At 43.1% G+C, this 144179-nt stretch overlaps 2 protein-coding genes and 1 long non-coding RNA gene across 3 annotated transcripts; 2 read left to right on the top strand and 1 right to left on the bottom strand.

Annotated features, from left to right (window-relative positions):
- Nucleotides 1-5158: 5158 nt before the first annotated feature.
- GALNT8 (polypeptide N-acetylgalactosaminyltransferase 8) lies at nucleotides 5159-49724 on the top strand. The gene is made up of 11 exons (XM_039255755.1): nucleotides 5159-5369; nucleotides 6610-6907; nucleotides 23478-23644; nucleotides 28771-28954; nucleotides 29901-30098; nucleotides 30849-30963; nucleotides 36295-36480; nucleotides 37439-37576; nucleotides 38127-38222; nucleotides 39250-39417; nucleotides 49581-49724. The coding sequence occupies exons 1-11, from the start codon at nucleotides 5159-5161 to the stop codon at nucleotides 49722-49724; spliced, it is 1905 nt and encodes a 634-aa protein (XP_039111686.1).
- A 31246-nt stretch (nucleotides 49725-80970) lies between these two features.
- Nucleotides 80971-125768, top strand: KCNA6 (potassium voltage-gated channel subfamily A member 6). The gene is made up of 2 exons (XM_039255767.1): nucleotides 80971-86370; nucleotides 125380-125768. The coding sequence occupies exon 1, from the start codon at nucleotides 81609-81611 to the stop codon at nucleotides 83193-83195; it is 1587 nt and encodes a 528-aa protein (XP_039111698.1). The 5' UTR covers nucleotides 80971-81608; the 3' UTR covers nucleotides 83196-86370; nucleotides 125380-125768.
- LOC120247743 lies at nucleotides 84033-98358 on the bottom strand. The gene is made up of 4 exons (XR_005532398.1): nucleotides 98276-98358; nucleotides 92606-92678; nucleotides 85108-85198; nucleotides 84033-84091 (listed from the first exon to the last, which is right to left on the bottom strand). It is a non-coding gene; the product is annotated as an uncharacterized LOC120247743 (long non-coding RNA).
- Nucleotides 125769-144179: the final 18411 nt, after the last annotated feature.

Here is a 144179-nt window from a genome sequence, read left to right on the forward strand (position 1 = left end):
TTCATTGCTATAGATACAGGATAGATGGTTTCAGTGTCCCTTACTTCTAACTGTAGGGAGTATGAAAAGTAGGAATAACTTACCCCCCAGTGTTGGCACATGATGGCTCTAGTTTTTGGCACTTCTAAGATGCTTGTCAATACATTCTCTGAAGCAGGGGGTGCCTGTGTATTCCACATAAGGAGTGGGTGGGCTATAAGAGGCTGCTATGTTTGGTGGAGAGACCACCCACTGGTGGGGCTAAGGAGGAAAAGTAGAAGATGCTACATGAAGCCGGTCTGCACTACTTCTGATGAGATCCCTCAGGGTCTTTCAGAAATACTTGAGTCTTTGCAGAAGCATGGAATCCTGAAACAGCAGACATTGCAAGGGTCAAATTAATTTGGGCTGTTAGTAGCACTATGGCACTATTGAAGACATTTATAAAATCTCATTTAGGAAGCTCAGACTACCTCAACCATTTTATAGGCTGTTCTTCACTTAGCATTCTCTTCTAAGCAGTTTTTCATGTTCTAGGATGGGCTTTGAAAACTTTTTAGCAAAGATAACAGAAATGATAATATATAATCTTTATTGAATAAACCAGGCCCTTTGCAAAGATTATCTCATTTCAATGTCACAATGCTGCAAAGGAGAGTTATATATCCCCATTTTGAAGGTAAAGAAAATGAGGCAGAAGGAGGTGAAATAACGCCTGAGTTTACCTAGCTAGTGAGTATAGAATCACCTTTCTCTAACATCCATACTTTCTCCAACAGTCTCTCCTTGCTACTCATAACATTTGAATATTCTATGGAGTGGAAATAACATAATTCACTTAGCCATTACTGTATCAAATTAAGTATTCCCTGGTGGTTGGACATTTAGTTCAGCTTATTATTACTATCTTTTTTTTTTTTTTTTTTTTGCTGTTAGAAACAAAAATGAGGTGAATACCCTTATTATTCTTATGGTGGTACTCACCTCAACATTCTGACCACTTTGAGCTATTTGTCCTAACTAAAATGATTTGCACTTTCCTTTCCCTGTAGCCTTCCTCATACTTATTTCTTCTTCTGGAGGGACTGAAACTTACATACCTTTTAAGATGCTGCATACCCAGGCAGAAGTGTTACTTGATTTTTTGTGGCCCTTGGTTCATGTTGATGCCTCCAATAGGGTTCTAATCACACTGATTTTCATTGTAAATTAGTTCATTTCCCCCATGCCTTTGTGAGCTTCTGGGGCCAAGCTGCAAACTTATCTGTGTAAAGCACTTGTTAAAATGTAGATGCATGGGTCCCATAATAGACCTACAGAAGTAGAATCTGTAGGCTTGGGACCTGGACATCTACATTTTACCAATATATCTGGTAAAATCACTCAATCTACCTGGATGATTTTTATGGAATTGAACATTTGAGGATCCCTGCTCCAGTGTTCTGAGCGGCGATTGGATGCAGGAGTGGGCAGCTAGTATTCCCACAAAGACATTCAACTAGTTCTTTTGTTGCAGATGAAGACTATAGGGAAAAGAAATACTTTTTAGTCTCTCCAGCTGAGTGAACTCTGTTCTATTCTAGAAAACAATAAAATGACAAAGATCATGATGCAAAGTTTTATCATTTTATTTATTTTTAATAGATAATCCATATAATATAATACATTTAAAATATATAAAGAATGGTAAAGTGAAAAGTCATTTTCCTTCCAACCTGTATCCTCCAGTGCCCTAGCCCCTGAAATCCCTAAAGGTAACCACTAACTGTGTGTGTGTGTTTTCAGGATTTTATTTTTAAGTAATCTCTACACCCAACATGGGACTTGAACCTACAACCCTAAGATCAAGAGATGCATGCTATACCAACTGAGTCAGCCAGGGGTCTGCCTCTTCTGTCTGTTTTTAATAACGAGTTTGTAATTTCAGAAAGTGATGTACATTAGCAGTAAGTTTGTTTAGAGTAAGGATCACACCTTTTTTAGGGAAAAACTTTTAATTTTGAAATAAATATAGATTCACAAAAATTTGCAAAAATACTAAAGGATACTCCTGTGCACCCTTCATTCAGTTTCCTCCAAAAGATATATTTTATATAACTATGGTGCAATAGGAAAGCCAGAAAATTGACATTGATAATGTGTGTGTCTACTGCTATGCCATTTGACCAGATGTATAGATTCTGCAACCACTACTACAATCAAGATACTTTAGAACGAGTTCATCACCACTACACATTACATAACTTATCATAATCTACTACTGTTATTACCTTATCAGTTGACATGAATTATAAAAATCTTATATTTTAAGTTTCTTTATCCTCTTCCCTTTATAATATGATAGTTTTAAATACCTCCTCCACATACATTGAAAAGCATATCAGACAATGTGATTTTTATGTCAACTGTCAAACATAATTTAGAAAACTCAAGAGAAGGTGCACCTGAGTACCCAACTCTTGGTTTTGTTTTAGGTCATGATCTCACAGTTCATGGGTTTGAGCCCTGCATTGGGCTCTGTGCTGAAGGTGGGAGGCCTGCTTGGGATTCTCTTTCTCCCTCTCTCTCTGTCTCTGCCCTGCTTACACAGTCTCTGTCTCTATCAAATATAAATAAACTTAAAACAACAACAACAGCAGAAAACTCAAGAAGAAGGAAAGTGTTTTATATTTATTCATATTTTTATTCTTTCTTTCTTCTGGATGTTCCAAGATTCTTCTGTCATTTCTTCACTATGAAAATAATTCCCTGTAGCTTTCTTTTGGGTGGACCTACTAGCCACAAAGTCTTTTTTTTTTTTTTCCTGAGAAAGTGTTGATTACTCCTTCATTTCTTTTTTAAAATTTTTGTTAATGTTTATTTATTTTTCAGAGAGAGAGTCAGAGAGACAGAGCATGAGTGGGGAAGAGGCAGAGAGAGCTGGAGACACAGAATCTGAAGCAGGCTCCAAGCTGTTGGCACAAAGCTGGCCTTAGGGCTCGAACTCATGGACCCTGAGATCATGACCTGAGCCAAAGTCAGACACTTAACCAACTGAGCCACCCAGGTGCACCCCCTCCATTGATACCTGAGGGGGAAGGGGTGCCTCACTATACTGGCTGAGGGAGAAAGTTCAGGTCCCCCATTAGGCCTCTGCTGACACCATTAGGCTGGGCGCAAGAGCCATTTCGTTACTGTTCCCTTACTGGCATCATGAAGGAATAGGGATAAAAGTTATGGCTTCCGTACTAGGCTTTCTCTGACACCACTCTGGAGAGGGATGGGTGAGAATGGAAACTGAAGCTGCCTACATAGTCTTTGTTGATGAGATGGGCACAGCAGATTTTCCAGTGCTGTTTGGCTACAGTAGGTCAGTTATTATCTAAATATTTCTTGTGTCTCTGGGTTGTCCGTTTCCTGTTCCTTTGGCTTTTCTTATCTTTTCTCATAGACATTTACAGTTTAACAACTTCTCCAACATCCAGTGTAGTATATTGAGAAGAAAACACAGGAAACTACCACTATAGTTCCTCAGCTCCCAAGATCTCCAGCCCATCTGCCTGCTTTTCTCCACCTTTCAGAGCCTTCTTATGTATATTTTATGTATAATGTTCAGAGTTTTTAGCTGCTCTTAGAGGCAGAGGAATAGAGATAAGTGGATCTACTTCATTTCATGCCAGGAATGGAAATGATCATGCAATATTTATTTATTTATTTAAGTTTATATATTTATTTGGGGGTGGTGCAGAGGCAGAGAGGGAGGGAAAAGGAGTGAGGTCCAAGCAGGCTATGTGATGTCAACGCAGAGCCTTAGGCGGGGTTCAAACTCACCAACTGTGGGATCATGACCTGAGCCGAAATTAAGAGTTGGACGCTTGACTGAGCCACCCAGGTGCCCCTATTTATTTTTTACTTCAATTTGCGGGTGAGAGCATGGGAAAGACTTTGATGAAAAACAAAACAAAAAACCTGATTACTTTTCATTTTGTCCTCTTTCATTTTACCTGATTTTCCAAAATCCACATTTCTTTACTTTAATTCACATGTCTACATTGGCTCTTGTCTGCAGGTGGCATGTTTGGGAACCTAGTGAAGCGTCCAAGAGACTGAGACAGGGTGGAGGATATAATTAAGGAGAGACACAACACTAGAATGACAACTTTGAGCTTTTGGCTCTGGGGAACAATTTGAAGTGTTCAGTCTACAATGATGATGATTAGGTGATTTATCCAAACGTAGTGAATGTGAGGTGTAGAAGCAGAAAAGTTACTGGAGGCTGGGGCAAAGTAGAACCACAGCATATGGGGCTGTGCAGATGGCATGCAGATGGTGGAACCAGTGAAGCAGGACCATCCCCTCGGGCTTACCCCCAGGGGCTGCTTCCAGTTCATCCACCCCCTTCTAGGTAGAGCCAACAGGAGAGTCTCTCCTCAAGCTTGTTGAACCAGTATTTGCTGTACATATACTATGTTCAAGACCCTGTAGAGTTAGATTCAAAAAATATATCCGAGGGGCGCCTGAGTGGCTGAGTCAGTTGACCGTCCAACTTCAGCTCAGATCATGATCTTGCGGTTCATGAATTCAAGCCCCACGTCTGGTTCTGTGCTGACAGCTCAGAGACTGGAGCCTGCTTCAGATTCTGTGTCTCCCTCTTTTCTCTCTCTGCCCCTCCCCTGCTTGCACTTTCTTTTTAAGATAAACATTAAAAATTTTTTAAAAAACCATCTGAGATGTGATTCCTGTTCTCGAAAAGCAGATAGTACAGAAGATCCCCATCTTGTGGATTCCTTTTTCTATTATTTATCTCCTGTGCTTCACAGGACAAGACCTCATATGCCCTTTCATAGGGTAGTTTTATCAGAGAGAGGGAGTATGAAAAACCAACATAAAATCAAATAAAACACAAAGAGGAAAGCCTCTGACCCCACAGGCTAAGAGCAACCATTAACCTGACTTCTAAGATAATGCAAGTTGTGCCCAGATGCCCTCCCAGTCATTGGATGGATGCCACAGCACACTCCACACACCTGACACTGCTCAGGGAGAAGCCAGGCAGCTTATGACAGCTTTCTCAGTCAAAGAATATCTGGCTTAACAGGCAGCAGCTGGCAGAGACAAGGCTCAGCGGATTGTGATCCTTAGCTTACCTGGGCAGTGACACACTCAGCCCCACGGGGAGTGGCAGTGTTAGAGGCAGGGTATGATGTCCTGGAGAAATGTCCTCAAAATCCTCTGCATTGGGCTGACTTTGATTATTTCCATCAATGTCTTCCTGGTATTTTATACCAAGAGGACTTTACAAAAGTTGATTTGGGGAAGTCTTCAAAAGGAGCTTAATTTGCCTCTGTCTGAATGGAACAAGACAGTGATGAAGAGACTCTCTCACTTGGAGGTGGATTTGCAGCATCTGAGTAAGTTTATAACATTAACTTGGAGGGATGGTGTGTGTGTGTGTGTGTGTGTGTGTGTGTGTGTTTAAAGGCATGGAGAGAAAAATGAGTGAAAGACTATCATTTTTCAATCACTCAACTAAGCATCTGACATTGAATTCTAACCCAACAATGGGAGGTATGTGAGAATTAGTAGGAATTAGAGCAAGTCATTGAGAGGAGGGGAGCAGGATGTGTCTATATGATGTGTGTGTGTGTACACTTGTACACACTCATGATCACAGGTACATGTATGCAGTCAGAGAGATTAAGCCTCAGTATAAAAATCCCTGAGAGGCTGAGGAATAACTAAGCACAGCCTGTCCTTAAGATTTGAGTGGCAGGAGCTGTTAAACAGAGGTGACAATCTCTGGGTCAGAAATCTCCCTTCCATGCTGCTGTGAGCTCCCATCAGAAATTAATGGGGACTTGTTAGGATACCTAAGATTGAATACTGATGTGGCCACGATAAGCAAGTGCTTATGTCTCTCCTGGTCTGTAAATGGAGATGATAAGAGGTTACCTGTTGGACCTCACATGGTTGTAAAATATATGCAGAAAATGCTCTGTAAACTGACGTGTATCACACTTTACCTTCTCTTGTTTAAATTGAGGTATAACTGACATCAAACATTGTATTAGTTTCATGTATACAGCATGATGGTTCAATATCTATATATTTTATGAAATAGGGATCACCAAAATAAATCTAGTTAACATACATCATCACATAGTTACAACATTTTATATGCAAATGCAGTATAAACTATAGTCACCAGTCTGTACATTATATTTTATAACTGGAAGTTTGTACCTTTTGATGCTCTTTAACCATTTACTCCCCCCCCCCCATCCCTCCTCTGGTAACTTCCAATCTGCTCTCTTTACCTCTGAGCTCATTCTTCCCCATCTCTCTCCCCCTTTTTTAGATTCCATGTATAAATGAGATCATACAGTATTTACCATTTTCTAAAAGAGCCTTAGAGGTGTGGAACTCAGGATAGAAAAGCTCTGATAAAGGTTTAGGAGAGGTGTGTTCTAGTGCACGTGACAGCCTTGAATAGCTCTGACAAATTCCTTTGACATACTGCATCCTCTGGTACAAGAGAGTGCACATTTCAGAATTAGGAGAGGAAAACATTTCAAGAAAACTTGGATGGAAAACAATGCCCCCATAAGTAAGGATTACCTGTATATTTTCTCCCCTGCCCTTCATTTGCAGAAGAAAGTATGAAATTGGGTATGAGCCAACAAGAAAACATGGACAGCACAGTGGAGAGGGTGAAATATGAAGAACATCCTGTTCAAAAGGCATCAGAAGTCAAAGCAAGTGAGACCAAGAAGCACAAACCCAAAGAGATACTCTTCCCAGACTCACAGCTTTTCAGGCAGTGGGGTGAGGGTCTTTCTGACGTCCAGCAGAAAAAGGCCGAGAACCTTTTCCGGAAGTTTGGTTACAATGTTTACCTCAGTAACCAGTTGCCCCTTAATCGCACCATCCCAGACACACGAGATTCCAGGTAGGATGGACCAAGGTTGAGTTGCCAAGGGATCTTGTTTTAATTTGGGGGTTAGCTTTGGAAGCACCAAAAGTCGAGGGTCAAAAGAGAGTTGAGGAGTGAAAATTGATGGGGAAAGAGTTCAGAGCATAGAACATTCTGGCAGGCTGACTGAGCAGAGTTCTTGTTTTTAATCCATTTTATAATAGAAGCTCAGAGAGAATGACTGAGTAGTCCAAATGCTTATGCCCCTTGGAGATAGGCAGGGATGCGAGAGAAACATAGACCTTTGAGAAATTTAATGATGAGTTTAACTCATAAATGTACAAATGAGGAAACTGAGACTGAGGACTCGGAAAGGCATGCAAGTAACACCCAAGTTAGCAGCTCTACTTCTTCCCCTGGTGTTTTCCTCAAATTCTCTGTGTGGATTCCTCTTTGTTATTAATTCTGATTTAAAGAGGCTGGGGGGCCTAGATGGCTCAGTTGGTTAAGCATCCAACTTCAGCTCAGGTCATAATCTCATGGTCCATAGGTTCAAGTGCCGCACATCAGGCTCTGTGCTGACAGCTCAGAGCCTGGAGCCTGCCTTGGATTCTGTGTCTCCCCCTCTTTTTACCCCTCTCCCACTCATGCTTTGTCTCTCTCCATCTCTCAAAGATAAATAAATGTTAAAAAAATTTTTTTAAGTAAAGAAGCTTCCCTCTCTTTCTCCATCAGTTTTTTCTTCCCACTGCTTTTTCTTTTTGCTTCTCCTGCCCTCCTTCATAAGCTTTAAAAATAATAGCTTTGTTGATATCTAATTCATATACAATGCATCAGTTTAAAGTACAATTTAGTGGTTTTTAGTGTATTCACAGAGTGGTGCACCGTTGCCATAATCAACTTTAAAACATTTTCATCATTTCAAAAACAATTCCATACCCCTTAGTAACCCCTCCCTGTTTGCCTATAACTCCTCATCTCTAGGCAACCATTAATCTACTTTCTGTACAAATGGATTTATTTATTCTAGATATTTCATATAAGTGAAATAATATAGTCTATGTGTCATTTATGACTGGCTTTTTTCACTTAGAATAATGGTTTCAAGTTACACTCATGTTATAGCATGTATCAATACTTTATTCCTTGTATTGTCAAATAATATTCCTTTGTACAGATATACCACATTTTATTTCTCTATTCACCACTTAATGGATATTTGGGTTATTTATACTTTTTTACTATTATGAATAATACTGCTCTGAACATTCATGTATAAGTTTTTGTGTGCACATATGTCTTCAGTTTTCTTGGTTATACCCAGGAGTAGGATTTCTGGGTTATATGATAACTCTATATTTAACATTTCAAGGAACTTCCAGACTGTTTTCCAAAGTGACTGTATCATTTTATATTTGTTCTAGTAGTATATGAGAGTCCTGATTTTTCCACAGCCTCACCAACATTTGTTATTATTTGTCTTCTGAAAATAGACATCTCAGTGGTGATACCATTGTCGTTTTCATTAAAATTTTCCTGATGTCTACATATCTTTTCATGTATGTATTGGCTATTTGTATGTCTTCTTTGGAGAAATGTCTATTCAGAGACTTTCTCCTTTTAAAAATTGGTTTGTCTTTTTATTACTGAGCTGAAGGTGCTCTTTATATATTTTACATACAAGTTCCTATCATCTGATTTATAAATGTTTTCTCCCATGTGAGTTGAATTTTCACTTTATTCATGGTTTTCTTTGTTACACAAAAGCTATTAATTTGATTTTGTACAATTTATCTAATTTTTTCCTTTGGTTGTTTGTGCTTTGGATGTCATATCTAAGAAACTATTGCTTAATTCAAAATCATGAAGATTTATGCCTTTTTTTCTAAAAGTTTTGTAGTGTTAATCTTACATTTCAGTCTTTAGTCCATTTAGAATTAATTTTTGGACATGATGTGACATAGGAATCTAACTTTATTTTTTTGGAATATGACTATATAACTGTTCTAGCACCCTTTATTGAAGAGACTACTTTTACTGCATTGGATTATCTTGGCACCTTTATCAAAATCAATTGGCCATAAATGTAAAAATTTATTTCTGGATATCAATCCTATTTAACTCATTTATAGGTCTAACCTTATGCCAGTAACTCACTGACTTAACAACTGCACCTTTTGCAATAAGTTTTGAAATCAAGCAGTATGAGTCTTCCAATTTTCTTCTTGTTCAAGATCGTTTTAGCTATTGGGACCTTGAATTTTCATATGAATTAAAAATTTTTAAGGGTATTAATTTATTTATTTAGAGAAAGAGAGAGAAAGGGAGAACAAACATGAGTAGGGAGTTGCCAGAAGAGAAGGAATCCCAAGCAGGTCCCAGAGCCCATGTGGGATTGACCTGAACCATGAGATCATGACCTGAGCCAAAATTGAGTCAGATGCTTAACTGACTGAGCCACCCAGGCGCCCCCCCCCCCATATGAATTTTAGGATTAGCTACTCAATTTCTGCAGAGAAACCAGTAGGATTTTGATAGGGATTGGATTGAATCTGTAGATCAGTTTAGGGAGTATTATTCAGCTCTGGTCATGATCTCGTGGTTCGCCAGTTCAAGCCCTACGTCAAGCTCTGTGCTGACAGCTCAGAGCCTGGAGCCTGCTTCAGATTCTGGATCTCCCTCTCTCTCTGTCCATCCCCTGCTCATGCTATGTCTCTTTCTCTCAAAAATAAGTGGACATTAAAGGGGAAGTTTTAAAAAATAATAAAAATAAAAGAAATCCTTAAGAGAAAAAATAGGCATTTATACTGTCTTTTATAATTATGCTGTTACCTCTACTGGTACTCTTTGTGTGTGTGTGTGTGTGTGTGTGTTGACTTAGTGTCTGGGGTTACTTGTTTTTTAAGCTAAAGAACTTAGTATTTCTTGTAAGGTGGGTTTGCAACCAACAAATTCTTTCAGTGCTATTTACCAATGGCTTTATTTCACTTTCATGTGTGAAAGATATAAGATAAAAAATGCTTGGTTATTATTTTCTTTCTTTCTGCACTTTAACTATGTCATCCCATTGCCTTTTGGCTCTATTGTTTCTGAGAAGGTGTCAACTGTTAATATCACTCAGGTTTTCTTGTATGTGGTGAGTTACTTTTCTTTCGTTTCTTTCAAGGTTTTATTTTTATATTTGGCTTTCAGCATATGGACTATGATGTATCTGGGTGTGTATCTATGCATTTAACCTACTTGAAGTTCATTGAACTTCTTGGATGTGCTAAGCAGTACTTGAGTATATATATTTTTGGGGGAGTTATGATTATATCAAAAGTTGCAGCCTCTGAGTGTTAAGATCTTAGTATATGTGCTGCCAAAGAGAGCACTGAGTGCTGAGATCCTATAGCTGAATTCATCCAATACCAATGTGGAATTGTGATCAGGAATTTTTTCCACAATTTTTTTTTGCATTTATCATTTAATTATTTTTTAAAGTTTATTTATTTATTTTGACAGAAAGAAAGAGAGACAGAGAGACAGAGACAGAAAGAGTGAGAGAGAGAATCTCAGGCAGACTCTGCTGTCAGAACAGAGCCTGGCACAGGACTCAATCTCATGAGCCTGAGATCATAACTTGAGCCAAAATTAGGAGTTGGGAACTTAACCAACTGAGCCATGCAGGCACCCCATCTTTCATTTATATATTTATAATCATCATTGAGGATCTGAGCCATAATCCGTCTAGTGCATGGCAGTGGTCTAATGTATCATTTGACTGATGAATTGGTATTCTTCATCATATCACCCTAAGAAGATGATTTGTCATCATCTCCTAATTCTCAGAGTCAGAAGATAATGGGCATAACCATAGATGGAGGTGTGAGAAGCTACCTTTTCACTGAGACTTACTCATCTCAACATGTAAAATCACTTCTAAGACGTTTAGAGAAACCTTTTACCTAATTAGTTTATACAAGAATGGTAACAAAATTTCATCTTTCATGCTAACTCCAGTTGATTCGTAGTGACTGCCTGGGGTATTGTGGTGGGAAGACTTTTGAGTCCATATGACCAAAGGCATGGATGATCTGTTAGTGATGCCCTCCATTATCAGAGGGGAGGATGGTAGCACGTATGTCAGATCTTGCTCCTTGTGAACCAGGACACAAGTAGGGCCGAATACATTTTCTCCTGGGTTGATTGCATAATTTGGGTCTTTAGGCATAAAGATAATATGCTGGGATCAGCTGGTAACTGAAGCTGCATTGCACTTATCAATTTTGGAGCATCTAGATTTAATTCCATGAGGATTAATTCGTGAAACTGCTTGTCAGAAAGTATTACTATGGATACAAAATTTTTATGAATCAAGAATCTACATATACTTGAATAACCTCTAAGTCACATCTAACACTTGTAAACCAAATGAGTACTCTTCCTCCCTGCTGTTCATATAAAATCCTTGTGGCTCAGATATCTATGGATTTCGGAATGAAAGCATTCTGGAAACCATTATGGTATAACACTATGACTACTCCATTAACTTTCTTTGAGAGAAATAATTTAGTGAATTAGAGGTATTATTATATAGAATTACAAGATAAGAATAGACTTTCTATGCCTTTTAGTCCAGCTTCCTGCTAAGCGAGATGCCAAAATGATTGTAATCACTGTTTCCCCAGTTTTCTGGATAGTTATCTGAGACCAGAAAGATGGCAGCTCTTCTGTTGTCACGTCCTCTCTTTACCTCTCAGAGACTGGAGAAAGTTCACTCAGGAGGGTGTTGTGTGGAATTGGAGAATCAGCCAGTTATTTTATTGTGTTTAGGTAGAATTTTTAAAAGTTTATTTATTTTTTGAAAGAGAGAGAGAAGGCATGAGGGAGGCAGAAGTGGGAGGGACAGAGGATCAGAAGCGGGCTCCACACTGACAGCAGAGAGCCCAATGTGGGGCTCAAACGCATGAACTGTGAGATCATTACCTGAGCTGTAGTCAGATGCTTAACTGACTGAGACACTCAGGCAACCCATAAGTAGTTGCTAAATACCAACAAACAACTAAACACAGGGAAAGGCATAACACAAGAGTTTACCAAAATGCTGTGGTCAGGACCAACTACAATATTTGCAGGGCCCAGTGCAAAATGAATATGTGGGGTCTTTTGTTCAAAAACTATTAAGAATTTCAAGATGGTGTTAGCAAAGTATTACGCCAAGTTAACTCACTAAGTGTGGAGACCTATGTGACTGGTCATAGGCTTCCCACACCCAGGAAGCCAGCCTTGCTGCTGGCATAACTTGCCTTAGGAAATTTCAATGTAAGAATATATTTTGCAATTGTTTAAAGCCTGTTTCAATGTGTGCATATCAGTTTGTTATACACAATGATAGTTTCAGGTAAAGTTGTGATATACACAAGTTTATCTTCCTAGCTCTAACACCTAGAAGCTACCTTATCACTTTCTCCTATTGTGCCCTCCTGCTGTTAGGGGGAATGGGGGAGATTGTGGTTCTGTACTGGAAGGAGTTGCCAAAGATCAGTTCCTACAGCTGTCATCCAAAGAATAAATATTTTTCAGTATCTTCTGCTGCATTGCCCAATATGGTAGTCACTAGTCACATGTAGGTATTTACATTTAAATTAATTAAAATTCAATTAAATAAAAATTAGATTTTGACATTATAAGTTCTCAGTAGCCATATGTGACTAGTGGCTATCATAATGGACACCACAGGTTTAGAACATTTCCATCTTTTCTGAAAAATTTTTAATGTTTATTTATTTATTTTGAGAGAGAGGGAAAGAGAAAACATGAGTGAGCATGAGTGGGAAAGGAAGCAGAGAGACAAGGAAAGAAAGAATATCATGCAGGCTCCAGGCTGTCAGTACTGAGCTGGACAAGGGGCTCAAACCCACAAACCGTGAGATCATGACCTGAGTCAAAATCAGGAGTCAGATGCTTAACTGACTGAGCCACCCAGGTGCCCCCATCGTTGCTGAAAATTCTATTGAACAGAGCTGGTCTAACCATTTCAGATCAGGTGCTAAGGAGCAAGGAGAAAGAAGAGATTATTCTTTTTGGAACTGCAGGAGCCACAATTCCTGTTTCTCTTGATATGAGGTGGGTAAGAGAATTTGGGTGTGGATAAGAGAAGTGTTGTTAAAGCATTTAAATATAGCCAAGAAAGTATTCAAAAGGAAGCAAGGGAGACTGAGAGGAAGAAAGAAAATCTGAAGATAGTTGGATTATGTGGATTAGAGGGAAGAGAAGCTGAACAAAGTTTTAATCAAGTTTCAATTTAACTTAATTACTGACTCTTAGTGTCAACTAAATACATATGAAAGATCTAAATGTGAGACAGGAAACCATAAAAATCTTAGAAGAGAAAACAAACAGCAACCTCTTTGACCTTGGCCGCAGTAACCTCTTACTAGACATGTCTTTGGAGGCAAGGGAAACAAAAGCAAAAATTAACTATTAGGACCTCATAAAGATAAAAAGCTTCTGCAAAGTGAAGGGAACAATCAACAAAACTAAAGAGCAACCAATGGAATGGGAGAAGATATTTGCAAGTGACATATTGGATAAAAGGTTAGTATCCAAAATCTATAAAGAATTTACCAAACTCAACACCCAAAAAACAAATAATCCAGTGAGGAAATGAGAAGACATGAATAGACACTTTTCCAAAGAAGACATCCAGATGGCTAACAGATACATGAAAAGTTGCTCAATATCACTCATCATCAGAGAAATACAAATCAAAACTACAATGAGATATCACCTTACATCTGTCAAAATGGCTAAAATTAACAACTCAGGAAACAACAGATGTTGGCAAGGATATAGGGAAAGGGTAGCCTCCTGTACTGTTGGTGGGAACGCAGACTGGTGCAGCCACTCTGGAAAATAGTATGGAGGTTCCTCAAAAAATTAAAAATAAAGCTACCCTATGACCCAGCAATTGCACTACTAGGTATTTATCCAAAGGATACAAAAATGCTGATCAAAAGGGGCACATGCACCCCAGTGTTAAGAACAGCACCAACAACAATAGCCAAATTATGTAAAGAGCCCAAATTTCCATTGACTGATGAATGGATAAAGAATATGTGGTATATATATACAATGGAATGTTACTCAGTGATCAAAAAGACTTAAATCTTGCCATTTGCAACAACATGGGTGGAATGAAAGTGTATTATGCTAAGTAAAATAAGTCAGAGAAAGACAAATATATGACTTCGCTCATATGTGGAATTTAAGAAACAAAATGGATGAACATAGGGGAAGGGAAGGAAAAATAAGATAAATAGCAGAGTGGGAGGAAATCCATAAGAGACTCTCATACAGAGAACAAATTGAGGGTTGCTAGAAGGGGCTGGGGATGGACTAGATGGGTGATGAACATTAAGGGGGGCATTTGTTGGGATAAGCACTGAGTGTTATATGTAAGTGATGAATCACGGGTTCTACTCCAGAAACCAGTACTACACTGTATGTTAACTAACTTAAATTTAAATAAAAAATAATAAAAAATATATATTTATTACATAAGCAGCCTATACTGGACATTAAGAACTGCCACTGAACTTGAAAGAGTTTAAGATTTATCTCTTATACTCCTCTGCCTCTGCTCTAAATATTGATGATCCTCAGGCTTTAGCTCAAAGCTCCTTTCTGCATGTAACTTGAGTATTTTATCCAACTCTTATGAATTTAACCACCACTTACATGGTGATGACTCCTAAATTCACATGTCTCCAATCCAGATTGTTCCCCTGTGGCCCCAGGACCATATATGTAATGACCTGCTGGGGAATTCCGTGGTATGACTGAAAGGTACTTCCTACTCAGCAAGGCCAAACCAAAACATGTCCATTTCTTTTTCTCCTCTCATTGTTTCTAGTTCAGTGAATGGTGCCACCATTTGTTATGATGCCACATAACAAATATAAGAACAAGAAGAGCAATAATCACCAAAGTAATAATAAAAGCAGCTAGCATTTAGTGAGCCCTTCTTTTATTCTGAGCACGTTAGGCACATTATTGTATTTGACCCTAATAATGATAACAAGTTGTAAGATAACAGAAAATATATATTTGTCTCTTCCCTCAGTTCCTGACACAGAGCTCAAAGCTTTGTAATTTCCCAAGTGATAAGAGCACTAGGAGTATCTTTTGTTCTAATGAAGTGACTCTGAGCAGACTCCTGGATGGGAGTTGGTTACCAGAAAGATCTACCATAATTAGAAGCTTGGACTTTTCAGCCCCATCCCTCAGAGAAGGAAGAGACTGAAAATAGAATTAATATTTGGTCATGATTGTGGGGAAGCCACCATAAAATCCCAATAGTATGAGATTTGGAGACCATCCAGGTTGGTGAACACATCTACACAGGGAAGGTGATATACCCCAGCTCCTGCAGTCAGGTCCCTCCCAGAGCTTGCCCTATGTATCTCTTCATATGGCTGTTCACTTTTATCCATTATCATATCCTTAAATAAACTGCCAAACATAAGCTAGTGTTTCCCAGAATTGTGTGAGGGACCCTAGCAAACTAGTTGAGCCAGAGGAGGGGATAATGGGAACTTCCAATTTGTAGCCAAGTCCGACAAAACTTGTGGGTAACCTGAGGACCTACTACTGGCAACTGGCATCTAAAGTAGGGTGAGAACAATTTTTTAAGACTGAGTCCTTAACTTATGGAATCTAATGCTACATCCAAGTAGATACTATCAAAATTGAGTTAAATTATAGGATATCCAGCTGGTGTCAGAGAGACTTGCTTGATGTGGGAAAAAGACACATATATTTGGTGACCAGAAGTGTCAAAATTGAAATGGTCTATGTGGTAATAATGTGAGTAACAGAGGAGACAAACTGCTTTTTTTTTTCCTTACATAGGTGGAAAACAGGGCAAGTTTTTTTTTCTTAAGGAACTATAACGTGTTACTACTACTACTACTACTACCACCACTACTCTTTTATAGATAAGGTAAAGAAGGCACAAATAGGGCGGGTAATATTTTTAAGATCAAACAAATAGAAAATTCTAGGGCTGTGACTTGAATACCAGTCTATTTGCAGACTTTGCTCTTACTTGCTTTCATTCATTGTATCACACTCCTTACAGTATTGGCATTATCTGACAGTCTGTTAGAAATGCAGAATTTCAGATTCTATTCAAAATTACTGAACCAGAATCTGCCTTTCATCAAGATCCTCAGGTAGTTTGTATGCACCTAGAGCTTGAGAAACATTATGGTATGGTATCGTCCCTCCAACCCCCTACCAGTTCACAATAGTCAAGTGACTAGAAAAATCACATTGAGACTATTATTCTTTTCATTCTTCAGGGTATGTCTTAGCTGAAGTCTTCATACCTATCATACCTGTCTTTTTTTTTTATGTTTTATTTATTTCTAGGAGAGAGAGAGAGAGAGCGAGCGTGAGCAGGGAAGGGTCAGAGAGAGAGGGAGTCACAGACTGAAACAGGCTCCAGGCTCTGAGCTGGCAGTCAGCACAGAGCCCGACGCGGGGCTCGAACCCACGAACCGCGAGATCATGACCTAAGCGAAAGTCGGTCGCTCAACCGACTAAGCCACCCAGGCGCCCCCTATCATACCTGTCTTATGCTTACAATGCTTCAGTACCTACACTTAGTCTTTTTAACCTTCATTGTTTGGTCCTGCTGGTCTGGCAGCTTTATCTTTTGTCACTAATGCTGAGCAGTGCAGTTCTTCCAACAGTGTGTACTCTTTTGTGCCTCTGTGTGTTCATCTGTACTGCAGCCTTTGCTTAAAATTGTCTTGCACTCTCAGGGGCTGCAACTCAAAATGTGTATACAGATCTACTATACGAGGGCTGTGGTAAACAGGGGAACATATGCTGTAACTATAGCAACTCTGACTCTGGTCAGAGGAGTGATATCAGCAAGGAAGATGGTTGTAGTGAGACAAATATTTGATTTATCAGCGAGTCCAAAGGTCTGGATTTTTTTAATATTAGCAATTACTTTACATTTTTTAAAAATTTCTTTACATTTTTAAGAAATATATGGATTGAATCTTCCTTCCAGGATGGCAGAATGTTGAGTATAGCATTTCTTCTCCCTAACAAAATAACTAGATGACTGGGGAAATTCATGAAAAAGAATCATTTAAAATGTCTAGAGTAGAAATACATGAAATAAAAACATAAAAATAATAGAGAAAGCCAACAGAAAGTTGTGTTTTGAAATACCAAAAACATTAATAAAACTTTAGCTAAACTGACCTTGAAAAAAATAGACTAAATCAAGATTGGAAGAGGGACATCATTATTGACCTTATAGAAGTAAAAGACCATTAAGGAATACTACAGCAATGGTCTCCCAAGAAACTAGACAACCTGGAAGTAATGAACAAATTCTTGGAAACACACAAACTACCAAAATTGGCTCAAAGAGAAATAGAAAATCTAAGTAGATCTTTAACAAGAGATTGAATTAGTAACAAACAAACAAACAAAAATACTCAAGTCTATATGCCTTCACTGGTGAATTCTACCAAAATTTAAATAAGAATTAGCTCCAATCCTTGTTAAATTCTTCCTAACAATAGAAGAGGAGGGAACAATCTACAACTCGTTATATGAGGTCAATATTATCCTCATACCAAAGCCAGATAAAAACACCAAAAGAAAACAAAACTGCAGAGCAGCATCTCTTATGAATATAGATGTGAAAATCCTCAGCAAAATGTTAGCAAACTGAATCTAACAAAATAGAAACAAGATTATAATATATGCAACAGAACCAAGTGGCATTTAAGCCAACGGTATAAACTTGGTTCAAACTCTGAAAATCAATCAATGTGCTATATCATCTTAATAGAATAAAGGACAAAATCCATACTATCATCTCAATAGACACAGAAAAAAGTACTTGAGATAATCCAACACTATTTCATGATTAAAAACACTCAACAAGCAAGGAGTAGATAGGGACTTCCTCAATCTAGTAAAGGGTATCTACAAAAAGCCAATATCATTCCTAATGGTAAAAGACTGAAAGCTTTCCCCATATGATGAAACAAAACAAGTATATGTGACTTCAACATTTGTATTCAATATTTTAGCCAAGCAAGAAAAAGAAATAAAAGGCATCCATCTTGGGATGAAAGACGTAAAATTGTTTATACTCTCAGATGACATAATCTTATATATAGGAAATCCTAAAAATCCATTAAAAACTATTAGAACTAAAAACAAACAAACAAAACACACACACAATCACAAACTATTAGAACTGATAAAGCAAGGTTGTAGGATACAAGATCAATATACAGAATTAGTCATGTTTCTATAGATTTGTAATAAACAATTCAGAAATAAAATTAAGAAACCAATGTCACCTAGCATCAAAAAATACTTGGGAATAAGGGATACAGGAGGGCTGATGCATAGGGACACATGTACCCCAATGTTCACAGCAGCACTCTTAACAATAGCCAAAACATGGAAAGAGCCTAAGTGTCCATCAACTGACGAACGGATCAAGAAGATGTGGTTTATCTATACCACGGAATACTACACGGCAATGAGAAAAAATGAAATCTGGTCATGTGTAGCAACATGGGTGGAACTTGAGGGTGTTATGCTGAGCAAAATAAGTCAGGCAGAGAAGGACAGATACCATATGTTTGCACGTATAAGAGGATTAGGAGGAACTTAACGGAGGACCATGAGGGAGAAGAAGGGGGAAAATAGTTGGGGAGAGGGAGGGAGGCAAACCATGAGAGACTCTTGAATGCTGAGAACAAACTGAGGACTGATGGGGTGAAGGAGAGGGGAAGGGGGGTGATGGGCATAGAGGAGGGCACTTGTTGGGATGAGCACTGGGTGTTATATGGAAACCAACATGACAATAAACTATTTAAAAAAATAAAAAATGAAATAAAAGTAAAAAAATACTTGGGAATAAATTTAACAAAGAAGTACAAGCTTGTAAATGGAAAACCACAAAATATTAGTTATGAAATTAAAGATTTAAGTAAATGGAAAGCATCCCATATTCATGATTGGAAGATTTAATTTTGTTAAAATGGTAGTAGTCTCCAGATTGATCTACAATCCCTTGTCAAAATGCCAGCTGGATTTTGGGTAGAATTTTAGAAGCTGATCCCAAAATTCAAATGAAAACAAAAATGATCCCAAGTAGTCAAAACACCTTGCAAAAGAAAAATAAAGTTACAAGACTCACATTCTCAATTTCAAAAATTACTACAAACCTATTATAATCAAGATGAAATGTAACTGGTTAAGGATAGATATATAGAATAGAATTGATACCCAGAAATAAACTCTTACATTTATGGTCAATTGATTCTTGACAAGGGTGCCATTATATTGTGATTTATAATAAGAGATATATATTTGGTCTTCACCCCTGTTCCTGACACAGAGTGCCTAAAATCCTTGTAATTTCCTAAGTGAGAAGAGAGATAAAAGTGTCTTTTGGTGTCTTTAACAAGCTCCTTTCAGCTCTGAGTTAGTGATGTGACTCTTGGAAAGCCTCTAAGGATATGAACTGGTTGCCAGGATAATGAACCTTATGATTATATAGTTGCGATATTCATCTCCTCCCATCCTTCCTGAGAGGGGAGAGGAGATGGAGATAGAGTTGACCACTAATGTGCAATGGTCTTATCAATCATGCTTATGTAATGAATCCTTTATAAAAATCCCTAAGCTATAGGATTCAGAGAGTTTCTGGGTTGGTGAACAAGAATTTGTCCACATTCCACAGGTGTACTGTGCCCCAGACTCCCCTGAGATGGAAGCTTCTGTGCTCTGAACCCTTCAGGACCTTGCCCCATGTATATATCTCTTCACATGGCAGTTAAGTCATATCTGTTAGTATCCTTTGTAATAAACTAGTAATCTAGTAAGTAAACTAGTTTCCTGGGTTTTGTGAGCTGCTCTATCAAATTAATCTAACCCAAGGAGAGGGTTCTTCAAAACATCTGGTCTATAGCCATGGGTCAGAAGTGCAGATAAGAGCCTAAACTTGTGACACCGGACCACTTTCCTATACCATACACAAAAATAAACTCAAAATGGATGAAAGACCTAAATGTGAGACAGGAAATCATCAAAATCGAGAGGAGAAGACAGGCAACAATCTCTTTGACCTCAACCACAAAAACTTCTTACTCAACATGTCTCCAAAGGCAAGGGAAATAAAAGCAAAAATGAACTATTATCATCAAGATAAAAAGCTTCTGCACTTCAAAGGAAACAATCAACAAAACTAAAAGGCAGCCAACAGAATGGGAGATGTTTGCAAATGGCATATCAGATAAAGGGTTAGTATCCAAAATCTATAAAGAACTTACCAAACTCAATACCTGAAAAACAAATAACCTGGTGAAGAAATGGGCAGAAGACATGAACAGACACTTTTCCAAGGAAGACATTCAGATATCAACAGACACATGAAAAGACGCTCAACATCACTCATCATCAGGGAAATACAAATCAAAACCACATTGAGATACCACCTCAACCAGTCAGAGTGGTGAAAATGAACAACTCAGGAAACAACAGATGTTGGTAACGATGTGAGGAAACAGGAACCCTCTTGGTGGGAATGCAAAATGGTGCAGCTGCTCTGGAAAACAGTGTGGAGGTTCTTCAAAAAATTAAAAATAGAGCTACCCTATGACCCAACAACAACACTACTAAGAATTTATCGAAAGGATACAAGAGTGCTGATTCATAGGAGCTCTTGTACCCCAATGTTTACAGCAGCGCTTTCAACAATAGCCAAATCATGGAAAAAGCACAAATGTCCATCAACTGATGAATGAATAAAGAAGATGTGGCTTATATATATAATCGAATACTACTTGACAATGAGAAAGAATGAAATCCTTCCATTTACAACAATGTGGATGGAACTGGAGGGTATTATGCTAAGTGAAATAAGTCAGAGAAAGACAGATATCATATGTTTTCACTCCTATGTGGAACTTGACAAACTTAACAGAATACCATGGGAGAAGGGAAGGGGAAAAATAGTTTCAGGAAAAATAGTTTCAGACAGAGAGGGAGGCAAACCCATAAGAGACTCTTAAGTACAGAGAGCAAACAAGGTTGATGGGGGAACACGGGAGAAGGGAAAATGGGTGATGGACATTGAGGAGGGCACTTGTTGGGATGAACATTGGGTATTGTATGTATGTGATGAATCATGAGAATCTACCCTTGAAACCAAGAGCACATTGTATACAAAGTATATTAACTAACTTGACAATAAATTATATTTTTAAAAAACCCTAAACTTCTGACTGGCCTCCAAAGTGCTGTGTGTGTGTGTGTGTGTGTGTGTGTGTGTGTGTGTGTGTAGGGGCAGTTTTGTGGATGTCAACTCTTAACCTGTGTGATCTGACATTAACTTCAGGTAGATAGTGTCAAAATTGAGTTAAATTATAGGACACCAAGCTGGTGTCACAAAATTATCTGATGTGGGAAAAAAACCCACATATCCAGTCATCAAAGTTTTCATTATAAGTAGTGATGTGAGTAGAGAGAAAAAGATACACAAGAGAGTTTTTCTTCTTTACATGTGCTAAAGCAAGTGAATAGGGGAAAGAATTATCTCTGCAACAGATGGTGCTGAGACAACTAGTTATTTATATGCAGACAGACGGTAGAGCCCCCTGTATCAATCATATTGTATATAAGTATAACTCAAATCCATTTTATAGGTATAAATATAAGAGATAAAACTAAAACTCTTAGAAGAAAATACAGGAGCAAATCTTAGAGATCATGGGTTAATCAATTGATTTTAGACATGAAACCAAAAACATGAGTGATAAAAGATTGAAAAGTTGGACTTCATCAAAACTGAAAACATTTTGCTGCAAATAATATCAGGAAGGCGAAAAACAGCTCATAGGTGGGAGAAAATATTTGCAAACCATATATCTGATAAAGTACTTGAATCTAGAATACATAAGTAACTCTTATAACTCAATAAAAAAAATAAAGGGCTTAGACATTGCTCCAAAAAGATATACACATGGCTAACAAGTACATGAAAAGACGCTGAACATCATTAGTTATTAGGGAAACGGAAATCAAAATTACAAGTAGAAGTATTCTTCACACCCACAGGGATGGCTCTCATCAAAATAACAGATAATGACAGGTTGTCCTGGATGTAGAGAAATTAGGACCTCCTTTATTACTGATGATAATGTAAAATGGTACAGCCATTTTGGAAAACACTATGGTGGTTAATCACATTGTTAAACAGAGTTGTTATATGACTTAGAAATCGCACTCTTCGGTGTATATATAAGCGAAATGAAAACATATGCCAACACAAAACTGATTCAAGAATGTTCACAGTGGCATTAATAACCACTCAAAAATGGAACATTTTTAAATGTCCAACAACTGATAAATGGATAAACATGTGGCATACTCATACAAAGAAATATTATTTGAAAATAAAAAAAGGAATGAAGTTTTGATACATTAGAACATGGATGGATGAACCTTGAAAACATTATGCTAACTGAAAGAATCTAGTGATAAAAAACATATATTGTATGTTTCTATTTATATGAAAAGTTCAGCATGGACAATTCTATAGACATAGAAAGTACATTTGTGGTTGCCTTTAGCTAAAGGAAGTGGGGGTGGAATGGATTGGGGAGGGATGGAGAGTGACGGGTAATGGGTATGGGTTTCTTTTTAGTGTGATGAGAATATTCTAAAATTTGACAGTAGTAATGGTTGCTCAACTCTGTGAATGTTATAAAAAACACATTTACACTTAAAAATTTTTTAATGTTTATTTATTTTTGTGAGAGAGAGAGACAGAGTGTCAGTAGGGCAAGGTCAGAGAGAGAGGGAGACACAGAATCTGAAGTAGGCTCCAGGCTCTGAGCTGTCAGCACAGAACCTGATGCAGGGCTCAAACCCACAAACCGTGAGATCATGACCTGAGCCATAGTCAGACGCTAACCACCGGAGCCACTCAGGCACCCTTTTATTCTTTTAAATAAGTGCATTTTATCATATGCAAAGTAGACCTCAATAAAGATGTTAGAAATAAAGAGTAAGCTAGTACTTAGCATATGGTAAGCATTTAATAAATGTAAACTATTACGTTAAAAAATGTGTTAAGCATACTTTGAACAGTTCCCTACCTCTTTATAGCAGTGGAGTAGAGGTTTGTATCAAAAATGACTGGTGGTCTGAGAACATGGGGAAAAGGTGGTTGCAATGACAGAAAGAAAGCCTCTGGCAAGGAAGGTAATTTGGAGATGTGGGAGGAATAGGGATTCTTTTTGGGGATGTTGGATGTTCAAGCAAATATATCTTTTGAAGATTAATAGAAAACACATGGATTTTATCCTAATAACAGGAAAATTTTGGATAAACAAAAATAAAATTTTGCTACTGTGATAATCACCTGAGAGTTGTCCTTCCTAATGAGTTTGGGGGTTGTGAGCAGTTAATATATTAAAACATCGTATGTAGTGAAGGGGTAAATTTGATAGTAATGTTTAAGTAATTTTTAAAAACTAATATGGTTATTTAAAATGGTTTCTTACAGGTGTCTTCAGAAGACATATCCTACACAACTCCCATCCCTTGGTGTCATTCTCATATTCATGAATGAAGCTCTATCCATTATAGAACGGGCTTTTACTAGTATCATCAACCGCACCCCCTCTCAATTGTTAAAGGAGATCATCTTGGTGGATGATTTTAGCTCAAATGGTGAGCAACTTGATCAAAAAACAATAGTTTATTGACCATGCTAGGTTGGAAAAGTTTTAAGTTAGAGTTTAGGACACTTTGTACTCCTCAGACAGGGAAAAGAAAGGGATCATTTATTGAGGGCCTATGTACAGGAAACATTAATCTTCCAAAGTCAAAGTAGAGGATCATTATCTTGATTACACAGATAAGGAAATTGAGACACAGAGAGATAGACCACATAGTTTCCCCAAACTGTATAGTTAGTGGTGGAGCTGAGTCAGGTTCCAGACTGAGTGACTCCAAAGACTTCCCATGCACCATGATGGGGACCTGGGGGAATGAGGTGTGGTCCAAAGTTAGACCTCAGATACCAAGAAGGGATTCAAAACTGTTCCTATGAGGAAGAGCAATCTTCCCAGGTAATTAAGCCCAGAGAAAAGGGAGTTTGGATGCTGAGACTCTTCATAGTGACAATGTCTCTTGCTCACAGCATACCCCCTCCCCATCCCTGTCTAGTTCACCCAGGGAGGACACATGGAAAAGTGGGCCATAGTGAACCTGAGCCCTCACTTTGTGGGACTTCAGAATCCCAGTTCCTCTCTATGTCCATGGATATCTCAACTTCTCCATGCTCCAATTTCCTTATCTGCAAAACATGAATGTTGGTAATAATAACTATTTCATAAACTGTAACGAGAGTTACATGAGATAATCATGGCAGCTAATATTATTCCAAGCACTTCATGTATGTTAACTGTTTTAATCATTACAACAACCTATGATGAAGAACCACTTTTTTGCCCGACTTACAGATGCAAAAAGCTAAGTCGTAGTCTGGTTAAAGAACCTGTTCAACATCATACAGCTGGAGGGTGACAGAATTGAGATTTGATCATAAATTTCAGAGTCCAGAGCCCTAGCTCTAGCCACTATGTTTACTAATATAGTACATAGATTACAAATAGCATATAGCCCATAGTAACCTCTCAGCAAGTGTTATCTCTTAGTTTTTAAAATTTTGGATGCCAAATAAAAGAAATATAACAAAGTCACAAAACCAGAGATTTAGGCTAGCAATAAGGAAGAAATTTCTAAGGCCTGTGAAAGTGGTTGCCCATTAGAGACAGAATATATTCCTTCTTTGGGGGAATTTTTAAGTGTCAGAGAGGTATTTACCAAAGCTTCAAAGTTAGGGGCAGTTTGACCCAAGAAGAAGAGACAAGTGACCTCTAAGCCTTTCTTTTTGGATTTTAAGACACTAAAAATACTCCTTTTTATTTTATTTTATTTTTCTTTTTATGTTTTATTTATTTCTAGGAGAGAGAGAGAGAGAGAGACAGCGTGAGCAGGGGAGGGTCACAGAGAGAGGGAATCACGGACTCTGAAACAGGCTCCAGGCTCTGAGCTGGCAGTCAGCACAGAGCCTGACGTGGGGCTCGAACCCACGAACCGCGAGATCATGACCTAAGCGAAAGTTGGACGTTTAACCGACTAAGCCACCCAGGCGCCCCAAAAACACTCCTTTTTATGCTTTAAATACCTTCCTTTCTTGTCTTTTCAATACAACTGCACAAAAAATAAGAAGGTACAATTCCTAAGCAAAATTCCACTGAAAACCAAAGGAAAGAGAATGGTTGACTTCATTCCTTCCTGGGCATAGAGACTGATACCAAGTTGCACACATGGTCTTTAAGCAAGAAACAAGAGCTTGATTAGAAAGACCTCTGTCCTAGACATCTGAAGACACCCTGGCTCTACTCCCTGGCTCTGTGAGATGACCTGAGGCAAGTTGTCTTACCTCTCTGAGACTCAGCTTTTTCGTGGTGCATATACAAGGGCTGAGATGATAGACCACAGAATATATCATTTTCTGTGGGGGCGGGGGGGGAATCAATGGTTCTTTAATCCCACATTTCATGAAGAGTAGATAAGAGTTAATTCAAGATTTCTTCCTGTGGAAAAGTTAATTAAAAGATACAAGATTACAAATGTAGGGTAGACACATAAAGAGAAGTCAAGCAAAACTCTAGATTGTTTCAAACCATGCCCCTTTCATATAACACATTTCTCTCACTTGGGTCAGTAATGTTTTCCATAGTGATTATGTTTGAGTGGGCACAGAAGAGGGAACTGTTAATCATTCTTTGACTCATGTCTCTGGGATAGGAATTAGCTTCTCTCTCATTAACCATGAAAACATCAGGTAAATTGGTCTTACACCAAAGAGGACTAAAAAAATCTGTGTTAAGTTTAGGAAAATAAATGGAAGTCTACTATGCATACCACAAGAGAAACTTAATATTCATTTAACTTTGGGGGGCAAGTCACTCAATTACTTCATGTCTCCATTTTTTCATCTGTAGCATGGGGGAAATAAATATTTTACCTGATAGGACCATTCTGGGGATTAAATAATGAAAAGTCCTCAACCAAAGACTTGTCCCCAATAAATATTAGCTAGTGTTATTATTCCTTCTTTACCTCAGTATCATTTGTAGTACTGTTGAAATGCCATTACCTGGTGTTAGAGGTGTGCCGTCTTCCTTTTCCCCCAGATATGAAGCTTAATTTGCATTAGGTCAAGTGTTTCAAGTGTCAACAGAGCTATTCCAACTTTTCAGAAATTATATTAATATAGGCGGGATTCTGTATTTTCTCTCAAATTTTAGGCAAATTTTATAACCAACAACTATTTGTTGAGTTTGTTTCCAAAACAGGGCATTATGCAGGGAAGAGAATGTTAGTGATTATGAGAAGTTCCCGTATTAATTGATGAGGCAAGACATACCCATAAAAAGTCTTCTCAATGTTTGAAGAATGGTGTATTAAATTGAGCAAGCTGTTGGTGAGTGTAATAAATCCCAGAGAAAAGGCTGGGATGATCTAGGGAGGCTTCCTGGAGGAGAAGGACTTGGGTTGGAACTTGAAAGCTTGGTAGGATTTAGAAAAGCAAAGAAAACAATGATTGGGTGTATGTGTGGGGGTTGGAGGATAGAGAGTGATGCAAAGTAAATCTGCAGAAGCCAGAATCACCCTGAGCTGAGCATCCTGGAACAAAGTGTTTGAGGGCAAAGTGGACCAGTGGGAGAGCAAGGCTGAGAAGTAAACATAAGTTTACTTCAGAAGCTCTATCAAGGGGTCTTTAATTCTTATCCTGGACTATAGGCATTGTTTTTGAGAGGATGACTTAGAATCTACAACTCATAGAATTTTGGAACTGAAAGGATCCTGACATTATCCATAGTTTCTAAGTGGAAGAAGCAGAGATCCTCAAATGTGAAGTGACACAAAATTATATAGTGAAAAAGGCTGAATTACAGACTAGATATCCAGGATCTATGGCAACCTTTCTTTTGTTTTTTCCCACCATTTTGATTTACACGTTTTATTTTAGAACTCCTACAAAATACTCCAGGTAAATGATTTTTAATCCTCCTCTTCCTCCTCTTCTTTATCCTGGTTAACTTGGAAGTAATGTAATTCCTAACTATGCTGTTAACAACTCTATTTACAACTAACAACTAACAAACTATGTTTAAAACTAACAACTATGTTAACAACTAACCAACCACACAGATTATTCTTCATAGCTTTTCGTGAGAAAAATGCTTTTCAAATGCCTTTTAGAAAAAGGTACCTCAGAAGTTATGGTAATCCTGCTCTTGCTCCTTTAAACTATTATAACATCTCCACCAAGATTTCCAGATTTTCTATTTACTTTGATTTTTTCCTGAAGACATTGCTAAAAAAATAGGCAGAATCCATGATTTTGTCTTCTACAGAAGATTATATCTTCCTCACACTGTCAAGTGACAGAGCCTCCTGCTCCCCTCCCCCACTTTGCCACAAGCCTTTCAGGGGCAAAAGAAGCAGAAAAAACATGGCAACCCCTTCTGACTGCTTCCTAAAAGAAGTGACTGGGTGAGTGTAGAGATTTTCCAGCTTGGTGTCTCTCAGAAGGAACAAACAGCTTTCAGATCCACTGGCTCTCTTTAACACCTTCAACTACTGAGTCAGTCATCCTGGAGCTCAATTAAGAAATTTTAGGGGAAAATTTTTGTGCCACAGTCACGTAGGTATTGATTCCAGATCCTGGCCACTCCAGCACTCACAGATCTATTCTTCTTCTCAGAGAGGAACCAGAAAGGATCTGGTCTCTTGGCCCTGGGAAGAGAGGATTGGAGGGAAATCACTATAAACCCAGCCAAGTTCACACATAGATCTTGGGGCAGCATGGCATGATGTTTAGACACAACATGGGCTCACATCTAGGTGTGCCACTTATTAGATGTGTAACTTGACAGGTTTCTTAATCTCTCTGTGCCTCAGTTTTTTCATCTATAAAGTGAGGATACTGAAGTACCTACCTCATAGGATAATTTGAAAACTAAGTAAATTAATGTTATCAGTGGAAATTCAGAGTCGTTTGGTTAGATATTTTAATACTGCTTAGTTATTTGCATGCAAGTTGTTCTCATACATATGAAGAAATCAGCTGGTAGGCTGAGTCAAAGAACAAATTTATAGTCAGGTTTTATAAAAAAGTAAGAAGAGATAGAGGAAAAAATGTAAACAATCTAGGAATAGTGAATCCTGTTTGCATAATTTGGGGGATAAATTCATTATTCTAGAAGATGGAAAAGCCATTAGTCTGGGAATTCTGTCCAAAATTGGCCCAAGATGAAATATGTAAAAGAAGACAAAATAATTGCAGTTGTTTATGGATTCTTCAGAATATCTTGAGAATTTAGCTGTGGGGAAGACATTCCAGGCTGTCTCCACAATGTCTGTTCATCAACACTTCTTCCTTATTCAGTTTAGGTCTGTCTCCTAATTCTTGTAAGAATTTCTCAATATACATAAAACATGTATAGTAATCCTTATTACATAGTAAGCAGTATGATTATTCTAATGTAGTTTAACTTCAAGGGAAGGGGGATTAGGAATGGAGCATTAAGACTGAGGATGTAAGAGAGGGGAGAGGTAGGTGCAGGGGAAACACTACTTATTTTCTCAGTTAAGATGGTAGAACTGCTTATCCTAAACTGGAGGTACTTCAACCACTACTATATAATAGAATGAAATTTTTACACCACGTTGATTAAGGCACTCAGGATTTCTATAGGTATCCATATGGTTGGCAGGAGAACTAAAGTCATACTTGGATATGAAGATAAAGCTTTATAATCAGAGGTATCCAGGACTACTGAAAATAATTCGGCATACAAAGAGAAAGGGTCTTGCTCAAGCACGTAACACTGGCAGCAAAGTGGCTACAGCTGATGTGATTGTCATCTTGGATGCTCATGTTGAAGTGAATGTTGGATGGTAAGACTCCTGGAGTTTTCTTCTTCTGGGAAAGGGGAGAAAAGAGGTACAATACTGTACTACATACACGATAGGATATTGTGGAAATAGGGAAAGACAGTACCAGACCTTGAACAAAGAAAAGATCCAAAGATATAGTGCTTTTACCCAGGGAGTTTTGTTGGCTAAGGAAAGTAGTTCAGTGCTAGAGAAAAACAAAAAACAAAAAAGCAATGGGCTTGTAGTGTTGACAACTGGATACTGACCCTGACTTTGCTAAATAACTTTGTGACTTTGAACAAGTCACATTACCCAACTAAACATTTATGTCCTTAACTGTAAAATGAAGACATTATGTTTTGATAATTCCTAAGGTTTTTCCCAGCCCTGAAATTACATGATACAAAGAAAGTTATGTTCTTTGGAGAATCAGATAGTAAAGAGACATCATTTTGGAAAAAAGGAGACCCAAAGAGATAATGTAAATTTTGGCAGAATACCAACGGTCCTGTTCACAATGACTTGGGAGTGGTATTTGGGTATTAATTCCAATTTTTGAGATAAAGAGAGTGAGAGAGAGCATAAGTGGGGGAGGGGCAGAGGAAGAGAGAGAGAGAGAGAGAGAGAGAGAGAGAATCCCAGACTCCATGCTGAGCGTGGAGCCCAATCAGGAACTTGATCCCACGACTGTGGGATCATGACTTGAGCTGAAATCAGAAGTAGGATGCTCAAGTGAGCCACCCAGGCATGCCCCAAATGTGTTCTTGACAGAGGTCAGCTGTTAGTAGCCTCAGCTATCTGAAAACTATAGAGACTCTCCTCTCTGGAGAGTCCTACTTACTGTGCTGTACACCTAAATGAAAAAAGGTGCTCAGCGCCAGGCAAGATGCTTGGAGAAGTTTTGTTTGCTTTATTCTGCTAATTACTTTCATATCCAACCTGGGTTTGTTGTACTCTCTTCTTTCAGGGCAGAGCCCACTTTGGCTCGGATTCAGGAAGACCACACCGTGATTGTGTCTCCTGTGTTTGACAACATTCATTTTGACACCTTTGAATTGGAGAAGTATGCACTGGCAGTTGATGGGTTCAGTTGGAAACTATGGTGCCGCTATGATCCTCTGCCAAAGGACTGGATTGATCAACATGATGTCACTGCTCCAGTGAAGTAAGTCTGGGGCTTAGGGAACTTGACTGGCACCTGGGAAATCAGGAATGGATGGTTCTTGTTTTGTTTATCTTTCATGGTACTGATGAGAGTGGGTGGGAGGAGTGGAGGAGATGGGGTGAAGAACAGAGGATAGAGAAAAAAACTGATCCTAGATAAGAAATTATAGACCTTTTAGACTGTTTAAGGACTTTCAAACAAAATAAAGCAAAGAATGTAATGTTTTAAAGACCATTTGAGCCATATTAAGCCTTTATCAGGCTATGAAGTAGGGATATGAAGATGAAAAAGATGTAATTTCTCTTTTTTAAAAAATTTACTTATTTTGGGAAAGAGAGAGAGAGAGAAAGAGAGAGTGAATGAGCAGGAGGGGCAGAGAGAGAGGGAGACAGAGAGAATCCCAAGTAGGCTCCACATTGTAAGCACAGAGCCTGATATGGGGCTCAAACTCACAAACCGTGAGATCATGACCTGAGCTGATACCAAGAGTCTGACACTTAACTGACTGAGCCACCAGGAGTCCCCAAAAAGATGTCATGTCAATATAATTTGATAAGGCTATGGCAGCATGGGGACAAGGAAATGCCTCATGCACTAAGTCCAGCCTGAGGGTTTAGGAAAAGCCTTCAAGATAGGAAGAGGCTTGAGTAGAGTTTTGAAAACCAAATTGTCTTCCTACCCCCTCACCCACCTTCATCTTGACCATTCCTCCTCAAGAGGTTAATAACTCTCTTGCTGTGTGTTCTACAGGAGTCCTTCCATCATGGGCATCCTGGCTGCCAACAGGATCTTCTTCAGAGACATAGGATCTCTGGATGGTGGGATGCTGGTCTATGGAAGAGAGAATGTGGAACTTAGCTTGAGGGTGGGTATATTTCCTTCTTATTTTGAGACAAAGCAGGAGGGGAAATAATTGGAGGGTTGGTAGGATCTCTGGAATTCTGGAACAAGGCTGAATGTCATTGGCTCAAGAAATAGACATATTCTCATGTTTCTGAGTCACTAGGGATAGGTAGTAAAACTGGAGTAGAGCTTTCTGGTATAGGTCTATATAATCTTGGAAATATGGATGGAAGACTCCAAGCAGTTTCTAAGCATCTCTTAGGATAAATCAACTTTAAGTCAGACAGCTATCTACAAGATTAATCAAAGGGAATTTGAAATCGGCATAAGGATCCAGTGCTACAGATGTATGGGCAACCAACATGCTCCTGTATGGAGAGCTGGAGCCACTGACATCATGACAGAAGTTCATTCTGAGATGTAGTCTGGTCTAGGACAAATAGCCAGTGATGGGTTGTACAGCATGAAATTCTCAAACCAGTTCTACTTCTGATTAACTTCCTGTGTGTCTGGAACAGCACTGGTGTCACACTTCAGTGATGATGTCTCTTCTATTCCCCTGGTAGTTTCTCATGATTTCTCAGGTCAAACGAACAACCTGAATTTTTGTGCTGTATAAATGTAGCTTGCAAACTAAGACAATTGGAGAAAACGCAAGTGCAGGTTCATATTACATCAGTGTATTAGTTAGCTCCTGCCACAAAAATGCGGTGTTACAAACTGTCCCAAACTCAGAAACTTAAAACAACAATAATTTATTCTCACAGATCCTTGGGTCCAGCTGGGCTTATGTGGGGTGGCTCTGTTCCACACATGTTTATTCTGAGGCTCAGGCCAATGGGACAGTAGCTACCTTGTTCTTCTTATGCAACAGAGGGCAAGTGGAAACATGTGATGTCTCTTAAGGAGTGGGTGTGGAAATAGCACATAATTTTTATGCTCCATCCCATTTGTTAAAGTAAGTCACATGGCCAGCTCCATTGTCCAGGGTGTCTGTCTACAGTGAAGTCTATCTACAACGAAGCCATGAAGAGAGGTATGAAGAATTGGGGACAATAAATTAAACTTACCACAGTCAGTTTGGAAAAGATTTCATGCATAAAACATCCCCCCTGGAGTATTCCTTTTGCCTCTCCTGTATAATCTACAGGCCTTTGTTAAAAGACCTTGCCCTTTGGGTTTGTGATGGTTCTTACATCTTTCTTTCATCTTCCAGACTAAAGCTGAACTCTTACAAAAGGCAGCATAAGTTAGTGAAAATTGCATGGGTATTGGGAGACAGACAGACTTAAGTCTAAATCCTACTCTGTGACTTATCTTGGATAGTATACATGCTCTCTATGCCATATCTACTACATTAAGCACTGAGCATGGTGGGTGACGTGTGACTTATGCTCATAAATGGTAAATAATAATAATAATAATAATAATAAGGATGCCAGGATGGCATTGGAAAAAATTCTGGACTTGGGTTCTAATCCTGACTGCTAACTCATTGTGGACTGAGCTTCTATAAAACGGTGCTTTTTTTTTTTTTTTTTGGAAGCATATGGTATTTTCTAAAGCTTGCTCAGGACTACTCTTTTAATTTATTTTCACTGGAACTGATGACCTTAGAATTACATGTTATACCTAATTAAGTCCTAACCAGGACCCCATATTTATGTGTTAACAAATACACTTTGAGTCCCTATGTGGGTTATACCTTGAGCCAACAGTCATTGTTTGTCAGAGAAAACTGTTGTTTGTATGACGGTCTTGACAAATTTTTCCATTTATGCAAGAGGAGAAGCATCCTTCCGTTATCTACCTTGTAAGGATAATGACACTGTTAAAACGTAATAAATAATTTTAAAAGATTTATAAAGATATTAGTTAGAATTCTTATTTGGCTTCTCTGAGAGAGGCTAAAATAACAGGTTTAAACAAGATAGAAATTGATTCCTTTTCCCAGTAACAGTTCAGGATTGAGATGACAGGTTCAGGGTGATGGGGACCATGATTCTTCCATCTTGTGGTTCTGTCACATTCAGCACCACACCTGTATTCTAGTCAATAGGAATAGAAAAGGGGAAAAGCAGAGCGTGCTTTCTTTTTAAGGTCACTCCCCAAAAGTTGTATACGTCATTTCCCCCTCAAAACCCCTGGGCCATTGCTGATCATATGGCCACTAGTGAGCAAAAGAGTCTGTGAAATGTAGATTTCAGCTAGTTGCTTATGTGTGCAGTTTTCTTCCTATAACTATAAATGTAGAGGGAATAAATATTTGGAGTACAATTAGTCTCCAGCATGAAAATATAAATGAGGAAATAATTATTTTATGTGTGGTACTTAGCAAAGTCCTAAGATGACCCTAGTTACATTATAACATGAGGCTTTCCTACCTACCATAGCTTTCTATGAATTTGTCTGGAACTCCAATTACCTAAGTTAGGACGCCAAGCCCTTCTTACCATTTCTGAGGTCTTCATGTTTTCTCTACTCTCTCGTTTTGCTGCCTCTCTGTTTTCATTCTCCCACCCTGTGTTGAACTCTGCCATTTTAGTCTCCACGAGAAATCCTCTTTCTTTTAACATTTTGTGATTTTTTGATAGACTTTGCTGGAAATGTACAGAGGGTCAGGGAAGGGCCATTCTTTTCCTTTTCTTGGATGAAACAGTTCTACCCATACCCAGTTTCCTTAGTTTGTGTGTGCAGCTATTTGGCTTTTAAAACCTCTCAGCACTTGTTAAGATCTGTTTTTTTTCCAATGACAGAACTTGGGATACATCAGAGCTACATGGAATGTTTTATTCTGACATCTAGAAGCATGGCAGTGATGGTGCATATGGACGCATATGAAAGGAGACAGGCTCTTTGGGCTGATGCATAAGAAAGAAAAACCAGCATTTATTAAGCACCTTATGTATTCCTGGCCTCTTGCCAAAGCTTAACATGCTCACTCCCTGGGTTCAGAATCCAGCTATGTCATTTACTTGCTGGTAAATGTGGGCAACTTACTTAAATGGGAATAATAATAATAATATGGTGAGGAAAATTCATGAAAAGTATTAAGGTAATATGTGCCACAAAGCAAGTCATTGTTATTATAAGTAGAAGTTTCATGTCTCTGTGTGTGGTAGACACACCCACACCCACACCCACCCACCCATACCCACACCCACACACAGATAGTTTTAGGGAATGAGAATGGAGGAGCATTTGGCAAGTGGGAACAAGTTGAAAGAGTGAAATTTGAAAACTGTTGGTCAGAGATAATAGTTAACATTCATGACTTTCATCTTTTCACTTGAATTTAAGTTTTTTGTGCCAAAAGTTTTTTCTCCCCTAAATTCCTGTGGGTTGGAAACTACCATCAACTAAAAAAAAAATTGAAGTAAATTTGTATTTGAAATTTTAGATGTTTGGCTTCAGAATATAAAATCTGAAAACAAATCAGATGTAGCCTCCACATGATTCTGGAAACTAATGAAGAGAAATGGAAGAGGAGAATGGAAGGAAAGAGCTATCTAAAGTTAAAAATCATAGCCATTTATGGTTCCTTGTTTGTCACTTAGTCTTACTGGCAGCTGTATGCCATTGTGTGGATGAGCCACCTGAGGCTCAGTGAAGGGAAGTGTTTTGCCCCTAGTTGCCATCTGTGCAGGGATAGAATCAGGATTTGAACACAGGTTAGTCAGATTTCAAAGCCTTATTTTTTTGTCACTGTGCTATTCTGGGTTTTGGGAGTTGAGGGAGGAGAATCTATGGGTTCAGAAGTAGAAGAAAAGATGAAAAAAATTGAAAGTCAGGTAAGGGGACTGACCCTTCAGGTGGTCCTGAACCAGCAGGACCTAAGTTGCTCACTCTCATCTCAAAAGTCCCCTTGGGCATGAATGTAGCGTACTGCCAGATACGCTAATTAGCTGCCTGAAACTGCACCTTTCTTGAGAAACCAAGAAGAGAATACACCGGAGCCATTATATCAATCTAATATCATTAGATAGTTCTATCATCTGTCTAGATGAAGACCATATTTTTAAACCAAATGTTAGACCATGTGGCCTGACAAGTATGTTTGTACCCATCTGGGTGACAAAGAAGAATATTTTTAATTATATCATAAGTCATGGTATCTCTTGGTCAAGAATTACTTGTATTAATTATCTATGGCTGTGTAACAATATTATCACAAACTTGGTGGTTTAGAGCAAGGTGCATTTACCATCTCACAGTTTCTGCGGACTAGGAGTCCATGCATGGCTTAGCAAGGTCCTCTGTAAATCCATGGTCAAGATGTTGGCTAGGTTCTCATCTCTTATATAGGATTGACTGTGGAAAGATCTACCAAGCTCATGTGATTGTTGGCAGAACTCAGTTCCTTGAAGCCCTCCAGACTGAGAAAGCATTAAATTTTTTTGCTGACTAACAGTTGGAAGCCTCCCTTAGTTTCTTGCCCTGTGGCCTTCTTCATTATTGTGGCTCACAATATGGTGGCTTATTTCTTCAAAGCCAGAAAGACATCATGTCTCCTATTAAGATGGACACTGCAATCTTATATAGCATAATCACATACAGGCAGTCATGTACATACTGTCACCTTATATTGACAAATCATATTCTGTTGGATAGAAGGATATCACAAGCCCACACTCAAAGAGGGGATTAGGGAAGTGTGTGAACACAAGGAGGCAGGAATCATGGGAGCTCCTGAGAGTCTGTCCAGCACATTGCTTTATATCTAGCATTCAGGATAGAGGTGGTCATGAGCAGTTAAGTCCAGTGAGATTGGCTCAGGGTATGGTGCCTCTCAGGACTTTGATACTTTCTTGGGGATAAAGGAACAGAGGCAGCCACTCCTTTGGTTTGTTCAGGAAGATTTCCTGAAGGAGGTAAGAGTTTTGGAGCTGTCTGAACAACAGGAGAGAAGCATTTTATTTTTAATTATTTGCAAATTTTTAAAAATGTTTTATTTATATCTGAGAGCGAGAGAGACAAGGTGAGCAGAGGAGGTTCAGAGAGAAAAGGAGATACAGAATCTGAAACAGGCTTAAGGCTCTGAGCTAGCTGTCAGCACAGAGACCTACGCGAGGCTCGAACCCATGAACCATGAGATCATGACCTGAGCCAAAGTCGGACGCTTAACTGACTGAGCCACCCAGGCGCCCCAGGAGAGAAGCATTTTAGTAGACTTTTAAAATAGGTTGTTTTAGGTAGGTTGATTGAGAAGTAACATGGAGATGGCAGTGGCAGGACTGAATTTATATTTTAAAAAATGGTTCCAAAATATTTCTCTGTGAGTCTACAAACTCTGCCGCTTATTGGCCATGGGCCCAGCCTGCTGACAAGTGAATTTTCTTGTCTTCTCTTACAGGTGTGGCAGTGTGGAAGGAGAATCGAGATCTTGCCCTATTCCCGGATTGCTCACCTAGAGAGACACTGCAAGCCCTATGCCTTAAATCTGCATCTTGCCTTGAAGCGCAATGCTCTGCGAGTGGCTGAAATCTGGATGGATGAGTACAAATACATGGTCTACTTGGCCTGGAACATACCTCTCCAGGTTTGTCATGGAATTTAACAGAAGAAGGGGAGAATGAAGGAGGAGGAGGTGGTGGTAATGGTAAGAGATGGGAGGGATACAGTGAAAATGCCATCCCAGCCCTAAAAAATTGGATAAAGTCCCAACGGTGTGATGATAATGACACTTAACATTAATGTAGTAATATTATGCTCCAGGCAGTCATTAATTATCGCAACATATCTATGGGGTAGGTTTGTTTTTATGACTCCATATTTAGGACGGAGAACCAAAGCACAGAGAGTTGAAAGGAACTTGTTTAAAGTAATAAAGTAGTAAGCAGCGGAGACTTAACTCAAACCAAGGAATCTTCTAGATTCCATGTTCTTCATGCATCATCTGTACTGGGGGATTCCTTGTGGGGCAGGGCTGGACATCAAGAATTCACTGGTCATGAGGGGTAGGATGTGGGGTGGTAAGAGTAGGAACTGTAACCCTGCTGGATGCACCCAAATCGGGATGGGCTTCTTGGCTAAGGCTCACCAGCCACCGGAGGCCGGCACGGTATGCTGTCTTCCAGCCTGGAGCTGTGGCTCCACCACTATGATTCCCCATAGACGTCACTTGTAGAAAATCTCCTTTAACCTCTACATCTCATTACCAGAAAATGTTCCTTTCAAAAGCCTTTTCTGGCTATCATGAGGAGTATTTTGTGCCTTACTGGTGTAAACATTATCTCAAATAGGAACAGTTTGCATTAGTTTGCTAATGATGAGAAATAAACCCGAATGACCCCACTGCACAGGCCTTGCAAGTGCCTTTGGAACCAGCAGAGATTATAAGGGTTCAAGCTCTTCCCACTTTCCCTGGAAAACTATAATTATCAAGGTTACCTTACACGCTATCAGGAAAATATTCCATTCCCTCATGCGTCATTCATACCCTTTGGTGGAGTCAAGGATGTTACAAGGCACAGAAACACTCCATGTTTTATTTATAGAACCCTGGGATCGATTTTGGAGACATTTCTTCCAGAATGGCACTCCGGAAGAAATTGAAATGTAAAACTTTTGACTGGTATCTGAAATATGTTTATCCAAACCTGAAGCCAATTCACAACATTGTGGGCTATGGAAGAGTATGTATTATGAAATTGCATTTCAGATGTTAAATATTTGACTATGAAAGACAGTAAGACCTGAACTGCATGACTGCCCAGAAGATGGTTTCCAAAATCCATCCTACCCAGGATGGATTTCTACGCCTAACTTCTTTCTTGGCATTTTGCCCTTGGGCTCTCTGAGTTTCCTTTCATCTCTTCCTCCCCAGATCCCATCTTTTTACCATGTCTCTGTCTCTGGTTTCTTACTTTGCAAATTACAGCCCTAGGTCTGACACTTTCAGTTTCTCAGCCAACCAGGATGTCTGGCCTGGATCCCCTTCTCTATATGTGCTGTGATAGTCTGATGGGTGGGTGTCCCCAGGAAGGGGCATCATAGCAACACCTCATTCCAGCATCTGTCTAGTGCACATAAAATGGATCTCAAGATCCCAACCCCCTGCTCCCTTTTGGCTGGTAATTTCTGGCAACCTTGGAGTAGTGGAGAAAATACAGGGCCTGGGGAAGCTTGAGGGTCCTCATTCTCTGCCTCTTTCCAATGGTGTTTTTGTGTGTTTTGCCCTTTCAGATGAAAAATACATTGGATGAAAATATCTGCCTGGATCAGGAATTTGTTTTAGCCAACACCCCCATCATGTATTACTGTCATGAATATAGTTCACAGGTATTTTCCACAATGTCCCCTGCCTCGGTGGGGCGAGTCTGTTGTGGCTCAGCCCCTGGCAACCTTTGCCAGATTTGGACTTGGTGTTACATGATGCGAAGGCAGGAGCTGAGCATCCTGGGTAATGGGTAAGGGTGAAATCCAAACCTGTTCTTATAACTAAGTACTTCCAAGTCCATCCAAAAGGTCATAGCTAGAGAGGCCCACTTCAGGTATAGGGAGCACAGGTACAAAGTCTATGCTTTGTCACATTCATTCTCAATGGTAATGTTTTCATTGACAGTAATCTCCAGTCCCTTCCTATTCCTGTCTCCTCACTGCCTCCACCATCCTCCTACTGCTCTTGGGATGCCCTGGAAGGTAGGCAGGTGATGTTACCTGTGGCTTCTTCTGTAGAGAAGGAAACGGGCTGGAGAAAAGAGAGGCTAAATGGAGGTTATTCCATAGAATAGAAGAAATCTGACGCCAAGTGGAAGGTGCAGCCAGGGGAATTTTCCTCCTGAGAATATTCACATCTCTCTTGTTACTTGCATGTTGCCCTCACAAGAAACTTTTGATGGCATGCAGGATGGATAGCATTTCCAGTTGACAAATGAAAACATTGAGACACAAAAACAACCCATTTGTCCAAGCTCACTGAGAAAGACAGTATCAGATTAAAAATTGGAAAGATTTCTCGACAAGCCCAGCCCATAGCTGGGGTTTATGATGACAGCTTCTGAAGTTCAAGGATGTGTGTGTGTATGTGTGCGAAAGATAATCTCCCTTGTCCATGCAAATCATGATTATGTTGGAGCCCTTGTGTGGAAGCAGGCAGGCTAGTGTCCTCTTCTCATGCCTGGTCTTCCTAGAATCAATTGGGGTTTGGGGAGAAAGAAGCAGAAGTGACTCCTTGTTACCCAAGAAAGTTCAGTGCTCCCCCATGGTGACTGAGTGTCTTCACTCAAGAGCAGTCATCATGCCCACTGTAAAGTCAAGGCTCCCTCCCCTGACTATATCCATGGCAAACTTCTTTGCTTTCTTTTAGAATGTCTACTATCACCTAACTGGAGAGTTCTACGTGGGACCACTGATTGCAGAGGCAGATACTGATGATCACTGCCTGACAGACCCTGGCAAGGGGGAGAAGCCCACTTTAGAGCCATGTTCCAAAGCAGCCCAAAACAGACTGCACATATATTGGGATTTTAAGCCAGTGAGTTATGTGGGGTTTTTGTGTGTGTGTGTGTGTGTGTGTGTGTTTTTAAGGATAAGCATCTTGAAGTCTAGTCTGAGAGGTTCATATTTGATTTGATAGTGTTTTAGAAAGATTGGCTTTGTGGAAGTGTATAGGGAAAAGACTGGAAATGGAACTGAGCATGGAATGCTGAGTCTGTTGGCAAAGGTAGGTGGGTAAAAGGAAGCAATATTGGGATCTGTCATAGCTTAAGAATTAAGAGTTTGGGTTCAGTCCTAGTTCAGTCACCATTAGCAAGTTTCTTACCCTCTCTGAAACTTGGTTTCCTTATTTATAAAATGGAGATCACAATATCTACTTTAGGAGCCTATTAGGAAGATTAAATGAGATTGTGTAAAGAAGTTAGCATGGGGCCTGCACATAGAAAGTATTCAATAAATATTAGCCTTTGTGATTAATTTTATTATTAATGATAACCAGAGAATCTGGAGCACTGAGTTGAAATCTTGTAAGGACTAGTGTAAAAGCCCTGATTTAACTTCAGTATCAATTGATACTGAACAGGGTGGAGGGAATCTGGCAGAATTCACAAGACAATGACATAAAGGATCTGACTGACTACAATCTACACATGAATTTACTGTGTGATGGGGCTACATTAAGCTACACTGGCAGAGATGTGATGTCTTGATGAAGGGAATCAGTGCTCTGTCTGTGATGGTATCTGAACATTTTGGTACTGTATTAGCTTCAGGGACTACATTTTAACAGATAGGGATCAATCTAACTCACTTATTCATAACTTAAAGCTAATAACTCCTTTGAGAATTTTTGAGAATCTTCTTTCCAGGAAAACATATATACGCACATATGTGCACAATTTTGCTTACAACTTCAGAGGATTTTTGGATCCTAGATTAGGTCTTTTTGAATTAGGCAATATCAGTGAGAAGGAGGAGAAGGGTAAGTCATCTTCCTGCTCTATGCTTCCGGCTCTAAATGAACTACTTGTAATTCTATGAAAGGCTATGTTCCCTGTCACCTTAGGCTATTGTGTACCTGTTTTTCCCTCTCCTCCTACTTCTTCACTGGGCCAACTACGAAGTGTTCCTTGTTTCTTTGAGAAGCCATCTGTGACTCCATAGGATGAGGATGAGTGAATCTTCTATGTGCTCTCAGGGTCCCTCTTACAGATTCTATCTCAAGATTACTTCTAAGTGGCTCCTCACTTGCTTTTCATCACTAGACTGTGAGCTGGAAGGGAGAGCCTGGATATTGTTCTTGTTTTCTCTCTGGCATCTAGTACAGTGCCTGGAACATGGCAGGCATTCAATAAATAATTGAGTGCAGAGGAAATGAAAGACTGGCAAATCTGGAGGCACTGGCTTGGAGATGTCAGCCTAGAGAATTAGGGAAGAGTGATTAGACTTATTCAGTGTCTATAGGAGGGCAGAACTGAGACCAGTGATTACAGATCAATGAGTCAGAGTTCACCTTAATGTAAGGGCAGCAGAAGGCTTCCTAACAGCCTGATAGCTTAAGCTATCCTACAGAATAATGGGCTACCTAGTAGGCTGATGAGCTCTCTGTCAATGGCAGTCACCAAGCAGAGCATGTTTGACAGGCAGGCTCTGTCAATAGACGGAGTACTGGGGCATCTGGGTGGCTCAGTCCGTTAAGCCTGTCTGACTTTGGCTCAGGTCATGATCTCACGGTTCATGGGTTCGAGCCCCACGTCAGGCTCTGTGCTGACAGCCAGCTCAGAGCCTGGAGCCTATTTCAGATTCTGTATCTCCCTCTCTCTCTGACCCTCCCCTGCTCATGCTCTCTCTCTCAGAAATAAATAAAACATTTTAAAAAATTTAAAAAATAGAGTACTAACTGTGAGTTTTCAATGTCCTTAACAGTATCTTTTGTGTGCAGGAAATATTATTACAGGTTTGCTTTAGTTTAAAAATTAAATTTATTTAACCTATACATTAAAAAACTAGTTTTTCTTCAAACTTTTATATTCAGCTTAGAAATCTTATTATTTTATTTAGAAACCTAGCAGGTTTTATGGGGCGCCTGGTTGGCTTAGTCGGTTAAGCGTCCGACTTTTGCTTAGGTCATGATCTCGCGGTTCGTGGGTTCGAGCCACGTGTTGGGCTCTGTGCTGACAGCCAGCTCAGAGCCTGGAGCCTGTTTCAGATTCTGTGTCTCCCTCTCTCTCTGACCCTCCCTTGCTCATGCTGTCTCTCTCTCTCTCTCTGTCTCCTAGAAATAAATAAAACATTATAAAAAAAAAAAAAAGAAACCTAGCAGGTTTTAGCAATCATTTTCCCCCTTATTTCTAATCTGTCTGACTTTTATTTGTTTTTACAGCCATATTACATTAGCTAGAATTTCTAGTACGGTAAAACCTTGGTTTGTCAGCATAATTCATTCCAGAAATGTTTGTAATCTAAAACACTTGTATATTAAAGTGAATTTCCCCATTAAAATAATGGAAACTCAGATGATTTGTTCCACAAACCCAAAAAATTTATATAAAAATGATCATAATACTGTAATATAATACAAAACAATAAATATAAAATATAAAGAAAAAGAAATAAATTAACCTGCACTTACCTTTGTAAACCTTCATGGCTGGTATGAGGGAGACAAAAGAGAGGAGTGTTATTGTGTAGGATGACTTTCACTATCACTAACAGAGTCACTTCTATCTATTGGCTCAATGGAATCTTTTTCTGCATGGGGACCATTGTATACGCTTGCATGGATGTTGACTATACTACAGTATTAATAAATTCTTGTCATAAGTTGCATTTAATGTAACTGGCAATAAGACAGCAGAAGAAAGGGTCTATATCTGCAGGGGGCCTGACATAGAATGAAGCAAAGCATTCCTAAGCTTATTCTTGTATGGAAAAGCAAAAGTCTGTCCATAGGTGCTTTGAAGTGACAAAAAATAACACTAGTACCAGTTGTGGGCACCTTCCAACATTTTGAAAAATCACTGATTTCTGCCAAACACCACGGTCTGAGACTGAGCATCCAAGCATGGGAAACAATCACCCATGATCCTGCAGTGAGAAAGAGAGAGAGAGAGAGAGAGAGAGAAGAACTTTTGGCTCAGTTGTGATCATGTGACATTCAGCTTCCTGTACTACTTGTATTGAAAGACATCGCTTGTTTATCAAGTTGAAATTTATTAGAAATGTTTGCTTGTCTTGTGGAACACTGGCAGAACAAATTACTTGCAATCAAAGGTTTTACTGTACTATGTTGAACAAGAACAGTGAGAATGGATATCCTTACCTTGTTCCCAAGTGCAGGAGGAAAGCGTTGACTCTTTCATCATTATGTATATGTTAGCTATAGATTTTTTGTAGATGCTCCTTATCAAATTGAAGTAATTTACCTGAATTTCTAACTTGTTGAGAAATATTTTAATAGGCATGTGAGTTGGGTTTTGTCAAAGGCTTTTCCTATGTCAATTGATATGATCATGTTTTTTGTTCTTTAGCTTGTTGGCATGGTAGATTACACTGATTAATTTTCTAGTGTTGAAATAGCCTTGTGTGCCAGGAATAAATCACATTTACTCATGGAGTACACCTCTTCTCATAATTTCTTGGATTTGTTTTACTTGTATGTTGTTGATTTTTGTGTCTGAGTTCATTAGAAGTAATGATCTGCAACTTTTTTTTTTTTTTTCCTTTTTGGTACTGTCTTTGGTTTTAGTATCCAGGTAATACTGCCCTCATAAAGTGAGCGAGGAGGTGTTTCCTCTTTCTAATTGCTAACTTGTCCTGTTGACAAAAATTTCAGAATAGACCAGTTTCAGAAAGAGGCATTTCTGGAAGAGATTTTCTGTAAGAGATTATCTTAAATTGGTGTTAATTCTTCTTTAAATGCTTGGTATAATTCTCCAGTGGAACCATATGGGCCTGGAGGTTTGTTTTCCAGGGGCTTTCAAACCATGAGTTAAAAGAATTTAAAACTCTTTTGGCCTCATGTGTACCCCACAAGCTCCCACCTGTGCTCAAAACTATCAGTACGATCCCCTAAGCCTGGAGCCATGTCTGGTGAGCCTGGTTTCTGCTTTGGAGCACCCAAGCAGGGACACCTTGCTCCTGGCACACTTCCTGCACTCAAACCTGCCAGCTTTCGAGGCCTGTGTGCACAGAAGATGTGGCAGCCCAGCAGGCCATCTTTCTGGAACTCAAACTGAAATTTAAAAAAAAAAAATTTAATGTTTTATTTATTTCTCAGAGAGAGAGAGAGAGAGAGAGAGAGAGAGACAGCATGAGCAGGGGAGGGTCAGGGAGAGAGAGAGGGAGACAGAATCTGAAGCAGGCTCCAGGCTCTGAGCTGTCAGCACAGAGCCCGACGCAGGGCTTGAACCCACGATCCGTGAGATCATGACCTGAGCTGAAGTGGATGCTTAACCAACTGAGCCACCCGGGCGCCCCTCAGACTGAAAATTTTTAATGGTACATGGCTATCCAGATCATTTTTTTCATGCAGATTGAGTTGTCATGGTTTATGGTTTTTGAGGAATTGGTCCATTTCTTCAAATTTATGAGTATAAAGGTATTTGCAATAATTAATTAATACAAGTGACATTATATTAGTTTCAGGTGTACAATATAATATACCCAATTTATGTATATATTGCAAAGTGATCACCACAATAAGTCTAGTCAACATCCATCACCTTTAGCAAATTTAAAGAGGATTTTACAATTTAATAAATTCCCTTAAATATTACATACTATATTCATAAGTGTATTATTTTTAATGTTTTTAATGTTTTATTTATTTCTGAGAGAGAGAGAGAGCATGAGCAGGGGAGAGTCAGAGAGAGACAGAAACACAGAATCTGAAACAGGCTCCAGACTCAGAGCTAGCTGTGAGTACAGAACCTGATGCGGGGCTCGAGCCCACAAACCCTGAGATCATGACCTGACCTGAAGTCGGATGGCCTTAACCAACTGAGCCACCCAGGCGCCTCTGTATTCATAAGTTTGATACATGACATTTTCTTTCTTAAAAAAGAAATAAAATAAAAAAATAAATTTTGTTTCTTAAGAATGTCAATTATCTGACTTTAATTAAATTAATTTTAATTAATTTTTAATTAATTTAATGATTATTAAATTTTATTATATGTTTCAAAAGTATTTGTAATTGGTAACATTTTACAAATTTAGTTATTCAATTATACATTTTTAAATTGGTATCACAACATTAATTTGTACAACAATTTTTCTTAAACATAGCAGGTACTTAGAAATAGTAACCATATATAGAATTTTTAACAAATATATGTGTTTGATTCCGTCAACGTCTCTACTTGATCCTAAAAATCTGGGGAATTAAACATACTGCTTATGCTAAAGAAACAATTATGACATCCCGAAAATTTTGAAGGTTGCCTTTCCAAGAGAATTTTGGAAGATCACTTTCTCAGCTGGCTGCAGTAGAATATAGATGAGAATAGAATATGCTAATAGAATATAGACTCTGGCTGGGTGTGAGTTTGGAGCTGCAGGACATGTAGGGGAATTGTGCCCACCACCCTGATGTCTGAGTTTGGTCCTGTTTTACAGTCATTGTGTCAAGAAGTCCAAAAGTTGAGGAAGGAGGTGATCATGTAGCTCATGGTGTATTACCTGAATCAATTCATTCTATCCAAGCTTTTCCTATCCACTTTATCTCTTAGGACCACAGTTCTTTCAGGTAAGAAAATGATATTTGATGGAATGTTGGGGCCATTTGTGTTCTATTTACTTTGTAGGCACAGGTTACACATTCATTCTAGTAAAAAGCCACCAAAGATGTTTTCCAGAATTAAGAGGAAGATAAGACTAGATAATCCTTTTGTTTTCTTCCAGTTTCATGATTCATGTTTGTTTTTTTTAAGTTTCATTTAATTTTGAGAGAGAGAGAGAGCAAGAGCATGAGCAGGGGAAGGTCAGAGAGAGAGGGAGACAGAATCCAAAGACAGGCGACAGGCTCTGAGCTAGCTGTCAGCACAGAGCTCAACGCGGGGCTTGAACCCACGAACCATGAGATCATGACCTGAGCCGAAGTCAGACGCCACCCAGGTGCCCCCATGATTCATGTTTTGAGTCAACCAGAGGAGGTATGACCTTTGAAGACCAAAAACCCAATTTGAAGAGATAAGGTCTTTTTGAGACATCTGGACTGTGAGATGAGGAGCAGAGGTTGAGAGTAGAGACACAACTGAAATAAGGGAGATTTGGGTAAATGTCCTCATTCAGTTGATGGAGTTACACAAGGATGGACTCTGAGAATAGATCCGCTGAGATATGAGAATAGGAAACCACTGGTAGTGAGGGTTCGAGAAATAAAAAGGAAGAGATATCTGTGGGAATGCAGTCACGCTGGTGGGCATGGTTGCAGAAAGCAGTTTAGTTCTCTATAGGAAGAGCCCTGAAATTAATCAGAACCCCTAAACTCATTGTACCCCCTTTTAAGGTGCTCATTTTCTTGTAAGACAATATTTTAAAGACTAACATAGAATGTAGGTTGAAATTAATGTGGAAAATACCTTGATACTTATCATAGCAAAATTATTAGGAAAAATTAAATGTCCCACAGTAGGGGAGGTTTTTGTTCATCCCTTGAACTGAATATAGAGACATTCAAATTATATCTTCAAAAAGCATATTTTCAAAAATTAATGAAATTGGAAAATGCACATGGTATTAAATCATGATATTAAATTTAAAAAGCAGTATATACAAACTACATATACATTATCCTATTATGAATGCTTCCAACTTTTAAAATATGTTTTCCAAATTAAAAGAAAGAGCACATATTCCTTCTGTGGAAAATAAACAAAAATAAAAATTCTTTCAAAACTGGCAGGCAACACCTCCCAAATAAAAACCAAACCAAAAATATATAAGATCCAGATGAATACAATGTAAAGGAAACCAGAGAAGAGTCAGATGAGCATGTAATGAATACTTCCAAAAGACATGTCACATGCAAATGGAGAGTGTCGGAGGCGGCTCCGGCAGGTCCAGGGGTCCCTGAAGGTTGGATGACGGTGTTGGAGAGAGAGAGAGAGAGAGAGAGAGAGAGAGAGAGAGAGCCCTGAGATTCTTTCTGGTCACCAGGCAGGTATCTCTGCTCTGACTGGGGCTCAACTTTATTTTAAGTGTTTTGGAGACAGCACAGAAGTGGCATTTGCCTTAGACGATGATTTCTGACAACAAACTTCTTTGATATGTAAGAATTTCCCAGAACATAGATTTGTAGAAGACTAATGCATAACCTTTATCAATAGTGATTGAGGTAGGGGATTTAGATGCTTATCTTATGGGGATGGAAGGCATCTTTAGCATACCAGACCATGTTTTTAGCATAAGAGGGTGAAGTTACTTCGCTGTGAGCAGGGGTCAAAAACAGGTCTTTCAGGAGATACCTTTGCTCTCATAATCACAAAAAGAAAAAGTTCCTCAATAGGTTCCTTCACAAGGAGTAGTCAGCATACACAAGGCCAGAAAATGCTCCAGGCAGAAACAAATGGGTGGGGGTAGATATTTGCCCTAAACTCTAAATTAGGCTCTTTGCCTCAGGGCCAGACTCAAGCCCCCTTTATTATGTAAGTCTTGGATCTACAAGACCCTTAGGAAGAGCCTTTTGACAATCATCTTTGGAAAGGCAAGGACATGCCTTTCCTTATGATCAATCTGTGTGGGGAATATCCGTCTGATCTGGAATAGTCTGAGACCTGGTCAATACCAGCAGTCTCATTTACAACATGAGCCAGTAGTAGCAGAAGGAGATACCAGTTTCCTTGCTGTGACTGCCATCCAGAGAGGCGGTGCGGCTCCTGGCAGGAGAGAAAATAGAAAAAAAAAAATCAGTGATTTTATCTAAAAAATCACAATAAATTATAATAGCCAAGATTTCTTGAATACATATAATGTACCAGGCACTAACTTACATAAATCTTGTAAGAGGACTATTATCATTAGCCCTACTTTACTTATGAAGTAACTAAACCACAAAGAAGTCAAATAATATTTACCAAGGTCACACAGCAGATTAAGTGTCCAGAATCAAACACAGAATCTTATCCACTGTTTGTTATTGTCTCGTTGCTTGGGAAATTTGATTCTGAAAGGGAGAAAAGCACTGGATTTTGGTTTAAAAGGATGGCAGAGTTAAGGGTTCTTTTCCCCCCTCTAATATTGGGACATTTGGGTATATTTAAAGTCAGTAGAAAAGGAATCTGTCTAGAGGGAGAAATCAAAGAACAATGTTAAACAAGAAGAGTGTTTCTCTGGCATCCAGGGTGGTTGGGCTCAGAGCACAGGGGCTGCTGGCTATAGAGACAGAGGCATGACAGCTCCTTCGAGACAACTCAGGAGCAGTGTCCTGTGGGACACTCTAGGCATTTGGGGGAGGGGCTAGACTGACTGGAAGTGCAGCCTTCTCCACAAAGTGAAAAAAAGAAAGGCATTTAGTGGAAGTGAGCATCCAGAGTTGGGGACCTGGGATAAAGAGTGCTGAGGAAGTCTGGAAGAGTAACCATAGGAGTAAGCCAAGTTGTAAGCCAGACATCTGTAGGCTCATCTGTGGGCCAGGCCTGCTTGGTTGGGGACCTCTCCAGGAGTACCCTGTGGGCTGTAAGCGGATGGAAAGGAGCAGTGGAGGTGACAGGAGGAGTTCAAGAATCAGGGGAGCCTGAATGACTGCCCACACTGGGGAGGTGCACCCGGGGAGTGACCAAGGTAGGCAAATTTAGGGGAGCAGGGTTATGAGGACCAGTTTTTAAAAAATATTTTATTTATTTCTAAGAGAGAGAGAGAGAGAGAGAGAGAGACAGCATGAGCAGGGGAGGGTCAGAGAGAGAGGGGGACATAGAATCTGAAGCAGGCTCCAGGCTCTGAGCTAGGTGTTAACACAGAGCCCGACACGGGGCTTGAACCCACAAACTGTGAGATCATGACCTGAGCTGAAGTCGGACACTCAACCACCTGAGCCACCCAGGCGCCCCTATAAGGACCAGTTTTTGATGGGAAAAGATGAGAAGGTTTGGACATATTGCTGCAGCCCTGCTTGGTGGTAGATTCCAAAGTGAGACAGTGAGACCAGGGTGGAGATCTCACTAGACGTTCAAATGGAGGCTGTTAACTGGGGATGAAACCAGAGGGCAGGTGGATAAAGGAAAAACAACGTCACCAAGGCACTGAAAGAGATTCTGTGAGTGATTCCTGCAAAGAGGTGGAGAGGGGTGTGGAGAGTGGGAGGTCTGAGAGAAGAGGACAAGATCAGGACAGATGGCACAATGTCCGCTGTTGAGCCATAGACATAAGGAGGCAGGAGCTCTGGGGGCTGGAGGTGATACATGGGGATGAAGAAAAGGATGACTCTTCCTCCCTTTCCCCCATTGGATTGGGAAGGGGAAGAGATGTACTAACATTTACTGCACATATTTCATGTCAGGTATAGGATGCTCAATAAATATTAACCAATTAATTTAATTCAATTAATATTAGTTTTAACTCTAATAGTAACTATAAACCCATTTTACAGATGAGGAAATTGAGACTTAGGCTAGGTAATTTGCCTGAGGCCCTCTGCTGTATGTGGTGGCGTAGGGATTTAAACTAGACTCTTCGGCTCTTAAGCCTATAACATTTCCAGTAGTAACCCTTGGTGAAGCCTCAAGAATAGATTGGGTAAGAACTGCCCCACAGTGCTGGAAAAAAAGGCTAATATTCCTGAATGTACTTTCTGCTTGTCTGGCCATGGAGCCTCACTGAGGAGGGAGGGAGAATCCTAATGGGTTTCATGGGCTCAGGGGTGAAAATGTGGAAAGGAAGGTCAAGTAGAGAAGGGCCCTGACTCTCCAAGATGCGTCATATCTTGCCAGTCACACTGCCCTGATGCTTCAACCTCAGAAGAGGTGGATACCAGGGACCCAGTATAGCCTTGCTTACTCTCACATCTGTGGTTAGTCTGCCTTGGTGCTAGCAGAGAATGCACTGGGTGGTCTAACGATACCCTTTGCTTCTTTTCTCCTCTGGAGGACTTGCAAAGGACTGAGGGATGCTTCAAGCATGTTGCTGAGCACAGCAGGAAGGGCAAGAGCAGAGGAGATGAGGGTATTTCAACACCTTGACTCTGTCTCTTCTCCCATCCAGGGAAGAGCTGTTGTGAACAGAGCCACCAAGCGATGTCTGGAGATGAAGAAAGACACTTCCAGCATCTATGTGCCTGTGCTCCAGACCTGCACCACACAAGTGTGGACAATACAGTATACTGTGCAAAACTGGGGCTCAAACTAACGTCCAAGGATCCTCAGAGATCCTGGATTCAGAATACCAGTTCCTGTCACTGGAATGGCTTCTACTCCTAATGCTGCTCAAAGTGGGGAGGGTGAGAAGTGGAAAGTATGTGTGTGTTTATTGTGACTTGAGCCTGCAACACACAGAATGCAGGGAGATGAGGTCCGTGCATATGTCAAGAAGTGCAGGCTGCAGAGGGGAGAGGAAACTGTTCCCCAGCATCCCTTGGAAATTTATGATATAGATCAAATGCCATTCTTGGAAACTCCTTGAAATAAGCACCATCATTTGGCTGCTATGTGGGGACAGAACTAGGCGGATGGAAGTCTATCGTTGACTTCTGCCAACACTGTTTAGTCTTCATTCCTGACAACTACTATTGCCATCTGCCCCACACATCCTCCTCCAGCCCATCTGCTCAGAGACTCCCCAGACAGCCTGGGGGCTGCTCCACAGGAGAGGCTGGGTCATCATCGGGCTGGTCGCATGACAGTTTGGGTGGCACCAATTCTCTGAAGGTGCGTTGTCACTGCTGTTCCCCTTTCCTGAACTGTCCTGAAAGATGCAGCAAATAGACAGGTAGTCTTAAAAAATTCCTCCATCATCCTCCACAGCAGTTTTACTTAGACTACCCAGTCTCTCCCATACCAAAGAGATTCCAGAGGCTGAGGGTAGGAGAGAATGTGTTTCTACTAATCCCAGCTCTGCATAGTGCATAGAGAATGGTAGAAAAGCCCAAGTCCATATGAGTCTTTTAGTAGCCTATAACACTTAGTAGATGTGATGCCTATTTCCTTTTATATTCCCTGAAAATTATGGAGGAACTGAGGCTTGAAACAGAAGGGCATCACTTACTGAAATACAAAGAAGGAATTGTAGGCAAAAACTTAAAACCAAGGGTCCTTAGTTTTGTCTGCTGGACAAATCCTTTCCCCTAATTGGTGAATTGGGAAGATATGTCTAAGGATGACAATTTGGCAAGGTCCTGGTGGTTGGTGGGAGTGGTCACCATGGTGGGGGAGGAGGTAGGGTGTGATGTGTGTATGTTGTGTTGTGGGCTCACCTTTGAAGGATGTGCAAATTGGTCCCTTCCTTGAGAGAGTCACCTTTTCCTTTTAGTCTTATGTAGCTACTTGGGTATGATTCTGGGAATAATTATCCTTTCTTTAGGCATTAGGCAGACAAGACACTGATAATTTAGTACAGAATTAAATCAGCTGAAAATTTTTAAAGAAAGCTTTTAGAAGTGTATAAGTCATAAGTGTACAGCTTGATAAAAATTTTGCAGTGACCAAATCCATATCAAGAACAAAAACATTAAGACAGGTAGGATTTTATGATGAGAAAATTAAGGATAAGTTTCTTCATAGCAAATTGAAGAGAAAATGCAATTTATAGCAATGTCTTTTTTTTTAAAAGATGTATTTATTTGGGGGGGGAGTGGGGGAGGGGCAGAGAGAGGGGGACAGAAGACGCAAAGTGGGCTCTTCACTGACAGACTGACAGCAGTGAGCCTGATGTGGGGCTCAAACTCATAAACCATGAGATTGTGACCTGACCCGAAGTTGGATGCTCAACTGACAGAGCCACCCAGGTGCCCCACAAAGTTTTTAAAAATCTTGTGCCCAAAGGAAAAATTTTCTAGGGTTTGAATATCTGCTATAGCCTATAGTTTTGGTAAATATTACTAAGCTTAATATGTCTTATTTATTAAACAACTTTTAGATATTCATAATAGCAAGTAACAAGTATAATTAATTTTAGAAATACAGAATAACCTACACTTTGGGGAATTTCTGAAAATTCCTGAAAGTTCTGATTTTTTCCCCCTGAATCCCCAAAGTAATGTCTGTTGAGAAATTGTTGAGAATACTACCCTAACTTTGCTGAAACCTACTTGATGGTCTCCCTTAATTTATTGCTCTGGGTTTTCCATTAAACAATCAATCAAAGCGGTTTCTTTCAGGTTTTTTAAATAAAAATTTTGTACTTCTATTTTTTTTGCCAATTTTTTAAACCACTTCATTGAGTTATGATTGACATGTAAAAAACTATACATATTTAAGATGTGCAATTCAATCAGCTTGGGGATAAATACACCCCCATGAAACCATCATTGCTATCAAGGCATAGACATATTCATTGCTTTCCAAAGCTGCTTCTTGCCCCTTTTATTATTGTTAGTATTATTATTATTACTACTACTACTATTTGTGGCAAGTATACCACCATGGAAGACTTTTAAGTATATAACATAGTATTGTTAGTTATAGGCACTATGCTGTATTGCCCCAGAACTTATTCATCTTGCATAACTAACACTTTATATCCATTGACCACCATCCCCTGTTTCCCCCTCCCTGACCATTCTATTCTCTGCTTCCATGAGTCTATTTTTAGGTTCCACATATAAGTGAGATCACATTTGTCTTTTTGTGTCTGGCTTATTTCCTTTAGAATAATGTCTTCCAGGTCCATCCATGTTACTGAAAATTTGCCAAGTGTTTTTATTTTTTTTAATTTTTTAATTTTTTATTTTCTAGGGGAGAGAGAGAGAGAGACAGCATGAACAGGGGAGGGTCAGAGAGAGAGGGAGTCACAGACTCTGAAACAGGCTCCAGGCTCTGAGCTGGCAGTCAGCACAGAGCCCGAAGCGAGGCTAGAACCCACGAACAGAGAGATCATGACCTAAGAGAAAGTCGGAAGCTAAACCGACTAAGCCACCCAGGCGCCCCTTGCCAAGTGTTTTTAAATGTCTTCCACAAAATCAGTTTCCCGGGAGTCTTTTCTTCTCAAGTCTGTGTGCACACGTGCTGTGGTTGGCTGCAAGATTTCAACTATGGCTGGAACACTTCACTCCTGAATTGCCCAGCATGGCTGAGGGAACAGGAGACATAGATTAAGGGGGCAGAAAAGCACTGGTTCAAGGGCAACAAGGGCGGTGACTGCAAAGCCAGTTTGGGTGATGAAGGATATGCTGCGGGAAAGTTGTGGCTGGAGGTGTGGATGTGTGGGTACCGGCACTGGTACCTGCATGCCTTAGGGTGGGGTCAGCAGGGCAGCAGATCCTGCAAGGTGGTGAAGGGAGTGGGGGTTGGCAGAGGACTACACTTGTCTCCAGTATCTGGGGCAGGAGGCTGCATGGTGCTGGGTAGCTCTCAGCGAACTTTGACAGTGGCAAGTAGTGGCACTGATAGCTAAGTCTGGGAATTGGCCAGGCAGAGAGGCTGTGAGAGGGCCCTGAGAAAAGGCCTCTGTCTGTGTTTGCTGCTGTTCTTATTCACCTCCCTGCCAGAAGACTTTGGCTTTCTTTCTCTGTCTGCAGTTTTCCTTGACTCTGCCCATCCTTAAATGTTAAGACCTTTGCACCTAGGATTAACTCAGCTCCAGTAGAGCTGATCAGTGGGTTAACTTAATCTTGTGTATCTTTTCATTCAGTTGGGATGGGGCAGCAAGGAGTTTTTACTCATAAATACTTTATCCCCCAGACCTTTAATCATGGGCAGGCTGTTTTCTATGGAGGATTTTTTCTTTAAGGTCCTGCCCTAGCCCACAGGGTATTGAAAAGAGCTCTGTAAAGGGAGCAAGGTTACCACATATTAGACTCACTTTTCTTCCTTGAACCCTTTGGGAGCAGGAATATTTCTTAATACCCTCATAAGAAACACCCTTAAAAAGGGAAGGCATCTCTTCTACCTCATCCCCACCAGTGTGAACTCCCTGTAGGCAAGTTCTCTAAGGGAGAGAAAAAGAGAGGGAGTGAGAGGCTGGGGGGAAGAGAGGATTTAGCTATTCTGGGCAACATCTAGGCAGAAGCAATTTCACTGATGTTGCCCAACACTGCCCTCCAAATGAGAATCAAGGGCCAACTCAGCAGACCCCTGGCTATCTTGAGCTTTTCCAAACATCCTGTTTATACGCAGAGGGGTTTGGAAAAATAAAAGCAGTCAGGACCAGTTCCACCCAAAAGGCAAGGAGGGGAGGTTCTTAAGGGAGCAGCCAAAGTGCCTGGGGGAGGGTGGCTATGGTCGAGTTGAGTCTCTCTGGGCAAATAGACCAGTTGGCCAGTCACTCCCTGAACACAACATGGTAGAATAAACAGGCAACCATTCTGAAATCCCACTTGCCCTGGCCCTAGGCTGGAGTGGTCTGGCAAATCCAGTAGTGGAGAGATTTCATCCCAGACATGCTTTGAATAAGTGTACCCAGTCGAGACTTTGCCAGACCCGTCTGTCTTCACTCCATCCTTAGATCCTTTGGGCTCCAGACAAGATCAAAGGTTCTTGCTCTTCTTGGATAAAAGCCTGAGAAAGAGAGAGAGAGAGAAAGAGAGAGAGAGAGAGAGAGAGAGAGAGAGAGAGAGGTTTGTAGGAGTTTTTTCATTATAGGCTCCTAGTTACTGAAATTTGAAAACCTGGCTGTGAACACTTATTCCAGGCCAACTGTTGGCACCAATCTTATAGCGAGGATCGACTTCTACCCCCACTCCCCACCCCCTTTCAAGTCAAATATGGAAAAACTCCATTTGGCAGTTATTTCCCCTGAAATAGCAACAAGAAGAGAGACAAATATCCCAAGTTTTTAAAAAAGAAAACTTTACAGTGAATCAGGCGTTCTCCTACAATGTCATTTTAATAGGTAATATCTTTGATTCTGTCATCACATCCCTGATGTTTGTGATTATAAATGAGCCTCCAGACTGAGGGTGCAGGTCAGTTCTAAAGCCACAGTTGGGATTAAAAAAAACAAAACAAAACCCGCAGTGTATTAAAAGACACACAGCCAGAGAGGAGAGAGTTTAAGTACAACCATGAGTCAGAGAGTAGAAAAGCCAAGGTAAATAGGCTGCCTGCAGTGAGGGCTCTGGGGACAGTGTTCGGCTTACCTTGAGGTTGGGTGTTTCCTCTCTCCCATCTGGAGGGCACCTTGTAATACAGTGTTTTTCCTTGTAGAGTGAATGCCCTCACAGAAGGGACACCTTGTTTCTTCTCTTTCAGATTCACATTCTCATGCCTCCTACTGCAGGGGTCAGAAAAGAGAGAAAAGAGGAAGAGCCATTTAAATCCCTTTCTTTGTTGCCTTTCCAGACTTTGTAGCTGCTGGATGCATGACCTAGACACACCACGGGTATGAAAACTTAGCCATGTTTCTTTTAAATTTTATGGTTTTCATCCATTTTTCCTGTCCTTCAGTCCCAGCTTTCATTTCCACCGATCTGTCGAATCAACTTGAATGATGCAGAAAGGGAAGCAGGAGAACAGGAATCAGGGATGGGCTAAGAGGTGTGGGCAGGTTGTGTGGAGGAGGTTCCCAGCTCATGCCTGACACTTAGGAGTCTTCCTGACAAGTTTGGGATTTGCAGAGGTGAGTGAAGAAGGAGAGTCTTCGTGGTGGAGAAGCCTGAGACTATCTGAAGGGCAAGATTACAGGTGAGTAGAGACGTAGGAGCAAAGGGAGCCAACAGTGAACTTGCCTGGATGAACTGAAGGGATGAAGAGGAGATGAGGGCAAGCCCGGGTAGAGAGCTCGGCCTTCAAGGGACACAGTGGCCAACAGAAATGTCCTCCCTGCTGTCTTCTCCCTAAGGAATACATACAGAAACAAATGAATAACAAATATTTGTGTTTTATTTTTCATTATAAATTTCCCAAAGCACATAAAGACCTAAATAATAAATAAATAAATAATCGTATGCATAACCTTACCACTTTGATTCTCTTTATTTCCTTCTCATCTGTTTTCTTGAATGTATATGTCTAAACATGTTTATACGTTTTATAAAATTAGGACCATTTCTGATATACACTTTAGCTTGATTTTTTAAAATAGAATTTATTGCCAAGTTGGCTAACATACAGTATATATAGTGTGCTCTTGGTTTTGGGGATAGATTCCCATGATTCATCATCTACATACAACACCCAGTGTTCATACCGACAAGTGCCTTCCTCAATGCCCATCATCCATTTCCCCCTTTCCTCTGCCAACCCCCCAATCAATCTTCAGTTTGTTCTCTGAATTTAAGAGTCTCTTATGGTTTGCCTCCCTCCCTCTCTGTTTGTAACTATTTTTTCACCTTCCCTTCTCCTACGGTCTTCTGTTAAGTTTCTCAAGTCCTACATATGAGTGAAAACATATAATATCTGTCCTTCTCTGACTGACTTATTTCACTTAGCATAATACCCTCCAGTTCCATCCACACTTCTGCAGATGGCGGGATTTCATTCTTTCTCATTGCCAAGTAGTATTCTATTGTGTGTGTGTGTGCATGTATGTATATATATACATATATGTACATATATGTATATATATATGTGTGTGTATATATATATATATGCATATATATACATATACCACATCTTCTTTATCCATTCATCAGTCAGTGGACATTTGGGCTCTTTCCACAATTTGGCTATTGTTGATAGTGCTGCTATAAACATTGGGGTATGTGTACCCTCTAAATCAGCACTCCTGTATCCTTTGGATAAATTCCTAGTAGTGCTATTACTGGGTTGTAGGGTAGTTCTATTTTTAATTTTTCAAGGAAAACAGAAACCCAGCTTTTTCCATGGATTTAGAGAAGTCATCAACTGAACTGACTGAACACTTCTGACAAAGTTTCTAACATAGGCTTTATGAGAGAACTCTAGAACAATGGTGTCACTGAATCTCCTTCAGGAGCAGGTTTTGTGTGGAGCGGAGCACTCCCTCAGCTTACCAGCCCCGTGTAGGGGGCTGCTGCTCTAAGAAGGAAGAGGGCAGATGGAGGAATACTGTTCCGTGGTACAGGGGATGATGCTTCTGGGAGGATGCTCATTACAGTCCCACTTATTGAACATCTACTATGTGCTGGGCAATGGAGCTGTGCAAATACTATCTGTCATCCTCCAAATAATCGGACAAAAGAGGTGTTATTATCCATACTTCCCATGTGAGGAAACTAAGGCTCCCAGAGGTTAATTTACCATTTGCAGCCACACTACTGCTAAGTGAGTAAGTAAGGCTCCGACTTGGGTTTCCCAGGGAGTAGAAGAATAGAAAATTACAGGCTTTGAAATACACAGAATGGGGCACCTGGGTGGCTCAGTCAGTTAAGCAGCTGACTTTGGCTCAGGTCATGATCTTGCGGTTCTTGGGTTCGAGCCCCACATCAGGCTCTGTGCTAACAGCTCAGAGCCTAAAGCCTGCTTAGGTTCTGTGTCTCCCTCTCTCTCTGCTCCTCCCCCACTCCTGCTCTGTCACTTTCTCTCAAAATTACATAAACATTAAAAAAAAAAGAGAAATACACAGAAAGCATGGATTTGAATCATTTTTGTTAAAACACAACTTTCTTTTAGACTATAAAAGTAAGAAATATTTATCAAAGACAACTTGCTAATCATCTCTCTCTTTTCTCTGGCACCTTGACTTGGAAAGTCTCTGTTACCTGATTTCCCCTGCCAGGATCTTACATTAATTCATTCAACAAACACATGTTTTTCAATGGCTATGTTTTAGTCACTATTAAAGGGAGTGAAAAAAAATTGGGTAAGTTTTAAACCCTGCCTTCAGGAAATAGTGCAACGGGACTAGGCAGCCACATGCACTCTAACGGTGACATCCGTAATGATGATTACCACAGAGACCTGATGCCAGGGCTCAGGAAATACAGCTTTGAAGGGAGGATTAAACCTGCCTGGCAAGGGTCAGAGACGACCTCAGAATGAAGGCAGTATCCTCTCCCTGAGCCTTGATTGTTTCATCTGTTAGCCTTCCAAAGTCCCTTCTGGAGTGTGGCAAGTGGCCTCCTTGAGTACAGTCCCTTATGCATCTTTGGCAAGGGGAGACCTGCTCAGCTACAGGGTTAGATTCATTTCACCTCCCCCAACCCCTTTCAATGCCTTCTAGTCTTTTAGTGGCAAATTGTGATCTCTTCTACTCTTCTCCACCCTCAAATTTCCTGGAAAACAGATCCCAAGGTCAGGATTTGCTCTGGTTCAGCTCTAAATCCCTCTAGGACTTCATACTTCTCACAGAGAAGATGATTGGTTAGTGTGCATGAATGCATAACAGTTTTTCTTTTTGGAGATTTTTTGCATGCTGTTTAAAAAGTACCTGTATTCAGGGGTAGCTGGGTGGTTCAGTCGGTTGGCCTCCAACTTTGTCTCCCATCATGATCTCATGGTGTGTGAGTTCGTGCCCCACGTCGGGCTCTGTGTTGACAGTGAGGAGCCTACTTTGGATCCTCTGTCTCCCTCTCTCTCTGTCCCTTCCCTGTGCAAGCTCTCTCTCTTTTCTCAAATAAATAAATAAATAAATAAATAAATAAATAAACAAACATTTAAAAAGGACCTGTATATGTTTTCTCCAATTTATGGAAAAAATTACCACAAACGGTGGCTTGAAATGACATAAAAGTAACATCTTACAGTTCTGGAGATCAGAAGTCTAACTCAGTGGGTCTCATTGGGTTAAAATCAGGGTGTCATCAGGTCTGTGATTCTTTCTGGAAGTTCTAGAACAAATTTGTTTTTATTTACTGGTTCATTTGGTTTATTTTATTTTGTTTTGTTTTTTTTGTGTTTTCTAGCTTCTAGGGGCCGCCCTGCATTCCTTGACTTGTAGCCTTCTTTCCTCTTAAGAGTCAGCTATGGCTGGTTAAACTTTGCTCGTATTGCATCACTTTGACACTGATTGTTCTTCCTTTTCTTTTCTTTTTTTTAATTTCTAAGAGAGAGAGAGAGAGAGAGACAGCGTGAACAGGGGAGGGTCAGAGAGAGAGGGAGACACAGAATCTGAAACAGGCTCCAGGCTCTGAGCTGGCTGTCAGCACAGAGCCCCGATGCGGGGCTTGAACCCACGAACTGTGAGATCATGACCTGAGCCAAAGTCAGACACTTAACCGACTGAGCCATCCAGACTCCCCTGTTCTTCCCTTTTCTGTCTTTTAAGACCCTTGTGATTATGTTGGGTCCATCTGGCTAATCCAAGATCATCTCTCTATCTTAAGGTCTGTTGATTAGCAACCCCAATGTCATTTTGCCATGTAACGTAGCATAGTCACAGGTTACAGGGAGTAGGATGAAGATACCTTTTGAGGATTTTACTCTGTTTACTATGGTGCCAAAGGACATTATTATTATTATTATTATTAGGACTTCAGGACCAATCATCTACCCATGTACTTACTTACCTAGCATTTGTTGTTCCATGTGTTTTGTTAGATGCTGGGAAATCAAAGGTGCACAATACATAATCAAAGGTAGGAGGGCAAGAATAAACAACTGAAGTGCAATCTGACAACATTATAATATAGGTGTGCAAAGGGGACTGTGGGGGTAACAGAGGAGGGACACTAATCCCAGACTGGAGAAAGAGATGATACCTAACCTGAGCTTTAAGGGAGCAGGGATTGGAGATGGGGGTCCATATGGAGGAAGAGCATTTGCAAAAACCTGGGCATTACGGTGTTCTCTGGGAGCTAAGACAGTTTAAGTTATGGAGCAGAAGGTGCTTTCCCCACATTCTTCCTGTGTGGTCCTTAAGCAAGAAAGCTGAGGCTGAGTAGATAAGCATTGGCAGATCATGGTGGGCCTCACATGCAGATAAGGAGCTGTATGTACTTCATGCTTTAGCCACTGGGAAGAGACTGAAGAATTTAAAACAGGAATGACAGTGAGGTGATGTGCCAGCTTTGCATCAAATTTAGGGTTTTGTTCCTTCCAGGAGCCATACATGGTCTTCCTTCTTCTAAAAGTGGCCATTTTCTACCCTTGCTGTTAGGCTAGGGAGGCCTCCTGTTGGCCTTCGGTAGGCTAAGGCTGCTTTGAGGTCCTCAAAGATGACTTTGCAGCATCTCTTCCCATATTATGCCCAGGACACGGCCCTGAGCACCTCCAGGTGTTCAGGCTTTTCCCCAGAGCCATCTGCATGAAGGTCCTAATTAGGACAGCATCAATGAATGGTGAATTCATTTGTAGAAAATGATTGTTTGTCTCAGCAGATTTGTTGCTTCTATGAAGGTAGTAGCAGAAGCAATTATGCAGCAGCTGTGGTATAGTGGCAAAAGCACTGGTTTTAGTCAGAAAATCTCACTCTCTCAGCTCCGCCATTTAATAGGCATTTGGCTTTGGGGCAGTCACATAGATTCATTGCATCTCAATTCCATAATGTAGAGAGTGGGGGAGGTCTTAGCCTGGCTGTTTAACTGCTGTAACCACAAGTTTAGTAATTTAACACAATACTAGCTTATGCCTTACTCATCCCACAGTCCAACATGGCTGTTCCTGCTCACAAGGCTCTTCTGCACAGCTCTTCTCCAATGGACTCAAGGACTTAGGATCCCTCCATCTTATGGCTTCCTCAACCCCCTCCACCCTGCAGTCCTCAGAGTCCTTGCCTTTTGGCCAAAAGGATAGTGAAAGGAGAGAGAATGTTCAGGTTTGTACAGTTTTATGGTCCAGACCAGGAAGTGACCACATCTGTTTTGCCCACATTCCATTGGGCAGAACCCAGTCACATGGCTGCACCTAATTAACTGCAGGGGAAGCTGGGAAATGCAGTCCAGCTGTATGCTCCGGGGAAAAGCCAATGGTTTGGTTTACCGAATACCTGGTCACCCTTTCTAACTATATAGACAATAACGATACAATTATTTCTAGAATTAAGTTAGATAAGTAAGTGTTGGTGCTGCGAGCAGTGCCATATACACGGTAAATATGGAATGCGAGTTTTTGCGCCCTGCAAGGGGTGTCTGGGAGAACAGATGCTTCCGGAAGGAAATGTAAATTGTGGGTTGTGAGATCAGTTCTCCTTTGTGGTTTCTTTTAGAGTGTATCAGGAAACAATATTCAGTAAGAAATAGTCCATTAGAATCAGTAAAAAATACTTAAACAGAAAATAGTCCATTAGCCCTGGCACCCTTAGGACAGAGCTCTTTGTCTGATAGACACAGAGTTGCTTCCTGGCTCTGATAGAAGCAGTGTCTCTGGCCATCCTCATCTGCCTTTGCTGCTTCTTTTCCAATTAACTGTCCCCTGCCCACCATCCCCAACTGACACACACTAATTCCCCTCTTGGAGGATTATAATGGGGGCTGAATCAGGAGTGATGGGCGGGGAGAGGGGTTTAAATCAGGCAAGATAATTTAGAGGAAAAAATAAAGCAATATAGGTCATCTAAAGGAGAAGTAAATGGAATTTGGCCTGAGAGAAAGGTCCAGACTAATTCAAACGCTTGTGCAACTAAGTATGCAAATCAATTGAACAGAGAATAGAGGGAATGCTGGTGTAAATGTTTTGTAATGAAGTAAGACTTTGTTGACTCCAAATGTTAGGGCCTTTATGCTTTCCGATCCATTATCCCCCCCACTCCCGCCATCTGACGACGGGAACTTCATTAGGATTAGAAGAAATTCCCCCTCCCTTCCTGCACATTTGAGGGCTGTGATTTTTATTAGAACACGGATTTTTTAAAGACATAATAAGAAGATTATTCCTTCTCCTTTTCACCAGTTCAAGCCCTGCCTTGGAAAAAACAGAAGAAGGAACTATTTACTGATGTGTGCTGCTTTTAGAGCCATCCCGGGGGACAGATACATCTCCATTAAGCATCCAGTTGTTGAGAGCTGCAGTAGGCTCAGTAATGAACTCTGTGATCTGAAGGCTGGGGGCTGGCTGGGAGGGGGCTCTAATGGCGGCCTGGAAAGCAAGTCCCTCTCTGCTCATCCTCTCTGAAGATGTCCAAGGATGGGTCATTAGAAGATGCTGAGCCTTATGTGTGAGGGCTGAGGGGCAGGCTGCAGAGAGTGATGAATAGGGGTCATTTGAAAGAAAGACATGACAAGTTAAAGGGAAATAATAATTGTGGCTCAGAACTCAGAGCTTTTATCCAGCCTTGAGCTATTCTTGCTCTGCTTGGGGGAGGGAGGGCTGCAGGCTTCTTCTGCTTCAAAGAAGCATGAAAAGGAAGAGAAGCCTGGTCTTAGGGTATATGGAAGGACATGACGAGGGGAGGGGAGGGCTCAGCTCAAAAGCTAGAAAGAATCTGGAAGAGGAGCTGTTGGAGAAGGAACCCAGCAGGAGGTGTAGAGAACCAGGACTCAGGATTCTAATCCTAGAGCACTCAGGGTCTCCGTTTCAGAAAAAAGAGGAATAAGGACCAATGCATAGCTGTCTTACCATCAGCATGGAGAGGAACTCTATGGCTGCCATTCCTTTAACTAGTTTTGCTTTCCTTTCCTTTGTGGTGGATTTCCTTATAAAAGGGGTTTCAGGGTGTGGCTGTTGAAAACCTGGGCTTGAATTCCAACTCTACCATTTGTTAGCTAGCTGAACTTGGGGAAGTTCATCAACTCTGAGCTTCAGGGAAGGGCCAGGATTAAAAGAATAATGTAGGTAAAATAGTACAGCATCTGGCACATAGAATTCATTTATCAAAAGTTAACTGATGCTGTAAAAAAAATGCTTAGTTTGACCCAGGAACTGACTGGAAATTTGGAAAGGCATTCCAGACAGTGTGATAGAGTTGTCCTTACACAAACAAAATTCTGAGGGCTGTTCTCATGGGATTTGCACCCATTTGGAGACAGAAGATGTGGGTTCCAGTCACAGTGCCACCATTAACAAGCTGTGGGACTGGCAGGCAGCCCAGGTAAGCTGTTCAGGGCTCAGGTTCTCACTTTCAAAATAGAGATGGTGCTTGATCTGCCTCAAAGGGGTCTTTTAGGGGTCCAGAAGGCAACCCCAAGAGCACTTTGTGAAAGGGAAAAGTCTAGGCAAACACTAGGGGTCACTAAAGTGAGTGACCTGTGCACTGAGCAGGATGGTGACCTGTGGAAGTGAGGTGCAGGGATGATTAGGGAGAAAGTAGAGGAGGTAGGGAGGGAGCAGAGAGTGGAAGAGAAGGGGCTAAGAAGCTGGAAGACAGTAGATAGAGGGGCCAAGATTACCCTTGGGTTGGCTGGAGGATCAGGGTTATAACCAGGAAAGACCAAATCCCAGGTACAAGAGTAATGGTAGGATTTCCGTGAGAGACTGCTTTGTATTAAGATTTTTGAGCCCTGTGGGCTGAAGGTCATAGGGGTTAAAAGTATAAAATAATGATAATAAATAACATTTATTGAGCTACTCATTATTCATTTATTTGACAAATCTTGAGTGCCCACAATGTGCCAGGCAAGGTTTTAGGTGCTGGGTTCACCTTTAGGTTCACCAGTGAACAAAACAGAAAAGAATCCTTGTCCTCATGGACCTGACAGCCTAAGCAGGAAAATAGAGACATAATTTTTTTTTCAAATTTGTTTGTTTGTTTGTTTGTTTAGAGAACACAAGCATAGGAGGGGCAGAGAGGAGAGACAGAATCCCAAGCAGGCTCTGCACCATCAGCACAGAGCTTGACGTGGGGCTCGAACTTTCAAACTGCAAGATATGACCTGAGCTGAGATTAAGAGTAAGACACTTAACTGACTGAGCCACCCAGGCACTCCAATACATTTTTTCAGCAGAAATATATAAAATAGGACAACTGGAGATCCACAGTTGGACCCTAAGCTCACGTCATATGCAAATGTTAACTCCAAATGGATCAAAGACAAAGTGCAATAGCCAAAGCTATAAACTCTTAGGAGAAAACATAATCATAATCTTTGGGACTTTGGACCTGGCAATGGAGTCTCATTACAACACCAAAAGCACAAGCAACAACACCAAACCAGATTAATTTGAATTATCAAAACAAAAACTTTTGTGCTTCAAATTACACTACCAAAGAAAGAAAAGACAACTTACAGGTTTTTTTATAACCCTGCTTTAAAAAAATAAAATCTATTCACTTTAAAAAAAAAAAAAAAAACCTGGGGCACCTGGGTGGCTTAGTCGGTTAAGCGTCCGACTTTCTCTTGGGTCATGATCTCGCGGTTCGTGGGTTCGAGCCCCGCGTCGGGCTCTGTGCTGACTGCCAGCTCAGAGCCTGGAGCCTGTTTCAGTCTGTGACTCCCTCTCTCTCTGACCCTCCCCTGCTCACGCTGTCTCTCTCTCTCTCTCCTAGAAATAAATAAAAAACATTAAAAAAAAATTAAAAAAAAAAAACTCACAAGATGGGAGAAAATATTGCAAATCACATATCTGATTAGAGACTTGTATCTAGAATAAATAAAGAATATATAAAGAATGGGCAAAGGATCTGAATAGGCATTTCTCAAAATATGCTGCACAAGTGGACAATAAGCACATGAGAAGGTGCTCAACACTTTTAGCCCACCAGGGATGCAAATCAAAACCACAATGAGATACCACTTCACACTCACCGGGATGACTATAATTAAAAACAAACAAGTAAGCAAACAAACAAAAGCCTTAGAAATTAACAATTGTTGGGGCACCTGGGTGGCTCAGTTGGTTAAACACCTGACTGTTGGCTTTGGCTCAGGTCATGACCTCCTGATTCATGGGTTCAAGCCCTGCTTAGTGCTTTGGGCTTCCAGTGTGGAGCCTGCTTGGGATTCTCTCTCCCTTCCTCTCTTTCTGCCCCATCCCCTGTTCATGGACACCCATGCTCTCTCTCTCTCTCTCTCTCAAAATAAATGAATAGAAAACTTAAAAAAAAGAAATTGCTGATTGCTGGTGAGGATATAAAGAGATCAAAGCACTCACACCCTGCTGGTGGGAATGTAAAATGGTACAGCCACTTTGGAAAACAGTCTGGCAGTTCCTCAAAAAGATAAACACAGAGTTACCCTATGACCCAGCAATTCCACTGCTAGGTATATGTATGAAAGAAATGAGAACATGTCCACAAAAGATTTTGTGTATGAATGTTCATAGCACATTATGCATAATAGCTCAAAGCTAGAAACCCAATTTTTCATCAGTTGGTGAATGAATAAACAATGTTCTATAATCCTTGCAATGGAATCTTGGCCACAGAAAGGACTGGAGTCCTGACACATGCTACAACACAGATGAACTTTGAATATATTATGCTAAAGGAAGGAAAACAGTCACAAAAGACTATGTATTATATAATTCCATTCATGGGAAATGTTTACAATAGGCAAATATAAAGAAACAAAGTAGGTTAGTGGATGCTGCGAGCTAGTGGGAAATGAGGGCGGAGGCTTTGGGGAAGGCTTTGGAGGTGATAGCTAAAGGGTTTTCTTTGGAGGTGAGGAAAATATTCTAAATTTGATTGTGGTGATGGCTTGCACAACTCTGCAGAGTTTATAACCCATTGAATTGTATACTTTAAATGGGTGAATTGTATGACGTGTGAGCTATCTGTGAATAAAAGCTGTTACAAAGAAACAAATACATGTTGTGTCAAATGGTGATAAGTTCTATGAAGAATAGCTGGGCTGTGGTCAGGGAGGGCCTCTCCAGGGAGGTAATATTTAAATGGAGACCAGAGAGAAGTGAGAAAGTAAGCTCTACAAGGATATCAGGGGAAGAATGTTCCAGGCTGAAGGAACAAGTACAAACCTGGAAGACACAGAGAGTTTGCCTTGTCCAGAAACTGTGAGGACGCCCATGAGGGAGAAGCTAATTAAGAGGAGGAGCTGAAGTCTCGCAGGTAGGCACCAGCACTTTCCAGATTATATAGGATCAGAAGGACTGAGGTTGGCTGTTCAGATTTTATACTTGGTATAAAGGGAAGCTACCGGAATAGTTTTTGAAGCAAGCAAATAATACACGTGGCTTTACGTTTTTAAATGACTTTTGCTGAGGGTGGAGAACAGTCTGCAGAATGGTTGGAGCAAGTGAAGAGCCTCTGCGGGAAGAAAGAGCCCTCGTTTGTAACATATGCGAGTTCCTGAGGTTTAGGTGTTCCCACTGTGGCTACTTTCAAAAGAGGACTGTTTGTCAACAGGCTGGAAATATTCCTGAAAATTGAGCAGTCAGCTCTTGGGAGCCAGTATGGGCTCTAGTACACCCTCGGCAGAAGAATACTGATGGAGAGATTTCTAGACCAATAAAATGGTGAGAAAAAAAATAATCAGATTTGGGGCATATTTTGAAAGCTGATGAACAAAGGTAAGGTGGCATTCTTGCTCTATCTCATTTAATCCTTGTAGCAGCTCAAGGCCTCTGTTAGCCCATAGAGGATCTTTGAACAGATTAGAAAAAGACACCCCTTGCTCTGGATGTGAGTAGCCACAGCAGGGTGTGTTGTGTGGTGTGTAGAGTATGGGTTTGGCTTCAGCCCCACTCACTCCAGCTGCCCCGTGCAGGGTACAACCTGCCAATTTGTAACAGAGCATCCCTTTGACAGTGTTGACAAAGATGCTATTGTGTGACTCCCTCTTTGTGGATGAGACATTGGTAGTCCAAATTAGTTAAGCAGTTTGCCTGAAGTGGGGGAGATGGGATTTTCCCAATGTATTATAGCCTGACACCCCAAAGTGGATCTGAACACCCAGCCTGTCATGCCTGACAAATTGCAAGTGAAAGGAAGTGAAAGGAAGAGAAAGAACAGAAAACCCAGAGTTGTAGAGTTCTATGGCAAAATTTTATCCTTGGAATTGTGACAACTCAAGGTAAAGAGAAAGGAATTATAGTTTTTAATTTCTACTTTATGTATAAAATATTCCAAGTATCTTCACATTAATTTGGAAAGAGAAGAAATTTTGGTTTCATTTTAAAGAGAACACTGAAGCTCAGAGAGATTAAGAAATGTGCCCAGGATAACACAGCATGTGAGTGGTGTCTGGAGCAATGGACCCATATTGTCTCTCAGGAGCTTGAACTCTACCAGTGGGCAGAGGAGCCCTACACTTTCATTGCGTCTACCCTTCCTCTGAAGATGATTGGCACATTTATGGACAGGGATCAAGTTGGCCACTTCCTGAAATATTTTAGGAACCCAATATCAGGGCAGAATGGGGAGGGGATCAGATTTTCATTCCTTCAACAAACATTGAATGTCTGTTATTTACCAGCCACTCCAGTTAGGTACTGGGGATTGCAGTGATGAACCAGCATTGCCTCTGACCTTGTAAATTACTCTGCCCTCCTCTTTATGTTCTCATTTACAGTTTGGGGCATAAATCTCATTTGCTCACTCCCAATCTATCCACGGCTTTTAGGGAAAGCAGGATGCTCACACGGTTTGACATTTCTCTAAGCAGCTGTGGGAAATAGAATCTGGACACATGAAAGCTGTAAAAAGTGGAAACTCTTTCTCCTGCATAAAATGTCACTTTGCCCCTTCCTCTGCCAATTCCTGAGCTGATAGAATCGGGAACGCCCACTGCAGGCTTTCTAGATAGCACCAGGCCAGCCCTCAGCCTGCACCCACGTCTCTGTATTCTGGACAAGAGAACAAGGGCCTGTTTTGTAAGGATGCGGGCACTTTCCTAGAGCAGGGCCCCTTCCTGGCTTTGGGAAGGACCAGAGGATTAGGCTGGAAGTTTTTTTTCATGGAAATGGAATTCAAATTGGAACCTTATGTCTAGTTTCTCTGTGCTGCAGAGCATGGCTAGAGCTTGGCCCCCATCAGCCAGATGTGACATTCTGAATGTGGACTCTCTGATGAGCTAAGCATATGCCTGCTCCCTAAATGAAAGGCTGCATGCATATCCTTTTTCCGAAAGGGCTCACTTCTCTTCATGAGGTAGTGAAATACAATGCCCAATGTGTGTGTGTGTGTGTGTGTGTGTGTGTGTGTGTGTGTGTAAAAAGGGAGCTGCAGAGGGTTAGTTTTGCCTTCAGGAAAGCAGGCGAATAGGTTGCTGAGCTTGGGTCAGCAATAGGTCTCCTGACTTTGAATAGGGTCTCCTGAGCTTGAGCATCTTATTTCCCAGGACAGAGTCCGTTCTAGCAGCCAAGTGACTTTCTAAAGTTACTTGACTTTCAGCTAGCTATTGCTGCAAAACAAAGTACCTAGTACCTAATGGCTTAACACAAGGATTTGTTATTGTTATATGCCACAGTTCTGTGACTCAGGAATTCAGACGAGTCACAGTGGGGATTTTCTGTATCTGCTCCGATGTCTGAGACCTCAGCCGGGATGATTTGAGTGACTAAGTCCTGAAACAGCTGGTGGGAGATTCTAAGTGTGTGTGTGTGTGTGTGTGTGTGTGTGTGTGTGTGTGTGTGTCTGTGCACGCGCGCGCGCGTGCTCATGTGCATATATGTATATACTTTGCCTCCCATTAGATAGACTATAGTGGGGGTCAGAATGCATGATTATTTTGTTCAACATTGTATTTCCAGGGCCTATTGCAGTACCTGGCACACAGAAGATGCTCAAAATTATTTGTGGAATAACTGCACGAATTCCTCTGAAGTCTCCAGTATACACGACAAAAGACACCAGGCAGTGACAAGAAAGAGGCAACAAAGAGCACTCTCAAGGACCCTTCTTTTTGTTCTCTTCTCAGATATAAACACTGTTCAGCTTACCCTGAAGTGAGTGGAGAATGCTATTTATTTTGCAGTTAAGACAGCTTGAGGAGTTCAGGGCTCACAGAGTCTAACCTACACTATTGCCTGGGATAATAGGACATGCCTGCAATAATTAATTTTTGGATTTTTGGATTAATAGGTTCTGGGAATAAATGGGAGACACAGAGTACTCTGAGATTTTTTAGATGACAAATCAGTTGGAAATGTCTTTTACTGTAATTTTCACCTTTCTATATTTTGGCTGTTAGTATAAAATCCTTCAGTTTCTGCCACTCATCTTTCTCTTAGATGAGCACTTCCCAATATAGAATGGTACAGAGATACTTGTGAATGTGAGGGAAAATGGCACCTGCGGGGGATGAGTGTGTCTGTATTCCTTTCTCTCTCTCTCTCTCTCTGTGTGTGTGTGTGTGTGTGTGTGTGTGTGTGTGTGTACGTGCCTGCATCTGTGGTTTTGGATACTGCAGCTAGCAACCCATGTCCTGCTCTTAATTGCCTCCAGGAATCAGTTCCTGGACCTGCCTGGAGGGGTACATAAAGCCCACTCCTCAGCCAGTGGGGAGGGCCTGGTTGGTGATGCCTGAGGTCTCAGTGGAAGACCAAAATTGGAAGAGGACTCTCCTCGGGGATTTGCTGACACTGTTGCTCTTGAGGAGAATGTAGTTCTTACCAGTCACTGGGTAGATGCCCAGAGGCACATATCAGAATCCAAGGGTTATAGAATTAGGATTGTAATTTACCTTAGAATCTAGAGTCCCCTTGTGCAAGAGGAGAAACCAAGGTCCAGGGAACTGCCATGACACAGACTAGATAGTGAACATGTGGGCCCAGAAGTCAGGCTTCCTGACTTGAACACTTGAGTGTTCAAGAGTTCAAGGCTCCAGATGTGACCATCCTTTGCAAGGGTAAAGTGCCATGAAAAAGTAAGGTCATTCTTTTCTTTTTTTTTAATTTTTAATGTTTTACTTATTTCTGAGAGAGAGAGAGGCAGCATGAGCAGAGGAGGGTCAGAGAGAGAGGGAGATACAGAATCTGAAGCAGGCTCCAGGCTCTGAGCTGTCAGCACAGAGCCCGACGTGGGGCTCGAACCCACAAACCGTGAGATCATGACCTGAGCCGAAGTCAGATGCTCAACCGACTGAGCCACCCAGGCATCCCAAAAGTAAGGTCATTCTTAATGGTCATGTGTTCTGTGGTCACTTGAATGGGAAGCATCAATAGAGAGGAAACAGAGTTCTCTTAAAAACAGTGATCACTTCACCTTCCTCTGTCTTGTGTGACCTCCCATCCCACCATCCACACAATGGACGACCTTCTTTGGACTCTTGCCCCCTAGCTGTTGTACTGGTTCCAAGCCTAGGTGGAAACAACACAATCATTTCAGAAAAGAGGGTGTAGAGAAGGAAGTATGTGAGGGTGGCAGCGGGGGGAGGGGGGGAAGAGGCTTCCACCTGCTCAGGATACATGAATGAGGTATGAGGGTTCCCCTGAGCCCCTGAGGCTTCTCCCCCACCCTACACCCTCGCTGGCCCCTAATCACCAGTGGTCCTGACAGTCAGATCTATGGGAGAAGAATTCTGGAATCCTCATTCTCAGCCCCATCCAGTACCTTCACCCACCGTGGTCAGAACTTGGCTGGCCTCTAAATTGTGTCTGGGAGGAAATGAGGTCCTCCTTATACTGGGCTGTTTCCAGGCTTCCTGAACCACTGAGCATGGGGAGGGAGAATGAATATTTTATAAAAGGCCATAAAACATAATCTGTTACGTTGAGTGAATTAGAGTCTGTAGTTAAAAAAAGAGAGAAGTTGCCATCAGTGGACCAGGAGTTTTGCATTATTTAGCCCCAGCTCTTCCATCACATCAGTAAAGAAAGAGGGCCTGAACATTAAAATCACACCCTTTGTTCCTCAGGAAGGGAAGCAGCATCCTGGAGGCCCACTCCATACAATTTGGACTCACTTGGCAGGGGACAGTGTTTCTCTGCTGGGAGTGTGCTTGGGAGGAGGGGGGCATATATCTCAGCACCCCAACCAACATGGTCCTTTACAGGGAACATTTTTGAGATCTTGTCTTCCTGCCCTATTTGGGGCACCTGTCTTGCTCAATAGATGGCCCTCTCCAATTTTTTCTCTTTTATAGCAGTAGGCTTCCCCAGATGCCCGACCCTGGGGGAAAGCCAAAAATCATTTTACTTTTGTTTGGATACAAAATGATTTCATTTCCTTTGCTGTAAGCACTCCATCACAAACTATAGCCTGGGCCTTACCATTCCTATCTGTAAAATCCTTTAACTTTTTTTCAGAACTAAAAGAACATTCCATCCCATGGACTCCACATTTAGAAAAATAAAACCCTCCATAGATATAAACGTTGGAACTACAATTTCCTAAACTAGGTCAAAGGTTCTAGATCAATCTCTTCATGATCATCTTATTCAAAGAATTTACGCTTTACTACAGTGGTGGAAGAGGCAGGAAGATGTTTTCTCCATCTTTCCAGAACATACCCTGAAAATCGTAGCTATTTTTGTTCCTTCATTACTGGACTGGATTTTGGTCTCCCCTCCCCTTGTGGTTGTTATTTGGGGACATATTTGCAATGAGATGTGGCTTTCTGTGTCTTATCCAGCTTACCTTACCTCTGCCATCTGCCCTCTCCCCCACCACACACACACACACACACACACACACACACACACACTCATGCTCACATATGCAGCTATACAGGATTTCTTTTACCCCATCAGTGCCTTCAGAGGAATGGTGTTATTGCAGATGAAGGAAGATCCTTTGGACTGTGTGACATTCCCTATATTATCTGCTTAGTAACCAAACTTCTCTCTGCATAGGATGCATATTCCCTTCATCTCTTCTTCCTGATTGCTTTCTCCTCCTTCTCTTCCTTTGTTACTCATCAGCTAACCTGAGGAGCACCTGTTATATAAAAGCTATTGCTCTAGGCCAGAGGGAAAAGATATGACAGGGGCCTTGTCCTCACAAGGATTGGAAACTATGGGAACCTGTCCTTCTCTCTGATCTGCCACGTCATCCTATAAAAGTTTGCTATTTAGAATTGTGGGGTAGGGAAATCCTAATGAATATGGAGTTAAGAGATCTGGATTCCAATCATTGTAGCCATAAGACCATGAAAAAGTCATTTAGTTCTTCTAAAGTCCAAGTCTGTTATTAGCAAAATAAGGCAGTTGAGTGAGGTGATGTTCACCATCACTCCTAAGGCATGGCTCCAGTGATTTAATTTTCTCAAATTATGCTTTACAGTACACAAATCTCTCAAAGTATAAGGTTTGATGAAAAATGAAGTTCCCTGGTTAAATCCACTTGGAAAACATTGGAGTAAATAATGCTAAGGAATGTACTGGAGGCTTTAATATTCTAAAGTCAATTGTGAACTTCTCTGACTGAGACATGAAAGTATCAGATTCCCAAACTCTTTAAATTGGGGAGTGTGCATGTGTGTATACATCCATTAACGTGATGCAAAACTAGAATTGTGTAGAACACAGTTTGGGAGTGAAGAGTGGAATGCCTGCAATGTGAATTCGGGACCCATGGCTACTTACATTTGCAACTTGCGCTGGTGCTCACCAGTTCTGCCACCTGGGGAATTACTTAACTTCTCTGTGCTTAAGCTTTTTCATTTCTGAGATAATGAGGGAAAGCTTCTACCTCATGGCTCTTAGAAAAGTCATTGGGAGTAAGCATTTACTAAATGCTTATAATTAGCTATTGCTATCTTTAGTGAATATCATAGGGCTAATCAACAAAAGGCACTTACAACATTTTATCTTGAAGACTGACTTAGCCACAGTCTTTGGTCCTGCTTGAGATGTCAGCTAGGACACCAGAACTAGAGAGCATGCTGCTGCTTCAGTGATACAGAGTTAGGACATAAAATGGACAAGGAAAAGCAAAAATTCAGAGGAGCTCAATACAAACACGTGAGAATGACACGGTAGGGGGAGGAGTCAGTAACAATAAGAACCAAAAATGCTGGCCAGAGTGAAGCTTTGGAAATTAATTTCATGATTTAGGTATGATGTTTTTCTTTCAGCCATAGAAAATAGAACATTGATTACTTCTGTCATTTGTATCTTCCAAGCAGGAAAGCAGGTAGTTATACAGGTGAGGAGGGGCTAGATTATGCTAGAGTAATAAGCATGGCATAAATCTCAGTGGGTTATACTAAAGGGTTACTCATTGCCTAGTCTATATGTCCATCACTGGTGTTCTCAAGGCTTTGCTCTACCTTTCATTCTGGGCCATAGGCTGGTGGAGCAACTGCCTTCTCATATGCTCTACATCATTATGGCAGAAGAAAACCACTCCAGTAACTAAGTGCTGCAGGCCAGATGCAAGACGTGTCCTGACTCATCAGCTGGAACTAGTCACACAGCCCTGCCACACCATTACATGGGCCAGGAAGGACGCAATCCTTCCCTGTGCCCAGGAGGTGGAGAACTGGAAGTATTTGGTAAATGGTAGCAATGAATCCCGTCAACTGTCCTTCTGATCATGAAACGTCTATCACAGGCAAAATGTGCATACTCATTCCCTAAGGGACACAACCCCAGCGTTACCCAAGAGTGCTATCCAGTCCTGGCAGAAAGCTGAAATTCTAGGATTTCTAGTGGCATGTAGCAGTCTTTACATTAGGGAGTGACATGTTTTGGTCTCTACATCAGTTAGGATTGGGGTTCCTCCCAATTCAGAGACTTAGGGGACCCAAAGACAAGTTATGTTTCCCTCTCTCACAACACAATAAACAATGGTTGATCTGAAATGGGATAACTTTAATAAATAGTTCCATTCAGAAAGGGAGAAAGAGAGAAAAAGCTCAGCAATCACTGGTTTGTAGTGATTTTGAAACCCTGCTAAGTACAATTCAGCCCTTGTTTGGATGCTGTTCTCTGCCTCTTCTTCCTCCAGAGTGTTCCTTTTTCTCTGTTATCTTTGTTGGTCATATCTGAGATGGGCACTGCTGGTGGTACTTGCCTGGGGAACTGCGTAGCTTCCTCAGCCACCTTCTTGACCATAAAAATCTAGGGGCCTAAAGGTTGTTTCAAGCCTTGAACATTAAACAATGGTTTAGTCCAGGTAATGGTTTCTTTGAGTAGTATGGCTGTCCTAAAATTATCTACAGGGCTTTCCCCTATCTGTTCCAGGGAGCTCTATGTGCCAATAGCCAGTACCCATGCCCGTGGTTCTTCTTGAGGTGAACATAATTGTGGATAAATTGAATTTATCAGCTTTTTGTGGGAGGTTGCACTTCTAGTCTCATTGTCTCTGTCTCTCTCTCTGTCTTTCTGTCTCTCTCTCATTCTAAACCACTTTGTCGAATTTATATAATTTTGTTTGGGTGGTGTGGTAGTGGTTAGTTTTTGCTCCCAAACACCTTGTTCCATTCAGAGGTATTACCAATAGGCATGGCTGCCTTCTGCTTGATTTGTTCCAAAAAGCAAACCTGAGTCCTAATCAGCCCTTCTTGCACAGAGGTCTTTTATGTTTTGTTCAATACTTTTCGTGGCGAGATGAGAAGCAGTTGCTTCTGTCAACCCTGGAATTCCCCCACATTTCTGAAGTGTCTCTTGTTCTTTTTTCTTCTGCTTGCTAAATGACCAGTTCTCTTCTGAGCTCATCAATACCTTGTACTGCGTTGTCAGATGCAGTCCACAAGAGTTACCATACAATACTAACAATCTGTTTTCAATCTATTCCTAGAGAAGCAAGTTTTAAGGCATGTTATCTGCCTTCTAAGCTGTCACAGACAACAATTTTCAAATATTTTGCCACTTGTAATATGGATTGACTCTAACAATCCTAATAAAGTTTCACTGCCCATCATCTGGCCCCAATACGATGCCATAAATTTTAGGTTTTTGGCTATAGCAGCTCCTCATTTTTGGGTAGTACTGCTGAATTAGTTCAAATATACTAGATTATGCCATGGTAACAGGTCAAACCCCATATATCAGAGGATTATAACAACAAAAGATTGTTTCTCATTCTTGCTACATTTCTATTGCTTTGATTAGGCTCCATGTCATTTCACATTAGAATCTGTCTCACTCTGACAGAGTAGCCACCATCGTCAACAGTGCTGGCCATTGTGGCTGAGGTAAAGAAAGCTCTGGAGGCTTTTTTTTTTTTTTTTTTTTTTAACATTTAATGTAATGTTTTGGTCTACGTTACATTATACATCATTTCTGCTTGCAATTCTTTGGTCAGGAATACTTGCCTGGCCCAACCACAGGGGATCTGGAGAGCACAGTCTCCCACGTTCCTGAAAGGTAGAGAACTGGAGACATTTGGAAAACAGCACTGGTGACTCCTCTCAGTAGTGGACTGGCACAAAGAAGCAGGCTGCAAATGTGTGATACTACCAAGGTCTCTTGGGATCCTCCATGAATGATAAGGAGTTCTTTATAGATTTATTTCTTGGCATGGTTAGTCATTTCCTAAGGCTGCTGATTTGCATGGTACAGATGTCTAATGCATTGCTTTTCCAATATACAGCTTCACTCAAACAAAAGCTGTTAGATTTTTCTCTAGTGGATTCTGAAATATCATCATCATCATCACCATTTTGTAGTTGATATCATTGCCATCATCATCGTCATCACTATCATCATCAAAACTTTGGTTAAGTAGCTAAATATAATCTATGTTTATCTATAGAATATGTATTTGCATTTGTCCTTTTCCTTTTCTACACTGGTCCCAGAAAAAACCAGGGGGAGGAAAATGATCATGGTGTTTCCAAAGACTAAATTAATAGAAGGGGACTTTAGGTCTAAGAGTTATGCTATCAAATATGGGAAGGAGGCATGAAACAGTTTATAAGACTAGTGGGTGCTATTGACAGGAAATTAACCCTAAAATTTCAAGACGTTGATTTATCTCATTTTTAAAGTTTATTTATTTATTTTTAGAGAAAGCAAGCACATGAGTGGGGAGGAGCAGAGGGAGAGGAAGAGAGAGAATTGCAAGCAGGCTCCATGCTCAGTGCAGAGCCCAATACACAGGGCTTGATCTCACCAACTAGAAGATCATGACCTGAGCTGAAGTCAAGAGTTGGATGTTTAACCAACTGAGCCACCCAAGAGACCTGATTTTTTTTAGGTAACTCTTAGATTACCAAGTTTTGGGGTGTGTGTGTGTGTGTGTGTGTGTGTGTGTGTAGAGGGAAGGCAACAGAAAGAAAGTAGCAAAGATTGTCTGCAAAGTATAGAATCACCCAATCATACATTATTTTCCCCATTTCCCCCAGGATTCAAAGCTTCCTTCCTTCATCTCCCCAGCAGAGAAACTCGGGGAATGTTAAGAGGAGTAAAAATAACTCAGGAAGGAGGCAGAGTCATGTGGGACGCTATTTTCTGGTCAGAGGAACTTCTACATTGTCCATCCTGAAGAGCGGAAAGACTGGGGCAGTGAGCATTGCCCAGAGGTGAGACCATAAGATGAGGGACACAGTGTCTGACTCATCATACCCTGCCCCCGACTGTCTCTGTGTGGTTTGCTTTCCACATTGGAAAGCCACAAAGGGGGTGATTCTTCTTAGGGAGGGTGTATGTATACTTGTGCACTCAAGTAGGAACTGAGGGTGTTGACCACTTACCACTCTTTCCTCCCACAGGGGCCTATGGGTGATAGGGAGGTAAAAAGAACCATCTCAAGAATATTCAGAGACACAAGGCCCAGTCTATGACCACTGTCCTCTCTCTCCAGAGGAAAACTACAAGGATCCTCCTGATGGGGTGAGGACAAGCACATATGTACATGTGCTTGCATACACACACACACACACACACACACATACACACAGAGAGCAAAGTGAAAAATGTAATAGAATAGGGTGATAATTTTCATACCTGGGATAAGAACATTTTAAACTCTAGGGCAGAAATAAGAATACAAACGGTTACCAACTTTTGTGGCACATTGTATGCACTCATCTTGGTTAGTACGTACCTCCATTTTCAGGTGGCCCTTTTCTTCTCACCCTGTGCTCCTGATCTGATGCAGATATTGTGTGCATCCGGAAGTCAGCATGGCCCTGTGAAGATTTGAGACTGGAGGTCTGTTCACAGTTGTCGGTTTCCGAGACGACCCCTTCTCCTGGTTGTCCTTTGACTCCGTTGGCCACCTCCTTGGGCTCCTTTGCTGACTCCTCTTCCACATGAACTTGAACCTTGAATTGTAGAGTACTGTGCAGGACTTGCTTATGTTTCTCTTTATTGTCCATATTCTGTCTCTCTAGAAGACTTTAGTGCCATGGGCTTAAATATTTCTTTTTTTTTCTTTTAACTTAAATTCAAGTTAGTTAACATACAATGTAGTCTTGGCTTCAGGAATAGAACCCAGTGATTCATCTCTTACACATGACACACAGTGCTCATCACAAAAAGTGCCCTCCTTAATGCCATCATCCATTTAACCCATCCTCCCACACCTCCTCTCCAGTAGCCCTCAGTTTGTTCTCTGTATTCAAGTCTCTTATGGTTTGCCTCCCTCTCTGTTTTTATATTATTTTTCCTTCCCTTCCCCTATATTCATCTGTTATTTTTCTCAAATTCCACACATGAGTGAAATCATATGATATCTGTCTTTCTCTGACTGACTTATTTCACTTAGCATAATACCCTCCAGTTCCATCCACGTTGTTGCAAATGGCAAGATTTCATTCTTTTTCATCATTGAGTAGGCTTAAATATTTCTAAATATTTTACATTCACAAATCACTCATGTCTCTTCCATATTCCAGACCTGAATAAACAATCACTTCTCAATGTCTTTATTTGCATGTCTAATTTGCCTCTCCAATTTAATATTTCTAAACATGAGGTTTGAATTGATCCTTACCCGTTTAATCCCTTATATGCTCTTTCTTAATAAATGGCACCCCCCTCCCAGTTGCTCAACCCCCAAACCTGGCATTCATTGTTTGTTCCTCATGTCCTATCCATCACCATCTTCTGCTGATTCTAACTCCTAAATACTACCCCCAGCAATACCTCACCCCTACTCTAGCCCTGCTCACTTTACCTTTACTCCAGTCCCCATCACTATTTGACTATTGCATCTCCCTGGCCCATTTTTCCTTTTGCCACTTTGTAGCACATTCTCCTCACAGTCTCTACATAAATGACGTCTCCTCTTCGTTTGAGAACCATCACTGGCTTCACATCCAACACCCTTAAGAGAGAGCCTAAGATAGCTCCCCTTCCAAGAACTTACCCCTTGCTTCTTATTCAGGCTTATCTTGTATATCTCTCCCTGTGGTCCAGTCTCTTCTCAGCACATGGCCTTCTTTATTATCCTTGAACACCCATGACCTTTCTAGCTCAGGGTTGTACTTTTCTGCCCCGATATTCTACCCCTGCTTTTGGTTGGCTGGCTCATTCTTGATCTTTGAAATCTCAGCTGAAATGTTATCTCTTCTGGAGGAACTTTCCCAACCACTTACTTCAAGGTTGAATCCCCAGGTTGATTTCTGACATAGATCCCACTTATTTCCCTCAATCATTTACTACAATATATAAATACCTTCTCTATTGTTTGCTTTTAAAATACTCTGTCTAAAATGTAATGTATTTGTTGCATGAAAATGTAAGCTCAGGGGCACCAGGGTAGCTCAGTTGTTAAGCATCTGATTCTTGATTTCGGCTCAGGTCATGATCTCAGGATTCATAATTTCAAGCCCCCTGTTGGGCTCAGTGCTGACAGCGTGGAGCTTGGTTGGGATTCTCTCTCTCTCTGTCTCTCTCTCTGTCTCTGTCTCTCTCTCTCTTTGTCTCTCCCTTTCTCTGCCCCTTCCCTTTTCATGCTCTCTCTCAAAATAAATAAATAAACTTTAAAAAAAGGAAAATGTAAGCTCATACAAACAGGTATTTTGTCTAGATCACTTCTAAACCCCTAGCACCTGGCACTATGATGGGCAACCAGCTGTTTCTCAATAAATGCTTGTTAATTACATGAATGGCCCCTATCATCATTGTAAATGTCTGAATTTAGATACAAGAAAAATCTGTGCTGTCAGGAAATCGGGGCTCAGTGGATGTTGGGGAAACGTTCACCTGTCACTGGAAGTGGTGTTGCAGTGTATGGATGGGGTTGTGTCTCTTGTCTTTCTTCACCTGGGAACTGGCACTTCTGAAGGTGTGATTTTACTCACTCTTCATATAGGCTAGAGAAGAATGATCTAGGCATAAGGCTTTTCTAAAGCTAAGAAAGGAGTCTCTTTCATGAAAGAACTAAAAACAGAACTCTGATTCATGAATTTGATAATGGCTTTTCTCTCCAGGGGAACCTCCTCCTGCACAGTGAAACATCTCCTGGGGCACAGCCCTATGCCTGATGTGAAGGTAACCATGGAACATCAGCTCTGATGTACGCTGGCAGGCAGCACCAGCCAGGTTTGACCCAGGGGTACTCAATGGTGGTTCCTTTCACCGTATTAGACTGTGCACCCTCCTGGCAAAATGCAGGTTCTTTCCTATGCTTCCCCAACATTTGTTTTGAAGAATTACTGACCTAGTTGACAACTTCATGAATAAAAACAGCGATGATGAAAACAAACATGCAAATGAATAATTCATTATAAGTTTTGAAAGCAAAGACAAAAGGAATCACGAGTAAATCAATTTATAACCCAGAAAATGATTGCAAATAATTGGACAAGGGTGAAAGAGTATCATCTATACTGTATTTGTTGTCGTTTTCTTTCTTCTCTTTTACATTTTTTTTTTTTTTTGAATGAGCAACTTGCGTGAAGTCTAAATTGCTTAATTACATAGCCTGTAAATAGGGAAACAATGGACTGGGTGACTGGGTACACTCACTTTCTTGCCTTTCAATGAGATATGCAAGGTGAGGGGAGGGGGTGGAAACCAACAGCAGACCACAGAGGAAGCAGAAGCTGCTGTCTGGTAGACCTGGTGAGGCAACAGCCTAGAGAATGAAGATGCAGTGAGATGGTAGCCTCTCTCCTACACATTCACTACCGGACCTCTGCCCTACACATCCAGAAGACTTAGTTCTCTACTCTCCCAGTCCCTCTGGGAGTGAATGCTGCTGAGAACTCCTGGGATTTTAAAACACTCTGTGCAACACAAAGAACTCTTGCATGTATCTTATGATTGGAGAGTACCTTTACGTATCATTCCTATCATTATCAGCAATGAACCCTTACTAATGATATAAAATGCATAAGAACCTACACAAAACAACTTGTAGTCAGCCAATTAATTTCGGCCATAGACAACCAAAGAGGGAGAAACTGGTGCACAGAGAAGCAAATGTCAACCCTACTTTTTTTTTTAATGTTTTTTTTTATTATTACTATTTCTAGGAGAGAGAGAGAGACAGCGTGAGCAGGGGAGGGTCAGAGAGAGAGGGAGTCACAGACTGAAGCAGGCTCCAGGCTCTGAGCTGGCAGTCAGCACAGAGCCCGACGCGGGGCTCGAACCCACGAACCGCAAGATCATGACCTAAGCGAAAGTCGGACACTCAACCGACTAAGCCACCCAGGCGCCCCAGTCAACCCTACTTGAAAGTGGCTGTCTGAAGAGATCAGAGCAATGCTTTCCCACCAAACTCAAACCCATCTGATCTAGTTAAGGAAGACTATATGGTCTCTAGCAGAAATGGATTTCTATCCAATGGTTTTCTAACCATTCTTACTGCTTTCCTCCTGGGGAGTTAGGGAGAGTCCCTAACAACAATCTTTGGTCCCTACCCAAATACTGCCAAGGGATTCTTCACTGTAACACCACCTAGGAGCAGAGGCCATCTTCTCATAGGGTTGTGAGATAGTGTTGTGAGTTAGCACAGGTAGAGAGAGCACCTGGAATGTGGCCAGCACATATCAGATGCTCAGTAAATGTAGCTATTATTTTTATCAACATTCTTACATACCACTTTCCGCTCACCTCCTTCTCCCTCTTCTTGTCTGTGCAATAAGCAGACATTCCAGAAGAGTTCCCAGAAAGGCTGGGAGCAAATGAATTTTACTGGTGTGCTTCCCTGGGCTATGATACCTCTGAGACACCACCATCTTCTGGTTCCTCCTTCACAGGGGCTGCTGCCTAAGTTCCCAGGACTCAGCGGGAAAACTTCTGATGGGAAAGGCAGTGGGAAATTTCCCAACCCTTTCTCTGCTATCACTTTGCTATTCTAAGACAGCAGCAGCCTCGCCCTCCCAGGTTTGCAAAGGGGGATGTGGAATTCTCTGGGGACTCACATTGGAGGACCATCTAAACTGGAAGCTCCCAAAGGCTTCTAAAAATGCTTTCTCTAATTTTTTTTCTTTTTGAAGTTAGAGATTAGGGAAGGTAGCAAATGGGTCTTGGTAAATACAGAGGGACAAATTATGATTCGATTTTTTCATTAAATTTCTGGACGGGTGGAGACACAGTGCTCCGTGTTGTGTGTTGTGCGGTGGGGCGGGGTGTTTTCTCATCCATGGAATGCACTGCGCAGATCAACTCGCGTAAAGCGAAATAAGGAAAGCTGACTGCGGAGGTGGAGGGGGGTGTGGTATTAGGGTACTGGTGCTTGTTTAGGGGGCCGCGATTGTGAATGCGAGGGAGAGGCGTGTCAGGCGAGCGCGGGAAAGATTACCGGTGAGGCGAGTGTGTGTCTGTTTCCACAGCGCCCTGGCCCGCCGCAGCCCCCGGCTGGGCGAGGGGTGTGATGTGAGAGTGGGATGGGAGGGGGCAGCAGGCGGGGCCTGCCACGTCACTTGGAGAGTGAGGGTTGGGAAGGAAGGGCAGAGCGGAGAGCCGAGCCGCTGCAGCTGCGGCGGCTGCAGCGAAGGCTTGAGCGGTGGGGAGGTGGGTCCCCGCGCCCCGGCGCCGGGGCAGCCGCAGGGCCCTCTCCGAGGCCTGCGGCGAGACTCACAAGGAGGAGGTGGCGGCTGTGGCAGTGGGAACGGCGACCTTGGCCAGACGGAGCCCGCGGTGCACGTAGGGCGGAGGCCGAGCCCCGCCAGGAGTCCTCGCCGAGCCGGAGGGAGGCGCATCTGGCGCTTCGCTCCCAGCGGCAGCGGAGGGGCTCGGACGGCTGGAGAAGCGCGGTGGGAGCTGGGAAGAGCTAACCCGTCCGGAGGGCGGACCCCCGCGTCGCGGAGCCCGGGCTCCGGCACCGCGGGGGGCGAGGCCACGCGCCTTTTCGGGCAGCCCGTTTCACGCGCGCCAGTTTGCGCTTCCAGGTATCCCAGTAAGGGTAGCGCCCAGGCGCGGCTGTCTCTCCTGGAGGCGCGGAGCGGAACCCGCCGCGTCCAGGTCCCCTCCGCGGACCCAGCCTTGCAGGGCCCGGGGCTTCGGGGGCTCTCGGACCCAGCGGCCAGGCCAGACCGCGAGCTCTGAAGAGCGAGAGCCCCACCCTTAAACAGAGGGCGCCGCTGCGAGCCGGGAAGAGGTGCTGCGCTCCAGGGGGGTGCCGTGGGCGCCGTCCTAGCGGCGGGGAGCGCGCCGCGGAGGGGACATGAGGTCGGAGAAATCCCTCACTCTGGCGGCGCCGGGGGAGGTCCGTGGGCCCGAGGGGGAGCAACCGGACGCGGGAGACTTCCCGGAGGCCGGCGGGGGCGGGGGCTGCTGTAGTAGCGAGCGGCTGGTGATCAATATCTCCGGGCTGCGCTTCGAGACCCAGCTGCGCACTCTGTCGCTGTTTCCCGACACGCTGCTGGGAGACCCTGGTCGCCGCGTCCGCTTCTTCGACCCGCTGCGGAACGAGTACTTCTTCGACCGCAACCGGCCGAGCTTCGACGCCATCCTCTACTACTACCAGTCCGGGGGCCGTCTGCGGAGGCCGGTCAACGTGCCCCTGGACATCTTCCTGGAGGAGATCCGCTTCTACCAACTGGGGGATGAAGCCCTGGCGGCCTTCCGGGAGGACGAGGGCTGCCTGCCAGAAGGTGGCGAGGATGAGAAGCCACTGCCCTCCCAGCCCTTCCAGCGCCAGGTGTGGCTGCTCTTCGAGTACCCTGAGAGCTCGGGCCCCGCCAGAGGCATCGCCATCGTCTCTGTGTTGGTCATTCTCATCTCCATCGTCATCTTTTGCCTGGAGACCTTGCCCCAGTTCCGTGCAGATGGTCGAGGTGGAAGCAATGGTGTGAGCAGAGACTCCCCGATTTCCAGGGGCAGTCAGGAGGAAGAGGAGGATGAAGATGATTCCTATACCTTTCATCCTGGCATCCCTCCCGGGGGAATGATGGCTGGGGGCTCATCCTCCCTCAGTACTCTTGGGGGCTCTTTCTTTACTGACCCCTTCTTTCTGGTGGAGACCCTGTGCATAGTTTGGTTCACTTTTGAGCTCCTGGTTCGCTTTTCCGCCTGCCCCAGCAAGCCAGCTTTCTTCCGCAACATCATGAACATCATTGACTTGGTGGCCATCTTCCCCTACTTCATCACCCTGGGCACTGAGCTGGTGCAGCAGCAGGAGCAGCAGTCGGCCAGTGGAGGGGGCGGCCAGAATGGGCAGCAGGCCATGTCCCTGGCCATCCTCAGGGTGATCCGCCTGGTCCGGGTGTTCCGCATCTTCAAGCTGTCCCGCCACTCCAAGGGGCTGCAGATCCTGGGCAAGACCTTGCAGGCCTCCATGCGGGAGCTGGGTCTGCTCATCTTCTTCCTCTTCATCGGGGTCATCCTCTTCTCCAGTGCCGTCTACTTCGCAGAGGCTGATGATGATGATTCACTCTTTCCCAGCATCCCGGATGCCTTCTGGTGGGCAGTGGTTACAATGACCACCGTAGGCTACGGAGACATGTACCCCATGACGGTGGGAGGCAAGATCGTGGGCTCGCTGTGTGCCATCGCTGGGGTCCTCACCATCGCCCTGCCTGTGCCGGTCATTGTCTCCAACTTCAACTACTTCTACCACCGGGAGACGGAGCAGGAAGAGCAAGGCCAGTATACCCATGTCACTTGTGGGCAGCCTGCACCAGATCTGAAGGCAGCTGACAGTGGACTTGGCAAGCCCGAGTTCTCAGAGACCACTCGGGAACGGAGACCCAGCTACCTTCCCCCTCCACATCGGGCATATGCAGAGAAAAGGATGCTCACTGAGGTTTGACTGATGCAGGCAGGGCATGAATGAGAAGGACGACACTGAGCAAACAGTGTCAGCCTTCCTTCTCATTCTCCACTCCCCTCACCCGAGCTCCAGCCGACTTCCTGACTCCCTCCCCTGCACCCAGTCCAGATACCTGGACTGTCAGCCTTGTTGCTTGATCTCTGCGGCATTCAAGGTTCATCCATCTAAGTGACATTTTTGAAATTCTAACGGTGCCACCCATTCGTACCCATCTTCTGTCATGTGGATGAGATTTCTGTCTGACCTTCCCTCATGACTGTAAATTTTCATGTCTGGGCCTTGGGATTCTCTAGGAACAGAGATGTCAACAAGATGGAAACCAGGCATACCTGGGTCCTATTTCTCTCCTTAGCGTCCTTTGCTTTGGGGCATGCACCTGTCAGCTTCTGGTTATGTGATAACTAGCAGAGGCTGGAAGAGTGTTCATCTTTCTGTTTTATTCCCATGCCTGGTGACACCTGCTAGTCATCCTTAAGAGGACCTTTGGTAAAGCCTTTAGCTGCACAACCTCCAAATATGTTATTCATCTCGAATCTTGGAAGGGATTAGAGAAACTACAGTTAAACTTGGCCATTTGGAGGACATTAGAATCAGTCCCAGACCAAAGGGGCCAGTGGATTCTTCCAGGTGTGCCCTGGCACAGTGGATGTCAGCCTTTGGTCTGCATTCAGTCCTTCCCTCCCCGACTGTCTAGCTTCCAGGAAGGTTCCTTCTCAGAGCCAAATACTCTTTTTGTGCAAGTGCCTTCCTGTGCAGAGGAGCTGGAAGGAGGGAACCACAGAGCCAGGAGAAATGGCTGAATAGACTCAAGCAACTAGCTTGACGGCATATCTGAAGAGAGGTATCAGTTAAGCAGCCATTGTCATCTGGGAGGCCTGCAAAGAGAAGCCTTGTTGTAGACGGCAAATTTCCCGTCCTCGCTTGCCCCCAACCTTCTCCAGCGCCCGACCCCCCTTCTTCCTGGGAATTTGACTTAGGATTACAGTTGAAGGTTTTCCAAAGCAAACTCCAGCTTACACTCGCAGACAGGTAAAAGCACACGTTGGATGCTAGCGTGGGTTTCTTCCCACTTATGTGCAATGGAATAGGTTTAGAGTAAGGAAGAAACATCATTCCTTTGTTGACAGCCTCACCGTTAGAGGTTTTTTGCTGAGTCAAGCAAACATTCACCTGCTCTGCCCCTTGAAGCGGCAGCTGACCTGCTCTAACTGGTAAGGTAATGTTATCACCTGGACTGAGTCATCCTCTTCCAGGGTGAAACTGCTGCCTTCAGCCCACCCACCCACCTCCCCTCATTTCTCTCCTGGTAACATTGTCATTTGTTTGTTGCCTTGAAAAACTGTGATGTACTGTTCTGAGCTCTTCTGGGTGCAGTTCAGAAACCGAAAGGACTGTTAACATGTTTTTAATTTTGTATCTATGCTTTAAGACTCTTTGATGAGGATTTTGTTTTTTAAAAATTAGTTCCTCAAAGAGCAATTTATGAGGGATGGCCTTTTGAGGGTTTTCTTGAGAGACACTGTGGCTCCTGTGAGTGCCAGATCTAAATCTGGATTTTGCCACAGTTTTACAGGGTAACACAGTTCCTCTTTGTGCCTCAGTTTCCCCACTCATTAAATGGGAACGTTAATGTCTTCCCCTCCCTACCTCATGGGGAATGTCGATGAACTCATCTGGGAAGCTGGGGATGATGCTATGCAAATGTGTGAATTTTAATAAGGGACTTGATTTTTTAGTTCATCAGTCTGTTTCCTTCCCCGTATCCCAGAGTCAAATGCTCCCCAAAGAGTTGCTGCCTTGGATTCAAACCCCAAAAGTAGGCCACACTAGGCTATTAGCTCCTTAAATCCCTGCTTAACCTCTTGAACTGGGCCTCAGTTTCTCTTCTTACCCTTCAGCAAGGAGGATGCTCTTTAGACTGGCTCAGTGGGATCCTTCCAGGGCCAGAGGCCACCTTGATTGGGAGCTTGGCTTCTCCAAGCCTGAAATACAAATAAGAGGAGTTCATGACTCAGTAATCTGCTCTGAGGCCATAAAGTTCCAGTTTTCCAAATTCCTTCAGTTACTTCTGGCTATTTGGGGAAAGGAGAAGGGCCCACTACATAGGCAATAGGGATGTTTCCAGTGAGGGTAAATGTTGGAACATGTATGCATGTATCTCTATATGTGTGTATGTGATCATCCTCATCACCATCCCCAATGAAACATTTCCTCTTCAAGTCAGAGCATGCCTGAAAGTAAAGGGTTTGTGGAGAGCTGGGCTCTCCAGGGACTCTGGTTGCCATAGCAACCTTCCAGACTGTTCTCTCTATCTTCTGATTTGGGCAGCAAGGGAGAATGAGAGGCTACAAATTCCCAGCTTCCGAAATGGGAACACCTCCTACATAGTGGTTTCAGGGGCCGGTAATGACCGGTGGGATGTGTGACCTTTGGAAAATGAGGGGACAGCAGCTCCCCCAAACTTCCTCCCTGGACCTTTCTTCCTGGTCTCCCCAACCTGTCATCGAAGCTGCCTCATCTCACCCCTGATCCTTCAGAAATCTGAATGCTAAGCAACTGCCAGTTAAACCAATGTCAGTATTATCTTTTTCAAAACGACAAGGGGAGACTTGGAGGGGACACGCTCCTCAAGAGGTGGCCAGGCTGGCACCTTGCCGAGAGTCCTGACAGTCATGGTCCGTAACAGTGTCCTGGAGGTCCCATCTCCTCAGAGAGAGGCTCCTCCCAGTTCCCAGAGAGACGGAGAGAAATGCCACTTCTTCCTCCCAGGGAATAGTCTAGCTCTGATCCTAGCCATCTCATAGGTGGCTCTCTTTAAGACATCGAAGAAACACGGAGAGGCTGTGACCTGACCTAGTTTCTGTGAAGGATTTTGCCAAGTGATCCCTCTCTGACTCGGAGTTCTTTATGTGGATTCTGTGCCCTGAGCGTCAAGAGAATATGTGCCCTGTGCTGCCCAGACGGCTGGGGTAGTGATGTCGCAGCTGCCGGCAAAGGCAGGGGTCAGCCCTTCTTCGTTCTACCTGACTCGAGCTGGCAGGAGCTCCCAAATGCCTTCCTGGATCTGGCAGGCACAGCGGAGATGTGGAATAGTCCTCCTGCCCTGATCTTCCCCAAGGAGAGAGTGGGACAGCTGGCCACCTTTGCATCTGAGGTAGGTTCTACTGTTGGGGAACTTGGTTTCTGGCTCGGAGCTCCGGGCCAGATTAGAACTGGGAGAGGCAAGCCCCTGCATTCTGGAGACTTGGGGCTTTGATTTCCCGTTCCTCAGCAGCCATCTCCCTCTCCTGTGTATTTTCTGTGACTGTGTGGACTTCAGTGTCCTTCCTCAGTTTCTGCTTCCTCACTGCTGTCATCCCAACTCTTTCTAGTCACCTCCTCTTCTCTGCACCTCCCCTTCCTTCTAGTTATTCTCATTTTCTCTGCCCCCCCCCCCCGCCCCGCTTCTTGTCACATCCCTGGCTTTTGCCCTTCTGTTGTTTTAATCTCTTCTTTCTATAGGTGTCTTTCTTTCTATCTTTCTCTTTCTCTCCATCTTTTTAGTGGCTGGGGGCAGCTGTAACATTTCTGTTGAGATCGCCCCTTGAGCTCTAGGACAGCAGTGATCTGGGGTGTTTGCTAAGAAGACTGTTATCCAGCTGGAGGACCACCCCCCCCCCCCCACTTCCCTGCCAGCTCTGTGGACCATCATTTCCTTCCAGGCTGGCCCCTGTGGGCGCAAGTCCTGAACTTACAGAGCAAGATGAGATTGTGCCAGGTTTAGAAAAATGTCTCTGCAGAACTTTCCTGTATCTTCCAAAATAAAACAAAGAAGGAGAGAGAGAAAAAGGGAGAGATAGAGAGAAAGAGAGAGAAACTCCAAGTCCCTCAACCTTAAGAAGCTTATAGAAAGGTTCAAAACAAAACAATGGTAGACATTTTTTAAAAATTAAAAAAAAAAATAAAGGAAGGGAGTTGCCTGTGTAGCTCAGTTGGTTAAGCGTCCTTCAGCTCAGGTCATGATCTCACAGTTCATGAGTTTGAACCCCGCATCGGGCTCTGTGCTGACAGCTCAGAGCCTGGAGCCTGCTTCGGATTCTGTGTCTCCCTCTCTCTCCGCCCCTCCCCCCTCATGCTCTGTCTGTCTCTGTCACTTGAAAATAAACATTAAAAAAGGTTTAAAAGAAACAGTAGAAACAGTAGGTTACACACAAAAATGAGGATTTAGGAGGAAGGCATAAGGGTGGAATTAGCCTTGAAAAGCCTTAATGCAGGAGTGGCTGTCACACTGCCCTAATTCACTTGAAGGCCCCTGTAGCATCCAGCTGTCTGTCTCGCACACTGAAGACAGAACAAAGCAAGGGCGTATATCCCAGGGGTGCATGGTGCATGGGACGCTCCTTGACAAGATGGATTAAAATTCTCTACCCGTTGGTAAAGGGAGCTGTGTGTGCGGGATGTCGCAGGCTATAGGCAGGCCCACCTGCAGCAGGACATCAGGGGCTTTTTGGAGGGAAACGGACATTTTCTAGAACAGGATTATGGTGATAGATGTATAACTCTAGAAGTTAACTGAAAAAAGTATTGGATTGTGGGTCGGGGGAAAGCGGCATGAGGCTGATAACCTGGGAGTTTCACACATTGGCTGGGACAATGGTTTCGTTTTGTAAATCTAGAAGGTTATCATCTCTGAAGATGGACCAGCTTAAATATCCAGGTTGGAATGACATTTTTTTTCTTCTGCCACTTGGGGACACTTTAGAGCTTTCATGCAGTTTGCTCCTTTCTACTCAAGTGTGGTGCCAAGAACTGCCTTTTTTTTTTTTTTGACAATCAAATCATTGTGGGGTTTACATGCTTTTTCTTTTTTTGCTCAAGCAAAAGAAAGGTCAAAGCTATTTTTGGTAAGTGCAGGGCATGATTAGCACATATTGAACTAGGGTAAGTATGTTGGACATTATTCATTACATAGGATTGAGGCAGTGAACTTGCCCAACGGGTTCATATTCTGCTGGCAAAACAAAGAACAAAAAAGCTTCAAAATCCCCACAAACAAACCAAAAGCCCCACCTAGTCTCTGCACCTGTAGACTCAGGATTCCTTAAGCAATTGTACAGGAGTGGAGGTTTTATTCTGCGGGCGACCTTCCCATCCTCGTCTCTGACCCTTTACAGCCGCTGTGGGGTCCCCGCGGCTGTTGGTGGCTTTGGACACACAGGAGTGAGTGGTGACCAGTTTCCATCAGCCTACCCTTCTCTGTGACTGTCCATGAGACATTGCTCTTCCCTGGCGGGGCGGCCCTCACTGGGTACCATCCTTCCCTCCCCATGGCATTTCTCCTCACATGACACCTCCCGGTCCCCTTGCTTATCATTCCTTCTGTGCCCTGGCTGAACCCTTGCTGTATAGGCAGTATTTCTGTCACCCAACATCTCTACACAAATGCCAAGAGAGATTCCCAGAGAATACTGTCCTCCTGGGACAGTCTGGCGGGAACCTCTTTGCCAGCCCTGATCGGTTTTGACTGTGTGCTATTGCCCTGGGAAGCAAAGTGTGTTCTGATCCTAGCTTGTCAAGGTCACTTAGGAAGGAAAAGGAATCCTTTAATTCTTTAAACTGTAGGATTTCCTCTCTCCATTCTGCTTTATACTGGGAAGCCTCGGGTTGCGCAGACAGCTTCTGGCAGAATACTGCCTGGGGCTTGGGGCTTTAGTGGGAGAGGGAACTTGGCAGATGCAGGCCACTGGGAGTAAAAGACAGATGGGCTCTGAGTTCTCATGTTACTGTATCTCCCAGTGAACCACCTTCCTGTTTTGGGCTTGAGGTCCCTGTGGGATTGGAGATGGTCGTGTCGTGTCCCTTTGCTCTGAACCCCTAGAGAAAGGAGTTTGCTCTACCTCTTTGTCCCTTTTTCATCCTAATCCCCTGCGCACCCTAAGGAGGGGGTGAAAATCTATCAGCGACCACTTTGGAAGGACAGACAAGGCACTGACTCCCTGGGTCCCAGAACAAAAGAGCAAAAGGGGCCGTAAGTATCATTAACACTGGTCTCATCTTGGCTATCACTTAACCTACTTAGGGCCTAGGCCTGGTGGGGTTGTAACTTTTTTTTTTTTTTTTTTTTAACACAACTCTGACCTCATCATTGTTACTGTGAAGGGGATTTTCCCTTAGTCTGTCATTGGCCTCAGCAGACACTCTCTGGCTGCCCCTAGAAAACATCTTGGCACTGTAAGCAGCCTCTGCTACAGGCTGCAGGAAGCACAGACAGACCCCGGCTCTTTGGTAAGATCAAAACCAACATTTCAAAAGGAAATCGCAGCCACATAGTCTGCTGGCACTGCTATTTTTGACATGCTTGCTGTTCTCTCAGGGCTTGACAACCTCTGTCTCCAGGAGACAGACAAACCAGCCCTTGGCAGGAGAGACACTTTGCTCTGAAAAAGAACCTAGGGAGATAGTCTTGTGGCTGGAGGGGCCAGGAAAACAAGCCATTCCTCCCTCTCCTCCAGGATGCTCTGCTTGTGGCCATCAGGGTCTGTGGATCTGAGGCTGGGGCACCATTCTGGCTTGGTGAACCCTTTCTCTGCTCTGGTCCTCCCCAGTGAGAGTGGTCCTAACAAGAATGAGGATGCCACCATCCATTTAAAAAGCATTTGAAATGCCTTCAGTGCTCTCAATCATGTCCTATAACAAAAAGGTTAGGAGCATGGATTCTGGAGCCAGCTTTTCTGGGTTCAAATCCCACCTCTGCCACTTGCCTGCTGGGTGACATGGGGCAAATTCTGAAACTTCTCTGTGCCTCAGTTTCCATTTCTGTAAAGTGGAGGGAGAATAATAGTACCAATTTCATGGAGCTGTTTTGAGGATTAAATGAGCTAATACATGTAATGTTTGTGTAATATGTAATAATATGTATGCAGTATACTGTGTAACAATATATCAGCTCTCTTCAAAGATTAGCTGTTACTACTATTATCCTACAACAACCAAATGAAGGAGGTAGGCCAGGCATTATTTTCCTCTGGCAGATAAGACAGTTGAGGCTCAGAAGGTATGTTCAAGGGCACACAACTAATGTGTGACACATCGCCCTCAGGGGAGATATAATTTACAGAACTCAGTGAGGGTCTGATTAATACTAAGCAAGAAGAGAAAATGAATCTGTAGTTCTGAAATGTGTATAGGTTTTTATTTACATGCTAATTTGTCTCTTAAAAGGGAAAACCAGAAGGTGTCCTATGTGTGTGTGTGTATATAATTTATATATATGTTTCATATAGCTGTATATACAGATTTTTATATATGCAAATATATATACACATATATATGTATGTGTATGTATGTATATATATATGTATATATGTGTATATATATATATATATATGTGGGTGTAAAGATGGACAGGTTTCCCCAGCTATCCAAAAATAGAGCATTCCTGTGAAAGCTTTCATAAGCCAAATGAAGTAAAGCAAAGAAGCAATTACCGTTTCCTAAAAGCGAAAATCCTCTTTGGATTTCTTTGGGTTAGTGAGATCAGGTACTAGCATAGGTCTTTAGTAAAAACAAGTCTGTATTAAAAAAAAAAAAGCAAAGTAGTGTAAAGAGAACTTTGGGATAGCAGGGAAAACCTTTCATTCTTTCTATACACCCCTCCTCGCTGCCACCATTGTTTTCCGCCCTCCACATTTTAACTCCACAAGAGCCTTCCTCACACACTTCCTCCACATCTTCCTCCTTGGGACAAATGCAGGGTCCCACAGTTAGCCCTAAGGATGGAGCACATAAGTCAGACTGCAGCTCAGTTTTCTGGTACTGTTCCAGCGGTCTTCGCAGTCCCACTTCCCCCAGTTGCGTCTTCAGCATCCCCCTCTGATCCCTAGCCATTTTCATGACCCACTGCGCACCCCCTCCCAACTCTGCAGGTGGTGACACCCTGTAACATTCCTAGGGTGTGCTCCAGCTTCCCTTTCCTCTTTTCAGGGGGAAGAGATAGGAGGTCCTGGCGCGGGAAGAAGATAGCCTTTCCTGCTCCTGAGTCTGAATTTGTTTCCACTGCAGCTCTCTCTGGGGGTCCCAGACTCAGGCCAAATGCTCAACTCATCCTGTGCTCACTCCCACAGCCGCGCCAGCTTGCACAGGGGACCTGGCCCAGGACAGAGCAACGGGGCCACCCTCCACTCCCCATTCTGACTTCTTGGTTTGCTTGCCTTTGGAGGTAGAGAACTTGCCTCTGAATCACCATTATTAGCTGGACCTCATTTAACCTCTCTCCAGCTTTGTCCTCTGCAAAATAAGGGAGCTAATTCCACTTGCCTCACGCAGTTGTTGGGAGGCTCAAACGAGAGGCACGTTAAAGAGGTTCGTGGGAAATAAACTCTCAGCGGAGCATGGCCGAAGGGGCCCCAGTGACACTGAACAGCCACCAGGGAGTGGGGCTAAAACCACCTGTACTCTCAGAGGAAGGCAGGATCCCTGCTGACTTCAGTTCTGTTCTCTGAAACAAACACTGAAATGAAATATGATATAAAAAATAGACTCATGGTAGCTAGCTATTTTATCCAGAAGGCTCTTTGCCTGAAGCATTCACAGCAGAATCTGTTTAAATAATTGCACTTAAGATGTGATTTAATATATAGGAATGTAATCTGAATGTATCTTGTAAGAATAGAATGGATATACCGGTAACATTTTTTCCGGCCAAGGTAGAAAGTCCTTCCTGGTAGCACCAGAGCACTGGGAAGGACAGTACTGACGGTCACAGCGTCAGAACAGGAGGGCTGGGAGGGACCCTAAATTCTCCTCTTTATGAAGGAGAAGGCCGGCTCAGACAAGTGGAAAGATTAACCCATGATCACAGGCAACTCAGGGCATAGCTGGGTTTAGGACTCACATTTTCTAACTCCTCCACTAGTATATTTTTCTATGGAAAATGGAAGCCTAAGGAATAAACCTAGCCAATTTTATTCATTTCCCACCCAACCAAACTCCTTAGCGCAGCTGTTCATAGGAAGTGGAATTAAGTGCTTTTTAATTTCATCTCTCTCTACCCTGACTTTCCGAGGTACAGAGGCAGCAGGCTGAGCTAGAGAAATTCATCAGATAACCAGCTCCTAGATTTGTAAGGAATGAATGACTAAAAATTGTTACTCTAGTAAGTACCAAAGGTATTTTTGCACCTGACGAAGACAGACTCATGTACAGGCTCTGGCCTGGGCAGCCAAGCCCTGAGCTTTTAATCTTACCAACTAAGAGGCTATATATAACCTTTTAGGGCTATCCTTTTAATGTTAAATTTAGTGCCTGGGCTGCAGGAAACTGTCACAGATTGGAAGTCAGGAAAGCAGGAGGTTATTGGAGACTTCTGTATTTTAAAGAGAGAAGAAGGGATGAAGAAGTGAGTATCTTACCCAGGAGTGCTGATTTTCTGATGCCCTGGGAAACAGACATCCACTTCTAGATTCTTCCCTGTACTTTGTTGCCCTGGGAGAGAAAGAGAAGTCACTGTTGGTTACAGATTCCTTTTATAAATCACAGGACTAGTGTCAGGGGGAACAAAGTTTCCAGAAGCCATAGTGGCTGAGCCATAAATCAGACAGGCGCTCCCCAGCTGCTCTAAGGCAAATTGGCCTTGCTGGAAGGAGAGAGAAGTCTGGCATGTTGGGGGAAAGAGTTTGTATCTCTTGTAAGACTGTTCTCTGTGCTTTGGCGGAGGGGTCGCATTCACCCAGGGGCAGCACACACACATGTGCATGTGGAGGACCCAGGCTCCAGCCACCCACACTCAGCCACGGTAGCTGCCCTCTGCTTCTCTGAACGTGTGTTTGGTTTTCGTTCTATTTATTTGCCTAATTTTTTTTTCTGCACCTGCAACCCCTTGGCAGATGGTTTAATATCCTTGCAGAATTCCAAATAACAATCCCAGAGCACTAACCCAAAACTGTGCAGGTTATTCCTGATAATAGGTCCTAAATCAGTGACTTGTGGATCACGTAGGATTCAGGGCTAAGAAATACTGGATATGACAGTTTTATCTCAATAACACTGGGAAAAGATACAAGAAATATTGGGAGATTTCACATGCAGACTTTGACCTTTGTTTTCTTTTGAAAAATCAAAGGTCTGGTCTTGTTGATTTTGCATTTCAGCTTTCTGCCAGCTGAGTGAGGGGAGTGGGTTCTTTTTTGCCCAGTGCCCACTGAGTGCCACCCAGTGCCCAGTAGCCAAGTACCATTTTTTTTTTGTGCCCACGGGATTGGTTCCTTCTAGGTGGGAAACATTTCCTATGTGTACATTTCTACTAAGGGCACTACGCCCCCATCCCACTTCATCTGGTGACCCCGTGGATGCCGATGCGTTACCCCTCTCAAAGCCTTCCTATCTGATCTCATTGAATTGAGTCTCAGGGGACTGTTAGAGGGGGAGGGGACAGGTGTGTTTATTAGGAACAGAATGAAAGCAGAAGCGAGGGCTGACAGACTGTGGAGGAGGCAGTCACAACTCCAGGCAAGACACAGAATTGGATGGCTTCTTGGAGAAAAGTGACCTTGCAGGAATCAAGAACATGCTAAGTTATGTTCTCTGTCCAATTAAGTGGGCAAGGAGATGTGTGATGCAATTAAGGATTTCCCTCTAAAATTATTAAAATACAAAAAAGGCAAAAAACCAAAAACCCCAAAAAGGCAAACATCGGTGTTTGGGTATTTCTGACTTGAGACCAGCTGCCTACTTCTGTGATGTCACATAGTGAGACATCACTCTGTTTGTGCTGGCTGGCACTGAGCATTACGAGTGGGGGTCATCAGTGGGATCCTGTGGCTTTCCTGGGTAAGAGTTGGCCACCAGCCATGGGCTCTGCATTAGTGCGACATTGTGAAGCCCACGGTTAGCCCTAGATCCTTTCTTCCCTCCTTTCCTAGACTCTTCTTGTCGGTTTCAGCTCTTACAGACTCTTCTGTCTCTGGGCTTTATTGGCCCCAAATGAGCTGACTGTAGAGTTGGAGCTATGTCCAACATTATTGTGTTGGGAGAGAGGTAAGACAGGTTCTCCTCTTTTCCTTGCTTTACCTCTTATTTCATAAAAATATTTCAGGGCCAGAATTCAAGTGGGGAGTGTCAATAGCAATTTGGGCTAGAGACAGCTCAAAATCCTTGGCGTCTCAGGAGGGAAGCAGGTTTCATATTGGTCATCCCTTACTGGAGACAACTTTCACTTCTAAAGACCCAAATTTTTTTTTAATATTTTATTTACTTTTGAGAGAGAGATAGAGACAGCATGAGCAGGGGAGAGTCAGAGAGAGAGGGAGACACAGAATCTGAAGCAGGTTCTAGGCTCTGAGCTGGCTGTCAGCACAGAGCCTGATGCAGGGCTCTAACCCACGAACCGTGAGATCATGACCTGAGCTGAAGTCGGACACTTAACCGACTGAGCCACCCAGGTGCCCACACTAAAGACCCAAATTGAAAAGGACTATATGACCCTTCTCCTCTCTACCCCTGCTGCCCCTCCCCCATACTTGCCCTTTCTAGGAGCACAGGAAAAATTAAATCAGCATGGGCCTTCCATCTTAATGCCTGTCTGCCTCACTTTTTCCAATAGATGTTATTCTGAAAAGTTGTTTTTGTCATGAGTGTGTGTATGTGTGCATGTGTGTGTAAAAGTAATAGAACCACCTTCCTATCAGAGGTGATTTTAATAGGCAGGGCCTTTTCACATTTAAAAGAAATCAGGGCACCTGAGTAGCTCCGTCGGTTCAGCATCTGACTTCAGCTCAGGTCATGATCTCAGGTCATGAGTATGAGCCCTTCGTCAGGCTCTTTGCTGACAGCTCAGAGCCTGGAGCCTGCTTTGAATTCTGGTCTCCCTTTCTCTCTGCCCCTCCCTCACTCATGCTCTGTCTCTTTCCCTCTCTCTCTCAAAAATAAATAAACATTTTTTAAAAAAGAAAAAAAAGAAATCCTAGAATATAACTAAATTTAAAAGAAAGTATATGGTCTGTAGAAAAATGCACTTAAATTAGTTTATGGCCTACTTCATACAATTATAATTCTGTCCTCCGGTGGAAGGACGGGATGCTGTGGTATTAGAAATTGTGGGGATTGCCAACCAGATTTGAGAAAGAGCCTTTTTATTTGCTGGAGGAACTAGGGGATATTTTTCAAAACGTATGTTCAAAAGTGGGAACAGACTTTTGTAACAAACTCTGTTACAATTTTCTCATTTTCTTGCTGCGTTTCTGTCTAGATGATGAATTTCCAAGTGTATAGCATTATATCTCCCATGCCTATAGCTGTGTCAGCTGAGAAAGGATGGGAGAAATGAGGCTGTGGGCCCGAGTCCACTGTGTCTCTCTATTAGCCATGTGGGAAGGGGTGATGATAGCAGTCACTCCAGGAATCAGCATCCAGGGCTGCCACCCTCTCTGTGTAGCTGTGTGGCGTTGGGAACACTGGAAACCTCTCTGAGCTATGGTTCTCTCCTCTGTAAAATCAGGCCATTGATAGAGCATCCCTTATGGTGGCCAGTGTGGTTAAAGGAGATGATGTTAATAAGGAGCATTGCAGGTCCTCGCATGTAGTAAGCATTCAATAAAAGTGGGTTATTTTTTCATGGTCTCTCTTTTTGGCCCGCTTCAGCACTATACCCACTGAGGCATAGGGAGAGCCTCAAAAAATTGCACAATCTTTAGAAGTAACTAAAACCACTCAAAGCTCATGTAAATCTAGATCTTTAGGAAATATATGTGCAATAGTTTATCTCACTTTGTAGATTGGATTTCCTGATCTAACACTGACCATGATTCAGGTATGTAATTATCTAATACTTGGTTGTAACACAGGTGATGCCTTAGACTGTAACACAGTCTAAGGGTCTTAATACCCCCTTAGACTGAACACTGCTTTCCTGCTAAAACAAGGCAGCATAAGAGAATACTCAGTGGTTCTGATGATCCCTTTAGAAAGAATATAAGCAGGGGCACCTGGGTGGCTCAGTCAGTTGAGCATCCAATTCTTGATTTTGGCTCAGGTTATGTTCTCATGGCTTGTGAGATTAAGCCTGGTGTTGGGCTCTCTGCTGACAGCATGGAACCTGCTTGGGATTCTCTCTCTTTCTTTCTCTCCCTTCTTCTCTCTCTCCTTCCCTTTCTCCCTCCCTCTCTCTCTCTCTCTAAAAAAGAACATAAGCAAAATCCTGGGAAGCAGTGAGAATTTCCAACACACTTAGGAATTAACTGGAAGTCAAATAACTAAGTGTAGAAAGATCATGTGGTTCAGCTACTCACTTGCCTGACTTTTGGGCTTGCCTTGAGTGAAAGAATGAGCTAAAAGGAATACTTTGAGGTATTCCTGCACAAGAACGCAGGAAGCTTTCCTTCAGTGCTGAACAGGTCATAAACATGCCTTTCATGATGCATTTGAGGTCAACTTTCTTCAGAATTGTGACACAAGCCAGTGGAAAATATGACTTGATTTACAGATAATGTTATTTCTTTACATACAACATTTCAGGAATGCATTTAATTTGCAAGGAAGTCAGCTGCACTCAATGATGTATAAGTAGAGAATAAGACAAGATGACATACAAAAATTGAGCAGGCAGTGGTTTCTAAAAGTCAAAGAATCCATTACTCTGTCCTGCATTAGGAAAAGTTCATTATCCCAGGTGTATTCTGAAACCTCCCCACAACCAGGGGATGAGAGAAAGAGAGACTCCAGGGATGTTGTAGGATTGTTTTCCTCCTATCTTGGTTACACATCTGCTGTTGTACCTTAAAATTCCTTTCTACTATTTTGTACCGACTGAGATGGATACTACTCAACTGACCATATTACCTAGAATAACGCCTTATGCCAGAATTCCTCAAAGTATTAGTTCCTCAGAGCTAATTCCCATGGAAAAAGAGTCCCCAGCTACTATGTCCCTGCTTATTGGAAATACACAATACATGAGATCGTAAGATTAAAGGTCCTGAGAAGTCCTGCAGTGAATAAACTAATTTTACCTGTTAAACCAGTGTTGTTCAAATTATTTTTACCATAGTATCTCCACCCCCTTTCTGGGGGGGACTTCTATTCACATCCCACAAAAGCTGTAATCCAAGGAATAAATTTGGAGAAACTCAAAGACATCTGAAACTCCTTATGATGAATTTTAGTCCATGGAACTTCAGTCCTTAAAAGGTTTTCTTGAATGGACCATTTTGTGGCTTCCTGTCAACCTTCTGAAAGTTTTTCACACTCCTTTTGAGTCATACAGAGACATACAGAATCCGTGTTTTGAAAGGGCTCTGAATCATGTGAAAGAAGATATCCTCCCCTTTATTGACCTTCCAAGCCTTCTTAAATAGGAACCTTTGAGAAAAATAACTGTAAAATTTGGTCTTATTGGTTCAATTTAAGGGTTTCCGTTCTATTTGCTGTGAATGTCCACACCTGAGACGCACTTCTCCAGACTGATAGCTTACTGGTAGCATTGCCTGGTGATGTAACAGCCCAAGTTCTATGCATGGCGTCAACAAAATCAAATTATAAGGTGCATCTCTATTTACAAGTACTTTTCTAACTAAAACTAGAACTTTTCATAAAAACATTCAAGCATGCCTTTACTAACGATCATATTTTAAAAATATTCACAATCTGAACAAGACTCAAAAAAGATACTAGCAGTGAGCTCTAAGTACACAGGCTCTTCAGTCTTCTTTCATGTTACCCTAAATTTTATTTTAAATGTTTTTTATTTACTTCTGAGAGAGAGAGAGAGAGAGAGAGAGTGAGCAGGGGAGGGTCAGATAGAGAGGGAGATACAGTATCTGAAGCAGGCTCCAGGCTCTGAGCTGTCAGCACAGAGCCCGACGCGGGGCTCGAACCCACGAACCGCGAGATCATGACCTGAGCTGAAGTCAGACACCTAACCGACTGAGCCACCCAGGCGCCCCCCCTAAATTTTTTTTCAAGGTATTCTCCCAAGGTGCTTCAGCTGCTGGTGCCTCCAGTTGGACCCAGTTCCTCCAGTACTGGGACTTAAGTCCTCTGGGCAGCTCTTCCTGCTAGGTGCTCTTTGTGCCACCAAGGGCTCTTACCTTTGACTGTTCATCCCCAAAAAGGTCTGATGCTCACTGTCTACTCCTCCACCAGCTGGTCCAGGGCTACAGCCCTTTCTCCATGGATTCTTCTCTGTGTTTAGAGGTAAAAGGAGAGAGGATGTAGGTGATCTTGACCCATTGTTACCTTTGTAAATGTTGTTCCTTTTCTGGACATTTTGGGCTATGAGGAGTGCCTGTTAGCCAGTTCATTCTTGCATCTTTAAATCTTTAAATCTGCTAAAAGTTTGAACAAGTGGACTGTGGAGAAGGTGGGCATTGCACCTAATTCTGGGTCTGTCAATGAACTACTACGTGACCCTGAGGAAGTCACCTGCCTGGCACTTGGCATGTAGTAGCTATTAGTATTATTCTTTTGCCCAGTGTCTTTATCTGTAACACGACGTAGTTGGATTAGACAATTTTTGAGTCTTTGCCTGAAAGTTCTGTGGGTGCCTAGCTTATTCATTAAATGCACAGCTGGTCCCCTTGATAACTTGGCAAACTTTTCTTGTTTGGCTCTTGCCACCAGAATGATCTTTTAAAAAGAGAGTCAGTGTGGGGCGCCTGGGTGGCTTAGCCGGTTAAGCGTCCGACTTTCGCTTAGGTCATGATCTCGCGGTTCGTGGGTTCGAGCCCCGCGTCGGGCTCTGTGCTGACTGCCAGCTCAGAGCCTGGAGCCTGTTTCGGAGTCTGTGTCTCCCTCTCTCTCTGACCCTCCCCTGCTCACGCTCTCTCTCTCTCTCTCTCCTAGAAATAAATAAAAATATTAAAAAAAAAAGAGTCAGTGTTACTGAATTTCAACTTTATCTAGACTCACTGAATTTCAGGGTTCACCTGAAATCCTCTTTTTTACAGACAAATTTCAGAACTTACCACTTACTAATATACTGAGCAGGTAACAGCAGACTTCTAGAAGAGATACACTAATTTTTATATAATGTCAAGTGGGATAAATTTCTTCTCTCTGCTTTCCTTCCTTCTTTCTTTCCTTCCTGTCTTCCTATTTTTCTTAGATGAGCTTTTAGTTTTTAAGTGCTTCCAGATCTTTTTTATTTCAAAGTCACAAAATAAACATTCCTCAGTTTTGGCTGTGTCAAGTACCTTGGCATTATGATTGGAAAAATGTTGGGCATGCAAAGGCGCTTCTATATTAAGGAGAAGCAGAGAGAAATGAAGCCCAGCAGGGGTGCTAACTAGTATTCTCTGGGTCTCTGGCTCCCCATTTGCTGAGGGAGCCTCTAGAGAAGACAAAGGAAAGAGAAGTTAGTACAATTCTTTAGTATCCTTAGACAAAGTAGAAGCTGACTTTGTCATTTCTAGGAAAGTGGTAGTGATCCCAAGGGCAGATGCTGGATTATATGCTGGGCCCAGTGTGCTGTGCAGTGGCTCTGGATAGAAGGGTCTTGGTTGGATAGAGAGTGCCCAGCTCTGCCCTACCTGCTCAAGCTTGGGAGCTAGAGCTGAACATCCAGACCAGGGTTTCCCCTGTGCTGGGTTCCTGTCCTACATGGCTGTGCTGGTCTCCGTCTTGCATGGTTGCACCGGTCTTGGTACTTTTCAATGTTTGGTTATCATCCTCACCTCAGTAGCTTCCCCTGCTATTGCTAGTGCATCAGCTGAAGTAGTAGAACCCCGGACAGGGATAGAAAGCCTGTGTGGGCTCCTAAGGCACTGTTTGGCCTTGCATAAATTGCTTGAAACATTTTATTTTCTGACTTTTCTGCTCACTATGGAAAATCATACAAGTTAGAAAAATGTACAGAAGAAAAGAAAAGATCCCATAATGCCACAGCCAGAGACATTCAGTATTGGCCTGTTTGGGGTTTTTCTTCTAGACTAGCTCTGTCTCTGTATCTATATCTCTACAGAGATCATATTGCATTTCATTAAAAAAAAATCTTCATATATGGGGCCCCTGGGTGACTCAGTTGGTTGAGCATCTGACTCTTGATTTTGGCTCAGGTCATGATCCCAGAGTTGTGGGATTAAGCCCCACATTGGACTCCACCCTGAGCCTGGAGCCTGCTTAAAAGTCTCTCTCTCTCTCTCTCTCTCTCTCTCTCTCTCTCTCCCCCCCCCCATTGCCTCTCTCCCCAACTCATGCACACACTCTCTCCCTAAAATAAAAAAACCCCTCATATATCTCTAATATTCTCATGCAATTATTATAAAACCATCATATAGATACACCATTATTTGCTAACTAGCCCCATACGGTTGGACATTCAGGTTTCTGTTCTTTTACATGATGCTACAGTGACTATTTTTTAGTGTGGATATTCATCCACATTTATGATTATGTTCTTAGGTTTTATTCCTACAAGAGTCATGAACAAATGGAACAAATCATGTTCTGGACCCCAGTTTCCTTACCTATAATAAAGAAACATTAGAAACAACAATTATAGCAGCAAACACTTGCCCATCATATCATGTGCCAGGCCTGTGTCTAAGAGCTTTACATGTCCTAACTCATTTAATCTTCCCAGCAGCCTTGTGCATATCTTCTCCCTTTTGCAGAGGTAACCTACCCAAAGAGACATAGCCAGTCAGTGGCAGGGTAAGATTTCAACCAGTCAGCCTGGCTCACAGTCGTTGGTCTGAACGGCTGTGCTTATATGTCCCTGTGAGAGGAAAGAACTAGACCCAGCAATCCTTAGGCGACCTTTCCTCCTAACATTAGCTGCATTATTCTGTTCTATAGAAGCTATGTGCCCAAGTGACATGTTTGCCTGGTAGGAGTTGACCGGCTCCTTAAATCCTCTTCATCTGCCCATTTTTGTGTGTATGTATGTGTGTATGCTTATATAAGCTTTGGAATGGAACAGAGACAGCAGAGACAGCATGAAACAAGAAAGCCTGAACATCTATTGACAAAACAATAAACCATGGGTAATCTCTGCTATAGTTACAGATAACATCATGGTTTCCTCCTTATCTTAAGGTTCTCAGGCTCTTTGGCTGGGAAATTTGTCATTTCATCATTGAACTGGCACCTCAGTGCAGCAGGGATGAGATTGGATGTGGCTGTCTAGCACAACCCCATCCCAGAAGCACATGTCTGCACATATTATCTGAAGGGCAATTTCCCTCTCCCCAAGCTGCTATGCCCACAGTGTAAGAGCATTGCTGGGTATGAGTATTCATCCTGTAGGGAAGGAGATAATCGACAGACTCATCACTGGAATGACATGTCCATGCTGCTTTTATTGCCTACTCAATGTAGAGATTGCCAGGCCTCCTTGGGATTCTGACTCAGTAGATAAGGGAGAAGCTGGGAATTTGCCTTTATAAGACATGTGCTCTAAGCAGTTACCTTCAGGAAGTTTGTGAAATCTTAGGCAGTGGGGCTCCACCTTCACAGGACATTAGAACCACAGAGAAGCTTTTTATTTAAAAAGTACCACTTCCTGGGGGTGCCTGGGTGGCTCAGTCCATTGAGCATCAGACTCTTGGTTTCTGCTCAAGTCATGATCTCACAATTCATGAGTTTGAGTAGGGCTCGGTGCTGACAGTGTGGAGCCTGCTCAGGAATCTCTTTCGCTCTCTCTCCCTCTGCCCTCCCTTGCTCCTTTCCCCCCTCTCTCTCTAAAAATAAATAAATTTTAAAAAATACCACTTCCTGTGCCCTCTGCTGTCTTGTCCCTCTCTCCTCCTCAATTTGAATAATTGATCTAGAATGGGGTCCAGGTGCAGCATTTTTATTTATTTATTTAAAAAAATTTTATTGCTTATTGTTGACAGTAAGAGACAGAGTGTAAGTGGGAGAGAGGCAGAGAGAGAGGGAGACACAGAATGCAAAGCAAGCTCTAGGCTCTGAGCTGTCAGCACAGAGCCCGACATGGGGCTTGAACCCATGAACCGTGAGATCAGGACCTGAGCTGAAGTCGGATACTCAACCGACTGAGCCACCCAGGTGCCCCTTGGTGCAGCACTTTAAAAAAATGTTTATTTATTTATTATTTTTGAAAGAGAGAGAGAGCACAAGCAGAGGAGGGACAGAGAGAGAGAGAGACAGAACCGAAAGCAGGCTCCAGGCTCTGAGGTGACGGCAGTGCGCCCTAAGCAGGTCTCAAACTTACGAACCATGAGATCATGACCCAGGCCAAAGTTGGACACTCAACCGACTGAGCCACCCAGGTGCCCCTAAGTGCAGAACTTTTGAAAAAGCTTCTCAAGAGACTGTACTGTGCAGCTGGAGTTGGGAACTACTAGTTTAAGAAATTCTGGTGAGAATAATTTTACACCTTTCTGTTGAAGAGCACTTCATACTTTACAGATGGCTTTCACAAATGAGCGTCATAACAATGCACTAGTCAGTAGGGCGGGTATTTGTATGTCTGTCCTTGGCCCAGAGATGGTGACTGAGTTGCCCAAGTGTGCACAGCTTCTCCCTCAGTTGGCAGCAGCTGTTCTCCGCCCAGCCCAGGCCAGTCCTGCCAAGCCCTCTGGGAGGCGGCAGCTTCCCCTCCCCTGAAGATCTTTCAGGACCAAGTACCCTTAGCTTCCATTGGCCTTCTTGCCAGTGTAGATGCTGGAGAGGCTCTTTGTGTTCATTCTCACCCACATCCCTTCTACTGCAGCCACTCTTCCTTCTCACAGAGCCTCCTTGTGAAATGTACAGCTATGTTTTCCTCCCCTCTCAAGCTTCATCCCGCTTAGATAATGGCTCTGAGGGACAGAAAGGGGACCTTCTGCAGCCTGGGGACCTGGACAGTGCATGTCAGCCACAGCAGTCTGACCTCAGCCTCCCATGTAGCTGGCAGGAGCCAGGAGGCCACATCCACCAGCTGCTGCCTGGGGGATGCATTCCCTTCTCCCCAGATGGCACCTGCCATCCTGAGTTCTCACATTCACCCCCAAAGCTTCTCTACCCTGCACCTACCCACCCTTCCATCCCCCACTCCCCAACAGCCTTAAAGCCCACCTGAGTCCTTCCTGTGAGGCTGCTCTGAGGGCCAGAGGCCCTTGCAGTGGTGAGTCCCCACTCTGGACATCTGGCTGATCGGAGCTCAACCAGGTAGAGCAGAGAGAGAGAAACATAGCCAGGTAACTGCACACGACCCTCCACCGTCCTCCACCCAGCAACCAACTATTGGCTCAAACTCTCCGGACTCAAACCAAAGACTCAGGCTGCCCTTTCCTCTTCCTCCTCTTGTTCAAACCTTTTCCCTCGGACAGGCTGAGTCCTGGAGCGGCTCCCAGCGACTGCAGGCTCTCTGTGTTAGGATCCTGCAGCCTTGGTACCAGGGATGCTGGCTGCGGGGGCGGGGAGGAGGCGGGGTTTTGCCTTAACGGCAATGCGGGTAGAGGAGCTGCATGTAAATGCCTTGCTGAGTTCCCTTCGCCTAACCTATTCAGCAGCCTTGTGACTCAGGTGAAGCCTAGCCGCAGCCCCGCAGATTCCTGCAGCAATCTTGTCTTTCCCTCTGTCAGGGCCTGCCCACTGCTGATTGTTAGCTGATTTGAGGGGTTGGTGTGGAAAGTGAGTGGATGTCTTCAATGACGTTTGATCCCCTAGGATTGACTTTCAAGAAAGGCACATTCTCTGCTAGCAGGGCTGGCCCCTTCCTCTTAGACAACTGCCCTATATGGCTTTTCTGCCCTATGAGAGGATTTGGAAGAAAGGGAGAAAGCATGGGATGAACAAGCTTTCCTTTCTAAAACCAAAGGAAGCAGTGGTGAAGTTTCCCATGGTCGAGAACGACTGGCTTGGTGAATCGTTACTGTTCTGGTTGGACATCATCAGACTGAATGGTTATAAGAAGGTCCAAGAGTCCTTTACAGTTGTCCCTTTGTCTGTCCCTTCGTCACCCATAAGTCTGAGCCTCTAACAGCTAAGTCAGTACTCTTGGGCCCCTGACACAATGGATTGGAGGAAGATTTGATCTGGACCAATCTGAGCTCCATTCCTAAAAACTATCAGGAGGGGTGATCGGTCTGGGCTAGCCTGTCTATAGAAGAGATGGAAAACCTCCAGCCTTGGGAGCTGGAAGGGGTCTGATCTTTTATCTAAATTGACTTTCTTATTTTATAAATTAAAAAAAAAAGAGAGAGAGAAATCATGTGATTTGGCCAAGGCCACAGGGCTGTTACGGCTACTTCATTACAGAGCTAGTTTGAAGTCTAAAGTGTTAACTCACTGACTCTCTTGACTAGGGGATGCCTCTACTGCTAATTCCCTATGAAAGCTCGTGTTCCACTCACACTTTGAAGAAGTCCTAGTAGCCAAGCCCTGCATGGATGGGGGCTTTGTGGGAAGGCCCAAGGCAACTCAGGTGTAAAGAGATGTGGTGGACCCTGGTGACTTGAAAGAAACAGGTACCTCTCTCTTACCTTTTTCCTAGGCTTGTGAAATCCATTCAACCTGTGATCTAATCTTTATTAATGGCCTTCTCTATAACCCCTCTCCTATCCCAGGCTAGCAGATGGCCCACTGAGTCAGAGAACATGAAAAGTACGTGGGTCACACTGGTAGAAAGAGACTCTTCAGGCCTGGTCATTTCTGAGGTCATGGGCATTGTTCTGTTGACCCCTGAGACAATGTACCTTTTGAAACTCTTTTGAGAGTGGCTAGGGAGAACACTGGGCCCGATGTGGGGCTCAAACTCATGAACCATGAGATCATGACCTGAGCCGAAATCAAGAGTTGCACACTTACCTAACTGAGCCACCCAGGCTCTCCCAGACTCTAATTCTTTCTACAGATACACACAGCACCAGTCCTTTACCTCAAAGAGTTGACAGCCTAGTTAGAAAATACATGTCTTAAGTCCAATTAGACCAAAGTCAGGAGTCCTTTCTCATCTTTTCATTCCTGAACAGCACTGTATCAGGAAGCTATTGGCTGCATCTAACCATAGGATTTTTTAAAGTTTTGTTACTTATTTTGAGAGAGAGAGAGAAAGCACACAAGCAGGGGAGGAGAAGAGAGGGAGGGAAAGAGAGAATCACAAGCAGGCTCTGCACTGTCAGCACAAGGCCCAACATAGGGCTTGAACTCACAAGCCATGAGATTAGAGCCGGAATGAGGAGTTGGATGTTTAACCAACTGAGCCACCCAGGCACCCCTAACCATGGGATTTAAAGATAAAGAACACAATGCTAAAAGGTCATTTACTATCTTTAATAAGTTGGAATCTTGAGGAGGGACAGCTCCAGGATTGGTAAGTCAGTTCATTATTTCTATGTAACTAACCACTTCAAAACTTAGGGGTTTGAAACAATAACCATTATTTCTTAGCTCCTAATTCAGCAGACCAGCAGTTTAGGCTGAGCTCAGTCTGGCAGCTCTTCTGGTCTTGCCTGGCAGATGCTTCCTTATGCCTTACTGTTCATCTCTGGGTTGATCAGGTGGTACTGCCTTTGGGGGTTGGGTGGTTGTTGGCCAGGAAGCCTTAGCTCCTGCCAGTGGCTTCCTCATCCCTCTAGCAGGTGGCCTGGGCTCACTCTTATGATGGATGCAGGGGCCCAAGAGCAAGGTGAAGTTGTTGCAGACTTTGAGTCTAGAGTTCTCTCTTGTCCAGCAGGAAAGCAGCTGCAGAATTGAATATGAGAAAGGCTAATGTCTGGGAAGACAAAAGAGCCCTAAGTAAGGGTCCTTGCTCCATATTTATTAGGATCAGAAGGCTTACATACATGATGGATGTGCAGCTACAAGTGTGATGGATGTGCACAAAGAGACAATGAAACCATAAACATTAACTCATGTGTGTGAGACAAAGTGGCTTTCAAAGGTGTGCAGTGTTAGGGGTTAGGGTCAATACAAATCAAAGGCCTGGCACTGAACAGATAGCTGTTTACTGCAGGCACCAGGCACCGTGTCTGTTTATCTTAACTTTTCTAGGGGATAAAACAGAGTATGCTACTTCAGGGTTAACAAGGCATTTTTCTTGCTAATTAACTCTGGACATTTTTGCCCTGCTGCAGGGGATGCTTCTACCTGTTCTCGGATGCTTTCATCCTGTGGAAGTGGCTTTCCACTCTATGCTTTGTTCTATGCTGGGGGTGCTTTTGCCCTGTGGTTCCTTTCTGCCCTAAACCTTGCTAACCCATTGGTGCAAGCTCAGGGAATTCTTAAACTTATTCCCCACAAGAAGTGTCAATGTCACTTGAGGCTGAGAGTGAAAATGGGTGCAGTCACTTCTGCTGCCTGCTATTGGTTAAAATGATTCACTAGTCTGGTCCAGACTCAAGTAATGGGAAATTACCAAAAGACTGCCTTTTGGTGGAAAAACTTCGAAGTTGTATTGTAAAGGGCTACATGGAGTGTTTGAACCATTTTTGCGATCAGCCTGCCATAGCTGTGTTAGGACTCAGGGGATTCTTGTCTGGGACTTGCTTGGCTTCCCTCTCATTTTCGCAAATGACAGCACCATGCCCTCACACCACAACATCCAAGGGCAAGAAAAGACAAATCTTTCTAAGAATGAGAAAACCTTTCCCAGGTGTCTCCTACCAACCTCTCTTAGGCCACACTTAGGACACAAGCCCATCTTAACCAATTTCATCAGAAGTGGGTAGGATTACTGTTAAACAAAGTGCTGCAGAGGCCCACAACTTCTTTGAGGTGCCTGGCTTCTAGAAGAGACCTGAACAAAATTGGGGTTCTGAGAGCAAAGAAGCAGGGGTGGGGAGTGGCAGCTGGGCCAAGAATCAGTAGGGGGTGGAGGAGTCACCTTACACAATATTTTGCACCCATTCATTATTTTTTAATAGACCTTTATATTAAGTCTGCATGTGTCAGGCCCTGGAGAATCAAAGGTAGGCAGAACATTAATGTTTTTAGGGAGCTGATTATAAGAGATGGCAGACACAAGTAAGCAACCTACTGTAATACAGTGTTGGTGAGTGGCAGACACTGGGGGTAGGTGTTCAGGCTTACGTGAGGGCCCAGATCCTGCCCTGCTGTCCCTCACTCATCACTACTATGTTCCGACTGGGGGACTGAAGTGCAAAGACAAATGCAAGAATCAAGGTACTACTTTCTTATTATCCAGGGTAGCACCCAGTTACCTGCAACTTAGGGCCAAATTGAAACCCAGCTGAAATTGCAGACAAATGATGTTGGGGCAGGGGTGGGGTGTGCTCTTTATTTTTACTTACCTAGGAACCAGAATCCATGGCCAGCTTTCTTGGGAGTGACTTACAGGAGGGCAGGAGAGAGCAAGACTCCAAGATGGCTGTAAGCCCACTTTCCCAGCTGGTTTCAGGAAGGTCACGTGAGCTCTGACCGAAGGAGTCAGGAACTGTAAGGTGGGCTGGTTATGAGGACTAATTTAAGGCACAACAACTCTGTGAACTAGTAAAATGTAGCCCAACATTTGTTTGGGGCTCTACCATTGGGATTAGGAATTTAGCCTTCATTGGAGGAGGCTTCATATGGGGAAAACTACAGAATTGCTACAGAGGATTCATGTAGCAGGTGCTCGGGGTAAGGGAGGAAAGGTAATGAATTCTCCCAGGGTAAAGTGTCCAAGGAAGTGGATATGTCAGCCAGCCTTGCAAAAGGAGTCGGAGTTTTCAGGATCAAAGAGAACATTCTTAACAGAAGGAATGGTGTGAACAGAAGCACAGACCCTGAGAAAGAGATGATGTGTTCAAGGAACTGGGAGCTTGGGACACTTGGGCCCAGGGGAAGCTGGAAAATAGGTCAGACTCAGACTGACTGTGAAGAGCCATGAAGCTGCTAGAAATTGGATTCATTCTGAAGGCAATGAAGGGGAGCAGGTAAGACTTTTAAAACAGAGGTACGACAGGCTCAGGTCCTGAAGCGGGGGCAGGAGTGGGAAAGAGACTAGGGGTGGGAGCCCAGGTCTGCTCTAGGCGGGATGGCCTGACACATGCAAAACAAAAAGCAGTAAGACTTTTTGGCCAGTTTCATTGCTGCTTTTAGATCCTCTGCCTGTCGGTGGGGTGTGTGTGTGTGAGGGGGCAGCAACCTCTTTCAAGGCATAGCCTTCTGTGTGCTACCAAGAAAGGCTCCTATAGGAATCTGGGTAGAAGCAATTACCGTCATGTACTGAGCATGTGCCAAGAGCTTGTGGATGGACAGGCTGAGTGTGAGCACTTTAGTTCAGATGGGTCTGAAAAGAACCTTTATATTTGCTGTTTGGCTGTGCCAGGCTCCAGAAAATTGTCCTCTGAGGGTTTCTCACTAGTGGAAAATGCACACACACTGGGAAGGCAAGGAGCAGAAGTGGGATGGGCATGGTTGTCATCTCTCTGACCTCAGGGGAGAATGTCACGAAGTCCACCTCTTCGGCTCATGCTGGTTTCCCCTTGGCCCTCTCCAGGAGCCAGAGAAGCTCTCCCCCAGCCTGCTGGGAGGCAATGGTAAGGAACAGCGTCTCTTTTATTCCTGGAACTTCCTCCATAAAATATTTAGGGTTGCCAGGAAATAGTCAAGGGGAGATGTTTGACAAATAGACGTTCCTCAGTTTTCAGAGCCACTTGGACCATCATTATCACGTTCATTTGGGTTGCACTTGAAAGGCCATCGGAGGTCTAGGAAGCTGCCCTTCCTGTCTGTTCTCCAAGGGTGGTACCTACAATATTCATTGGCAGCCTCCCTGTGTGGATAGCACAATGCTACTGCTTTCCTGGGCAGCAAAAGTAGGATCAGGGGCTACTACGGAAGCCTGGAGGGGTGGAGACCATCAGGGAAAGAGTTTTGGTTTGTTTCTAAATCAACCTACTTGTCAAAAACATTGATAATTCTATAATCTTAAAGTCAGAAGAAAGAGACTCTGTGTGTGGTTCAGGAATTCCTTACTTGAAGCTATGGACGTGTTCCTTATCATATTTTAGTGTCAATTTATCTAAGTTCTGCCATCTTTCTCTTGCAAAAAGAGCCATAGAAACACCTGGATATAGTAGATACTTGCTATTTTTGTTCATGTGTTTGTTTGGGATCTTCTTTGTTTGCTGTTGAACAGAGAACATCATGTCTCTACTGTACCTCATTCTTGAGAGGGATATTTCACAGAGTTATTATGAAAGTAACCAAAACAAGAATTATACATAAAATATCAGCTCACAGGTAAATGTGCAGGGGCCATTTTATTTATTACTATGTATTTGTAGGAACTGAAGTAATTTATTAGAAATCTGCTTATTCCTCTGTCTCAGGTCTGCCTTTATACATAGATCATGTCCAGCCTATACAGTTTTAGGCAGTGTCCATAAACAGTGGAAAATTTGCAGTTCTTTGGTTAATTTCAACAATGGAACTGACCTTGATTAATTTGACAGTACTCCAGTGAGCCAAAAACTTGCTTTCAGATCATAATCCTTGCTTGGAAATTAGAGAAGACAGTAGTGAGGGCTTCCGGCATGCACTATAAACTGAGGCTCTGTTTGGACACTTTTTATATGCTTGGCTTCAAATCAGAGCTATCTGTGGGAAGTTAGGCTTTCTAGGGGTTATTTACTTTAACCAGTAGTGAACCTAAGCCTACGGGAAGAATTCCCTCTGTGGTATGAAATCATAATTGAGAATCCTAAGTCTAGACTGGAAGGTAGTATGGTGAAGTGGAAGGACATGGGCTTGGTGTGTTGGTATACTGGTTCCATGAACTCAACTGTGCAATTTGGGGTGAATTATTTAACCTCATGGAGGCTCAGTTCCCTCATCTGTGAAATAGAGAAAATAATTTCTATCTCAAAGGATGGGTGAGTTTATTCATGGGATATCATATTTTAAAATGTCCTGGAACAGCTGGGTGGCTCAGTCAGTTAAACATCCAACTTTGGCTCAGGGCATGATCTCACGGTTTGTGGGTTTGAGCCCTGTGCCAAGCTCTGTCTTGACAGCTCAGAGCCTGGATCCTGCTTTGGATTCTGTGTCTCTCTCTCTCAAAAAAATAAATAAACATTAAAAAAAATTAAAATGTCTTGAACCCACTCAGTGATGAATGTAAAATGTAGCTATTGCTATAATTAGGCCATAGAGCTTAGTTAGGTATTGGTGATTCTGCAATTAACTGGGTTTGGTTAGCATTCTTTTGGTTACAACAGACTGAAAATCTGGCTCAAACCATCTTAATCGAAAAAGAAGAATTTATTAACTCATATAACATCAGCTAAAATTGGGCTTCAGTTGGCAAAGCTACTGTAGAGCAGGGTGAAACATGGAAGGGTATAGGGATTGAACAACTCCTCAGTAGGGCCACCAAATTTAGCAAATAAAAATGTCCATGCCCTGATAAATTTGACTAAAAACCCCAACTACTGAATTTCTGTAATTTATTGAAAAATGCTGAACATAGGTCATTTAGGAGAAGAACAGCCAATACAGGAAACAGGGCAGAATCATTAAATATGGAACATATCCTGTATACACAGGATGCCTGGCAACCCTTCTCCTTAGGGTATTTACACCAATGAAATTCTACTCAGACCTGTAAGCAGTGTTTATAACTGGTGCCAGTAGATTCAATTAATTTCATTCTCGTATCAATCGAATTAACCAGAGTCTTTGCTGGGAAAATTCACAGTAAGTCTAGGGTTCATACTATGCTACTTGAAAATGATAAAATTCTGAAGAATTTTGTTTAAAAAAATAATAAAACTGAGTTTTGGGTACCATATGATCCAGGAGGTTTTTTTTTTTTTTTTTTTTTTTTTTTTTTTTTTTTTTTTTTTTTTTTTTTTTTTTTTTTTTTTTTTTTTTTTTCATTTCTTTCACTGTAATTTTGCTGTCCATGTTTGGTTTCAGATGGCAGTAAGGTGGCTAGTAGCTCCAAGCACATATCCTTCTGGGTTCCAGACCAGTAAAAAAGAGTATTTCTGTCAGCCTGGCAAAATCCATGATCTGATTTTCATTGGTGAGAATTCTAGCCCCTTCTCTTTCCAGGGTGAATTATTAAGCCAGGGGAATGGCGTGCTCTGATTGGACTTATCTGGGTCACATACACACCCTTGGAGCCAAGGTTGGAGTTACCCAAAGCATGCGGACTAAGCTTGAGGTCTGGAGATGGTTTCTCTAAGGAAAAGTGGTACTCTATAACAAGAAGAAAGGATAAACTAGATGGTGGGTAGTAAAAAAAAAAGTCACTCCCCCAACCCCAAACAACAGGAACAAAAATAGCAAATATCTACCACATCCATGTGTTTCTTTGGCTCTATTAGCATGAGAAAAATATCATAGCTGAGATAAATTGACACTACAGTATGATAAAGAATGTGTCCATGACTTTAGATAAGGAATTCCTGAATCCACACATAAATTCCTGGCTTCAGATTTTCAGATTATAGAATTATCAATGCTTTTGCACACTTTTATTTATGTTTTCACATTTTAAAAATGTTTTTTTGTGTTTATTTATTTTTGAGAGAGAGAGAGAGAGAAAGAGAGAGAGTACAAATGGGGGAGGGGCAGAGAGAGAGGCAGACACAGAATCGGAAACAGGCTCCAGGCTCCAAGCTGTCAACACAGAGCCTGACATGGGGCTTGAACTCACAAACTTCAAGATCATGACCTGAGCCAGTCAGATGCTTAACCAACTGAGCCACCCAGGTGCCCCTGTATACTTCTCTTTAAAAAGTTACAAGTACATGCGATACTCTCGTGACTCAGTCAATTACACATCTGACTCTCCATCTCAGCTCAGCTCAGGTCTTGATCTCAGGGCTGTGAACACAGGCCCTGTGTTTGGCTCTGTGCTGGGTGTGAAAGGTTACAAATACTTTTCCAAAATTGTAATAGAATTATTGTTTTATTCTGATTATTAAGATAATACATGCTTAAAGGGATATAGATCAGAGTAAAAATCACCAGTAATCCCACAATCCAGAGATAATTCCTGTCAATATCTTGGTATAATTATTCCAGATGTTTTTCATGTATGTGTGTGAGGGATGGTGTCTTGTTAAAATAAGTTAAACATAAAATAAAACTTATAATTACTTTACTACCCTTTTAATGTTTTTAATGTTTATTTTTGAGAGAGAGAGAGAGAGAGAGAGAGAGTGAAAGCTGGGGAGGGGCAGAAAGTGAGGGAGACACAGTTTCTGAAGCAGACTCCAGGTTCTGAGCGGTCAGCACAGAGCCCAACGTGGGGCTCAAACTCACGGACTGCAAGATCATGACCTGAGCCTAAGTTGGATGCTTAACGGACTGAGACCCCCAGGCGCCCTTATTACCCTTTTTAATTTAACAATACATTGTGGACATCTTTTCATACTAATAAATATAGATTTTAAGAATGACACCTTTAAGGTTGCATACATTTGAACAAAAATACCATGACTATTCAACCACTCTTACATTAATTCCATCTTTTATGATTCTAAGCAATACACTGATGAAATATCCGTACTTGTACATGTCTATTTATTATCTAATGATTTCTCGTACATAAATTCTTAGAAGTGAAATTGGTGTGCTAATAATTATATTTAAGGTTTTGATATGAATTAAAAAATTTTTAAGTTTATTTATTTTGAGAGAGTGATAGAAGTGGGGAGGGGCAGAAAGAGAGGGAAAGAGAGAGACAGAGAGGGAGAGAGAGAGAATCCAAGCAGGCTCTGCACTGTTAGTGCAGAACCCAGTATGGAACCTGGGACTCATGAACCGTGAGATAATGCCAAAACCAAGAGTCAGATACTTAACTGACGAAGTCACTCAGGTTCCCCTGAAATTTTTTTAATGTTTATTTATTTTTTTAGAGACAGAGCACAAATAGAGAAGGGGGAGAGAGAGGGAGACAGAGAATCCCAAGCAGTCTCTGAGATGTCAACACAGAGCCCGATGCGGGGCTCAAACTCACCAACTGCGAGATCATGAATTTGAGCCGAAGTCGGAAGCTTAACCAACTAAGTCACCAGGGTGCCTCCATATGAAGTATTAAAATTCCAGCCAGAAAATCATGCCTGTGCTGGGTAGTGTTGCCAGAGAAAATACAGGGTGTCCAATTAATTTGAATTCTAGAGAAACAGTGAATAGTTTTTTATATAAGAATGTCCCAAATGGGTGAGCTGGTTGTTTTTGGTTTGTTTTCGGTTTTGGTTTGTTTGGTCTTTTTTAGCTTAAAAAGAAAAAAATCAAAGAGGTAAAAATAAAAAGAATGTCCCAAATATTGCAAAATCATCTAAAATTCAAATTTAACTTTTGATCCTGTGTTTTTACTTGCTCAATCTGACAACTCTAAGACGGGGTATAAATCTCAGTTCACAAATCCAGCAGGGGCTCTGCAGCTCCATGAGCAGGCAGGGAGCTCTGTGCCTCCTGTCTGGACACCTCGGTGCGCTCAACAGCCATTTCCTTCAAGGCCTGGCCACTTCCCTGGATGCAACCATCTAGTAGGATGTGAGTCCCTGCTCTTTTCTTATTGTTCACCTCTGACCTTTTTCCCCCCATGGATGTAAGGGAGGATTCTCTGCTTCCCGTATTGAATTAGCTTGAATTAGCTGCTAGGGCTGCTGTAATGAAATATCACATGCTGGGTGGCTTAAACAACAGAAATTCATTTTCTTAGAATTCTGGAGACTAGAAGTCCATGATCAAGTGTCAGCAAGTTTGATTTATGGTGAGATCTCTTGCCTAGTTTGCAAACTACTGCCTTCACACTGTGCTCTCATGTGACCCTCTGTTCATGAGAGAGAGAGAGAGAGAGTCTATACTTCTTTCTAGGACACCAATCCTACAGGACCTGGGTGCTACCTCTGTGACCTCATTTAAGCTTACATTAATTACTTCCTTGGGAGGCTCCATCTCCACATACAGCTACTCTGGGCATTAGGGCTTGAGAATATGGGTACTGGGAGGACACAAATATTCAGTCCATAACACATATCCTTCAAGGTGTTCTCCTCTTATTATTGCTTTCAAAGACTCCCAAGGAATTCAGACTTTTGAAAAACAAAACAAGCAACCTCTGCTTATGAATATAATAGCAAAATTTGTCATCAAATTTGTCATGAACTCAAAGGATTAAGGAAGAACTCCATTGAAAGATTTGTAACCTTGGGGCGCCTGGGTGGCTCAGTCGGTTGGGCATCCGACTTCAGCTCAGGTCATGATCTCACGGTTCGTGGGTTCGAGTCCTGCGTCGGGCTCTGTGCTGACAGCCAGCTCAGAGCCTGGAGACTATTTCAGATTCTGTGTCTCCCTCTCTGACCCTCCCCTGCTCATGCTGTCTCTCTCTCTCTCAGAAATAAATAAAAAAGCATTAAAAAAAGAGATTTGTAATCTTAATAAACTGAATATTTATTTATCAAAGCAATGCATCTTCTAAATAAAATTTTTTTGGCACACAAAAGCCATTTTGTGGAAACATAAAATATGCACCATATCACCATATCTCTATCTATCTATCTATCTATCTATCTATCTATCTATCATCATCTATCTATCCACCTACCTATAATCTCTCTATCTCTATATACTGGAAGTATATTAATAACAGCATTGGTCATAGCTACCAGCTACCAGTGACTATGTCTTATATGAGTATTATCTTAAATTCTCACAGTGTAAGGCAGCTTGGGTTATTGTTTTCATTCATTAGATGAGGCCACCAAGTAAGTAACTGGGGCAAGACTGTGGCACTCCAAATGCAATATGTTGTTTATGGTTTTTTTTTTTTTTTTCTGTATAGAAGGGGTATGTGTGATGTTCAGTTTCTCTTTTATAGTTTTCTATGGGCCCTTCTTGCTGGAGCAAGGTGAATGAGGGTATATTTTTCTAGGACTAGAAAAAATTATTTCCATCTTGAAGAATGATAAGGGTTTGTTATAGAAATTAAGAGAGAAACAGTTAGAAGAAATCACCAGCTCTATATGAGAGTGTTTATGGCACCCAACCAGCTCTGAATGTTCTTCTTGGGCTGTTGATTTGATGGGTATTAAAAGGTACCTTATTTAATTGGTATTTTGTTGGTGATTATAATGTACACATGTGCTCTTAAAGGTAATGGTGAACACTAAAACCATGGGTGTCCTGATGGTTTCACTGTGGATGTCTGAAACATAAACTGTAGCCCTAAACTTGTTGCGTGCCCCTTTTCTACCTTTCTGGGAATGCACAGGGCTTTGGTGATATACCCCAGAGGAGCAAAAAATTTTAACAAGTTCAAGAGTTCAAGGAATGCTAAATTCCACATCATTCAGAGAAATGACAGAGTGTTTGGGAGAAGAGCTGTTGAGCCTAACTCTGTAAACAGTGAATATAGAAATGAGATTGAGACAGTCAGTGGGCCCAGCAAGAGGCAGGATCATCCAGATTCTGGTCCTAACCTTCCCCTGCTGATGTGGCCTGGCCAAGCTTTGGGGAGGGCAGGCCATTTGGAAACTGACCCTCACTAGCTATTTCCAGAGACTGATTTTGGGGGCAAAGGGGGAGGGTCTTTTGAAAAACACCTGCATGGAGAATTTTTAAATGTTTATTTGTTTTTAAGAGAGAGAGAGAGAGGGAGAGAGAGAGAGAGAGAGAGTGAGAGCATGAGCAGGGGAGGGGCAGAGAGAGAGGGAGACACAGACTCTGAGGCAGGCTCCAGGCTCTCAGCTGTCAGCACAGAGCCCTACCAGAGACTCAAACCCAGGAAGTGCAAGATTATGACCTGAGCCAAAGTCAGATGCTTAAGCAACTGAGCCACCCACACACCATGAAAAAGGATTAAATTAATCTTGTTTTACTCAGCAAAGGGTTAAGTGAGTATTGGATTATCAGATAGTCTCCATTTGCACAGGAACTATAAACAAGTAATGTTCAACATTAAATGTTGACCACCCCCTCATGCCCTGTCTTATTCTAGATTAAGAGTTTTGTGCTCTAGCTGACAAATGGTCATTCTCAGGATGGTCCTGTAAGCTAGCTAATGTCCCCATCTTTCTTGCACAGTAAAGGATGTGTAATGATTTGGCTACAACACGAAGCATACCTGTTAAACTTCATGGAGCTGAGACAAGAGAAAGATCATCAGGTTTACCTAAAGTGCTGAATCTTTAGCTTTAATCAGATGTTTACCAGAATTCAGCCCTTTGAATCTGTATTAAATTATGAAGGAAGATAACACATTTAAAGATCATATGTGAAGGCTAGAAATGTATCATGGATGATAATCTCTAAACGGCAAGGTGTAAAGGGTTTTATGATATGTAAGCTCTCCAGGATAGAAACCCCATAAAACATACAATCTTTTGCACATATTATGTTCATGCATATTTTGAGAAATTTTGTGTAAAGATGGAAACTGGAAAAATAGAGAGGAGTGAGTAGCAGGCCTTCCAAATAAGTAAGTAAGTAAGTATGCAGTCTTGAAGATCTAGAATTTTATGCCAGAGATGAGACTGGTGAATAAATGTTATTCAAACCCAAGCAATACATACTGATTGTTGCAGGAGTAAAAGGTGGTGTTTCAACAGATTCAGTACGTATCTATTAAGTTTCTACTATGTACTAAGCAATGGGGATATAATGATAAATGAAATAGAGGATTTCCTCCTTTAGTGGAGAGCCTGTGAGTATGTGTGTGCCTGTGTATGTGTGTGTGTGTGTTGATGGTGCTGTGGATGCAGATACTAATCCAGTATGCCCAAATATAAAAGTCCAACTGAGACGAGTGTTACCAAGTACTGCTTTTTACCTAGCTGTGCTATAAAAGCTTAAAATAGGAGGATTTGACCTAGTGACATTGTTGCTGATATTTGAATGATGAGCAGAAGGTTAAATAAGCAAAAGTTCTAGAAACAGCATTCTAGGCAGAGTTAACAGCATGCACAAAGGTCCTGTCATGGGGGAAAAAATGAGGAGTATGAGAGACTGCGGTGGCAAGGGAAGGGGTAAGCAAGCGAGGTGGAAGGTTAAGAGCTTTATCCTTAGTGGGGGAACAATGGGACTCTGTGGGAATGTTTAAAGGTGGCAATGGAGTGATGTGGTCACATTTGTATTTGAAAATATCAGCCTGGCCACAGTGTAATGGGCTGGATGACTGGATGGATGCAGGTGCCCATTGTTAAACTTCTGCAGTGTCCAGATGGAAGACAGCACTAGGGTAATAGAGATGGGGGTGGAAGGTGAATGCATTGGAGATCCATGAAGGAAGTAAGAGCTTTGGGACATGTGGATGAATTAGAGGCATTAGTTAAAAAGAAAGAGGTGGATAAGAAGAAGAGGGTAGCTTCTAGGATTAATAATACAAAAGTGTAGGGAATCCCGTAGTCGTTTACTTTTGGTATCAAAATGAAATATTATTTGGGAATGTGTGTAGGAGGTAAAAGCAGTGAGCATACTTAAAAACCATTTTAGTTTTTATTAAAGTAATATATGTACATGGTTTAAAAAGCCAAATAATGCTATATGGCTTCTGAGAAACCCACAACCTCTGCCTCTCTCTTTACCATGAATCTGAGTCCTCAGAGGCAACTACATTCGATAATTTTAACAGTTTGTTTCTGCTATTTATGTTTATTTTTCTCAGTAAATGCTTACATTGCTGTACCTTGAATTCTTTTTTCATTTTTTTTTTTAAATTTCTGAGAGAGAGAGAGAGAGAGAGAGAGAGAGAGAGCAGGGAAGGGCCAGAGAGAGAGGGAGATACAGAATCTGAAATAGGCTCCAGGCTCTGAGCTGGCTGTCAGCACAGAGCCTGACGCAGGGCTCCAACCCACGAACTGTGAGATCATGACCTGAGCCGAAGTCGGACACAACCGACAGAGCCACCCAGGCACCCCGAATTCTTTTTTCATTTAACAAATATTTGTAAAGCTCCTGCTGTGTGCCCCCATCACTGTTCTAGACATGGATACAATAGTGAACAAATCAGTTTGTGAAAATTTGCATGCCTAAAAACACCTTCATTCAATTCTTAGACTTGGTTAATGATTGTATGGATATAAAATTCCAGGATGGACATTATTTTTCTTTGGAATTTTCAAGGCCTTGTTCCACTGTTTACAAATTTCCAATCTTGCAGTGAGAAGTCAATGATTTTCTGATTTCTTTGCATGTGACATTTTTTCCTCTGGAAGTTGTTAACATGTTGCCTTTATCCCCAGTATTTTTTAGTGATTTGCTGTGTACCTTGGTATGCATGAATCGGGCCTTCGGCTACTCAATAAACAGGGGACACCCATTACATTTGAATTTCAGATAGTAATTTTTGCAATATTTGGGGGCATATTTTTTCTAAAAGATTGCTTGCTGTTTATCTGAAATTCAAATTTAACCAAGTGTCCTTTCTGTTGTTTTTGCTTGTTTTTGTTTTTTCTTTTCTACATCTAACAATCTTAAAACTTGAGCTTTTCAATCTGGAGACTCATTTCTTCAGGTTAAGGACATTTTCATGTATCATTTATTTTTCTCTAAATTAAAATATTAGTCTAGGCTTTAAAAGATACGTTATTTCAAAAGGCTTATAACCAAAATTAGCAGTCTCTGCCCCAACTCCTCCGTATCCCTGTTTTGTACTTCCCAGAAGCAAATCACTTTCAACTCTTTAGCTTTTTATTCTAGATTTGCATTTCTAGACTGTATTTCTCAATAATGCACTTACATTTCCCCCCTCACACTTCTTCTTCTTCTTTTTTATTTTAGAGAGAGCGAGAGAGTACGTGGGGGAGAGGGGCAGAGAGAGAAACAGATCTTGGGTAGGCTCCATGCCCAATGCAGAGCATGACATGGGGCTTGATCCCATGATCCTGGGATCATGGCCTGAGCCAAAATCAAGAATAGGAAGCTCAACCAACTGAGCCAGCCAGACGCCTCTTCCCTTATTTTTTAAGTCTTGGAAAAATTGACTTCCTTTTATGGATGATAAGGATTTTTCTTTCTTACACCATCTCCATTACTGTGCACAAGGTAGACACACACCTTCTCAACCCTCTGTGGGATAAGTGGCATAATGTTTATTTGCTCAGTATGCTCTTTTGCCTTATTGTGACTGTAAATATTATTTCTCCTTGAGCCAAGTAGTACCCCAGGTATAACCACGTCTCCCTTCTTGTGCTTTTTATTTTCCTCCAGAGCTACTAAGTATCTATTTTGTTGCTTAATTTTCTATACACCTGTCACAATTTGACATCCAAAAGGAGAGTGGGGCTCAGCAAACTTCCCACCAGCTATGTAGATATCCCCTTTTTTATCTGCAGAGACACCAGCTTTCACCTTCATTTTGACTGCCTGGAGCCCTTCTACCCTCCTGCTGCTGTCTGGTGTAGGTCTGTTGCATACCTTCTGTCCCAGGACACCCCCTCATTTTCACCCAGGGATTCACTTTATGCCTCTGTTATGGTAGTCTCCTGATTACATGAGTTAGTATTTTAGGCTGCAAATCATCTCCATTGTCTTCTAGTCTCTAGATTTGGTAGAATCTGATCCCGTCCCAATTCCTAAATTTCATGATGCTGTGCCTTGATGTAGGTATATTTTTATCCATTTTCATGGGTGTTCAGTGGACATTCTGGCCTTGGAAATGCCTGTTTTTCAGTTCTTGAACATTTTAAAATTATGTCTTTGATGATTTTCTTCCGTTCCAGTTTTGTCTGTTCTCTTTTTCCAGAACTCCTATAAAACCGACTTTGGATCTCCTGACTGGTTCTTAAATTTCTTTACTCTAAGGGAAAATCACTCCTCTGTGTCTCCTCTGCTCTTATACTACACTCACAGCACTACTGACCACAAAATATGTGTGTTGGACTGGGTCTCCCAATCCGGGCAGCTCTCAGATTCTGTGGTCACCAGCTAGGTGTCCTGTAATTCAACTCAATTCTGACACTATAAGTGGAGACAGTATCAGATTCCGAGGATAAAGCTTGAGTTCTACATGTTAGACATCAGTAGAAGGTCCAAGGTGCTACTTGTGCTTCTAAAGACTGGCTATAAATTAGACAGTATTCCCTCTTCTGGTTCAATTAATTTGTTAGAGCAGCTCACAGAACTCAGGAAAACCATTTACTTACGAGATTATCAACTTATTATAAAAGGATATAACTCAGAACAGCCAGATGGAAGAGATGCAGAAGGCACGATTGGGAAAGGACATCCATCCTCTCTGCAGGTGCCATTCTTCTAGCACCTCTAGGGGTTCACCAACCTGGAGGTTCTCTGAACCCTGTTCTTTTGAGGTTTTCTGGAGGCTTCATTACATAAGCAGTGGTGGAGTATATCACTGACCATTGGTGATCCATTTAACCTGCAGCCCTCCCTTTTCCCAGGAGGTCTGTGGGTGGTATAGAGGGAGGGGGAGGTGGAATGGAAAGTTCCAACCCTCTAATTCTGGTTGGTTCCTCTGGCAAACAGCCCCCATCCTTAAGGGCATTTCAAAAGTTGCTGCACTCATGTAAACTCAGGTGTGGTTCAGAGGGGCTTGTAAAGGATACCCATTTGACCTTTGTGGTTCTGAAGCTATTTCAGAAGCTGAGGACAGAAACAAAGTATTATAACAATAGATGCTCCTATTGTTCTAATTGTTCTGATCATTTAGGAAATTACATGGGATTTGGCAGCTGTCACCCAGGAACCATTGACAAAGACCAAAATATGTATTTCTTATGAATCACAGTATCACACTTAATTTACTCTTTTCCTTTATACTTTTTGGGAGATTTCCTTAAATTTATCTTCTAGACCTATTTCAGTTTTATTTTGGCTATGTTAAAAAGAAAATCAGGCCAGAGATGGAGTCATTTGCCCTTAGGACAACCTCTCCAGGAGTGAATTTTAAGCCAATTAACCTGGAAATTTCTGGTCAGCACTACCTAGGCAATCGATCTGTCACCTGGGGAAGATAAGGTAATCTGCATAATAAGGCCCCCTAGGGGGAAAGGGACCTTGCCTGAAACAATCCTTCCTTCCTCCCTTCCTTCCTCCCCCCTCCCCCCCTCCCTCCCTTCCTCCCTTCCTTCCTTCCTTCTTTCTTTCCTTCCTTCCTTTTCTTCTTTCCTAATAACTTTCTTGCCCACCCTTTCCTATAAAAATCTGCTATTTGGGGGGGGCACCTGGGTGGCTCAGTTCTTTAAGCCTGCAACTCTTGATTTCAGCTCAGGTCTTGATATCATGGTTTATGAGTTTCAGCCCTGAGTCATACTACATACCCATAGTACGGAGCCTGTTTGGAATTCCCTCTCCCTCTTTCTTTGCCTTTCCCCCACTCTCTCTCTCTGTCTGTCCCTGTCTCTCAAAATAAATAAATAAACTTTTAAAAATCTGCCATTTTGTACTACTCAGAGCTCTCCTTTACTTGCTGGATGGGATGCTGCCTGATTCATGAATCATGTAACAAAGCTGGTTAGATCTTTAAATTGAATTTTTTTAAACAGCTATTATAATTTAAATTTCCTGGAATTATTTTCTTCTTGGACAGTTCTTTCTTTATAGCCACCTATTCTTGTTTAATATTAAAAAAAATATTTATCTGAGGATTTCCAATATTTTTGAAGTTCTTTTTTTTCTTTGCTTCTGGCATGTTCTGTTTCCTCTGAATTTGTCTGTTTTGGTCTGCTCAAGACTTTCCTCAGATGTTTGTGATTTGAGGATATCTGTTTATTTTCAGAAATGAGGTGTGAAGGGGCTACAGAGGCTCTGTGACCGTGGGGCTTGTTGAGTGGTGATTTCATGGCAGGATGATGATGTAGCTGGGAACATGCCATCTTTTGGAGGATTCCCAGGTATCCATGCCTATATGCAAGACATAGGAAGAAATTCTCCAGTTGTCTGCCTTGATATTCTGGTAGCAAAGCAGAGGAGGTGGTAGACAATTTTCACACTTTGCATGTAGACACTCATGTCACATGTAACCCCCCCCTACTTTCAGTATGTGCTTTCTGCCTTACATGGTACCAAGTGACCTTGAATCCAGGCCTGTCAGGTTTAGTTTCTTCTCAAACTTCTCTTTGATGGGGTAGCAGGTGGATAAATGGCTTTATGGGACTGGGGAGGAGACCTGGTATGTCTAACTGTAACCAATTTTTAGCTCTACCCCTTGACCCTGTTTCTAAGGTGTCGAGTGCTACCAGATTTCGAGCCTCCATGGATTCCCTGGGAGCAAATCTGCACGTCTCACTGACCCTCATCTGCCGGCACTCAGGTTTCAAATCTTACCCCTCTCCTAAGTCCAGTGCTATTCTTCCATCGGTTTCCTGTCATCCATAGACTGGCTTTTACATATATATGATCCACTATCTTGACTTTTTGTCTTTGTAACTTTACCCCCTTGTTTAAAAATTCCCCTCACAGTGTTGCAGGATTTTTTTTTTTACTTCAATACCCAGGATTCATTATATTGCTTCGAAGAATGAAGAGGTGGACACAAAATGAGCAGCAGGCAAATTTTATTAGAGTCTAAGACCAGAAAGCAAGAATAGTATGAGAGCTCTCTTTGCAAAGAGGGGACATTTGAAAGTGAATGTCCACAGCTATAGACACCTTGTTTCATAAGGTTCTGGCCCTCCCAGCCCTGCCCCTTGTGCCTTCCTAGGACCTTCCCTTATTGGCTGAATAACTCTAGGTGCTGGGTTGTCCATTCCTGATTGGCTCAACTCCATTGTATGAGAGGTGGTCCATGGCCATATCATTCCTTGTGGGTCATACGTTTTATGGTCTACTACTTATTTTTAGTTAGGTCTTTTGTCAAATTCCTGAGGGAAACCAGAGGGGGTGTGGGTAGTGTCTGTTACCTTGTTAAGAGGAAACTTATGCCTGAGGGGGTTTGCTGTGGTCAGACACTCCAAGCATTTTTCCAAAACACATGTCTTTCCCACCAGGGATCTCAGGTCTTAATTTTTCCTTCTTTGCCTACTGAATCCTATCTTTTCCTATCATAATATGAGTGCTTGGCTGGCTCGGCTGGTTAAGCATCTGATTTGATTTCAGCTGAGGTCATGTTCTCATGGTTCTCGTGAGCTCAAGCCCTGCATCGGGCTCTACGCTGCCAGCGTGGAGACTGCCTGGGATATTCTCCTTCTCTCTCTGACCCTCCCCTGCTCTCTTTCAAAATAAGTAAAAATAAACATTTAAAAAAAAGGGTTAAAAAAATAAAAATTTCCCTGACACTTATGTTAGTAGGTTTCAAGAGGAAAAAAAAAAAACATGTTTTTAATCTGCCATTTTTAACTCTAGGTCAGATGATTTCTCAATGATGCGTTCTTTGGGCTGATGTGAAAAGTGTGGTGAATTCCCTGAAAACATGTGAAGAGTTGTAGGTGAAGGGCAGCCTTGGGGTAAAGGCCACAGTGTATAATGTTTGGGGTAAAGGCCACAGTGTATAATTTACATTCGTATCAGGAGAACTGAACCTAACACAGACCCTTGGCATTTGGAAGTTGATACAACCCTAAATTAGAATGCAGAAGTGCTTGTATAGGCTTCTTCCCAATCATAAGTGTGTGAGAAAAGCAAACATTTTCTGTTCTTGGTGCACTGGGCTGGCTTAGCCAGTGGAGCGTGTGACTCTTGATCTTGGAGTCATGAGTTCAAGCCCCACATTGAGTGTAGATATTACTTAAAAAATAAATAAACTTAAAAAAAAAAGATGTTTTCTGGGGCACCTGGGTGGCTCGGTTGGCTAAGTGTCCGACTTTGGTACAGGTCATGATCTCACGGTCTGAGTTCAAGCCCCGCACTGGGCTTTGTGCTGACAGCTCAGAGCCTGGATACTGCTTCACATTCTTTGCCTCTCTCTCTCTCTCTCCGCCCCTCCCCTGCTAGTCCTCTGTATCTCTCTCTCTCTCTCTCAAAAAAAAAACCAAAAAACCATTAAAAAAGTTTTCTGTTCTCTTCCCTTTGAAACAAAACACCATATTTTTACCATTTGCTAAAATGCTATCTCTCACTTGATGACCACTGGAACATCACAAAGAAACAAAGCTTTTCAGCCCCTTGACAGCGGTTATCATATAGACGCCCCTCCTGAAAAGCACGTGGGCGCAGGTGTTATGAGGCTGACGCCATGTGGTTGAGGACACTTAGCTATGAGGTGAGTTGCTGTGTGCCCAGAACAGCAGGCTGACAGTCCGCTTTTGGGTCACATTTGTGCTTTACTAAAATTACAGTAACTCCATGTTAGGAACCTCTGGGCTTGTTCCCAAATAATTGAAATTACAAGTATCAAGTAGGAAGAGGCTACTCCACAGGCCCAATAATATTTACTGGCATTTTGTTTAAGGCTTATCTTTTCCAAAGTGGTTTCACTAACATCTGGTCCCTGTGGTAGCCCTAAGAGGCTTGGAACACACCTCCTCATGGCCATCCTTGAAGAAATGGAAGTTGCAAGAAATTGTTGGTTTGTTTGTGTTTAGCCAAAATCTGGCCTGCTCTTGAAGTGTCTGGTGGTCATAGACACGTGCACATGACATCAGGAGGGTAAGCAAGGGGTCTTGTTTTCTTTGCCCAGGGCATGGTAGAGGCGACCTGGAACATAGGACTGTGTGTTCCAGATCTCACATACTTTCCAATAGAAAAACATTACACATGATGTGGTGTGGGAAAGACCATAAAGGCAGCAGGAAATCAGGGAAGAGAGAGATCAATCATGTTGGGTTGGCCAGACAGGTTCATGAAGGTAGTGAGTGGGGCTGGGCTGGACCTGCAGGGAAGGTAGGATTGAGGAATGTTACAGGGGGTGGTGGGGTTGGGGGGAAATAAGAGATCCCCATGGGTGGGGCAAGGGAGTAGCCAGGCCGAAACCAGACCTTTTTCAAGGAGGGAAGGATGCATCTGGTGTATGCATGCTGAGGGTCTGAGATGAGCCCCTGGGACCCAGGTGGATGGTGCAGAGCATTAGAAAGAAGGGAACCCAGCTGAGTAGATTGTATGAGGCTTCCTTTTACAGGGCCTTGGGGTTGGGCACATTGCTTGGACTTGATTCATGGAGGACTTTGGGACCATTAAAGGCAGAGAATTAGTGACTGAGCATCTAAAGACAACTTTTGCAGGAGTGGATTCAGGTTGAGTATGCTGAGCAGGGGCCATTCTGGGGTGGGAGGTATGGTTTGAGTGAACCTGAGAGCCTGGAAAGAGAGGCCAGCTGAGGGACCACCATGCGCATGCCAGAGGAGCCAAGGAAAGGCTGGAGCTCCTTCCCAGGTTTCCTGGTTCCATTCATCCTGCAGCTCACCCTCATATCCCTAACTGCACTTCCTTTTGTTCTGGTTCTCCCTGGCAGGGAAAAGGCTGGCACAGTTGTCCAAACAAGGAGACCTGCACGTACATTTCTGGTAGCGGCTGGACAGAGAGGGCCTGGACCCCCTAACTTCTCAGGAAGACGAGACCCCCTCCTTGGATCATGCGGCCTGACATCTCTCCAGTGGCCTCCCACAAGCAGTGACCAGATTAGAAAAAGCTGAGACCAGACCTGCCAGGATTAAAGATGGGGCCCAGGATGTTGGGGTGAGGCTGTGAGGGGAAGGTGAAAGGTGGTGGGGTGGGCAAAAAAAGAGCATGTATGGGGAGGTCAGGGTCAAGGGATGCCAGAAAGTGCATGGCTGTGCTACAGACCCACCCAGGAAAAGGGTGACCATGAAGACTAACAAATAAATATATGGCAAAGTCTCAGGGGCTGTGTGTTTTGCTGCATAAAAAAAAAATCAACAGTTAAGGAGACAAATCAAGTAGTCATAACAAAAGCAGACAGGTAACCAAGATGCCAGGATACCTGGGCAGCTTCCAGGTGCCACACATAGGTGATCAGAAAAGGTGCTTGAATACAAAGGTGCATCAACCCCACTGTGGACAGGGGACATTCTCCAAGAAGGCAATCTATGGGCTAGGAGTTGTTTGCCTCTTATATACACATGCCTATGGGCAAATGTCAAGGTCAGTGTTATATTTCCCATGGCTTTCCTAGGACCCAGATGATGCTGTATGCAGGGTCTCCTAGGAGCAGGAAAGACTTCTTTCTGGTATGTGACCCACATTGCTCTTCTTGTCATGGCATGTCCTCAAAGGAAGGAGAGAAAGATTACTTCTGGAAGGTTCCTCCTTCTTGCCCACATACTTCTCCCTCCAGCTTCCTTCTAGGTGCTCTAGAGGGGGAACTTCCTTCTGGTTGTCACTCTTCCAAGTATGTTTTTCTCTTGGTAAACAAATACCTGAGACTGATTTTTCCCTCTGAATTTACTTTCCTAATTAAGTGTGGCTGGAGTTACAGTTTGCTATAATGCCTGGACCCTCCCAGTTATGTTCTGAATGTGGGACTTTGTTACCATAGCTGTGGAAATCTCTACAGCAGGGACCATATTTTTTTTTTTTTTTTTTTTTTTTTTAGTGTTTATTTATTTTTGAGAGAAAGAGACACACACAGAGAGTGTGAACAGGGGAGGGGCAGAGAGAGAGGGAGACAGAGAATCCGAAGCAGTCTCCAGGCTCTGAGCTATCAGCACAGAGCCTGACGTGGGGCTTGAGCCCACAAACCACAAGATCATGACCTGAGCCAAAGTTGGACACCCAACTGAGCCACACAGGTGCCCCCAAAATGTCCATTTCTTTTTTTTTTTTTTTTTTTTTTTACAAATAGTTTATTGTCAAATTAGTTTCCACATAACACTCAGTGCTCATCCCCAAAGTGCTCAGGGACCATATTTTTAACCATGTGCCCATCTGATATCTAACAGAGCGCCTGACACAGAATTGTCACTCATAAAATGTCTGGTCAATGAGTAAGTGAGGATATGAGTGATTGAGACGTTGATTCTAATTAACACATAAAGTTAAAACACTTATATATAAATCATCAAGGACTCACATATTGTTTAATACAAGTGAAGATATTGTCAAGCCTCTCTGCAGGACACACATGTACATGCGCACACGCACGTGTACACATCCTTTTCCCTCCTAGGCTTCTCTTCCTACTAGAGAAGCCCTATAATGCTGACATTTCTTGTGAAGGTCTTTCTCCCAAGCTGTGTCTACCATTTGCTTGATCCTTCATTCAATAAGTGTCCCTTGAGTGCTTCTATGCCAGGCCAATGAATAAAAACAAGAATCCATGTACTCATGAAGGTTAGGTTCTGGTGTGGGGACACAGGCAATGGATACAATAAATCACCATAGTGTTTGCTAGGTGAGCGTGAAGGTAATAGAAGATAATCAAGAAAGGGGGTTATGGAATACAGTGTGGGGTAGGATAGAGATCAGCTTAAAATTGGGGTGACAAGGAAAGCCTGACCTAGAAGGTAATGTTTAAGTCAAGAGCAGAGAAGGTCAAGGGGTGAACCATGAAGGTAACTAGGGGAAACATTCTAGGTAGAGGGGAGAGCCAGTACAAAGGCCCTGAGCATCCCTGACATGCTCTAGGAACACAAAGAGGCCAGTGTGCCCTCCACTGTGGCTGGAGGACAGTGGGAAAGCAGGAGAGGAGCAAGACATGAAGCCTGAAAGAGCTGGGTGGCCAACCAGGCAGGGTCTCACAGGCTCCTGAAAGGACATTGTTTGTACTCCAAGGGAAGTCCTTTCCCCAGGGTTCTGAGCACAGAATCAATAGGATTTTAACAGAGTTAGGAGGTTGTTCGAATAGTCTAGGGGAGAGCTGATGGCACGTTGGGCTGCTGTCAGCAGTGGGGATGATGACTAAAGGAATTGGATGAAAGGGTGTGCGAGAAAGAGAGAAACAAGGATGACTCCAGGTTTGGGGGTTCCAAGGGGTGTGTGGAGGAAAGGGAAGACATGGAGGCTGGACCATTCTTACTGGCTGCTGCTGGAGGCCTGGGCATCCCCTCCCAGAAGCTGGCTGGTGGGATGACGCTTATCCAGGCAAGCAAGCCATGCACCCAGCTCCACCCCAACTTCAGCTCCTCTCCAGGAAGCCAGTGGGAGAGCCACAGCTGTTGTCACTCCTGCCTCACTCTCTTCCTGACCCCACGTCTGAGATGAGCTGCATCTGAGCTCCCTGATGCATTCTCAGTCTCTTGATCTCTCCGCTCCACACACCCACTCCCTGATTTTATTCAATGCCCTCTGCACGTTCCTCACTCTCCCCGCTCAAACAAGAGCAGAGCAGTCTGCTTTCTAGCCAAGTGACAGAACACTAACAGCAGAGTGCCCTTGGACCAGGAGACTGCCACCCAAGTCTATGGCCACACAGATAGATTGTCTGGAAGGTTCTCTTTCAACTCAGACCATTCCGGGGGGAAATTGGGGACATGACTGACAATGGCCCCAGCTGGGAAATGAACAGGCAAGTTGTTGTCACATCCTGGTGGAAACCAGACCTGTAAGCAGGAGGCCAAAATACCCTGGAGCAGATACAATGAGGAAGAAAATGGTGGGGTACATGGAATGGGCCAGGAGAACCCCAAATCAGCCTGAGAAAAGAAGAAACATCAGTGGAAGGCTGAGAAGACTTTGAGTATGGCTCCCAAGGAGGTACCATGGAGGCCGTATCCAGAATAGAAAAGGAAGATTGCTACCCCTTGCATTATAAGCAGGAGGCCTAATCTCACAGGCTGCCCTCAGACGTCCCTGCTCCCTGCCATCTGACTGCCCGTGGAATGCACCATTCTAAGGTGGTTACTGTCTTTGTTTTAGGTAAGGTACCAGGCCACTTTTAGGTGCCTTAAGCTACTATCAGATGGATTTTGCTTTTTGAACTCAGATGGGCTGGCTGAAGACCAGGGAGCTCAGTGGACCACAGAAGGAATGGTGTTGTGGGGAATCTCTGTTCGTCTGCTCAAGTTTGTGATGGCCACAACATGTTAGAGTGGAAAGAGTTTCGGGCTGAGACTCTGGAGACCTGGGGCCTGTCCTAAACTCATTATGTGATACACATTAAGACCTTTCACCTTTTTATCCCTGAGTCCTCCATTTCATCTGAAAAATGGACAACTAGATGAAATGATCTCCAATATCTCTTCCCATGTAGTAATTTCAAGATGTTTAACTCCATCGTGTGCACGATTCTGATTCCAATTATAATGTGTGGGGATTTTCCAACATCACCAAGCAATTGTTCAACACCAGCAGGGTGTCCTACAATTCAACTCATTCTGACACTGTCTATCTGGAGGAAGCCTCAGATCCCTCAGGCTGAGGGCTCAGTCCCACATGACTGCCACCTCCACCCACTTCAGACCCCAACCACAAGTCTGGGTTGCAACCTGTGCTTCCGACTAGCCAGTTTCTACAACATCCTCCTTGGGTTCCAGTAACTTGTTAGAGCATCTCACCGAAGTCAAAGAAGTATTTTATTTGCAAGATTACTGGTTTACTATAAAAGCCTGTAATTCAGGAACAACCAGAGGAAGAGATATAGAGAGCAAAGTATGGAGTAAGGGGAATGGGTCTTCCATGCTTGCCCTGGGTTCACCAACTCTGCCCAATCTCCATGTGGTCACCTCTCCAGAAGTTCTTTAAACATTTTTTTAAATGTTTTATTTATTTCTGAGAGAGAGAGAGAGACAGAGAGACAGTGTGAGCAAGGGAGGGTCAGAGAGAGAGGGAGACACAGAATCTGAAGCAGGTTCCAGGCTTTGAGCTAGCTGTCAGCACAGAGCCTGATGCGGGGCTCAAACCCACGAACCGTGAGATCATGACCTGAGCTGAAGTCAGACGCTTAACTGACTGAGCCACCCAGGTGCCCCAACCTCTCCAGAAGTTCTATGTACCCTTTATGGAGGCCTTATTCCATAGGCATAGTTGGTCAAATCATTGGCTGTTGGCAATTGATTCGACCTCCAGCGTCTCTCTCCTCCCCAGAGGTCAGAAGGGAGGGGCTGAAAGTTCCAACCTTCCAATCACATGGTGGTTTCTCCTGGCCACTAGCCCCCATCCTTAGGTACAGTCCAGAAATTGCCCAGTTAACATAACAAAGACACCTTGATAGCTCTCATCACTTAGGAAATTCCAAGAGTTTTTGGAGTTCTGCACCAGAAACAGGATGAAGACGAAATATATATTTCTTTTTGTAAATCACAATATGACAATGTGGATAACCAAGTGCAAACTAATTTTCAGGTACATGATGAAAAATGAAAGCCCTCTCCCTTTCCTTAGGGAAATTTGTGTTCATTCAATTCTTACAAGGCTTCTATATTGAGTGGCAGTCAGTTATAATAGTCATGTGATTTTGGCTCTTAGCAAAATTATTCTGATATCTGTGTAATAATGCCCAGGTTATGGATTACCTATGCCATAGTGTTGTTAAGATAAAATGAGCTGGTGTATAAGCAGAGTGTTTAGAACTGTGTCAGGCCTGCAGGAAGCACGTCTAAGTGCTAACCATCATTGTTATTCCCATCTCTACCATGGGATGGGTCACTTAGCCATTCTTCTCCTGCTAAAGAAGAGTGGAGTTTCTCATTTTCACTGAGCTCCAAACTCAAGCCAGCAGTCCTGATGGAACTCTCGGCCAGGAACCTGGCTCTGTGGGCCACATGGGAGGATCCTTCATCTCTCAGCTCAGTCTCCAAACACAAAGCCAGCCTGGTGGCTGCAGAAGAGTCAGGGAGATCAGGATACGGTGCATCAGGTGACGGTTGTGAAAGCAAAGTGCAGTGATGTTCGTGAAAGTGCTTGGTCACCTTCACGCTCCCTCCAAACATAGGAGGTTATGAGCAATGCTGTGTCGTCCTCCTGGATGAACAAGAGACAGTGAGCCCATTTCAGCCAGAGTGTTTTAGAGCATTTCAGAGACGGGAGATCAGCTGGTTGACCTGCACTTGACTCCCCAAAAGCCCCAGAGAAGTGAAAAGGGTTTGTCCATGGTGTGGCAGTGGCTGCAAGAGGCTTTCCACAAAAGAGGGCAAAGCTCCTGGCTTATAGGGCTTAGGACATGCTGCTGACCCTGAGCCTTATAAGCCACAGATCAAGAGTGCTTGTCCTTGAAGCCACAGCCTCTCATGCTGGAGGTGATAAAAACAAACAAAACAAAATAACTTCCTCCAAAAACTGTATGTACACTTGAGACGATGTACATGAGAATCTGGGCCACACTTATCAGCTCTGAATCTCCAGCAGGTGCCTGCCTTCCCCAGTTTAGTTAGAGGCACTTTCCATTTCTGACATCTCCACTAGAGGGAGCCACCACCACTTGTATTTCTCCCACAGGCCAAATAGAAGACTCAGAGCTGCTCTTGGGTGCCCATGGCACCTCTTAATTGGAAAAGTTTATCCAACAGCACTTAGGTCATGCCACAGGGTCCTTTCATGACTAACCAAACCTGCTGTGTGAATCCTAGCAGGGCTGAGAGTCTGTGTTGTTCTTCCTCAGGGTCTGTCGGGGCCTCCTTCTAGCAGTCCTGAGTGACTGGATGTCCAGAGAAATGGGTGATGACCTGCCCCTTGCAACCCATGCATGAGCAGAAGGAGGTTCTGTGTGGAGTGGTAAACATGGATGCTCAGAGATCCCGAGCCCGTGTGGTGGGCTCCCTGATGGATCCTATGGCCTGTGAAGTCCAGTGGGCATTGTGGGGTGTCTCCAATCTCCTCGAAGAGGCAACAGAGTAATGGGGAGCAACAGGAAATTGCTCTGGAAATTCCACACAGAGGCCTGACATTTGGGGACTTCTTCCCAACTTGCTCTCTATGGAGGGAAATTATCCATAGGAGCTAAGCATAACATGGCAAAGAAATCAAGTGTCTTTTGAAGAAAAGTGGTTTTCCAGTTCAAGTACCACTTGGTTGCAGAGATTTTCTAAATCTTACCTGGCCAAGAATCAAACTGAGTAGTGATGAACTCCTACCCAGGTAGGTGACCTGTGTACAACCTTTCTCTTCCGGAGCAAGTCCTTAGCCCTGGGCCTTGGTTCCCTGCTCTGTCAAGCAGGGGTGGGTCCTGATGATCTCCAAGATGCCCCCTGCAGTAGACAAATGCTCAGTTTGTCATCTTATATTATGGCTCATTTGTTACCAGCACTCTGCAGCTTGAAGCATGTTAAAAATGGTTTCCCTTCATACAGAAATGCTGATGCATAGGAGCACATGTACCCCAATGTTCATAGCAGCACTCTCAACAATAACTAAAACATGAAAAGAGCCTAAGTGTCCATCAACGGACGAATGGATCAAGAAGATGTGGTTTATCTATACCATGGAATACTACACGGCAATGAGAAACAATGAAATCTGGCCATGTGTAGCAACATGGATGGACCTTGAGGGGGTTATGCTGAGCGAAATAAGTCAGGCAGAGAAGGACAAATATCATATGTTTGCACGTATAGGAGGATTAGGAGGAACTTAACTGAGGAGCAAGGGGAAGAAGAAGGGGGGAAATGGTGGGGGAAAGGGAGAGAGGCAAACCATGGGAGACTCTTGAATGCTGACAAAAACTGAGGACTGATGGATGTTGGGGGGAGGGGGGATGGGCATGGAGTAGGGCACTTGTGGGGATGAGCACTGGGTGTTATGTGGAAACTAATTTGATAATAAACTATTTGTAAAAAAATAAATACATAAATTAATTAATTAATTTAAAAAAATGGTTTCTCTTCTCCACATAAAAATCTTTAAAAATACGTATCAGTAAAAATAAAATTCGGTTGACCTCTTGGAACCAGTAGCTCATCAAAAATTATTCTGAGCCCCCCTGTGCTTAACAAGGTCTACAGGAATTGATGCATCTCACAACAAGAGGCTGGAGAAATACAAAAGCAGGGCTAAAGTTTACATTCCCTACGTCAACAGCCACTAGCCGTCTGGTTTCTGCTTTGGTCCTCCTTGCTTTTCACAGGCTAGTGCCAGCCCCTTGGGGGCTCTGTGAGGTTGCCCCACATCCTGGTGACTGGGTCCTCATTACTCTTAATTTCTAATCACTGCTTAGTCCCTCAGACTGCCTCCATGGCTCAGAATTGCCTTCAAGTTGGGTTTTGATAAAAAGAAAGTGGATGACAGCGGGAAGAGGAATGGGGGGTTTCCTTAGAGGCAAACCCAAGAGGAGACGTTCCTTATGCTGATCGATACATTATTCCAATCAATACATTATTCTAATCAATACATTGTTGGAATAAGGAAAAAGCAGCCTTCAATTTTTTGTTTGCCCAGTGGCTTAATAGTCAAGAAAGGCTTCTCGACATTAATAGGAGCAAAATAGCAGGGCATGCTTGGTCAAGGAACAGTGCTTCTCGTTTTCAGAACGAGACCCTGGATCAGAATCACCTGGGGAACTTGGTAACATGCAGATTTCTAGGCTCCAACTCCTGGAGTTACTGATTCAGGTCTGAGAAGGGGCCCAGGCATGTACATTTCTATCAGGCTCCCACTAACAACAATGCTGCAGGTCAGGACATCACACTTTGAGCAGAACTGGCCTGGAGCGCAGTGAGGACGCCGGGCTGTCGTCTACATCCAGTGCAGGGAGCACTGTGCTAACAATAAGCCGGGGATTGCTGAGCTTCTAGGAATCAGTTCACATAATAGATGCATGAGTAGCTAGATCTCCAAGGAGACAAGGACAGCCCCTTCTCTCACTGTTAGTCAATGAGCTGAACTCCTGGCTAATTACCACGTTTGAGGGAAGATCCCAGGTTGGTGCAGGGAGCTTCTGGCCAGCAGAGGGAGCTAGGCCTAAGGGTCTGAGAAGAGGAAAAGTACTGAAGGGAGGGAGCAAACCCGAGCCCAGCCGCAGCAGCACAGCATTGCAATCCTGATGTGCACGGACACCTTGGAGAACTGGGGCTTCTTGGGCCGCGAGGATTGTTTGTTTTTTACAGTTGTTTGGTTTCCCTTCTGTTGTCTCAAAGCACATTCACAGTGACCCTGTGAGGCAAGAGGTGGCGGGTGGCATGAGATGATCACTATCCCTATTTTGTAGATGGAGGAGAGGAGACAGAAGGGGGCTTGTACAAGGTGACAGTAGGGAGGGCTGGGATGGCTGCACCAAAATGTTTTTCTGCCCAGGTGTGTTGTGAAAAGGGTGCAAGCCTGGGGTGGGAGGGCCAGCTCTGAAGTCTCTGTTAACCCCAATGGCCATGGTGCTGATCAGACTGTGCTCCTTGGAGTAGGGAAGGTGAAGGAATTCTTTAGGGAGAAAGAGACCAAGTAAGGCAATCCTCAAGGCTAACACACAAAATGACCAAGAGGCTATTTACGCGCCCTGCCCTTGCAAAAAAGTGTGTCCCCTCTTTGTGCCCCATTAGTCAATGTCAGCTGGGGACTCCTGCATCCTGAGCAGCACCACAGGCAGGGAGGCAGCGAGGCAGACGCAGTGCCCACCTTCCAGGAACTTGCCACCGGATATTTGCATGGCATCCCCGCCTCTTCTTCATTCAGTAAACCCTCTTCTCTCCACTGGGTGGGTGGATATTGGAGAGAGCTGAACCTCCCACAGATTATTTGGGAGGGATTTGCATTTCAGCCACCAAAGCCCCTTTCTTGGCATGAAAGTGGCTGCCTAGCAATTTTGGAGAAAAGATACAAGTCCAGGCAACACTAAAATAGGTAAGATCTTCGGTGAGCTGGATGTGTATTTTGAGCCCTAATTCATTGAAGTGCAAGTTTCTATATGCGTGTAAGTATGTGCCTTTGTGTGCATGTGGGAGTACAACCTCCATGGCAAATTATGGTAACAAAACATAGGCAGTAAACATTTAGTCTGGGGAGTTGGTGCATATTTCCCGGATCTACCCATACTTCTCCTAAGGGATCCTTCCCTCACCCCAACAATCCTCTAATTAGCTTATGAGCATTCTCCTGTCTCTGTGACCAACATGTGTAGATCCAATGGTCAGATAGAGCCCCAATAACAATTAAATGGAGGGACCAGAAACCTTTTTTTTTTCAGGCTTTGCCTGTTTTTTCTCTAGCTCAGTGTGATACTTTTCGGCATGAGAAAATGAGCAGAGTCCTTCTTATATAGATCTGAATGAAAAGGGGTGTGTGTGCCTGCATGTGTGTGTGTGTGTGTGTGTGTGTGTGTTGTTGCCACCTCAAACGCACTTCATAAAATATTTTTAGTAAGGAAAATCACATCTCCATGCCATTCTGTCCCACACAGCTCCTTCCTGCCAGCCACTGAAAGGATCTTAAACAAGAGCCCATGGGGTTCCCCCCAACCCCTGGACTGATGTCCTGGATACAAATTCTTACTTCCTGTGACAATGTCCTAAAAGGCTTCTTTGTCCCTTGTTGAGTGCAAGAGCAATAGCTTTTCGAGACAGAGCATTTGCCCTCTACCCTTAGCCATTCTGCAGCTTTTTGGGTGGTAGGGACTTTCAACATCAGCTTCCAGCCTGATGCACTGCTTTCCCTGAACTTGCATCTTTGGGACACTGCAGGCCCTGCCCCCAGGTCCCCTCTGCTGATCTGCACAGCTCCCGTGGCTGGCTCAGCCTCTGCAGCTCCCTTCTGCTGTCTTGAGTGCTGTCTGGTTGCTGGGACCAGGAAGGGGTCCAAGCACCAGAAGTCAGGGACTAGAGAACACCGTGTGCTGCTCCTTTCCTTTCCGTGTTCTTATAGGACCCTCCCTCCCTCGCTCCCTTCCAGCTTTCCCCACTGCTGTAACTGACCCGGAACATCAGAGGCAAGAAAGTCACTGCTCCAATTGAATTTTGCTGCAGTTTCTTTTTTTCCTCCCCTAGATGCTGAGAGCTATTTTTAGCTAGGGATTTTTTTCTTTTTTCTTTTCTTTTCTTTCTTTTTTTTTTTTTTTTTTGCAGGGGATCCACAGTCTATTTTTAACGCCCTTACGGAGGCCAGATCATTGTGTTTCTCACAGGGACTTTGGCGTACGGTGGGAGAGGCCATGCAGTGGGGGTCTTCTTGAAGAGGAGAGGAAGGTTGGCAGAAGTTGGACCCCAGGCATAAAGAGAGGAGTCTCCTTTCTTGTGCTGGGGGGCCCATGAAGACCCACCATGTTCCTCCCTCCAATGTCCCAGGGCTCCAGGCCAAAGCAACCCGATTCTCATCTCAACAGCTGCAATGACATTGCCTTCAAATGTGGTAGCAGTTGGTTTAATTTACCATGTTTTTCTCTCCTTTTCCCAAATATCTATACTCAGATCTCTCCCCACCTGCCCTTGAGTGGCATCACCTTGTAGAGATGAGCTGCGTCATGGGAGGTTTTGGACAATGGATTGGGCACAAAGTCAGCCTTGGGAGAGAAGGGCCATAGACAGTGGCCGGGGGAGGGTAGGCTATGCATGTGGCAAGGAGAAGGCAGGGCTCTGGGGAATGTGGCTCCACAGGAGGAAGAGAGGAAGAAGGAAGCCCAGGATTCAGATGGCAGGGCTGCTTTGGGGAAAGCTTGGGAGTCGGTTGGGAGCGACTTGGGCAGAGACGCTAATGGACAGTGTGCTGTGTCCTTCAGAGGTTCCTTGAGACCCTGATTTTCCCCCTCCTATTCCTGGCACTTAGCCATTTACTCCAAGGTCCCTGGCAGGTGGGGGAGGTTGCCAGAGCTCTGAGTGCCCTGAAAAGACACCCCACCCCTACCCTTACATGTCCCCACGGCCACCTGGCTAAGACTCAGCAGATCCTGCGGTGGCTGCTTTGTTCATTACATTGGGCTCCACGGGGGCCCCGGGCGTTCTGGGATGCCCTTCTCTCTGGACCCTCATTTCCTCGACACTCCGTGGGTCCTTTTCTGCCCCTCTACTTCCCTTCCCAGCACTCCCTTATGCCTCTCCTTGCTTAATTTTTAGTTTATCACCATCTGACATACCATATATCTTATCATCCTTGGTTTATTGCTTGTCACCTAAGTTCCATAAGGATAGAGATATCGCTTCTTTTGTTCGCAATAAATCCTTCAGTGCCCAGACCAGTGTTGGCACATGTTAAGCACTGAATCTATATTTGTTGAATAAATTAATAAAAAGAGCAAAACGTGCCATGGGAATATCATCTTTGGGAGGCTTTCTCTGTGACCCTCCCGACACACTCTCCAGGTCAGTGGTGTTCAGGGATGAGAGGAGGGAAAAATAGTGGCCCCCACCTCTCATGCCCACACACATACACAGATCAGGTTAGGCCCCAGAATGATGAGCGATTCAGAACCTTAGCAGGAAGAGGCCAAAGACACCCATAGATCTAAGCCTCTCATTTGTGCAGAAGAGTTTACAGAGACCCAGAAAGGTGCAGTAACCTGCACAGAGTCACACAGCCCACTAGTGGCAGAGAGAGGAACCTGGGTTCCTTGCTCCTAGGCTAAAATTCCAGCAATTCCAATGGCCACTGACCACTCTGCCTAGAAATATGGGATAAACATTGCATTCTCTCCCAAGGAAAGGAGGCAAGTGACTTACTGACCTGCGGGGAAGAATTTCCCTCAAACTGGGGGCAAACGAATCAGCAAGCCAGAGTCTTCAGGCTCTCAGCCAGCTGGAGGGCTCAGGCAGGCTGTGGAAAATCTGCCTATGATGTCGCCTGCTTTCAACAGGCCCCAATCTGTGAGCTGTAAAGAAACCACGTCAGCAAAGAGACAGGTACGCTGCCTCTCAGAGGTGATGGAGGGCTGCGTCAGCTTTGTCCCTAGTGGAGTCAAAGTTCCCACCGAGGGGAGTTCTTGGGGAATTAGGTAGAGGCTGCAAACTCCATGCTTTCCACACCTGGAGTGGCCCGTGTGTAAGTCACCGAGCCTCATGGCTGCAGGGGCAGCTGAGTGAGGACAAGACAGTGAAGCACCTCTCATTCTGGGACAACAGTCCATCAGCCAGCCCACTCATCAGTAACACTGATTCCCACCTGGTGTGGAATCCCATGACCCTGGAGAAACAGAGGTGTCCCTGAGCTCAGGGACTCTGTGTTATTGCAGGGAGGCGGGAATATTTATTCCTGCCCAACGCCAAAACCAGGAACTACCAAAACATATATGAATCTGCAAGTACAAATTGAAATGATGACAACCATATAACTAGAAAATGAGAAATGTAGGTCACAGAGCAATGGTATTAACCAATAATGAAAAGTGAGTTTGCATGTGCATATTGCATGCACTGGTCATTTGCATGTATAATTTGAATCAAAACAGATTTAGGGCAACTTAATTCTTTACACTATCATGTTTATAATATTCCAAGTGCATTTCACACCCCTCTATGCTCTATGTCTTCACAATATACTTCTGAGACCAGCGGATCAATGGCTTATTGTCTGTGTCCATGGTTAAAGAAATTGAGGGTTAGAGAGTTAAGTCTGAGGTCTGAAGTCTGTCCCACGGGGAAGTGGCAGAACTGGAACTTGAAATCAACACTATTGGATGACAAGTGCTGGTGTGTGTGTGTGTGTGTGTGTGTGTGTGGTTAATCAGGGCTGGCTTCGGGGAGGTGGCTCTGAGCCCAGTTTAGAGGGAGGGAACTGCCTTTCTTGCCATGGAGCATATCGGCCTGGCCAGGGCCCACCTCAGAGTCTGGAAGAACCTTGTCACTCCAAGGAGTGCGCAGTCCTGAGCCCTCCTCTCAGGCCCGCTCTCTGGGACCACGTGTCTGCTTGTCTCCACCAGCATGTGTGTGTATGTGTGTGTGTTAGGGGAGAGTGTGGAGACAGCAGCACTGGCAGCATGAGGTGCATGGAGACTTGAAAGACACTGAGGTGCAGGGAGGGTCCCTTGTCAACACTGGCGTCTTAGGTTCAGAGTCCCAGAAGGCCTGTGGGGAAGAGGAAAACACCCCATCTTCCTGGCTACCATCCCCTCACTCATGCTGCTCCATTGTCTGTGCAAAGAATTGAATGGTGACTTCCAAAGAGATATGTCCATATCCTAGCCCTTAGAACTTGCAAGTATGACTTATTTGGGTAAAAGATCTTTGTAGATATAATTAAGTGAAAGACCTCATGATGCAATCATCTTGAGTTATCTGGATGGGCCCTAAATCTAATGGTAAATATTCTTACCAGAGAGACACACAGAGGAGAGATAAGAAAGCCAGGTGAAGCTGGAAGAGGCAAGGAAGGACTCACCCCTAGAGCCTTTGTAGGGGTCACAGCCTTGCCAACACCTTGACTCCAGACTTTGAACCTCCAGAAATGGGAGAGGGCAAGTTTCTATAGTTTAGCTCCTTCCCCTTCAGGACTCTGCACAGGGGCTTGATTCTCCGGATACCTCTCCTGGTTAGGGTCTCCTCTCCATGCCAATCCCGGAGCTTATCCCTGTAGTGACATTTGTCATTAGGGTCAATTGCTCCCTCATTTGTTTGTCTCCCCCTCAGTCTCAGGGTGAGGGCAGGAACTTTTCGAGTTTATGACCTCATCCTGCATATCTTCATGGGGTCCATTCTTAGGCAGATGCCTGGGGCAGAGGACACCTGTGTGCATCAGTGTGTGGGAGCATGTTAAGTCAGAGGTCAGAGAGGGAGGGTTTACCGTGGGAGGGAGACTTTTTGGAAGAGGTGAGGTTGGGTCCATCCTTAAAATAAAAAAGGGCAAAGGAAGTATTCCACATGGAGGGAGGACGTGGGCTAACACACTGCTGTGAGGTTGAGCATTGTCCCATGGGGGTGCTGGACTGCCAGGGGCTAGAAGGCCCCTGCAAGATCACCAGACAGTGAACTCCAGCTCTTAATTCTGACACTGGGCCCTTGAATTCTTGAGACAGTCCTGAGGGATGGACATGAGTATTGTCCTTACTCAGAGAAGAGGGAGCAGAGACAGGAGACAGCTTGAAGGCATTCCCCAGGGGTCCACAGCAAATAAGGGGGAGGGACTGGAAGGCCAACTTGACAGTCTGGGTCTGAGACTATTATGCCATTCTTTTTCCCTCTGGATGAAGAAGATGATGGTGCTGGTGTGTCAGATGCCACTTAAAACACTCTGCATGCATTAATCAGCAGTCTTCATAACTGCCCTAGAGGTAGGTTCTACTGTAAAGGAGGAAATGTAGGCAAAGAGAGAGGAGGAGAATTACTCAGGCAAACCGCCCTCTGTTAGTAAGTGGTGGGGGTGCCATGGGAATACACACAATCCTATTTCTCTCGGGCTGGAACCAACCAGTGTATGTCAGATATCACAACTGGAGTCAAAAGCTTGTTTTTGCTGGGTTCCACCTCTATGGTTCTAAGGGGAAACTCAGGTGCACCAAGATTCCTTCCACATGGTCTTGAGTGTCCCCAGAGTGCCTCATGTGCTCTAGAATTTGTCCTGGCAGCGAATACTTGGTTCCTTCTGGTTTCCTTTTGTGCCTATTCCTGATTATTCCCTTGTTCTTCTTCAGCTTCTGGTGCAGTTTCCATCCCTTGCCTTAAAATGTTCCTAAAATGACCTGCATGAGAAAGCCAACTTCACCAGCCCAGTCTGCTCTGTGCTGTCCTGCCTCAGAGATTTTAGTGAAAGAGCTTCCATTATTTTCCTGTGTCTCCATCTTATCCCCACTCCTGACCCCCCCACCCCCACCCCCACCAGTCAGGGTCCAGGTGCAGGTCCCAGGCCTGGGCCATCTGAGTGACACACAAAGGACCGTACTGTTCTCTCCCTTCCCCCCACTCCCAGATGCTGTGCCGTCGCCTCCAGATGGAAAGTGTCCAGTCTCTGGAGCCCCCTCCTTGTCCCTAGCGGGCATGGGTTTCTCAGGATAATTACCTTCTCTGTTAGATTCTCCTCAATAGTTCTTCAGATAAGTGTACGTGGGTCTGAATATATGATGAACAAGTTTCTGTTCTCTGGCTGATGTTTTGAGATGAGTCAGATGGGGAGGGACCTACAAGCTGGGGAGTTTGAACACTATGTGCCTGGCCACAAAGGTCATTAAAGGTTACAGGACTGTCGCATTAGAACACAGATAGCATTTTCTAACTGTTACAAGACATTTCTAACTCTTGCTTGGTCATCCTCTTCCCCTTCAAGTCTCCAGTGACAAACCACCAGATCTCCAAGGCACTTCTGCTGCTTTGGCAAGCTCTGGAGTAAGACTGCACCATACTGAGCTTCTAGTTGGAAGACACATAGCTTCCAAGGGGACGTGCTCTCAGCAAAGTGCCCTGGCTGGGCTACTATGGGCTGTGCAGAGAGGAGAACCCCAGGCCAAATCTCCTTTATAACAAGCTCCCTCTCCCTGTATGTTTTATGTATGGTTCTCTTATATGTCTGCGAGGTTGTTGATCTGACCATAGCGTGGGGTTTTGCAAGCAACTGGGCAATTCAGGACTGTTAACTGGGTCCTGGGAATCTGCAAAGTCTGTCCTTGTCAGTATGGTAGTATGAGATTCTCCTGGTCCAAAGAGAATCCAACTAAGGACAGAGAGCACAGAAAAATGCATGGGCAGGGACTTACTTATAGTCCAAGATGCTGCAGGTGGAATCAATCATGGTGATGATGATTCGAGACTAATAAATGATGATGTGTGATGATGGTGATGGTGCTGCTGCTGTTGATATCTGCTAGGGTCTCTTGAATGTAATTCTGTGCCTGGCACTGTGCTAAGTGCTTGACATATAGCAGTCCTATGAGTTAGGTACCGCTATTATTTTTGTTTTGCAGATAAGGGAGTTAAGGCTCAGAGAGGTTAAGTAAATTGTTTAAGGTCATACAGCAGGCAAGTAGTGGAACTGAGGCTCTTGTGTAGGAAGTCTGCCTCCAGAGCCCCATCCCTGAGGCAATGCCTTCTATCATGTTCTTTTTAGTCCCTGGTTGCCCCTCATGCATTCCAGATTTTTAACTGTAAAACGGGCTCTACTTTCCCTCCAAAAGTGCAAGTGCTTTTTCTCAATAAAGGGACACAGTGAGCAGACAATTACATGTGGAAAACAGCCAGAGTTTGTGGCTGGGGTGTAGGCTGGAGTAGATGGAGAGGAAACCAGAAGAGTAGATTGAATAAGAAGACAAAGATTACATTTTGACCACTTCTTGGAGGCAATAGGGAGTCATCAAAGGTTTGGGAGCAGAGAAATGACAAGATCAAGTTTGTATTTCGGAAGCCACCTACAGTGATTAGGGCCCAGATGGGGCCATCTTATCTATATTTCTATCAGCCACACCACCAGGAAAGTTCCTGTTTCTACCTATGTTGAGGTTGTGCCTGCCTCGAAGGTAGGTAGGAAGCAAGGGCCTTTCCCTCCATTTTGCAGAGAGAGAAGCTGAGGCTTGTAAGTTCCATGCCATTTTGGCTTCCCTTAGTGCTCAGAGGAGAGGTATCATGGCATGCAATGGGTAGGTGTTGGTAAATGTATAACAACTGACCCTTAAGGAGAAAACACACTTATTTGGAGCGTTTGCAAGTTCCCTTGGTATAAATACCCCACTGTAGCCAACTGCAGGCTACTAGTGGTTTATTACCTGGGTTGCAGAATTCCTGAAAATGTAACAATTGTTTCTAGCAAGCTAACAGGAACTGGTTCCAAAATACTTCTGGTGCAACTTGGTGTCCTCTCCTGGCCTGTATTCATGCAGACACGGAGGGAGCTCCAAGCCAGTGCTGATTAGAGAGGCAAAGTCACTTACCCAGGCCAACTTGGAGAGGTAGGAATGCAGTGAGGGATATAAGCTGCCATCTTAACTCCCAGGCCGCATGTTTGTGTGGGCTCTGTTTAGGAGGACAACATTTGATCTCTGCCTAGATCCCTTTCAGAAGAGATTTTACATTCACTGGTAGCAAAATTTTCCTGTCTTCTAGGACATGTGTAACAACCTCCTACCAGAACTAGAAAAAAAAAAAGTGTCATGGAGTATTTTTAATAGTGAATACAAATCCCCTACAGTGATGGATGAAATTTGAGGATTTAAGTCCATATATTATTTTCCAGTTTCTTTAGTGCTTAAATGGCTCTGGAATTCATTTGATCATTTATTTGTGTGACATAAACTGAGGGCCCAGGCATGGAGATGATGGGAAACAGAAGAGAAGGACAACCAGGTAGGTACCGATAAGACAGAGGTCAGAGGTCAGAGGCAGGAGCAGACTGTAGATAATGAATCCTGGCATGGGAGGAACTAATCAGTCACTAGGGTTTTGAGACCCATTAGGGGAGGGTCTCAGGCCAATAGGTAGGAGGAAGGTTCTCAGCACCAGTGAGCAGAGAACATGGCTCACAATAAACTTGACCTTGAAGCATGAGACTGACCCAGCCATTGGGTTCTTACTTTTTGTTGGGGAAAGAAATAGTGCCAGATAGGAGATTTCCCTAAGCTGCACCAGGGAAGAAGAAAGAAGTTACCACTTACAGAGAAACTCTGGGATACGTCAGGGTCTGTATGTTTGACGTCCTCTGGCTGAGCACATATCTTCTCAAGTCCTAGTGGTAATGAGAGACATTTATATGATGAATGGTATTATTCTATTATTGTGTGGGAAAACAAATGTTCAGAGAGGTTAAGTGACTTGCCCATGGTCACACAGCTGGTAAGTAGCAGAGCCAGAGGAGATGGGAGGGCAGCAGCTGAATACAGATTCAGAAAAATTGGCAGGAAGTTGGGATATGACAGAAATTGACTCAGTTGGGTGTGTGCCTACATTTGGGGGGGGCAGTATGGCAGCTGATGGGCTGGGTAGAGAGCTGGGAGAAAGAGGGTGATATTTCTGTTTTCCTCACGCCAGCGGGAGCAAGGTGTTCACTGCCCTGTCGGTGTGTCCTCCCTGGAGGAAGTGCTCTTAGTGTTTACACAAGGGCACATTTCTGGCACGCCAAGGGAGCCAAACTCTAAACGGAGACAGTACCCTCAACTTGGCAGATGCCTGAGAGTAAGGCGCTCGCTGACATGTTGATGGAGAACAGGGACTTCTTGTTTACCCAGCTCACCATCTGGACAAGCAAGGCAATGTCCAAGGAAATAGCTGTAGCTAAAAGCTCAGAGGCTGCCTCTCTGGCTTCCTTTGCATTTGCTCCACTTCGCTTTGGCTGTGTCTTGGCCAGGTACACAGTGTGGATAGTGGGCCAGTGCAGGGCAGGGGCTCAGAACCACGGGCAGATGCAAGGGTGGCATGGGGACGGGGTCATGTAAGCTGGAGAAGAGGGTGACTGAAAATGTTTGGAGCAGAGAGGGAGAGGTTGAGAACCATTCTCCCCAAGGGGATAAAAAAGTGAAAGGGACTTTTCTGCCAGAAGAGGGAATTGATATCAGATAAATGGGAGAACTTCCTAACTGGAAAAGAAATGGTACATGTA

This window comes from Hyaena hyaena, unplaced genomic scaffold (assembly GCF_003009895.1).
Source record: "Hyaena hyaena isolate Hyena2069 unplaced genomic scaffold, ASM300989v1 scaffold_547, whole genome shotgun sequence".
NCBI classification, from domain to species: domain Eukaryota; kingdom Metazoa; phylum Chordata; class Mammalia; order Carnivora; family Hyaenidae; genus Hyaena; species Hyaena hyaena.

Excerpts from the sequence above, each read along its gene's own strand:
- GALNT8 (XM_039255755.1), top strand. The coding sequence starts at position 5,159 with ATGATGTCCTGGAGAAATGTCCTCAAAATCCTCTGCATTGGGCTGACT. Across the intron at positions 36,481-37,438 it reads CCTGGAACATACCTCTCCAG|AACCCTGGGATCGATTTTGG; the intron begins GTTTGTCATGGA and ends TTTTATTTATAG. Across the intron at positions 39,418-49,580 it reads TATATTGGGATTTTAAGCCA|GGAAGAGCTGTTGTGAACAG; the intron begins GTGAGTTATGTG and ends TCTCCCATCCAG.
- KCNA6 (XM_039255767.1), top strand. The coding sequence starts at position 81,609 with ATGAGGTCGGAGAAATCCCTCACTCTGGCGGCGCCGGGGGAGGTCCGT.